Here is a 124,748-nt window from a genome sequence, read left to right on the forward strand (position 1 = left end):
GGAGCGGGGCAGGGAAGGGCGCGCGCAGGCGGGAGGAAGCGGCGGGGCCGGAGCGCGCGGCCAATGGCGAGTCGGGACGCGGGAGCGAGAGCGGGACTTTGAGCGCAGGAGCCCGTCAGCGGGGAGGAAGGGCGGTGCCAGCCAATCGGAGGCCGCCGTGGTGAGGGGTGAGCCAATGGCGAGCCGCGCAGGCGGGACGCCAGCCAATCAGGGCGCGACCGGCGAACAAAAGGGGCCCTCCAAGGCGCCGGCCCTTCTCCCGAGCGCAATTTCACATGACGCAACGGCTGCGGGAAGCGGCTCGCGAGCCGTGCCCGCCGCCGCCATTTTGTGAGCGCCGAGACTGAGGCGGCGGCCGGAGCAGCAGCGGCGGCATCGGCAGCGCAGCCAGCGGGAGCCGCGGCGCGGAGGATGCGGTAGAGGAGCCCAGCGGCGGCAGCGGCGGGGGGGCGGCATCGGCATCGCTCGGCGGCGGGGATCGCGGGGAGGGGGCTGTCGGTCGGTGGGTCGGGTCCTGGTCGGAGCAGCATGTCGGCCCCGGAGAGCAGCGCTGGCAGCAGCGAGGCCCGGGAGGACGCGTGCCGCGACTACCAGTCGTCTCTGGAGGACCTGACGTTCAACAGCAAGCCGCACATCAATATGCTGACCATCCTGGCCGAGGAGAACGTGCCCTTCGCCAAGGACATCGTCTCCCTGATCGAGGCGCAAATCGCCAAGGTTTTTATATTCCACCGACTACTACTCCTACCTATACTGCTGGGGGGACCGGCCGGGGCACTGGGATAGGGCGGCTTGGGGACCCGCAGGAGAGGCGCGGCGGGAGGCCGGGGGAGAGGAGGCCAGGGGGACGCAGCGGAGCAGGGGGGGAGAGATGGCCCGAGGACCGGGAAATGGAGAGAGGGAGAGGCCTGGGCGGGGTGGGCATGGCGGGGTGGGGCGGCGAGGGGGCCTCAGGAGGTAGTGCCGGGGAGGGTGTTGGTAGCGAGGGGGCGAGTAGGGAGAGGAATTGCAAGGGGCTCGGATGGGTCCAGGAGGCAGGGAGGGGGTCGCCGTGGGAGAAGCAGGCGGAAGAGGGAAGCCTGTCCCAGCTAGGATGAGGAGGAAGCACGGGGCGAGGCGGCGCGGAGCGGGTGGGGGCTCCTTTTTCCATCGCGAAGCTTAAGGGGGCTGCTGCTTCGACTACCCCACCACACAGGGAGCAGGGACCTCGAGGGAGGAGGGGAGCCACCCGCACACCACCCTGTTGGGATTAGGGAAGGGCTCGGGACTTGCCCCGGGAAAAGCTGTGGGAGAGGCAGCGTGGCTGGAGGTGCGAGCCCCGCGTAAATAGCAGGCACAACATGGCGGCCCGGCGGTGACTGGGCAGCTGCACCTCCTCGTCCTCGGAGCTGGGCTTTCCCCCTATATGGAGCCGAAATTCGGTGTCCCAGTCGGGTGTCTGAACCCTTGGATTTAGGCAGTTTGGGCAGTAGGTGAATATTGTAATCGTTAGAAGAGGGCCCGAGTGGGGAGATCTCATGGAGGGGGTTGGGTTTTTCTTGAGGGGGGGTAGTTCAAAGGGAAATAAGGTTAAGTTTATAGAACGCAAATTATCCTTTTCCGAAGGGCTAAATATAGTAACCTTTAAGTATCAGTTAAGGCCATTTTCCCAGTGCGGTCCCTCTGAGAGGATAACTGGGGGGTGAGGGGCACCCTTATCGTACAGAAAAGTTTGTGGGTGAAAGGTGTCCATCCTCTCCGGATAGAGAAGCGTGCGGGGTGGTGGCGGTGCGGCTTGTTTTGCTCTGCCAGGTTAGAGAAAATTCTGGGGGCTTTGGGATAATCTGTTTGGCTTTCAGGTGATCGCTGCCCCGAGTAACGCTAGTGTTGTGTGCATTTTTAATTTATTTTGGGTAGAGAAGTTTATTAGTTGAGGATGGGGAAGAAGAAATTTTCCCTGACCGTAGAAACTGCAGCAGCCTGTAGGATCCTAACATGGCGTCTGAAAGGCACATGATATAAAAAGAAGGGAAAGAGGAGGTTCCCTCTGAGCCCAACCCAGGCAGTTGCTGACATCAGTCAGCCACTACATATGGATGGGGTTTTACAGCACCTTTTTAACGAGGATTTTGTAAGAAAAGGGTTCTTCTTTCAATCCCCTCATGGTGCCAGCAACCCCTCCCCCGTTATTTCCCTTGCTCCCTCTGGTCTCAGCTGTTAAAAGGCTTTTTTCCTTTTGCTTTAAATCGTGGTTTATAATGGTGAGAATTATACTGTCTAATGTTGGGGGAGGGAAGGATCTCTTAAGTTATTTAATCTATCTTTCTATCAATGCAGGATGTCTTTTTAGTATTCCATAGACCTCTTCCAGTCCAGTTTTAAATGCTGCCAGTGGCTGAGTTTTGCCATTCCTTGGGGAGGTGACCTCATAATCTAATAGCTCTCACCATTATATCTCCTGAAGGGCAGTGGATGGGTATAAAATGATTTATGATGAATAACAATACTGTCAGGTGGTTTTTTTTTCTTCATTTCTGGGTGATTTAAAACCTGCCCTGAAGTGTGGGGATTTTTTTTTAAAGATGTCTTAAAACCTGTATCAGTGGTTAGTTTTGCCTAGTTACTGTTTGTAACTGTAGAATATTCAAGGCAAGTTTTTAGTTGTTTCTGGGAAAATGATCTCCTTTACTAAGCCACTTTCAAAAAGTGTTGCCTGGAGACAGTTTGTTTAGTGTAAAACTTGAGTGGTCTGCTTTACAATTAAATAAATGGTTCTGAAATGTGTGACTGGTATTATAAAATTTGTAAATAAAAAGTGTGAAATATGTATTTGTCTTTTTATTTACCATTGTATAGTGCAGAATTTGTTTCCAAGATCCATTTTGTATATGAAGGTTTTTTACAAAACAAATTTTTGCACAAGTTTGTGACTTGGGGTTCAATTGCCAGATACTATTTTAAACTTGAAATCTTTTAGGAAACTAATAAAAAAAAAGCCACACATTTCCAACAATAGCTTTCTTACGTTATTTGAAGGAACAGTGGGAGTTTTGTAATGAATTCTTTAATATTATGCTGATGAGCTCAGTTAGTGTTCTGCGTTCTGGTGATTATGCGGTGCCTCCCTCCCTCCCTCCCTTTTCGTTAGTGTCGAGCGGGGTCGTTCTTGCATGGGGTATTGCGTAGACCTCCTGAAAACAAAATGCATTCCAGTCTGGGATTCCCTTTTGTGGCTGTTGAAATATGCACTAGATACCTTGGGACAATAAACATTTCCAGAAGAGAAGACTTAAAATACTCCAGTCATATTAAAATCATGGTTCTTCCAGTGTTTACGCCTGAATAGTGTATATTTGAAGCAGGGTCCATGTTAAGCTTCTAATTCCGTGCCATAGTTGGACAGGCTTCCTTACTAGATTGCAGTGCTTCCATCTCTAATTGCTTTTAGCAGTCTGATGTGTGATGAGAAGGACAGTTACAGTTTTTTACCGAGCTTTTGCTACTAATGGCTCCTCAGTATCTCAAACTCAAAGCTTAAGTAAGTACCATGAGCTACTTCTATATGTTGGTAAAGTTGAACAGTATAAAATAACCCTGTGAGCAGCTCTCAGGCACAGGTACCTCTTCTCAGGCAGCTCTTTGTATCCCTAACACAGCTGACTAAAAGTCAGAAATGGTGTGCTGTCATTTTTTTATAAAGGAAAGCATTCAGAACTGGAGTGGTGTTTTTAATGTGCTGTTGTGCAGGCTGCTGTGAAGAAGAAACCGAGTATTCCACAGACATTTTAAACAGCTGCAGACCCACAGTCTTTGATTTCCAAGACTGGAGTGATGCCTTTTTTCTAATATTTGCTTATTGGGTTATTGACAGATGAGTATTATGTCATAGAATAAGATCAGCTTTTAACGTGCTGCACTTGGCTTTTGGTAACTTACCTGATTTTTCTGTCCTTATACGTACCTGCCTGTTTGTACTTTTTTTTTCAGTCTGCTCAAAGGCAGTGCATCCCCTCCCTCCCCCAACTAACAAGGAGCTTTGCCCTCTTCAGTAATAAAAGTTTCAGGTCATGGTAAATTATTACACCTTTAAGAGTGAGGAAACCCTATGATTTGCCCATGTAAAAATACTGTTGAGTGGGTGCCCTTCTGTGATTCACCGCAGAGGGGAAGGAATTAAATTAAAAACAGTGCTATTCTACACACTTGTGGATAATGGGGCTGCAGTGTGAGGTGTTGTTAATTACCTGAGTAGCCTGTCCTGTTTAAAATGAGCAGTGGGTGAAGCTGTTCTGGTTGTATCCTTACTGGATGGTGAATGGGACTTGGAGGATTGCACGTGGTTGCCTTTTTAAGGGGCTCATGGTCAACATACGTGGACTGTGGTGTTGTCTTCCATGTTGTCCCCTTCAACAAGTCTGTGTACTTGCTGATCTTTTCTGGAACTTTACTGTGCTTTCTGCTTTGTGAAAGCCACTGGTGGGCATTAAAATCGCTTTATTGGTCCAGTAGTGCTTTCTGTACGTCAGAAGTGGCTGCAGCAGCCCAGGGTCACCCCACTTCTAAAAGCACAAACGTGCTGTGAGCTTCATAAAAGGACCTAAAAAAATCCCAGCCAAACCCAAACAACAAAAAATGAGCGAACTGTTGTAGCCAAGATGTGTCCAGAGTTTGAAGACTCCCTGCTGTGGAAATGGTGATGCAGTTCCTGAGCTGAGCTAGTCTGTGCATTTACCTGGTCAACTACATGACTGAATTTTGACTGGATTTTGAACTCTGTTCTGACTGCATTTTTGCACTCTGGAAATGTGAACTGTCACCAGCTGCCAGTGCCGAGAGAGAACGGGACTCTGCGCTCTGTCCGTTTGGATTACAGTGAAATAGTTGCAACTGATTCTACCGTGTAGTTAAAGACAAGACTGTGATACACAACACAGAATCTGCAGCTACAGAAGTTCACTAATTTGGGCTATTTGCCAGAAGTCTGATTTGTGTTCCATGAAAACCAGAAAAACACATTCAGGCAGTTTTAATCATGAACAATTTTTAGAAGTTCCTTGAAGTGCTAACAATGGTTTCCTGCTAAGTTACTTTCTCAGGTGAAATGTTACACTCAGTACACTAGCAGCAATGCTGTCTTGGGGACTGCTTTTTTCCTTTATTTTTTTCCTTTTCCCAAAGCTTTGTTAGGCAAACACAATAGCCTAAGGTGTTCTTTTTTTTTTTTTTTTTTTTTGGTGATAGACCCATTGCACTATACTTTGAACTGAGTGTCCCTTTTTCAGATTAAGTTTTCATATAAACAAAACAATCCCACCAAATCCCTTGGTCTTTATAGTGGCAACCAAAAAGAGAGGTCTGTATTTCTGGGATTGGCAATCCCTTTATTTGAAAAGGTTAAAATGTGTTTTTGTTGTACTAAACTTCTCAGTTTCTTCTTATTACTCCAGGCTCCTGCATCAGAGAAGCTCCCCGTTATGTACCTCATGGATTCCATTGTCAAGAATGTGGGAAGAGAGTATCTCACTGCATTTACTAAAAACCTAGTTGCAACATTTATTTGTGTATTTGAAAAGGTATATACACTTTCAGAGAAGTATTCTAAGCAAAATTTGTTCCTGGTAAAACAAATACATGCTTTCAGGTTTGGGTTTTCTTGGGTAGTAAACAAAATTAATTGGTTTTTATAAATCTCGGTACTGTGTCTATGCTGTGAAAGATTATTCTTTTTGCTACGGAGCATGTGAGTTGTAAGTCAGCTGACACATGCAAAGTATCACTTAATTTGGTGTATAAAAACCTGTAGTTTTGCTGTCCAGGCAAGATTTTACTACCAGTATTTTGGTTATTGATTGCTTACCTGGATGGACATTTTTTAATGACCAATTAATTAGGAATTGTTGGCTTATTTTTAAGTTAGTAAATAGTCTTTATGCCAAAAATAGACTGAGAACCAGTTTCTTGTGGATTTCTCAAAACTTCTCTGTCCTGTAGTTAGATTTGCCTGATTTACACAACTCACATTGTGCAGAGTGAGTGGTACTGACACCTGGTTCTCTTGGGGGTTTGAAGGAAATGGTGGGGGTGGGAAGGGTCTTCATGCATGACTACATTATATTATAAATATGTGTTTTAATTTCATTAGACACTGAAAGCTGCTGCCATATATTTTCATTTTGGCTCTCAGTCTTTACATCTGGGGAAGTAATTGTGTGTATTCCTCAGTAAGAAACACAAATCAAGTCCAGGTTTTGAAAGGTGGGACTTGAATGGGTTTAAATTGGATAAGAAAGGAAGGGTTAACTTCTGTGGTTTCCTGGATATTATAGCAAAGTGGCATCTCACATGAGAAAGATGAATGGAGCTTTTGCCTATTTATCATTGCATATCAGCAAGGATCTGAGATCCCAGTATGATTTATATGTAGTTTGCAGATGTGAAATGCAGGACGAAGTCAGGAATAGATTGTTGGCATCACTGTAGAAGGCTTGAACTCCTTTGTGTAGAGTAGATAGGTAGATTACTTGTTTTTCAGTGTTGCATTGTGAATGCTCTTCTACTGAATTGCATTTAATGTTGCAGCTGAATGAAGGTCTGGATAATAACTAATCTTCATAGTTTTATATGTTAACTCTCTTCTTAAGCTAACTAATATTATTTAATTAACATGTACTAATTGAATGTGTAAAATGACAGTAATTTCTAATAGCTCAGTTGTCCATGTGAAAAGGTGCCAGTAGAATTCCAGCACAGATGTTGTTAACGAATTGTGTTTTACCAGTAAATGGTCACTAAGGTATCTTTAGACTCTTGATGAAGTCAGAAACTTTGTACTCAGTCATTTCTGCACCTTTTTGCAGTGAACTTCATACCCTCATTGACAGTTGCATAGAGGCATCCCCCCAACTGCAAAGCGCGAATTATTTTTGTTGAAGTTCCTGCTCTTCCCCAAAAGAACCTTCAGACTTTCCAGACTATTCTGTATCTTGCTGTAACATCTTAAAAACACAGCTGCAGCAAAAATCATCTACATGGGCAATACTTACTGACTGAATTGGATTTTGACATTAGAACAGCTGCATATATTCTGTCCTGTACTGTTTTTCAGTTATTGTTTATTGAACTACTCAACTTACGAGCTAAATTTTGCTCTCCTGTAAATTTCTAACTTAGCTGTCCTGAGATAACCCAAACTTAGTTGTTTGTGAAGAGGTAAAACGGGCCTCTGGGCCTACCAGTACTCTTGATCTGTGACTCATAGATGGGTCTGATTTTTGCAGGTGAACTGAAATAATATTTAACTTCATTTTAGCTAATACCCCTATTCCATTTGTTGGGAAAAAAATCCTTCAGTGACTCAACAGCTGAGTAAAACACCTTTTCTATTCAGTTTGTTTTTTCTTCATTTGTTTGTCAGTGTTATACTCCATTCAGCACAAACACTTGAATAATGTATTGTCTCAAAGGCTCTTTGCCTTTCAATATTTTTGTTACTGTATTTTTTTCCACAGAAATGGGGCCAGTAAAATGAGAATTTTGCTAATGGAAAAGTTGAAAGAAAGTTCTCAGAGAATGGTAATACACTATAAAACCGTCAAATGGCCTTGAAACAACAATTGCACATTTGAGCGCCTGTTACTGATCACATTGATAGAGATGTGTGGTCTGCACTAATTCTGTATAGCAGGTTCAAAATGTTAGAATGGTAAACTGTTGATAGAGATAGGAAATGAATGAAATCTTAAGTTCAACAGAAAAGTTTAAGAAATTGTTCTCTATTAACTTAACAAGCCATAGAATTGTTTTATTGTTTTAGGTGGATGAAAATACTAGGAAAAGTTTATTTAAATTACGCTCCACATGGGATGATATTTTTCCTTTGAAGAAACTATATGCACTTGATGTCAGAGTCAACTCATTAGATCCTGCCTGGCCAATTAAACCTCTGCCCCCAAATGTGAATACTTCTAGCATCCATGTGAATCCTAAGTTTTTAAATAAATCGGTAAGTTTTTCTGCCTCCTATAAGAACAGATGGGAATATGTGTAGTTTTCATTGTTTGTATATTGCTGTTTGACAATTTAGTATATTAAGAATGAAATATGTGACCTTTGTAGACAGGTAAGAAATTTACTAATTCAGAGTATTTGAAGTTTCTTTGTTGTATTTCAAAATTGTATTTAGGTTTTGGAACATGGATGAATTTAAATTAAGGGACCTACATCTGTCAGAGCAGGCAAATTGTAGTGGGGCAAAACAATGTGTTTTATAACCACTACACAAACTAAGTCCCAGATCATAACTGGGAGATGCATTAGTTGATTCCAATGTAACTTTTTAAATTCTGTTTCTAGCCAGAGGAATCTACTGCACCTACCTCTGCTGTCACTTCTGGTGCCTCAACTCCCCCAGCTGTTCCTGAAATACAGAAGAATTTGACACAGGAGCAACTGATAAGGCAGCAATTGCTTGCAAAGCAAAAGCAGTTGTTAGAACTTCAGCAAAAAAAGCTAGAGCTGGAGCTGGAACAGACTAAAGCACAGTTGGTGAGTAGGATAGTTGATAAAACTTTCATAGTTGGGTCTCTCTCTCTTGTGGGCAGTGCTTGGCTGTACTGGTAAGTACAGCGCGTTGTTTTTTCCATATATTAGGCAGATGTAGTTATTCTAGGGCTACTGGAGCAATGCAAGGTGATCTGGAGTTCCTGGACAGTTTTTGTTGCCTGAAACCCTTAGGAATTACACTTGAAGGTTAACAAAAAATGGTGAAGTTCTTCTGTTTTTAACTTCTCTTCAAAATGATGCCTGTGATCCTCATCTTCCACCTGTTCTTGTGCCTCAGAGCAAGTGAGGCTTTTTCAAATATGTTTGCTCTTAAAAAACAGGGGAGCCTTATGGTTGTAAAGAAAGACAGTTTCCTTACTGGGTCAGGTGGGATTGATGCCGCCATTGAAAGATGGTGGTTAAGCTGTATTGTTTTACATTCTTAGTTGAAAGTCTTGCTGTGTTGACAGCTGACAATACCAAAATAAAGCCTCTTTGAAGTGTTGAAGTCATGAAAATAAGACACTTGGCTGCTGAGTTGCCTGGAGCATGTGGTTTATATAGAAAAGCTAATGCTGTAATTAGAACATGTGCCTAAGATGCATATTTTGCAGTATTGATTTTGTAGTACTGATCTTGCATTATATTTTAATTTGATCTTTTGTAATGATACTGCATTATTTTGATGCTTTAACACTTCCTCTGTAATACAATCTCTTCACTTTGTAAACAGTGACAGCACTCCAGGAAATGACATGAAGCTGATTTAGGGGAGGTTTAGGTTAGAGACCAGGAAAAGGTTTTTGACCCAAGGCTGCTTGAGCACTGAAACAGGCTGCCCAGGACAGTGAGCACAGCACCAGGCCTGTCTTTGGTTTGGACAGCACTGTCAGGCACATGGTGGGATTCTTGAGGTGTCCTGTGCAGGGCCAGGACTTGGAACCTGATGGGTCCCTTCCAACTCAACTCAATTCTGTGATTTAACGTATAATTATATAATAATAATGACCCATTAATTAGCAATCACTGGGTCATTTTCAGTTAAATGGTGGCTGGATCTCGTAACTTTCAAGGCATTGCTTTTGCAGTTTTGGTTTTGAGACAGAATACGAGCACCTCTGGGTAGAAGTTGTGGCATGCAGAATAATGCTGGATTTTTTCCGATTTCAGGCTGTATCTCTCAGTGTTCAGCAGGGATCATCTACTGTAGCTTCAGTTCCAGCAACTTCCAAGCAACACATGTCTCCCACGCATCATATGACAGTTAAACCACCTCACCAGACTGCTGTGCAATCTGAAAAAAACAGACCATCCCCAAGTCCTCCACTTCATGATATCAAAATAGTAAACAGAGATCCTCGACTTAATAGGATGGGTCAGCATTCTTCACATAGCAAAGATCAGTCTCATAGGAAAGAATTTTCACCGAATGTGACCAGCCAGTCTGATACCAAGGCAAACAAACCAGCGCAATCTGACAAACAAAACTCAGCAAAGTCAGAAAAATCAAAAGCAAGTGAAAAAACACAGAAGAAAGAACTTGACCTGTCCAAAGCAAAGTCTAAATCACCATCTCCTTTGAAAAATAAGGTACCTGATAGTAAGGATAGTAAAAGCCAGGAAGGTGAAAGCACTAAAGTGTCTGACATGAGTAAGCGGGATCCAAGATTGAAAAGACATCTTCAAGATAAATCAGAGGGTAAAGAAGAGGAGATCAAAGAAAAGAGGAGAAGTACAGAGAAAAAGGAAAAAGAGGAGCATAAGACATGTGAACATAGACCAGTGGGAAGCAGAAATAAAGTGATTAATGGTGCAGTTCAGAAACAAGACATGACTACAGAGGAGTCAGAAAAACAGAGTGGAAAACAGGGAAGGTCAAGTAGTAGGAAACGGTCCCGTTCACGCTCTCCTAAGGCACGGTCACCATCTACACATTCTCCAAAAAGAAGAGAGAGGAGATCACCTAAAAGAAGACTTAGGAGTTTATCTCCTACTTCATCAACTCCTAAAATTGGAAAAATACGTCAGATAGGCCCTAAGCAGTCTCACATTGAAGAAGGCACACAAGCAGCAAGAGATGAAAGAAATTCTAGTAAGAGAAATGTTAAACAAGAGGTACGAGATCCAAGGAGAGTGAAAAAAGCCCAAGAGGAAAGACCCCAAGAAACAGCCACTCAGCATTCTGCAAAAGCTTCTCCAGATCCAAAGGAGAATGCAGAAAACTGGCAAGGATCCAAATCAGGCAAGAGGTGGAAATCTGGTTGGGAAGAAAATAAAAAGTAAGTTACTATCTTTTAAGCAACTTCTGTGTGAAGTCAGTGGAAATTCGCCTGTTGGCCTCAATATAGTTGGCTTTGGGAGGCAATGTTGAGATTGTGGATAAACTTGTTTTTTTTCTAGTGAAATATGGAAGTAATGCATACTTAGATTCTAAGGTGATAGTGATGTTTTGCCATGATTAGTTTTAGTAGGAATGTAAAAATTATGTCCTGAACAAAGATGTAATCTGTATTTTAATTGTATTCTTGCTTTCAGCTCACAGCAGAATGATGAACACCAGGCACTTAGTAAATCCCCTCACCAAAGACACCGGGAAAACTGGCCTGCTGGTAAAGGAATTTTATCACCCCGAGCACCAAAGCAGCAGCACCGTTTAAGTGTGGATGCCAATTTACAGATTCCCAAAGAATTGACATCTGCAAGCAAGAGAGAATTACTTAAGAAGGTAATATTAATAAATCTGTGTTCATAGGAGTGTCACAGGTATGATCTTCTCTTTTTGGTAGTCTAAACTTTAGCTTTATATTACAGGCCAATGACCGCTTAACATCTGGTGAAATAACACAAGATGAGTTCCTCATGGTAGCTCATCAAATCCGACAGCTCTTCCAGTATCAGGAAGGCAAACACAGATGTAATGTCTGGGATAGCCCTACAGAGGAAAAATGTGGTTTGAAAAAGAAACCTCTTCTGTCAGATGCAGAATTAACATACTACGAACATAAAGCTAAACTAAAAAGGACACAAGTTCAGCATTCATTGTCAAGGCTTGATCTGTTGGATCCTGATGATATTTTGGATTATCATATACCTGATGCATTGCTTTCCGGAATAGAATGTGAGCAAGCAAAAGCCAAGCGTGGAGTACAGTTTGACAGAAAAGAACCATTTGCAGAGCGATCAAGGAGACACTCTCCTGTAAGTGGCACTACAAGACCTTTTGCTGATAACCTGTCACCGCTTGAGAGTCGACGAAGACTTGAAGAACAGCGTGCTACTAAAGGAGCAAGAGGTTCCGATGCTTATGACAGCTGGGGGGAATCAGATGAATTTAGAGATGCTCTCAGGCAACAAGGGAAAAGCACAGCAGAGTTCCAGAAAATAGATGGAGATGCAGTCTGCAGGTTTGATAATCGTGAAGAAAGACAGCTTCTTGGGCAAGGTGGTATGTGATTTTGCTTTATTTTATATCTGTTAAGTAACTGGCAATATTTTAGTGAGTGGTTATCTGCATTGTTCTGGTGTTTTTCAGGTGTTCGAGAGGAACCAAGATCACCATTCAGTGAACGCTTCAAAAGAGCTAGATACGAAGATCCAGAGAAGGCACCATTTCCAGAAAGTCCAGGATCAAGATTTGGAGGTATTGAAGCAAAGCAGAGGATAAGTGCACTAATGGAAGACCGACCTCTCTTTGATGGCTCACCTAGACCAGCTGCTGCACGGGTTGGGGTGGATGGACAAGGAAGTCCTTTTGTTGATGGTCCTGCTGCTGGTTCAAGTTCCAGAATTGATGGGCCACCTGGACAGGCTGCTATGAGATTTGAGGGGCCTTTGGTGGGTGCAGGTGCATCTCAGTTTGATGGGCCACTGGCAGGAACAGGGGGAGCTGCAGCCCTAAGGTTTGATGGGCCACCAGGACAGCTGGCAGGGGCCCTCAGGTTTGAAGGACCCCCAGGACAAGTTAGTGGAGGAGGTCCACTAAGATTTGAGGGACCTCTTGGACCTTTGCGGTTTGAGGGGCCTGCAGGGCAGCCTGTAGGCGGTCCTAGATTTGAAGGATCTGGAGTTGGTCTCAGGTTTGAGGGTCCCTGTGGTCAGCCTTCAGGTGGTCTCAGGTTTGAGGGATCTCATGGTCAACCTATGGGGCCTCGGGGTCAACCAGGGGGTGGTCTCAGATTTGAGGGACCCCATGGTCAGCCCTTGGGGCCTCATGGTCAACCAGGGGGTGGCCTCAGGTTTGAGGGGCCACATTTACAGCCATTGGGGCCCCATGGACAACCTGGAGGTGGCCTCAGATTTGAGGGGCCACGTGGTCAGCCTATGGGGCCACATGGACCGTCAGGTGGTGGGCTCAGGTTTGAAGGGCCACACGGACCATCAGGTGGGCTCAGATTGGAAGGACCACATGGTCAGCCGGGTCTGGGTCCTCGGTTGATTGACGGACCACTACACCAGGGAGCTGGTGGACTTAGATTTGATGGTCCTCTGGGTCGGGCCGGTCCAAGATTTGATGGCTGTCATGCAGCTGGATTTGATGGTCAGCCTGGACAGCTGTCTCTCCTGCAAAGATTTGATGGAATTCATGGACAGCCTGGTCCAAGACTGGGACCTGGGCAACAGGCACAAGCAAGATTTGAAACAGCCATACCTCAAAGATTTGATGGACCTCACCAGCCAGCCTCTAGATTTGACTTGCCCCTTGGCCTTCAGGGTGCACGTTTTGAAAATGTAGCCAACCATCCTGCCTCAAGACTAGAAATGGCACCTTATGGACAAGGGGGTCCATTTGTTGAACATCCTGGCCAGGGCTACAATGGACCAGCTCATGGAATGCAGTTCCAGAGACCGGATATATTTGATGGTTCGCCTGGACCAAATTTCAATGGGCCAGCTGGCCCAGGAGCACAGAGCTTCCCACTGAGAGCAGGGGGACATTACTTTGATGAAAAAGGTCTTCAGGGTCCTCAATACGGAAATTTCAACAATATGCCAATGGGAAGCAATCAGGTAAGAATTTGACTGTATTAAACAGTTTGCTTGCAGAAGTATTTTTGCGTAGAAAATTAGCAGTTTTAGTTCTTCTAAAATCTGCATATTTTTCTGAAGAGCTGGCAGGCTGGGAACCTGTTTTAAGGTAAAAATGTCATTAGATAATTTAAGAAGGACATGCATTGCTGTGTTTTAAGAATATTTTTCTAAGAGCTTAACAAAATAGTGGGTGTTTGCAATTGCTCGTAGTTCAGAATATCACAGTGAAATCATCATTTTTGACATGAAAACAAACAGGGAATTTGGAAGCCTTTGGTGTTTTCATTAGACTTCAACAGAAGTGAATTCTATGTAAAGCATGGAAGGTAATGTAAGTGAATATAGTTCATGAATTTTTCTAAAAGTTGTGAAATTAGAATGGACAAGAGTAATTCTGTTGTCTTTTTGCAGCTGTTAGTACAGGTGACAAGCCAATTTTAAATAAGTACCCATAACTTGGGGAAATTAAGAAAGAAGCAGCCATTGTTGAACTTTTTTGTTCAACTTCATTGTTGTCTTTTAAAATTGCTTTATCAGTTCAGTTGTCTTTGCTGGTGCAAATGCTCTCTTCAAAAGGAAAAATGGTACTTTGGTGACATGTTGTAGTTTCTTTCAGTAGATCAGGGGGTTTAAAAAGCATTTTTCATTTGGGGAATAAAAATTGAAGGTGAAAAGTTAGCTGATAGTACAAATGTCCTGCAGACCTCTGATGACAGAAAATTTTAAACAGTTTGTAAATCCAGAAAGCAGCTGATTAGGAAAAAAAAAACCCAAACATTTTTATTACAAGCGTTTTATAAAACCTATTTTTCTATCTAAAGCTTAACTGTAGCTCATTTGCTGAAGAATCTTGCTTTCAAGTTGTGTGTCTGTAGTGGGTGCTGGTTCAGTTCTTAGATTAGAATTAATCATGGTATTTGTTATTAGACATTTATTGGTTCCTTGAATTTCTTTGAATTTTGGTGAGAATGTAATTGAAGGCTTAGTAAGTAGAAGAAAAGGTGGGGTTTGTTTTTCAGTGTTAGACAAAACGAGGATGTGTTCTGAAATTTTCCTAGTGGAAAATGAAAATGTGGGAAATACGAGGTTTGTGGACCTTTCCATGGCAAGGTGACATGATTCACTCCTGAAGGAAGGAGTTTAATGTATGTAAAATTATTGAGAAATGCCTAGAAGTTGATAATAAAATGTAAAAAGTAAGTTTATAGTTGCATTATTATACAAAGTTTACTTTCCCAGGTAAACATTAAACATTTAATATAAATGTTTGCTTTCCCAGGTTTCTCTCATGTCTGCTCAACCAGGACCTTATGGCCAAGGTCAGCAGTATTTGCCAAATCCTGGAAGTTTTGTCCAGAACCCTGCAGGTGTGTAACAGTATAATTCCTTTTATTTATTTTGAGTTGTTCTATTTAGTGGTGGCCCCATAAATTACCTTTTTTGTGATGGCCAGATGTACTAGGTCTGTGTGGGCTCAGGAAGGCCTCTTGGTGGCTCTTAGTGTGGTTTGTGTAGCACCTTCATCTCTTCAGGGGCTTCTCTTAAACATGAAGGCTTTTGTTAGCTTTCATTAACCATGTGGGTTTAGTATATAGTTGTGTAGAAAAGAAAATACGTATTTTTGGTCTGTTTTTGTGGAAGGCACCAAGTCTGTAGGTCTGGCTTGTGTTTGCCAGGGTGTGCAAACACTGCCAGTGTATGAGTGACCAGTAATGAAAAGCTTTAACTGGGTGATGAAGTGGATTGATTTTGTGAAACATTTAAGCTTAAATTAAGAATGATGCTGCATTTCAATAACCACTATCCAGTAGATGTGTGTATGGGCAAACAGTTTAGACAGCACTTCAGAACAGATAATGAAGGAAGCTCTTACAAGGGAAAGAGCCAAATGCTAGACATAAAGCAAAGAGAGCTGTTAAATAATTTTAAACGAAAGATGGAAGAGAGGGGAGGCAACAGGAAAATTTTGTTGTGAAATACACTGATAAAAGTGAATTCAGTTTCGATGGTAACCTTTTGCCTCCTTGAATGCTGGTGTTTTTCCGCAGGAGCCCTTCCACATTCATACCCTGATAACCACCTTGGGCAGGTTGATGTCAACGAATTGTTTGCTAAACTGCTGAAAACAGGGATCCTCAAATTGTCAAAAACTGATTCCACTTCAGCACGTATGTACATTCATTGTGTTCTAACTATTTTGTTCATCCATGGCTCAAATGAAGTATAAGAACTTTTGTGAACTCCTGTGGTTCTTTTTAAGCTTAACTTTATTTTTGAAAGGAATTTATTGCATGTGGCAGAGTAACTTCTTAATTATCTCGTTTGGTTTGTATACACTTCAGCTATTCAGAGCAGTCTCTTTTGTCTTCGGTGCTGTGTCTTAATAACTTATTCTTGATTATAATCAGGTTCTTTTCAGCTTCTGAAACATTTCTGTCTCTCTGAAGACTGAATGTTAATGCCAAAGGCTGAGGTGACATACTGTTTCCTAAATTGAAATTCTGACTTAGTTTCTTCTGTGCATTCTTTTAATAATGTTAGATGACTGACTTGGCTGTTGCACACCCATGCTTTAACATAGGCAGTTCATATTTATTAGTGTTTGAATATATTAAAAATAACTTTCAGGAGCACATAATTTTTTTCTGATGATGTACAGGAGCTTTGATAAAATAATATATTTATGCTTTCTAGAAGGGAACGAAACGTCAGTCCAGCCAACAGCTGAAGAAGAAGATGATGATCAGAATGAAGATCAGAATGTTCCAGACCTCACTAACTTCATAGTTGAAGAACTCAGACAGTGCGTATAGCAGAATGAGTTCACAGTAACAAGTAACAACGTGGCAGTGTCTAGATAGTTAATCCAAGGCAGCTGAAAGCTCTGAAAAGATTATCTTCTACTTTGTGGTTAAGAGGACCTGTATTGTTTTATGTCAGCCTTGGAGAATATGAGAAAGGAAAAAGAGGGAAAATTGACATGGGAAAGCTTACTTTACACAAAGCTGCAGGTTATGATGTGTGTTGAATCCTGTCTTTTGGGCTGCATCAAAAGGTGTGTGACAGGGAGGTTGTGAGAGGGCATTCTCATCTTCTGCTCTGCTCTGGTGAGGTCCCCCCTGGAGTGCTGCATCCAGATAAGGATGTGGACCTGTTGGAGCAAGTCCAGAGGAGAACCATCAGGATGGTCAGAGGGCTGGAGCACCTCTGCTGTGGAGACAGGCTAAGAGAGTTGGGGTTGTTCAGCCTGAAGAAGAGGGAGAACTTACTGGAACCTTCCAATGCTTAAAACGGGCTACAAGAAAAGCTGAAGAGGGACTTTTTAAAAGGGCATGTAGTTGATAGGATAAGGGAGAGTGGCTGTAAGCTGAAGGAGAGCAGATTTACAGTCGATAGTAGGAAGAAATTCTTTACTGAGAGAGTGGTGAGGGCCTGGCATTGGTTGCCCAGAGAAGTAGTGGCTGCCCCATCCCTGGAAGTGTTTAAGGCCACATTGAATGGGGCCCTGAGCAATCTGCTCTGGTGGAAGGTGTCCATTCCCATGGCAGGGGGACCTTGGAGTTAGACAATCTTTAAGGTCCTTTCCAACCCAAACCATTCTGTGATTCCAATTTTGCCACTTTTGTAGTAGCTTGTAAAGCTGAACCAAGCACAGGCATTACTACTTAGGCACTGTCAGGTGAGAAAAGCCAGTAGACATGAAACACAACAGGGAAGTGTTTCTCATGAATTGTTAATAAGAGCCCGTTGTTTGTTTTTTGAATGTTTAAATTGGTGGTGATATGAAAATAAGAATTTAGTCATATTCTGTGTTTTAACCTTGCAGCAGATTAATGCTTTTCCTTTAATGATGTAGACAAATGAAGCAGCTTAGTGGGGAAACTTGTTGTCTCTTTTTAAAGAAATGTTACGACCCTTTTTTATCTCTTCTTTTTCTAGGCGTTATGACAGTGTTATAAATCGACTGTACACTGGAATTCAGTGTTACTCATGTGGAATGAGATTCACTACTTCACAGACAGATGTTTATGCAGATCATTTGGATTGGCATTATCGCCAGAACCGAACAGAAAAGGATGTTAGCAGAAAAATTACACATAGGAGATGGTACTACAGTTTAACAGTAAGTAATGCAGTATTTGTGTTGATAAATTACAGGCTGTGATGTTTTATTTTGTATGTGCTGTAGGATTGCAGCTGAAATTTATGTCATCGCTGGAGCTGGCCTGTGGTAAACAACAGTGCCTTAGATACTTCCAAGTAATCTGCAAATGCCTGTCAGAATACAAAAGGCAATTGTATGATGAACAATAAACAGTTTAAAATTGTTTATTGCATTGTTTTCATTCCACTCAAAATGGAATGGAATTTGAAGGACAGTGGGTTTTTGGAAAAAAGCTTTTTTGAGGTGTAGCATTTTCAGAAAGTGTGAACTGTGCTTATGCTGTGTGTTGGGAGCGTGTCAGTTTTAACACAGTAAGGTTTTTTAACTATGATACTTTGAGATGTCTGAGTGTGAATGATAACTTTTTCCTTAGGACTGGATTGAATTTGAAGAAATAGCAGATCTAGAGGAGCGTGCTAAAAGCCAGTTCTTTGAAAAAGCTCACGAAGAGGTTGTGTTGAAGACACAAGAAGCTGCAAAAGAGAAGGAGTTTCAGAGTGTCCCTGCAGGACCAGCTGGAGCGGTTGAGGTAAGTTTTAGCTTGCCTTTATCAGCCTGGATACTGAGAATCATCCTTCAAAGGCATGTACTGCTTTCTTCTTTCTGCATGTAGGCTGAAATCTTGTTCTTGAGCTTTTGTGCAGTCACTCCATAGGTCGTTTATTTTGTGTATGTAATGGTTGCTTCCCAGGGACAGATGGTATTATGAATCACCTGTAGTTAAAAAAAAATAAATCCAAACCCATTGGCATTCTGTAGTCTTACCAAAATTGAAACGAGCAAAGTGTGTTACTTTGCTTCACGTTTCCATAGTAAGAGTAGAGCAACTGATTTTTCCTTTGATCCTTTGTCATTGAAGTAACTACAGAGTTTACTGAATTTTTGCTACTTTTACAGAGAAGTTTCTTTTTTGGTGGAATGGGCACTAGGAGAAAGCAATTCCACAATATTAAAGTAACCAGTAGAGCTGTATTTTGGTAGATGAGTTGGTGTAGTAATCAAGTACAAATTGTCAGAATTACTATTTAGTTTTACATGCTACATCTCTAAGAAAGTAGCTATCAAGCCATGAAGGCCTTTGCTTTAATTTTAAAAAGTATCTTTTGTGCTTTGTTGTTGTTCAAGTTGATTACTTTTTACAGAAGTACCTAAAAAGGTTAGTACTTCATCTAAAAGTTCTGCCTTTTTTTAACAATTGCAGGTTAAGACGAAGAGAGAAGATAATACCATAAATAAAATTAATTAAATCTCTGTAGGGCATTGTCTTACATGACAGTAATACAGCATTAGATCGTTACAAAGTGCTTTGTGGACTTCCTAGCTGAAAGGGCAGAGCTAACCTTTCTCAAGTGACAGGAGGATTCAGGGCCAGATGGTGATTGTGGCTCTGTCTGCAAACCATACTTAATATTTAATTAAGGTTTTCTAAAGTGATTTTTAAAGTGTGGAGGACAGATTATGTTCTTGTCTTAGTGTATTTATCTTAATTAAAAATAATGTTACTTGACTCTTACTAGGTTCTTGAACTTCCTGTGTTCAGTGAATTGCAATAACCTCATTTGTCTCTGTTACTCCAATAACTTTTCAGAGCTGTGAAATTTGCCAAGAACAGTTTGAACAGTACTGGGATGAGGAAGAGGAGGAGTGGCACCTGAAGAATGCCATCAGAGTAGATGAAAAGGTAATCTGATCTTACATATGATGCTAATTTATAGTAAAAAGCCACAAAGAATTACAGGGAGGAGAACAAAAAAAATGGAGGAAGGCCATGTATTCTTTCTCTTCTGAAGGTTTCTTATTGTAGTTTTCCTGACTTCCAAGTACATAAATACTTCAGCCTTTGAAGCACCTGAAGTCCTGGTATGGGCTCACTACCCTTCCCTTATGGTGCAGAGCCAAAAGAAAAATTATTCTGTGTATGGATATAGGTATTGGTTCACTTATTTCTATATGCAGCTGTACACAGATAATTCCCAGTATTCACCAGGCTTCTCTTATTCACAGCACTTAGCAGGCTTGTGTTCGATAACTTCTCCTAGGGAAATATCACAAAATCTCTCCCCAGATACATTTGACACCATACTTGGCCTGTTCAGACCATAATTTTTTCTAGGTGAATTGTGTGTTAATGTGTAATTGACACAACTCTGTTCATTACAAGTGATATTGCTATAATTTATTTATTATGTATTTAAATGTATAACAATTTTCTTTCAGATTTACCATCCATCTTGTTATGAAGATTACCAAAATGTAAGTGAATCCTTCTTTGTATTTTCTGAAGCATTTTGCTTTCAGTTTGTTTGCTTGATCTTTGACTTTGCAGAAAGCAGATGTGTTCAGAGTGCCCATTTCTCTTGCCTAAGACTTGAAGGCCTTCGGTGTGGCAAGTTTATAATAGAGAATTAGCCCAGATTTATTTCTGGTTGTGATGCACCACGACAGTTTGTGTGCCATAAAGCAAAGCAGTGGTTTGATGGATTTATTGTTGAGTAACGTGTAATCCTAGGAATTTGTAAAAATGGAGTAGCTGGGTATTGGTGTGTGTGATGTTTTTAATGCTTTGGGAGTTACAGTTGCCCTAAGGGCAAATAAAAGGGAACAGTTTATGGTAATGTGTTATGCATTTCATTGCTTTTTAGTGGTAACTTTTCAAAGGAATTGGAAAAAAGCAATGCTACTAAAAAAAGTAAAAGTTGTTTTCCTAGGAACTCAGTAAAGCAGAAGTTTGGATTTTGAGTGTCTGTCCATCAGTGGGTTTGCATTTTGAAAAAGGGCAAAAGGGATAAAAAGCTAAAAATGGTTATTTTAATGTACTAATTGACTTAAACTTTGCAGACATCGTCATTCGACTGCACACCGTCTCCCAGTAAGACTCCTTCAGAAAATCCACTAAATATAATGTTGAACATTGTTAAACAAGAAACAGAAGAGTCCTGTGACTTACCGAAAATCAAAGAAGAACCTGATGACACCCCTCCTGCCTGTGCAGAAGAGAGCACACCTGTATCTACAGATATAAAAACAGAACCCGAGGAATCTGTTTAGATAAACTGAGGTATGATTTTTTTTTTTTTACAGAAGAGCTGCTGTGTTAATTCTGGAAGGCAAATACTTTTTATATGAAATAAAAATGTCCAACTGAGGCAGGGCCTCAACTACTGTTTGGTTAATAAATACATTTTTGTATTTGAAATTTCTTAAATTGCCTGCACAGTTTCAGGTGTCATTGTGTGAAAGTTCTGTAGATGCGTGAAAATTTAATGGTATATGTAAAAATGTAAAATTTTCATTTGTTGAAATGTAAATTATAAATAAAAGATATTTTTGCTATATATGGAGTGTAATGTTTATGCACACCATCAAATGAAGCGTGTGTTTCTATACTTTTTTCAGTTTAAAAGGAATTAAAACAAATTTTTGCTTAATAAGATTCAAAAAATTTGAAGCAAGTCTCTTCCGTCGGTTATCTGATAGGTGGGTTATCAGGGGAAGGAGCTTCTCACACAGTAAAGCCTGGATTTCTTGTCTTCTTAAACTTACTTGAACAAACTTACATATCCAGATGTTTAAGAAAAAACTACTACAACACAAAAAGTAATAAAACTCACAAAATGACAGTTTTGGGTAGAAGGGAAAAATTTAAAAAACCAACTGGAGTGCTTGATTGTGGTGAACACAAGTGCCAACAAAAATTAACAAACCAGGATGCCTGGTAGTTAAGACATTTTTAATGACTTTTTTTTTTCCATTAGTCAAACACATCACTTTAATAAAGCTGAACACTTTTCTTTACATTTACAGGGGAGAATGAATGTACGAATGCTCATTTGAAACATGGTTAACATTTTCTGTTTTGTTGCTTATTATGACTGGACTTAGATGGTAAACCAGATATCCTGAGATGTTAACATTTCTTAAATGTTATAAATAAAATTAAGCATAGATTTGATTGTGAGTCTCTTCCTTTCAATAATGGGTCTGGGTGGCTGGTGTACATCTGTGGGATTGGTAATAATGTTGTTTTAGGACATAAGCATTTGATGTTTTATTCACTTTGCTTTTGTATAGTGCATATATTTAAAGCTGCTTGGGAGCAAGACAGAAGTACTAAAAGTCAGAGTAGTGTCACAGTCCCTAGTGTGTTACTCTTGCAGTGGGGATACTTGGGGGGCAGAATTCACCCTTTAGTGCATGATACAAGTAGAAATAATCACCAGCACAGGTGATGTTACTGGCTGCAAAAACTTCCTCCCATGTTCACACCCAGGCTTCTGGCAGTTTTTAAGATGCGAGTAATGCTTTGGCTCTTGTATTAAGGTTGTAACCGTAGTGAGGTGCCCTGCTCTAGATACCAGCCTGAAAAATGCTATTCCATTAGAGACAGTCCAGAGGAAGAAAAGTTACAACATGGATTAGGGTTACATCAGTCCGTAGGCTGCTGTGTATGGCTGCTGGCTGTGCTGGGGGCAGTTGCAGCTTCTGCCCTGAGCAGGGATGTGCCTGGCCCACTGAATCAAATGATGCTTTGTGTCCCGGAGTACTGTAAACTTCAAAGTCACACCAGGTGAAGTTCACAGGAGACTGAGCAGAGGCACGATGTCTTTAAATATGTACAAGGCTTTTAGAAAAAGGAAACAAATTATTCTGTCTACTATAGAGAACAAAAAGAGACCTACCTGTAAGTTGCAGCAAGAGGCTTTAAATAAACTCTTGACACAAGGGTAAATAGACTCTAAACGTGCCTCACTTGGTCAAGCAATTGTCACTGCACACCTGCAGATCTGACTGGGAAGGGTTCATAGAATGTTAGAATCAACTGGGTTGGAAGGAACCTCCGAGATCCTTAAGTCCAACCCTTGATCCAGCACAACTGTGATCACTAGATCATGACACTAAGTGCCAAATGCAGTCTCAAAAACCTCCAGGGATGGAAAATCCACCCCCTCTCGGCAGGCCATTCCAATGCCTAATTACTCTCTGTGTAAAGAATTTCTTTCAAATATCCAACCTAAACCTCCCCTGGCAGAGCTTAAACCTGTGCCCCCTTCTTCTGCTACTGGTTGCCTTAATTCTGCCTGGAAGCCGAACTCTGGAAATGCAGGGTCCCTTTTGTCCCATCAAAGGAACCCGGCTGCCCCCTGGGCACCAGCTGGCTTTGGCTAAGGGAATTGAGGAGCAAGGAAAAAGAAGGGGCTAAACTACGGCTTGTCTGGAGTCCGATCATCCAGCGGAGAGAGCACAGACTGGGTAAATACGCCCTGCTCCGTGCACCGCTGGGATGAGGACTGGTGCTGTTACCCCTTCTCCCTGGGGAATGCCGAGAAGGCACGACTCCAGGGCTGGCGGGAGCTGCCAGAAGCCACCGCTACGCGGCTACGGCCGTGGGCGGGCAGCTACGGTGCCCTCCTAAGGCCGGACCCTGCTCCTCCCTGCCCGCGGCACGGCGGGGCCCGCGCCCGGCACTCTGCCGCCCTGCCCATCTCCAAGGGAAAGTTTGGGAAGGGAAGGTTGAGGAAGGGATGGGGAGGGGAGGGGAGGGGAGGGAAAGGGGAAGGGAAGGGAAAGGGGAAAAGGAAGGTAAGGGAGAAGGGGAAAGGGCGAAGGGAAGGGATGGGGGAAGGGAAGGGAAGGGAAGGGGGAAGGGATGGGGGAAGGCAAGGGAAGGGAAGGCGGAAGGGATGGAGGAAGGGAAGGGAAGGGGGAAGGGATGGGGGAAGGGATGGGGGAAGGGATGGGGGAAGGGAAGGGAATGGAGGGGAAGGAGGAAGGGATGGGGGAAGGGAAGGGAAGGGGGAAGGGAAGGGAAGGGGGAAGGGATGGGGGAAGGGAAGGGGGAAGGGATAAGGGAAGGGAAGGGAAGGGAAGGGAAGGGAAGGGAAGGGAAGGGAAGGGAAGGGAAGGGAAGGGAAGGGAAGGGAAGGGAAGGGAAGGGAAGGGAAGGGAAGGGGGAAGGGATGGGGGAAGGGATGGGGGAAGGGAAGGGGGAAGGGATAAGGGAAGGGAAGGGAAGGGAAGGGAAGGGAAGGGAAGGGAAGGGAAGGGAAGGGAAGGGAAGGGAAGGGAAGGGAAGGGAAGGGAAGAGAAGGGGGAAGGGGGAAGGGATAAGGGAAGGGAAGGGAAGGGAAGGGAAGGGAAGGGAAGGGAAGGGAAGGGAAGGGAAGGGAAGGGAAGGGAAGGGATGGGGGAAGGGAAGGGGGAAGGGATGGGCGAAGGGATGGGGGAAGGGAAGAGAAGGGAAGGCGGAAGGGATGGGGTAAGGGAAGAGAAGGGAAGGCGGAAGGGATGGGGGAAGGGAAGGGAAGGGGGAAGGGATGGGGGAAGGGATGGGGGAAGGGAAGGAAAGGGAAGGGATGGGGGAAGGGAAGGAAAGGGAAGGGATGGGGGAAGGGAAGGAAAGGGAAGGGATGGGGGAAGGGAAGGGAAGGGATGGGGGAAGGGAAGGGAAGGGAAGGGAAGGGAAGGGAAGGGAAGGGAAGGGAAGGGAAGGGAAGGGAAGGGAAGGGAAGGGAAGGGAAGGGAAGGGAAGGGAAGGGATGGGGGAAGGGAAGGGAAGGGAAGGGAAGGGAAGGGAAGGGAAGGGGGAAGGGAAGGGGGAAGGGAAGGGGGAAGGGATAAGGGAAGGGAAGGGAAGGGGGAAGGGATGGGGGAAGGGATGGGGGAAGGGATGGGGGAAGGGAAGGGGGAAGGGATGGGGGAAGGGAAGAGAAGGGAAGGCGGAAGGGATGGCGGAAGGGAAGAGAAGGGAAGGTGGAAGGGATGGAGGAAGGGAAGGGAAGGCGGAAGGGATGGGGGAAGGGAAGGGAAGGCGGAAGGGATGGGGGAAGGGAAGAGAAGGGAAGGCGGAAGGGATGGGGGAAGGGAAGGGAAGGCGGAAGTGATGGGGGAAGGGAAGGGAATGGGGAAGGGATGGGGGAAGGGAAGGAAAGGGAAGGGATGGGGGAAGGGAAGGGAAGGGAAGGGAAGGGAAGGGAAGGGAAGGGAAGGGAAGGGAAGGGAAGGGAAGGGAAGGGAAGGGAAGGGAAGGGAAGGGAAGGGAAGGGAAGGGAAGGGAAGGGATGGGGGAAGGGAAGGGAAGGGAAGGGAAGGGAAGGGAAGGGAAGGGAAGGGGGAAGGGGGAAGGGAAGGGGGAAGGGATAAGGGAAGGGAAGGGATGGGGGAAGGGATGGGGAAAGGAAGGAAAGGGAAGGGAAGGAATGGGGGAAGGGAAGGGAAGGGAAGGGTTGGGGGAAGGGATGGGGGAAGGGAAGGGAAGGGAAGGGGGAAGGGAAGGGGGAAGGGATGGGGGAAGGGAAGGGATGGGGGAAGGGAAGGGAAGGGAAGGGAAGGGAAGGGAAGGGAAGGGAAGGGAAGGGAAGGGAAGGGAAGGGAAGGGAAGGGAAGGGAAGGGAAGGGAAGGGAAGGGAAGGGAAGGGAAGGGAAGGGAAGGGAAGGGAAGGGAAGGGAAGGGAAGGGAAGAGAGGGGAAGGGAAGGGGGAAGGGAAAGGGGGGGGAAAGGGAAGGGGAGGGCAGGGAAAGGGAAGGGGAAGGGCGAGCCCGCGGGAAGCGCACGCGGTGCCCTTAGCAACGCCGGGCGGGGAGGAGGAGGAGGGGTAGGGAGCGGGTCCCGCCGCCTGTGCTGCGAGGATCGCTGTGTCCCCGCTCCGGGCCGGTGACACTGCTCTGCCCGTGCCGCCTCCTCCTCCCCGTTCCCTTTCCTTTCCCGGGGCCGGCGGACGGCCTGGTTGCCCCCGAGCGGCGCGGGCTGGGGCGGGCTCGGCCGCGCCGCCTCCGCCGGGGCTGCCCGGGGTTTCGCCGGGACACACGCCCCGTGCCGAGGGTGTGCCAACGCCCGAGAGACCCGCGGGGAGAGGCGGCGAGCGGCGCTGGCCGGCCGGGGTCGCTCGCCCTGCCGCCGGCCCGGCAGCTCGGCCTTCGGGCCGGGCTGAGCCGGGCTGGGCTGGACCACGTTGAGCCGGGCTGGGCCGAGCCGGGCCTGGCTTGGCTGAGCTGGGCCGGGTGGGGTGGGCTGAGCCGGGCTGGGTTGAGCTGTGTCAGGCTGGGCCGGGCCGGGCCGGCAGCTCCCGCGGCCCTGGGGCTTCTGCCACAGCCGAGCTGCACAGGTTTGTCTTTGTGTGTTACGGGAACATTGCAACACCTAGAATTGTCTTTCCCCCCTGTTGTTAGCCATATTCTTCTTCACTTAATCTCTTTAATTGAATTTTGGGCAGGTGCTGATCTCAAAATCCTTAGTTAATTCTGTCTGCAAAGTTTTCTCCTAAGTAGCTGAGTGTTTGGTGTAAAAATTGCCCTAAAATAATGGGACCTGCCGTTCACGTTGAAAATGAGTGTATTTTTTTACAGAACTGAAGTTAACAGCTGTTTCCTTCGGTGCCAGAGCTGCTGCCTTTGTTTTGCGCCAAGAAGTGATGCACCCACCCACCCAAGGCATCTGTCTCCATAGAGCTGCAGGGCTCCACAGGGAGAGGGGAGACAATATTCCTTCTGCTCTTGGGCCTTGTTTCCATTCCTTCTGGATAAAAAAAAATAGAAAAACAAAAGAAAAATATTACCTTGAACTTGCTGCAGTAGAACGTTGTGTTAAATACATCAGTACTTTGCCAAGCAGTGTAATCAGCCAAGTCTGCCTGTGATTTAATGTTGTGTAATTGGGCTGAGAGCGGTCCTGTGGTGTAAAGGAGAGCACTCTGGACTCTGAATCCCAAGGTCCTGAGTTTGAGTCTCAGTGGGAACCGTCCCCTGGCAGTTCAGTGCCTCCCTGCCGTCCCATCCCGTCACATCTCGGATGCTCAGCAGGGTCAGCCCCGGTTAGTACCGGGTGCTGTGACAGTCCCGAGGACTTCCCTGTCACTGTCCAAGCTCGCTCAGCTGTGGCAAATGGACCTCAGGACTGAAACGGTGGGGCCAGTTCTGCGCACGCTGTGCCTCACCTAAAAAATCCTCTGCACAGGCTGGAAGGGCACGTGGGGAGGGCCCTGCCCAAATCTTCGTTTGCGAAGTCTGGCCATACATATGTACATACAATTGGGCTGAAGTTTGTAATCCTCACTTGGTATAGTGAGGAATTACTACCTTGTGGGAAAATGACATCCTGGTGATACTGTTTCTTAAGAAAGAAAAACAAAATGACAAAAAATCCCACCACAAACAACTCAAACCACAAAACATACTTAAGTATTATTTGGAAACATGAACTGGGTGACCTCTGGAAGTATCTTTCAACAAGGATTCTGTGTTTCACTTCTGCTGCTGTTTGTTCACACATTACTTTGCAGGATGGAGTCACAGTTTCTTGGCAAAGCTTTGTGCAGGGCAGTGATGCAGCCTGCTGAGTTGGGGAGGTGGCAGTGGAGTGATACACAGCCATGAGATTGAGTGGTGTGTCACAGCATGCACAGGGTGTGTTATTGTCAGCCTGGAGTACTGACACAGCTTCAGTCCTCCTCTCCTCTCTGTGGTACCCCAAGTCTGCCTGAGCACTACTATCACACTACAGATTACATGAAAATAGGCACAGGTAAACTGCAAAGGCTGTTCTTAATGGTATCCAGTGCTTTTTCACATGTATCACAAACATGTTCATGCAGTATCACATTTATATTATTTAATATTCTTTCACCTCAGATCATGAAACAGTCTTAACTACTACTACCATTTCTTCTCCACAGGTGGAGAAGCCGAGGCACTAATACCTTAAGACCTACAGTTTTATGCTTGCTTGACTTGCAAAACAGTAGCCCGCCTCTTCAGGACTTCTAAGAGCATTAAATCCAAGCAGTGTTAGTACATTTTGGTACTGGAATGATGACTGCTGTAGAAGGTGAATATTAATTGTTTTAGGTTCCTTTTATGCTTGGCTATCTGAAGCTGCTCCCCTCAGCCCTCAGATCTACTTACATCTCGTATTTCTGTTTACAAGTTTTGTCAAGATAACCAAGATGTTGCAAGGGGGTTTGGATATGTAACTCCCATTGTTTCCAGTCATACAGTTAATCAGTGGAAAAGCCTGAAGGGAGGACACAGGTTATTTGATCTCATGGCCTGGTGACTGAAGATTTTAACCCTACTGCATCTACATTTAGAGTTTGATTTGGTGCCACTGAGGTCACTGAAAATGTTAGTGACTTTAGTGGGAGCAAAATATCAGACTGCTGAAAAGTGAGCTGTAAAAGAGCAATGCTGTAATTTTATGAAGAGAGCAACACAGAATGACTAACATATTGTATAAAGAACTGCCCTTCTACAGCAGCTTTAATTTTGACATCAGTTTGTCCTGAAGATGATCTGTGTAGCTCAGTCAAGAGCAGCTATGCAGTGTGCTCACTTTGTGAAGGCTCTGGTGCCCTCCAGTGTGTTATCCCATGCTGTGCCAAGTCCTCAGGCAGGCAGCAGCAGCAGCATGTGGAGCACCTGCAAAGTGATGACTGAGAGCTTGTTTGCCCAAGTGAGAAGCCTTCCTGATGTTATATTTGTAAATGTGATTAATGAAGAGTTTGTGATGCCCACCCACAGCTTAAGAAGAGAGACAGTGTTGGAGTGGACCTTCTCTAGCACTTGCAAACATGGAGTAACTACTTCCTGCTCTTGCTGTGCTTCTTGTCATCTTTCTGCTGGGTTTTACTCTTGGGCCCTTTACTGGAGCTGGAGGGGGCATGGGTGTCTCAGGTTTTGGCATATTGCTTTGTTCCTGACAAACTGAAGCGACCTTGGAATTTCACTGATATGAATATCAATCCTATGTTACTCTTGAACATTTTAGTTGGTGTTGTGAAGCTGTCACTCTGATGTTTCTTTGATTCATCACTTATTTTCTATCTCTCAAATGTTACCTGCTTAAGCAGCTGACTAATGACCTTTTATTGTTCCTCACTAGTTGTCAAGAAGAAGCGCAATTATACCAGTGTGCATGAAGCAGTGAAAGCTGGTGATGTAGAACAGCTTGCATTGATGATAAAAAGTGGAGCTGGTGTTAACGAGGTGGATGTAGTCCACAAATTCACACCTTTGCACTGTGCTGCCCACTCTGGAAGTCTGGAGGTAAAACTTTCCATTAGTGTTTAGACACAGCCAAATTTTTTTAAGTTCATATTTTCTTCTTGGGGAAGAGGGTGGCCCCAACATTGCTAGCTTAAGTCAAACTGAATCAATAATCTCTGCCTCTTCTCATTAAATACATTCACGTAGAGCAGAAGTGCAGGATTTTATTTTTTTTCCTGAAACCCCTGTTATTTTACCTAATCAGCTTTGCCAGATTTTTCAAAATCATTGATTTTCCTACTCTTAGCAAAATGTTCCTTATGGCCTCCCTTCCAGACTCATGGCCCTTTTTTTTGTCCATGTTGTGTTTTTCATCTTCTCTTGAGACACCTGGAAAATCCTATAGAATGTGTAAAATGTTCTGAGGGTGATTGAAATGGTTGAGAAGTGACATGAAAACATGTTCATTCTGTTTATATATAGAAGTAGTTCTAATGCATTTTATTTTAATGAATGAAAATGTCAAATAACAATGGAGAAATCATCAGGTGCTTGGATGAATGTTTTGAACTTCCAGAAAGGCTGAGCTGCTGTATTTAGCACTACATTGCCCATCTACTTGCAGCCTCCTTGATCAATCTTCATAGCAATCTAACTTTGAAGGATCAAGGCCATTCATGTCCCAAAGAAAAGCATGTGAAGTTCTTGCTAAACTCAAGAAATAGTATGTGCAATGCTACTTCTGCAGTGTAGAGAAACTGTCAAGAAAATGCTCATCATCACGTTGTCAGCCCCCAAACCAGATTGCTTACCCACCCTTTTCTGCCTCTGTAAATTCTGTCATTTTTCATTTGACTCTTCTACTTTGCAATTGATGTATTAGACTTTATTGTTTTATCTGTCATCTATTTGTTGCTAAGCTCCTTGGTAGTAATAGTGGAGGAACCAGAGCTGTAGGATGGTCCAAAACAAGATAATAAATTGTAATAATATATAATAAAAAATTTTATCTGTTCCTCTAGCTGTCTGTGGGTAGTCCATAAAGCTTTTCATAAGCAAGAGTATCTGCTGGAAAAAGTGAATAAAACAAAACTAGGCCACGGAAGGGTGAGAAGACAGATGGGATTACATACACCTAAGAAGCCTAATAAATTAAATGAGCTTTTGAATTTAGTTCAAAGTGTTTTGCTTACCAACAATTTTAGAATTCATGTGAGCATGTTTGCATTGTTTATTCCAGTGCTTTTACCTCATGCCATGTGAGTATTCTCACAGATTACATTAAATCTAGAAGAGTATAATTAAGAAGATACACTGTAGAATCAATTCCAGGGTCTAATTTAGTAGGTTATTTGCACATTTTGTAACCTTGGGTGAAACCTGGAAAGTGTAACTTGCCTGTAACTTTCTAATGCACAAATAAGCGGCTAAGGTGTGCTCTGGGGTCTCATATTCCCATGATGAAGTATTCCAATATTGTTTTGAAATGTAACATTGATGGATGAATTCTAGTTAAAGTGTGCCTCAGGTGCATGATATGAATAGCTAAATAAAAGCTATTTTGGTTTTGGTTGAGCAGTGCCTTCACTGGTTGCTCTGGCATGGAGGTGACACAACACACGTGACTGTCAGAGGCTGGACAGCAGCGCACCTTGCAGCTATCCGGGGTCAGGATGCCTGCATGCAGGTACATGTAAATATTCACTCTCAAGCAAAAGCAAGTAGGGCAGACCTCAATTCTGGACAAATGCATTATGAAGATCAGCTGAGAGACCTCCTAGTGGAGTTATGAGTAGCTCATCTTTATGTCTTAACATCTGAAATTAAGTCACTCATTTTAAAACCTGTGTACTCATTTGCAAACACGTTTATTTTGTACACTGCCAGGAGCTTGAGGGCAGCCCAGAGTTATCTCGCTGATCATCATAAGTCATCCTACTAGGCAGTGTTCGCTTTTGCAGCTTGTGAAGTGAACTTCTGCTTTGCCTTTCTTTCAGGCTTTATTAATAAATGGAGCGAGCGTGGAAGCTCAGGATGATGGTGGGTGCACACCGGCACACCTGGCTGCGGCCCATGGGCGGTCTTACACCCTGCAGACCATCCTGCGCAGTGGAGCGGTGAGACACTCCTGCCTGCAGTGCCCCAGTGCAGAGCAGTCTGGTAGCTTTCCCCAAACAACACTCTGCCTAGCTTAAACTGAGATTTAGGACTGGAGATTATTTATTATTGGTGAATTTCTTTTCAGGGTAAATTTCCATCTTTTAAATTGTAATATACATTTAGGGAAATGATCCAAAAATCTAGAGACACTAAACAATGTAAGAACATCAGGCATTGGAATGGTCTGCCCGAGAGGTGGTGGATTCACCATCCCTGGAGGTTTTTAAACTGAGATTGGACGTGACACTGAGTGCCATGATCTGGTAAAGGGACTGGAGTTGGACCAAGGGTTGGACTTGATGATCTCAGAGGTCTTTTCCAACCCAATCGATTCTATGATTCTATGAAAATCACATTCCACTGAGGATGTCATTAAAAGAAGATCAGGTGCTGGGGTGGTGTTGATTTTTGCAATCGTACATATCTATAGTAAAGGAGACATAAACTTCAAAAAAATTATAATAGTCCAGATGCATATTTAAGGAATAATGACCAATGCTGTGATAAAAGTATGTCTAGAATTCACCTTTTCTAAGTTCAAAAGAGGTAAAACAAGAACCCATGAGAATTACCTGGGAATGGGAACTACATGTGTGGCATGAACTTTGAAAAATGTTATTTGATTTGATTTAAATAATATAACTCATAACACAATGAACAGCTGATTCCTATACATAAAATTTGTCTTGTGTCTAAGATTCAGAAGTGAATGAATTAACCTGCTGCATTCATTTTAGAATGTGAATGTTTCAGACAGGAATGATTGGAAACCTGTTCATTATGCTGCTTTTCATGGTCGTTTGGGGTGTTTGCAGCTTCTTGTTCGATGGGGAGCATGTATAGATGATGTGGATAACAATGGAAACCTTCCAGGTATATCAGGATAAATCATACATTTTTGAACCTTTGGTTTACAGTTGTTGTGTTATGTGATATTTGAGCAAATTTTAAGTAATGCACAGCAGCAACATTTGCTATTTGATTCCATGCAGTCAACGTAGTCTATTTTTCTAATGATGGGAGGATTTATGGAATCCAGAGTATTGATCTGTTGGTGACAGTATCCCCTTCACTTCTTGCTGTTGCTGGCGAGGATCAGAGCTCCTGAGTGCTGGAGTAGGGAGCAGGATGAGCCTGGCAGAAAGCACTGCATAGGGAGGTATCTCCTATGTGTGTGATGGAGCACATGCGCCAATGGAGGTCACAGGAGAAGGGTGGGTGGAGGAGCAGGCAGTTTCAGCTGCTCAGTGCTACTTTTTGAGTTTGTGCCAGGCTTTAAGGGCTGTGCCAGTGTGATCAGACTGTGTGTTTGTTCATCTTGATTTCTGGAATACTGGTTTTTCTGTATGGTCTGTATTATGTTCCATTTTCATAATCATAAGACTATTCACTTTAGCACAAAAAAATGGGCAGTGTTTGTTCGTGGCCCTACATAGTTTTTCCAGTGTCCCTTTGCCTACCATGCCACTGCCTCAATATCCTCTGTAAGCTGAATGGTATTGTTCTTGTGTTGAGTTCTTACTGCATCCTTTCCCTTTTAGCATTTTCCTTCTTACGGTTCATCACATTATGCGCTCCAAAGAGCATATTTTATTTCTCTATAACTTGTATAGAGTTATCTTTTTAAATCCCGTCCTGAAATCTTTTACTCTCTATTAAGCACTACTTACCTAGGAAATAGATAGCTATGGTCTGTTTTGCAAACCTGGGTCCTGTTAGAGAATGAGGCAGATCTGGTGCATTAGCAAGAAGGTGTCATGATGTTAAGCACCCCAGTGGCAGTGTAGAAAGCAGCTTTATTTGCATTTGAGAACACTTTCCCGATAACAGACTTCTGTGGAGAGATAGCAGATGCCAGCACAGTCCTACTTAAATGCTTTTACATACTGCTTAGTAGAAAATTGGTTATGTTGTATTTTGACACCCTATAGAAGCTTGATCTTCTAGCCTTTTTTCTGTTTCGTTTGATCATATTGTCACGCAAAGGAAAGAAAAAGCTTTGGAACATGGCTAGTAAAAGATTAGTAGAAGCGATGTGCTGTGCAGGCCAGCTTTTTCTCGGCTTGTGTAACAGCGAAGTGAACTTAAATTTTCTTTATATGCTTCAGCTTCAAGATTAGCTGAGCAGTGCTATCATTATTCCTAAGAGAATACTGAAAGAAAAATTCTGAGGTTTCAGTGGCAGACACCTAAAACTTAAAAACTGGCTGCATTTTTTGCATGTGTGTGTTACAGTAGAGGGTCTAATTACCGTTGCTAATTTGCATGCTATATTTTTTGAAGAAAAAAATCTTGTGGCTTATTCAACCTACAGAATGGGCTGTGCTTATTAATTCAAAATTTCGTTTTTTCTCTGTATTAATTTTTGGGCCACATCCATGCTTCTTTTATTGCTCACTGGTCAAACCTATTATAAATATTTTTCACACTCTTTTTTCACTTGTGGCTTTGAGAAGATTGAATAGCGTTAGCCTGACTTTATAAAAGGCAAGATGAAACAGAGAAGTTGGGATACCAGCACCAGCTACCCACTGCCTATTTGTGATGCCTGAGATAAGGTTTTTCAAAGTTCTTGGCTCTGAGCTGCTCGTTTTGGTGTTACTGTCTTAACATTGCAGTACCCTTTGACTTTAGTCTCAACTGCAAGTGCTCAGCATGACTGAGGATGGGATGGCACAGTTACATGTTGGGTACTGGCTACTAAGATACACACAGGTTAAAAGCCACCTATGAAAAGTTACTTCATGTGTATTCCACAGTGTTCTACTGAAACTGTGCAAAAACAGAGCACAACTCTTAAATTTATTTTCCTCTTGCCATCTTTGCAGAAAATGTTGAGCTTTTTTGATTGCTTTTTGCACAGGACAGGCATCTGATAAAAAAGTTTCATCCCAAAAGGTGAAGTTTTATCCTGGAGATTTTAGGTATCTGAAAATGGATTCATAAGGGTTGAGCCATTTTTCACTGACTGTTAATCAGTACCTACCTTTAGCATGGTACCTCTTCTTTTCTCTTCTCCCTAGGTAACTAATTCACTTAATAAAACTCAAGCAATGGGGAAAAGGGCCCTGATTTCAGTGAGGTTCAGATTTTGAGCAATCATCGGAACCAAAGTATTGTCATCTTGCTGTAAAACCAATATCCATCACCTTTTAGAGCAATTACGCTCTGGGAAGCTGTGAATAGTTTGCTCTAGTGAACTTGTGTGCACCCAAGAGGAAGTGAATTGTTTTTTTTCTAGATCCTGGGTACATTGTTTATTGATTATGAAGATAATGAGATTCTTACCTGGAGATGAACTAATCCTTCTGCCTCTAGGACATCAGCTGGCTTTTACAGAACATTGTCATGGAGCACACATAATGAGCATTTATTTGGCCAGTTCTTCCAATTAATGGGACTTGAGAATATAACTCATTTCAAAATAATCAGCTTGTGTTTGGTACCTTTTACTTTGTCCCAGCACTCTAGTAGTATTAAATAACCTCTTAATCACCTGAAGGTCAGGTGAGGAATGTGCCTTCAAATACTTTACACAGTAAAGTGCATATCACTGTCCTCCTTTTACAGGTGGGTAACTGAGGGTGTGTTTCAACTTGTTTGTGGTGGCACAGTAGGGGTGTGCCTAAAGCAGAAAGGGCCTTAACTGCTAATCAAGGACAGTGCTTTCTGTCCCTCTCTAGCGAGGATCCCCAGGACAACGAGGTCAGACACCTGCTGAAGAGTGAGATTTGGGTTCTTGGGGAAGATGAAACGCCGGCAATGCACTCTCCTAGCTAGTGCTTGGTGGTCTGTTGGGAGTGTTGGTCTGTCTCCTGCAGTCAGCTCTGCCAGGGAATCTCATTTGCAGATCTTATCCTTGACAGCTTTGTTTTACCTCCTTTACATAGAGCTGAGCTCTGTCCTGGCCAGGAACTGAACATGCCCAGTTGAACTGAGGCTGCTCCTACTTGTTGTGTGGTGCTGGATGGCTCAAGCCCTGGTAGATGACCCAGATCTAACCAGTGGTGAGAGCACTGCTTTCTCCATGGGCAGCATGGAGAAATTAATTTCTCCTCATGCTGTAGCACACCTGGCAGCAATGGAAGGACACTTGCATTGCTTTAAGTTCTTGCTTGGGAAAATGGCCAGTGTCAGACACACACTGAAAGCCAGGAATCACCAAGGAGAGACTCCAAGGGACTTGGCTGAACGGTTCTATAAAGACAATATTCTGCAATATATTGATGGTCTGGAAAAAGAGGAGGAGCATTCAGAGACACAGGAATGTGAGTATGGATCAAAATACAGTTAAAATAGGCATTATACTTAATTCCATAGAAATGCTTGATTCTGAAAACTTGTATGAGCAGAAGTATAACATTTAAATTATTAATATAAGGAAGAGCTTCTTTTCAGTGTTTACTGCATTTACTGATAGCTAAAGACTGGGATACTTAGGGTGATTTTATAGATGTGTTAGGTTTATCCATGATGGCACCGTGTTGCACGATGAATATCAAGTTGCCCATGTTGTTTTTAGACTCCAGGGGAGATCCAGAAAAACTGTATGATTCTCATTAGTTTGCAGGTTAGCCTGAAAATGTCCCACTGAAATTAAGGTTAATTGCTAGCTAGCAATACTACTGCAGTCAGAACAGCCAAAGGATCCAAATGTGGCAAGGTCTATAAGGAGAACCTTCAACAGAGCAAGGATAGGAGAACTGCACCTTCACCTCTCTACTTCTGGGCACTTACTGTCCTTATCTGATAGTCTTTTTTCATTATATGTATATTGTCTGTAGTCTCTGTCTATAAAAGATAACTAGAAAAATCAAATTATCTGTATGAGTATGAGAAGGAAAATTGTTTACGTATTTGGAATTCAAAACAGGTAGATAACTCCAGTTACCACCAGTAATACAATCTCAATTGTAAAACAAAGCTATACTTGTTATTTCAGATCTATGAAAATAATTTCTTAACAGTGTAAGATGCCTGTAGTCATAAGCAAGACATGTTTAGTCAAGTCTGTGGTGAACACTGCTAGTTACACAGCTGCATTTTGCCAATTAAGGCACATTAACCTTGCTAAATACAAAGCATCCATACATTAATTGCTATGAGAGGCCAGCTGTGAGAGACAAATACCAGCACATTTAGTAGAATTACAGGCATCTGTTTGGAAACATGTGCATTTCATTTTCAGTTTTAGCTTTCCCAACTCATGAGGCTGCTTTCAAAGGGGACTCGTTAGTGCTTAGAAGATTGGTGAGAAGTGGAGTAATCAATATCAGTGAGCGGGATGATAAGGGATCCACTCTCATGCACAAAGGTCAGTAATTGTAATCTGTGTTTCAGCTTGTTGCTGTTTGTTGCTGACTTGTTTACTTTGTTTTTCAAGTGGTTGCTCATCAGATGAACTTAATGAAATAGAGCAGTACATTTCCTGAGGGCTCAGAAGGGCAACTCCAAAAAACCTACTTTGTGATGTGTGTGGAGGTGTCACTTTGAAACACAATAAGCAAGCCCAAGTAAAGAAAAAAGAGTTTATAATAAAGAGAAATCAACATCTAAAAGGAAAACTAAATAGTGGTGTGTTTTTCTTTGGTTTGTTTTTTTAATGAGACAAGATGTGGCTTTTAGAAATATCTGGTTGCCTAAATATTGTAACCTGGGCTTTTATCAACTGAACTCTCAGTACTGTGACAATGTTTTGTAAAAACCACAACAAAGTCATTTGGTAGAGTGCTGTGAAGGGAGGTAAACTTCTGGTATCTCACGCCTTAACATGTAGTGGAGTGCTAGCACTACAGAAAATAGTTCTCTTGTGTTTGGGAGTTTTATAGTCATGTCTGAAAGAAAGAAACGGGAGAGGAAGGAAACAAAGGAATTTTTGTAATATACTTTTAGCAATATTTTTCACATTTCTTTTTGACTAGATATAAATGGTAGAATTTTTAAAAACATAATTGAAGTTCCCGTTAAAAGAGTGATCTGTAGTGATTTTAAAATATTTTCTACATTTTTTCCCACTTTCTTTTCTTGGAATGGTGCTGACTTACAATTGTTTCATCCCCAGACTTTACATGCTAATATTGTAATTTCATTTTCCTACCTCAGTAAGAAAACAAATATAGTCAATATCCAGAAGGGAATGCTGTCAAGAAATCGATTTATTCTTCCTTGAGAAAAACAGTGTACAGTTTCAGCTAGACTTGCCAAATATCTTTCATATGTGAGACAATTTTCCTGGCACCACCTGGTATGAGCAATGGCCATGCCAGATCATATGACCAGCCTTGGGTGAGGCTGCTGCTGGGAAGCATTGCCTGCCGTGTCTGCCCCACGAAATGATGTTCCTATAGCTCCAGCACAAAGCCTGGTTTCTCTGCTCCATGAGACAGCTCCACACACTCCAGACTGGGGCAATCAGCTGTGTCTGGTACATGGGAGGCCCAAGCCAGGGAGAGGAGACAGCAGTTTGCTGCCAAACTGACACAAGGCCTTACTGCAAGAGAGTGTGAGGCAGCAGTGATTTGTGTGTCTCATGCTCAGCATGTGGGACTGGGCAAGTTTAGTTTAACTTGTGTTCAGGATGAACTCCTGGTACATTTCTGGAACTAGTAAGAGTCACCAAACCACACTGTATGATCTTCCCCAAAACTGTGTGTACCCATGTGATCTGAGCATCGTGACACACAGGCTTCCTTTGAAATAGTATCTCCCTTGTGGTGTCTTAGTGAACCCAACCTCTAGCATGTCAAATAATGACAAGAGGAGGACATTTTAGGTTTGAAACACTTCAGTTGTATGTCACTGACTTGTGTGCACCTTCCTTCCTTTAGCTGCTGAACAGAGTCACATCCATTGCTTACAGTGGTTGATCGAAATGGGAGCAGACTGTGACATTACAAATGATGCTGGAGAGACTCCAAAGGATGTAGCCAAGAGGTAGTAGTACCTATCCTGTAGCTCTGACATTTATTTACTTACTATTTGTACATCAATATCATGTCAACTTTGTTGGAATTAATCCCAATTTTCAGTGGCGAAGAAAGAACAGATTAGGCCCATGAATTCCAGCTCTGAGTGATAAGCAAAGCTGTATTGTAGCTATAAAATGTTTTAATTTGTACTTATTTTAATTTTCTTTTCAGCAAGGTCAGACAGAAAAGAGGAAAACTAGGTGATCTGAAAAAGGAGAGTTGTGAGTCAATATGGTGACAACTGACTTTACAAAGTAATTGAGAAGTATGCAGGCCACCTGATTTTTGCATTAATAAAAATGCAATTTCTGTTGAGATTCAATTAAGAAATAGTGCAAAGAAAAAAGATACCTCTGATGTAGGAATCATTGACATAAAGATTGCACTGAAGCAGAGCTCACACCATAAGAATACTACAAAAAGCAGGTGGATACCTACTCAGAGTATGTGTACCAGTGCTTCCTTTAATCCTGAAACCCTTCTGATAGATGGGAACATGGACAGTTTCAGAGAGTTTCTATCATATGCGTTTTTCCAGATGATGGGGATATTCCAGTGTAGGTTTAACTCTTCTCTGTGCAGACGTGCCCATCTGGCAGCTGTGGAACTTTTGATACCAAGAACTGGAGACAGTAACTCTAGTGATGAAGAACTAGATGCAAACAACATAAAGTTTTTTGAAAGACATGGCGTGGAAGGGAGTACAGATAGCAAAGAAAATCTAACCCTGGATAAAGCAGAGAAAAGGAACGCACGCAGTAAGCACTGTATTCCCATCATTCCTTGTTTGAAAAAGTTGGCATGGTCACGTTATAGTCCTAGTTACACAGTTCCTGCCAACTATTGTGGCCTTGCTGTTGTAAGATAAGATAGTTGACAGGATATCTGTACCACTGAGCATTCAAACAAATTGTGAAAAATTAGAAAGCAGAGGGCAATCAATCTATGTTTGTGAAACTGTGTGGGTTTGCTGCTTGTTTTTGAGAGCTGTTGACTGTGTGGGTGTCAGCTGTAACTTAGTATTTGCTGAGCAATGTGCTTTCCGTTCTGTGTTTGAGAGACTGTTTTCCAGACTACTGGATTCCAGCATGACTCTCTTCTCCGTGCGTTTTACCTACTGGGAGAATTCTGTCTTACAGTAAGGGCCTATTACAAGATTCAAGAACTTCAGCAACTTCTAGAAATTGCCTACAGCAACTACAGACAGCTGGGAGGAATAACTGAAGAGGAGAGGAAGATGAAAAGAGAAGAAAGGAGAGCTGAGAAGTAAGGTCATTTTGGCCTTCTAATGTTTAACTCTGTGGACCCTGTGGGGCCCATTTTAAAGCCTTCTTTAAGGCTTCCTTACACTCAGACTTGCTTTGGCCATTTTGTCTTTTCCATTTACCAGCTTTAACGAGGCCAAAAAGAAAGGGACTGCAGCAATTTGTCTGACCATTTCTAAGCTTCTATCACCAGGATCAGCTCCAAAGCACAACACAAGTGCTTGATAGATTCATGCTTCTTGTGCAAGATCATCTGTTCAGCCTTCAGGTTTTTCTGTAGCATATATCAAGTAGGCCTGATAAGTTCTGGTTCTTTTATTTCTACTGAGGATGTCAAAGACATGTATGGACTTTAATAAGTCTGAAAAAAGGCATTAGTCTTAGCATGGCTTGGATGGAAGTGCATATACAGCAGAAATTATTCAGTGACCTGTTACATTTCTGTGTCAAGGGCAATATATTTCTGTGCTCAGGGAAGCATTAACTTGTATTCAGACCACAATAAAAAAAGAGCTATCAGCAAACCTGTCCTTGCATGTGAAGCACTATTCATAATGTCTGTCTAATTTTCAGTGTCTCCATTAAATCAAAGGATTCTGTTAGATTTGTCAGGTGATTTGATGGACTTACTGTCTACATTTCAAAGAAAAGCCCTTCTATCAAAGATTTAGAGCTTAAAAAGTAATGCAACATCCAAAGACAGGCCTGTCTACACCTCCACCTGTCAAAGACTTGGCTACCCACTGTTCTCAGTCTCGTAGATAACCACTTCCATAATGTCTTGGGGCCACCTCAAACCACTGTCTTTTTTTGGTCACTGGGAGAAGATTGTCTGGGGGGCTTGTATGCCATCAAGAAGGCAGCAGACTTACCAGTGTGCGTAGCTCTGGAGCAGGTAATAGGTGTCACAGATTGCAATTAAGTAGTTTGTTTTACAACTGTCTCTGAGCCAAAGAAATGAGGGCAGGATTTATTTTGGTTCCAGATCATACTTTGATTCAGCTCAGGCTTAAAGCCCATCTTTCATAACTTGATATTTCTGTAGTAGCTAACAGATACCTGCATCTGAGTTAGTTACCTTGAGCTCCTTTTTAGGCTTCTTGGAGAGATGTAGGCACTTTCCAGGCATATATAGACATGTACTTCAGGATGCGATTCATCACTTTAGAAGTGTCTTTCCTGGCTTCAGAGGAGGAGGGTGACGAGCTGAGGTGTTGATGCCTATGTTGGAAGATCAGAGAAACCTGGTTTGAATGATGGAAAAGTCACTGTTCATTAATGGCAGACATTAGAGTTCATTTTGGATAGAGCAGCTGCTCAAAAGCTGGCAGTGCCTATTAGAGGGCTCTGGTGATGATCTTTAAGGGATATTGGCTTTCTGTGGCATGTGTGGCTAAGCTAGAAAAACTGTGAGCCTCTCTGAAGAGTCTTTTTCACCTGTGGAGGCTAGAAAGCATCTCTAGCCCCCAGCTGTCATTTTCAAATGGAAATGGTGCTTCTCAGCCTTCCTACCTACCCTTCTCAGGGTACCTCTATCTGTGGATAAACCCCAAGATGCTTGCATCATGGGCCAGAAAACCTCATTATTTAAAATTATTTAGTGACAACACCATTTTTCTATATGAAAAGCAGGAGTTGCCACTTGGGAAGACCATTGTTGCAGATTTTGAAGATTTCTGCTTTAGTCCAGGCTTTCTGGCTGTAAGAGGCCTGGTGTGAACCACTGCACAGTGCTTTACCCAGGCTGCATTTCTTGGAAAGAATTGCCACCATGAGTGTGCAACACAGTTTTGAAGCTGTGCAAGAAGTCAGCTGTCCCCTGAGCACTGAGCACAGCCACTCTTGCAGTGTCAGTAAGGCTGGTTAGTAGCTTTGGGACTCATGAGTCAAGAATTCTTCACTTCAGGAAACAAGTTAGCGCTTGCTGAGACCTTTCCTGCTGTGCTGTTTGAATCCACAGGGCAGATGTCTCCCTTTTCTCTTTACCAATCTTCCATCTTTATAGCTGTGCTAATTCATCCTGATCTAGGAGAGATCCAGCTCAACTCCAGGTGACTCACGTGCTGAGGTCAATTGCTGTTATAATGAGAATATATATTAATTATGTCTCAGCTTAACAGTTTCAGGGATCTCAAGTAATATTGGTGAGCTCTTGTGCAACTGTGTGTAGGCCAGTGCATCAGTTTCCCTTCAGTAAGATTATGCAAAGCTGTCATTTGAGTATTCCTCATCCGTGCCTAAGCCAATCAATAGGAAAGATGTCGTGGCACCAGATGTAAATCAAAAAGCTCCCCCTGACCCCTTCAGAATCTCAGCCTTATGCTTTTTCTCTATTTCATAACTTATTTGATCCCTGGACACTTCTCCCTCTCCCACAGCTGGAGGTGGACCCAGTCAGAGCCTGCCTGAGCCCTGGGCTCGGTGTGTGGGCGGACGGCTCCATCTCGTGGTCAGATGCGCTGAGCACAGCTGGCAGCAGGGAGGGAAAAGCTGCTGTTTAGAGCTGTTACAAAGGGTCCGGAGCAAGGAGCAGAGCTGGTGTGAGGAGCACTGCACTGCTTTCTGCGTGACTAACCCGTTCCCTGGCAAAGGCACAGGACCATGTGGAGTGGCCAGTCCAGGTCTGGATGTACTTCATGCTCAGCTTTGTCTCCTTTGCTTTTGGCAGGGCTGTGAAGGAGCTTGAGGCCCAGCTGGAATATTAACGAGTCAGGCGGGAGAAGCTGGAGAGCAAGCTGGATGAGTACCATGCAGAGATAAGCCACCTTAGAGAGAGCCTGAAGAAAACTCACATCCCCCCTGCTGTTCCCATGGTGAGTGCCACATTCCTCCAGTGCATGGGATGGAGGCTGCTGACTGTTGCTTGTGCATGTTTGTTCCCTCTAATATTCCCAGGCATGGTGCTAGGAAGTACTAGAGAAAACATGCTAGCAGTTTTTAGCTTGGGGCATGGAAGTGAACAGGATCCTTTGTCTGTCCTGACAGTGTCTCTGCTGTGAAAGGGTATCAGTTTGTAGAGAAGCACCAATAATCATATTAACAAAAGGAGTGTACTGATCCTTGAGTAATTCCACATGTGTCTGCAATGACTGGGAGCTCCTCTTGGCTGGTACCTGGTGTCTGAGATTGGACTGGTGCTACAGGAGAGGTGTTGTCACCACCTAAAAGGATACCCAGCCTACAATGGGTCCCCAGAGGGGGACAAAGAAAATAACACTTCAAAGATGATGCATGTCATGGAGTCTGGAGTCAGCCAGGCATCCCAACTGAGAGTCCAGGATCTTGTGGAAAGTTTGTGCACAGAATTCAGCCTGTTTAGGAAAGGAAGAGTACTTGTGGCATGGGAAGTTCTCGGACAGAGAGAATTTTTGAATTAAAAATTAAGCCCTTCTTACAGCATAGAGACATAAGAGGGAAGAGTAGGGGAAGTAGAGGGAATTGTCACCATTGCAAGCAGCCAACAGATGCTGATGTTTCTGATTTCTCAGTTTTCACCTGTACAGGAAATACATGATGGCATTTATATTCTTTCAGACCATTTTTTATTTCCTAGACTATTTTCCACGTTTTCAGACAGTCAGTTGCTTCTACACTTGCTTGTTTTTGCACTTATTGGTAGTATCTCAATGTGGCTCTGAATTCTAGGTACCGCAGCTGCACTTCAAAGAGGCCAGCTGCACTTTTCAACGACTCTTCTGGTTCTCAGCTTTGCAATTCTCTGTCTGGCAGACATTTGCTTTGTCGGTATTTTTCAGCTCAAGGCAGTTAAATGCCTCCCTGACACCCGATCCCGTCAGATCTAGGAAGCTAAGCGGAGTCAGCCCCGGATTAGTACCTGGATGGGAGACCTCCTGGGAAATGCCGGGTGCTGTAGGTTCTAGTCCTGAGGACTTCACTGGCACTGTCCAAGCTTGCTCGGCCGTGGCAGATGAACCTCAGGACTGAAACGGTGAAGCCAGTTCTGCGCACGCTGAGCCTCACCTAAAAGCCACTGCGCAGGCTGGAAGGGCCACACCCACGTGGGGACAGCCCTTCCCAAATCTTCGTTTGCGAAGCCAAGCCACACATTTTTCAGCTGGCAGTTGTTTTCTGGTAATTTCCCCCTTCTAACCAGGTTGCCTTTCTGGCTGCTCACATCAGGTATCAGTCACCCTGAGGTGTCAGTCCCCACCCCCTGGCTGACAGGTTTTGCAGCACATACTCTGGGATATTCTTTTGCTTCAAAACTCCTTCAGAATGGGTTTGTTTTCCTCTTTTTTACACCAGACTGGGAAAGGGAGTTGATGGAGGACTGTATTGTTGTACGCAGTGACTGATTGCATTGAGTGTTCTTGTGTGTCATCCGCTGTCATCCCAATTATTCAGCTCACTGACAGCAGAGAATATACAGAGAGATACGAATTATTGGTTGGCTTAGCAGGCAAGGACAGGAAAACTGTAGCTTTTTGAAAAATGAATTCTTGAGGATAGATCGGCAGTTCCCATACTAATTTTGGGGACAGGTGAGCTGGCATTTCAGACCTTTCCCTGCCATGTAACTCCCAAAAATTGATGTGACAGTCAAGACCCCATTTTTCAGGTTTTTGCCATCCAGTCAAGTCATCAGCCTTGGATGAAGCACCTAAATTCCTTTTGCTATGGACGTGGGAACTGGTGTGTAGTAACTGTTGGTTCTTCTAAGGAAAAGGTGCCAGTGGAAAAGGCTCATGACAGGACTGTTCCTGGACCTTCACTTAACTTCCCTGACCATTGCACTGCCTTGTCTGTGTAACTGTTTGTATGGTTCTTCTATATCCAGTATAAAAGTCAGGCAAGGACTTGTCACTTGTAAAATGGGCAACTCAGATTTAACTCCTTCCTCTACCTAGAGGAACTGAGAATACCCATTCTGGAGGAATGTTTTAAGCAGCACGACACCTGCTCTTGTGAGATGGAGCCATATTCATTGCCCTGTGGGTAGATATGACCACTCTGTTTCAATACTCACTGGTCCAGAGGGAGTGAATCAGAGAAGACAGCTTTATAAGCTGATGATTAGGGCTCATGTGGAAGGACAGAGGAATTTTTGTACCAAGAATTTCAGTCCTTCTGTTGCCATTGTCTGACCCCAGGCTAACATAGCATGGCTGCCTGTGCAGCGTGGCCAGATGGCACTCCCTCGCTGCAGCTCAAAGCAGGAGGTCTTGGGCTTGCTGTGGTGCCAGTGTTGCACAGGGTGCTGGCTTCAAAGCTTGCCTTCTCACATGCCCCTGTGTGCTTGAGCGACGTGGTCTAGCACAACCACACTGCACAGTGCTTTCAGTCTCTCTTCTGTCCCCTTGCTTACTTTCTTAACCTTCCTTGTGGGATGTTTGTGCACTTTTCCTGCCCTTCTGGCACTTTATTCCCTTTAGCCTGTGCCCACTTTCCCCACTACCATACACAAGCTGTGATGTTCCTCCAGCTGTTTCCTTCCCTAGATATCCTTGGGACTGGTCTTTTCCATGCTGCTGAGAGCTCAGGCCAGCCAGGTGCACCTCCCTTTGAAAGAAAAGACACTTTCTATTTCCACAACTTGCTTTAAGACATTATTCATTCTACTTCCCTGGAAGGTTTAAAATTCTAGAATAACTGTGGCATGGAGTGCCCCATTCCTATGACAGAAGAGTGGCTGTAGTTGGTTTTTTTATTATTCACAGCAGTCTGAAAAAGTCTGGTTGGACTTCAGGTTTACTGGCTGGGACTGGAGACAACTACTGAGGCAGGTTTGTTTTCAAGAACTGCTACAGCCAAGGAGCCTTCAACCTTCACTGCTGTGCTGCCATCCCATGCCCTGGGACTATCCTCTGCCCTCAGCATCAGTTTGAACATAGTATTCTGTGGTTACTCAGAGCCATAGATTTTAAATCCTCAGTGGTTGCTGTTTAATGGCTGCAATATCCTTTGTTTCAGGAAGCTGAGACCATCGCCAAAGGATTGTGCAAAGACAAAAAACAAAGAAGCAGCCAGCCTGCAGCCCAGGAGGAGTGTTTGTGAGGCTACGCTGAGGAATGAGCCTCGGAGGGGCAGGCAGACTGCCAAGGTAGAAAGGCAATATTCCAGGCAGTGCAAAGTGTTTGCAAGGCCCAGCTCCACAGATCTGTCTTTCACTGAACTATGTTAATTCTCCAGTTCTCTGGCACAGCAGCAGAAAATGTAGCTTAGGAACAGCTTTCCAAGTTATGAATTGACACATCAGGAGTTAACAGCAGTGATGTCATAGGCCTTCACAGTTTTGAGATAAGTACCTCCGTCTCCTGGTCTGTTTTGTACTGTGACCTTGGGAGGGTCATCACCTCCCAGAATATTCAGATAGGCCCTTCAGTGTGGAATCAGAATAGTCTCTGAGACAGTTACTTCTCAGCTGCAGAAAGGGGCCAGGCACCTTGATTTCCATCTTTGTCATTCCGAAAGAAGGCAGGAAGTGAATTCTTTGTGAGCTGCCAGATGAACTGCAGCAGCAGACCTCTAACTCAGGGTTGAACAGTTTACTACGTTATGGGGCATGCTGTGCGTAGGAAGCGGCAACTCTGACCTCTCCTCCATACCTAAAAACCACATGACTACACATACAGAAACTTTTCTCTAGTCTGTGTGCTATTGTGAAATTATTTTCCCTTTGGAACCCTCATTTTGAGACTTAAAAGATCAATTTTTTAAGTACTGAAGTTCTGTTCTCTCCTTAGTACCAAAGAAAACTTAATCTCTGAGAATTTAAAAGGTACAGGAAAATAAAAATCAATGTTTTTGTGTGCACAGTGAAGGAGAGACATGCTGACTAACAGCATAAGTTTTGTAAAAGGAGAAATTCAGTCTCAAGAGCCCACTTCAGGGTGTGTGAGATGATGGGGGAGAAACTGCAGTAGATGAGCTATTTCCTACATGACCACTGGTGCTAAACTTTCATGTGGGAACTCTCAGTCAGACAGCAAATGTAAGAAATTAATTTTATTTTCTTGAATGAAGATGATAAATAATTTAATGCACAGAATACAAGAGTTGGCAGTACACCAGCAAATTCAACTGTAAACAGAATAAAACAGCAATTAAAAAAACTGCAGTACTACATAGTCCTCAGCCCACAAAGGGCCTATTTTTACTTAAAAGTTAATCCATAAAGACTTTCAAAAAATTCTATTTTACTGGGAGTATCAAACCAAGCATATGCATTTGTACTCCATGAGATGTGATGGCTTCAGTTTTGAAGGCATCTCTGCCACAAGAGTTCTCAACTTCTTGCAGAAGGTGGATGTGTCAGGAGGGTCAGTGTGTCCCACAGGATTACAGAACAGTTGCAAGGAGTGTAGAAATGGGAGGAGGATGACCACCCACCACCATGCTGGCACCACTGAGATGCTGAGTATTTCCATGTTGCAAGCCAGATACTAGGCACAGAAAATATGTGAGGGTTTATTGGAAATACTCTGCAGGACTTGAAAGGGAGAAGTTAAGAGTACTTATCTGCCCCAGGGGTGTACATGGCTCCTCAGAGTGGAGGCATTTCCCCTTGGAAAGGCAAAGAGAGAAGTTCTCCCATTCTGTTGACCTCTGGGGTCACGGAAATTGCAAGAGATACTAAAGAAAATAAATCTATGGAGACATTTTAGTTGTACATGAAATTTTAAATTCATGCAAACCAGTTTTCAAGACAAAAAAGGGTTCTTTAGTAATGGTCTTTTTATGTATGTAGACAAAAACCCCCAAGGGCCAGGCTTCAACCCATTAGAAAAATGCCTACATTTAAGATTAATTTCCTTAGATCAGAATAGGTATGTTGGAATCTGGGATTAGTACCCTCATACTGGAAATACTAATTTGGGAATTGTATTCCTATTTCAAGGGAATATAAAATGTTTAATATTTCCATTTTGAGAGGAGCTGAGAGCGAGAATAGTTCCAAAAACCAAATTATATTCTAAAAAATATTAGGAAACACTTTGAAATACTTTGAGATAAATATCGTATTGAACAGGAGACAACAAAGTATTACTATTTTCTTCCTTCCCCCCAGTTATTTTGATCTTTAGTGTTAAATATTCAGAAAACATTTTTATTATACTGCAGGAATATCAACTCAAAAAGGTACCAAGATTATCTACAGCACAAACATGATCACCAAACTGCTGTTGGCTTGGGTGGCCTTTTCTCTGTATTAGATGGAGTCATTCCATTTAGATCTATTTCCAGAACCTGTAAAATCCCAGTGCTATTGCTAGGCAAGTGAACACTGAAGCTGTTAAAAAAATGTAAAGAGAAGAAATAATTAGCTGAATGCTAAATCCTATCACTTTCTACATACAGGAAATCAGCTGTAAACAGATGGAGGAATGGTAATGACTCGAGCAGAGCCTCCTAAACTTCCTGAATTGCTGTGGGTGTGCCAGAACCATTTGAGAAGACAATGGCTTGCCTTAGGTGTCATACCCTGCACAGCATCACTGCTGTGGTGGTGAGATGGGGTCCAAATTCAGCAGCCTGAAGAACCATGTTTTCAGGGACACATCTGAACAGCTATACTGGATACTACACCTCATCACAGGCTACAGTAACTTTTACTACTGGAAACTGTATTATAGGAGAGATGGCTGTCCCAGGTCTTGCACGAGACCCAGTTAAAATGACAATGAACTGATGACAAGTGTATGTGACATAACACTGGGATATCCAGGCAACATCCCTGATGCCTGACAAGTTGTCTTTTGGATTTGTTATGCTGCTGTTTTTCCACAGCAATTTCAATTAGCATTAGAATAAAGCTAATTATGTTTTTCTTTGAACTTATTCTCACTTCCAAACATAATGCACTACTCTCTTTTTATCCAGCTCCACCACAATAAAAACTTCACTGGTTATGTATATATTGAGAAAACAATCTCAAATCAGACTGAGATTTGTTCTGTTTGGCAGGGGCAAGTACAACTGCTGCCACCTGAAACTGTATGTCTATGGAGACTGAATGGGAGGCAGAACTGGTCACTCTCAAACCAGTCCCAAATGGCAACAAACTTTCAGGATAACCTAAATGACCTCAGGAGAACTTCTGTAGCAACTCTGCCATGCCAGTGGCTGCTCCAGCAAGCAGAGGTACTGTCAGACAGGATAATGTATTTAGGCTTTTTTTTTTTTTTAAATCATGTCCATATTTCTCCTAATCCAAGTTCTGGGCACAATCCTAGTCCTACTGTGGCACGCTCCCATCTCTTTGGTGTTGTGAGTCACATTTTTTCCATCTGGGGGAGATGTCTCCCACCCAATCCCAGTTGTCTCCTCCTACAGCTGACTTCTTTTAGCATATACTCCTGAATAAAATGTTATACATCTAAGATACAATTCTGGTACTCACCTCCTTGCCTATCACATACCTGCCAAATAACGGATGGTATCAAGTTTATTTGACTCCATGAGCGTTTTTAAGGAAGCGATTTCAGTGTCAATTTTATTACTGATTTCTGAGATAATGCTGTTGGTGCTTGAATCCTGAAACATTAAAAGACAGCATGTATTTGACAATCATCCCTGGCCCTTTCAGCTGTGCAAAACTGAACTAAAATACTACACTACTAGATACAAGAAATGAATTTCCAACCTATCACTGAAATAAAACATTATTAACTGCTAAGAGACCTTAGAAGACACAGAATGTTGTTTGATAAAATCCAGGAAGAAAACTGAAGTGACAAAGAGAGAAAAAGAGAAAACTCTGATGATCATAGAATCACCGAATGGTTGGGGTTGGAAGAGGTCTTCAAGACCATCTAGTTCCAACTCTCCTGCCATGGGCAGGGACATCTTCCACTAGACCAGGCTGCTCAGAGCCTCATCCAGCCTGGCCTTGAACACCTACAGGGATAAGAGGTCCACAACCTGTCCAGGCAACCCGTCCCAGTCTCTTACCAACGTCATGATACCGACTTTTGTCTCTGATATGCCAGTGCATCCTAAAGGAAGTATTCTTACAGCACACAGAACAGTAGCCCTACACGTTTGAAAATCAAAGGTGAGAAAGTATTTATAAGCCATATTCCCAAAAGGGAAGGAGATGCTGAAGGTGGGACAAGTCCCTCTTCAGCCTCTCAGACTCTGGTGCCATTTAGCAGCTCTTGAGGACTTCCAGCCCTTGAAATGCTTGGCTGCAGGGACCTGAATTGTCCCTCTGGTACAGCTCATAAGTTAGCCCTGGGAAGGGGAGCATGGCAGTGCACATCCCACCTGTAACAGCCTGCAACAAGGTACTTGGGAAGCAAGGGAAAAGGCTTGCATGCCTCCCTCTGCTGACCAGTGTTCATCTCACAGGCAAGAAACACTTATAACAGCTGTTAAGTGATACAGCCCAGCCTTTTGCTTTACCATTTCCAAAAACCCATTAACTTGCACTGAAGTGTGGAGGTTACATCACATGCAATGTGTATCTGTATCCTGCTGACTGTAAGATCGGCTTTACTCAATACTTACTTTTTTATGAAACTCTGTAGTTGCTTCCATCAGTTTCCTCTCCTGATCTGTAAACTGTGGATAAAAGATAAATTGTAGGAACAGAAACAGGACACAGGACGGCAAAGGGCATCTTCACAGACTAGCTTACCATATCAGTCACCCTGCTCCTCTCCAGATTTATGTCTAGCTTGCTGTCAGTTCGGATTTTACTGGTTTCATTCTTTAAAACAAATAAAGATTATGAAAATAACTATTTACTTTCCCTAATAGGAGTGTGTAGGTACTTGCTATTTACTTACCATTAGCTGCTGTTTAACTTGATCTAATTCAATTTTCATTTTCTAAGTGCAGAGGAGAGAAGAAAAAAGATTTTACAAATTCAGGAACCTGCTAACCTAATTCCTCAGTCATGTAAGTATTACCATCGCATGCATGCAATTATTCTTTCCTAATTTTTCTCCCAATGGGGCAATTTTTTCTTGATTAAATATCCTAAACAATGTGTTCAATTGTACAGCCACGTATAATCCACTGGGAATTTTGCTCAAAATAAAGGGATTATTTTCTAACAATGATGATCTTGTTACTCTGAGACTAAAGACAACAGAAAAATACCAAAATGCCATGAAGTAAAAGCAAAATGTATCTCAATCACCAGCTTAATTAAGTTGCAAGGGAACAGCTGACTCCTCTCCCTGCAGCATATGGTTAATGGCCATGTCTGTACCAGAATTATCTTTAAACAAAATTACAGAAGATGATTCTGAGATCTGTAGACTTTTTTTCTTTACAGAAGACCTGAGCAAGTCGCACCATGTGAAATGTATTTTTACGTGATCTCAAAAGTTGTACTCTACAAACTCTTCAGCTCTGACAGAAGTATCCTGAACTACTTTTACATTTGTGTTTTGTTCCACAAAAATGTACAACAGGTAAATTCCAACGGATATTGCAATTAAACTGCTTAATGAAAAATATATATTAGTACCTCATTCTCTGCTCTCAAGTTTGCAAATTCACTTTTCTCCAGGATGACCATATCTTTTCGAATGGAGTCCAAATGTGCCATTATCTGCTGTAAAGTTATTTCCTTTGAAACAATAAAACATGTAATTGAATAAGTTGCACATCTTCTGGCAAGTAAAGGAGAGATTTTTAGGTCTGAAATTAGGAAATTAGCTACGTCAAAGCACAAAAGTGGGCCGTCTTTCCAACAAAAAAGTGATAGAAACAGAATTTTATAGCTGCAATTTGTTTGTAAGACTCTCAAGAGGTTTGCATGTTGTGCTTTTTCTGTTGCTTTAATACACCAACTCTGAATTTAAGCAAAAAGGCCAGAGGTACTAGTCCAAGAAGCTATGAAATGAAACACACCTGAAACTACAGGTTAGTCTCTCAGTCTCTTTCATTTTCAGTGAACATTCAGTAGCCTCAGAAACATTAAATTTTGGTCTGAATGCAGTTCCTAAATAAGCACTTCCACTTCTTGCTCACAGAGTCATCAAAAGCCAAAGACTTACTGGTGCAAGTAGCACACAGTCCTCTCAGCAGTGACAGGTAAAACACTGCTAAAAAAAGCACTGAAAAAAGTCTTCCTGGGGTTTGAACTGAAAAGTTCAGAATTTAACTACTATTTATAAACTACAGAGGAAAAAAACCCAGAAAAAAAAGGAAGAAACTTAGTATTTTAGAATCTTGGAAGCAATAATACTCCTTCAGCCACCATATGGAAATTACCCTATTATTTGTGAAAATGCCATTATGAAGATGACAAACTGTTGTGGGATTCTACTTCTAAAGCTGGGAGCCTGCAATATGAAGAGCTCTCACTCAGACTACAAGCAAACAGTATTTCTCAGATTCTGTGTTGAACTGAATTCATTAAAATATGCCCTGACCACACTTCCAATGAAATCTGACTTTGTTTAAGACAATGAAATATTCACAATTCCTGGAAAAACTTCAGCTGCATGGTTGGCCAGAGCCTCTGTAGTGTCTGGTCTCATTTGGACCTGTGGCAGCTCTGCGTCCCTGACCTGGACACAGCTTATGTGGAAGTACTGTCCCACCAGACGGGGTGGACAAAGCCACCTTGATTTAAGATGAAGAAGTTTTAGCCATCTGGACATAGTCTGTGCTGTGTCATGTGCCCTCAGGGACAGCAGGTGGGCTCTGAATTGTTCAGTTGTTGGTATAAACCTGTATGTTTGCACTGCCCAGGTCAGCACCTTGGTCTGCATTCCAGCAAAGCACCAGGGTGGTTCCTTCACTGAGGTATTCAAGTTTATGTCTGTGGACATACCTGGAGGCAGTGGGTCAGTTAAAGAGCGGGGCTGGCCTTCCTGCAGATAGCAGAGATGGTGACAAGTTTTGCTTTAACAAACTGACAAAATAAAAATAGCTTAGTTTTTCTTGTAGGGTGGAATCTGGGCAGGATAACAAAGTTCTGATGCACAGTGATGGCTTTAATAGTTACCCAGGAAGGCTGTGCAAACTGAAAGTATGTGCCATTCTTCTTCAATTACTTAATGCAATTAAGCATTCACTGCCATTTTATTTAAACTGCTGAGCCTTTCTTCCAACAGATTTTTACCTTACTGGCATTTATTTCTAATAAAAATTGTTTAACTTCTTTTTTTTCCTCTAAATCTCAGAAGAACACAAGAACTTCTGTCTGTCTATTCTTTTTTTCTCTAAATAGAAACCTTTCATTTTGGAAATCCTATTATTAGGCAAAGAAAGTCAGTATCCTAAATACAATTTGCAAGGAATTGTGTTAGGCAGAAACACTTATTTTTATAATGTAGTCAGTGTTGAGACTGGATATTTCAAGATGAGATAAGTCTCCTCACTGTAAACGCAACTGAAGTTTTCCCAGCAATTGCAAAACCTTCATTGTGTTCGACAAAGCAGCCAGACTTCAGCAGAAGCTGGGACAGGGCATTTAATTATCATTTAAAATCCCAAGTATGTATGGCCAGACTTCGCGAACACAGATTTGGGCAGGGCTCTCCCCACATGCCCTTCCAGCCTGCACAGTGGATTTTTTAGGTGAGGCACAGCGTGCGCAGAACTGGCCCCACCGTTTCAGTCCTAAGGTCCATCTGCCATGGATGAGTGAGCTTGGACAGTGACAGGGAAGTCCTCGGGACTGTAACAGCATCCGGTACTAACCGGGGCTGACCCTGCTGAGCATCCGAGATCTGATGGGATGGCAGGGAGGCATTGAACTGCCAGGGGACGGTCCCTACTGAGACTCGATCTCAGGTCCTTGGGATTCAGAGTCCAGAGTGCTCTCCATCCCAAGTGCAACTTAAGAAAACATGGCACAGTGAGATGTTTATGTGAGAGCTGTTCATTTGTGTTTTAAAGATGCAAACTTGAGCCATTACAGCCACACGACAGGTTAGTCTTTACCTGCTGAGCCTGTGTGACCATGTCCTTATAGATGGTGTCCAGACTGACGTTGGACAGGGTTATTAGCGCTGATACGATGGTCTCTGCTTGCTCCTTTCCAAAGCCTAGAGGACAATTGAAGGATAGCAAGTTCAGGTGCTATTAAAAATCTGGATGAAGAGCAAGAGGTAGCCAATAACCTGGGACACTCAAGTGTCATACCTGACTACAGTGGCACACGGGAATTCACACAGTTCCTGAATACTGACAGCCAGAAGCCAGTCACTGTGGCTTTTAATTCCTATAAGCAAGAGAATGGAGCCTGAAAACTGCCTGCACCAAGCCTGGGAAAAACTAAAATGCCTTTCTAACTTTGGTGGTGTGTATAGGGTTTACCTACAGAGCTCTGCCACTGTGGTACTGAAGTATAGACCAAATTAAACTAAGCAACAATAGCACAGACTTCACTCCACAAGTTCTAAAGAAACTTGATGAAGGAATAGCTGAAATAGTCCTCGGGGCAAGTAACATTTCACAGCCTACCTTGGTTACCCATGAACTGGGAAATAACGATGCCAGTTTTTAAAAACATGTCTAGAGAGATGTAGGGAACTACAGGCTGTCAAGTCTGATGTGCATGAAAAAAACGTAAGCATTGTTAGTGGACTATTATTAGTCTTCTAACTACTAACCCATATTACTATTATTATTATTATTACACTCAAGCAGTGGAAAAATCCTAACCTCCAACTGCATAATGTTCCTAATCTCACTTGAGATTTTTAAAGATAGTTCCTAGTCTGATGAAGACATCAGCTCAAGGCTTAGTAGGTGCCAATAAAGCAAATCAAACCTTAGGGAATTATTAAGAAAAGGAACAGAGAACAAAACAGACATAACTTTACATCACTGTTCAAATCTACAGGACATTCAGTTGACAAGTAATGCCAGCACCTCTGCCCCCTGCCCTGTGAAATGGAATGTGAAAATATTAACATTAAAGGCATTGTGAATTATAAAAATGAGCAAAACTATGGAAAAGCTACTGCTGAAGTCAAAATGCAACAAGTTAGGATTCTTCTGCGTGAAAAAGAATGATGGGGGAATATGACAGAAGTTTGCATAATCACAAGTGACATGAGAGATCAAATGTTCACTTTCTCTTCCCACAAAAGAAACTGGGCTGAAATTTACCTCACAGAAGCCAGATTCTGCATAAACAAAGGGAATGGATGTCTGAAATTCCATGAGAAAGAATGTTTTGGGTACTTCTCGGTTTATAGAGGCTGAGGGACTGAATAAACTTGGGAAAAGATTTTTACTGAAAGTTACTAAAACTCACACCTGACTCAAAATACCTCCAGGTGACAGCAACTGGAGGCTTAGAAAGCATAAGGGGAAGTATCACATACATCTGTCCTGTTTCCCCACTGTTCTGCAGGCACAGACTCACAGCTGCTGTCAGGAGACAGGATCCAAGCCAGATGGACCTTTCATCTCACTTCAGCCAGTCACACAGCATAGAAGTGCAGGCATTAAGAATGTATCACAACACTATGATGCTGAAATTATTTCTAGTGAGAAAAAAGCCCTTAAATTACTACTAGCAGAACTTCTACTAAAGCTTCATTTTTGCTCTAAAAAAATGAAGCTCTCTACCTGTTACTATTACTTTGCACTTGTTAACTGAATTATGTCCCTTGCTGGAAGACACTACGTAAACTTGCCAGTAGCTACAATTGAGGTAAATGTAATGTAGCGGATCCTCAGATGAGATGCCTCTCCTGCATCCGCCTCCTCCAGAGGCTCCCAAATACTTTGTACCACTGAGTATTGGTACTCTGGAGAAACTGATAGCACTCACAACATCTAAAACTACAACTTTTCCTTTGAATTACAGAATCACAGACTATTTTGAGATGGAAGGGAACCACGCAAGGACCATTGAGTCCAACTCTTAAGTCAATGGTCCACACAGGGGATTGAACCTGTGACTGTGGCATTATTACAACTAAGTTTTAACCAACTGAGCTAATCTCAGTGTCGAATTACTTATCAGATATGACTTACCATGGGTTTCCAAATCCTGCACTAAAGCATGGGTATCAAAAGTCACCTTCCTCTGCTCCAGGGGAGTGATATCAACTCTTCTGACATCGTACGACTTCCTAATGAATGTGGCAGCAAAACCTGGAAGTAACAAAATATGCCTTAAACTTAACTTGATTGGCTCATCATGCAACACACTAATTTTAATTTATTTCATCATAGAAAAGCTGCACAGATGTTGCAACAAAAGACACCAGAAACCATCAATCCCTTTTCCATAGAAATCTATTCCAACTAGGACTCACATAGTGATCTCAAGTGTGTCCATGTAACTGTGCAACAGACAAGCATCCTGATACAACCGAAATAAACCCACCAGACCCAACTGTTTTATATTTGGGAAACATCACTTAAATAATTTTCTTATTTTTAAAACATTCAGCGAGTTAGTGCCATTGGGCATTCATTGCTATTTTATTTGAACTGTTGAGCCTTAATTCCAACAGATTTTTATCTTATCATAGAATGGCTTGGGTTGGAAGGGACCTTACAGGTCATCTAGTTCCAATCCCCTGCCTTCCACTAGTGCAGATTGCTCAGAGCCCCATCCAACCTGGCCTTGAGCACCTCCAGGGATGGGGCATCCACAGTTGCTCTGGGCAACTTGTTCCAGGGCCTCACCACCCTCACAGTAAAGGATTTCTTCTTAATATCTAATCTAAATCTCTCATTTTCACAGAATTCCTCAATCACATTCTTTTTATGTTTTCTTCTATCAGTATCCTTTCCAGCAAGGAGAGTGCCATGTGTGAAGATAACAGCTATAAGGTGTTTTTTTTCCGAAATCTATGCAAGTCTAACTTTCAGAATTAATTTATTCATTCACAGGAAAGTGGGCAACAAAGCTCTCTGATGCCTGCACCTAATACCTCAGAAATAGGTCTAAGAGATCCACTCTACTTATTCTGTGACTGACTGCTCACAAGATGTGTCGCTGCCTCTGCTATCTCTATTTCTCAATCTCCTATCTCTATTTTCTTTCTCTTCACCTTATCTTTGTGGGCCTTTGCATATTACAGATCCTGTTCTGACAGATTCTTTGTTATCTAAGCAGCCCTGTTACTTCTACATTCATGCTTATTTGCACTGCTGGCACTCTGCCTTAACCAAAATGTTGTTCTGTATCTTATCTAGACCTTGACTCAAAAGCTTTGTATCATTTAAACAACAGGGAAGTTACACTGTGCCACTACTGGATAAATCAAATTATGTGCTTCCTTACGTGCACGCTAAAGAAGTGGCTCTGACTAAACCAGCCGTCTGTGGCTCGGCTTCGTGAACGCAGATTTGGGCAGGGCTCTCCCCACGTGGGTGTGCCCTTCCAGCCTGCGCAGGGGATTTTTTAGGTGAGGCACAGCTTGCGCAGAACTGGCCCCACCGTTTAACCCCTCAGGTCCATCTGCCACGGGCGAGCGAGCTTGGATGGTGACAGTGAAGTCCTCGGGACTAGAACCTACAGCCCCCGGTATTCCCAACAGGTCTCCCATCCAATCACTAACCAGGCCTGACCCGCTCAGCTTCCGAGATGTGACGGGATGGGATGTCAGGGTGGCATTTAAGTGCCTAAACCAGCCACAGCACCCGACGTAATGACTGTATTAGTTAAGATGCACTGAATACTCTATACAACGAATGGAACACAATCCCAAACAATCCTTTCCGTGGAGCGCGGGGGCTGCCGGCGGCCCGAGCACGGCATGGCGGCGCCTCTCACCTCTGCGAGGAGCCGGGGGCAGCCGTGCCAGAATCGGGATGGGGATCGGGATGGAACACAGGCCGGCCCAGGCGCTGATCGCAGAGGGCCCCGCACCCCTCATGGCGCCCCAGCCCGCCGCTTCCGCCTGCTGCTTCCGACCGTCCCGCGGGGCATGCTGGGCACTGTAGTCCGCGGCCGCACATCAGCGCCCCCTCGCGGGCGGGAGGACCGCCCTCAGGCGCCGTCAGAGCGCGACGCGATCGTGTCGGAAAGGAGACCCGAGAGATCGGGAGTTCCAACCCCCTGCCATGGGCAGGAACACCTTTCTCCAGTGCAGGGTGTGCAGAGCTCCGTCCAGCCTGGCTTTGAGCACTTTCAGTGATGGGGCATCCACAGCTTCTCTGGGCAAACTGTGCCAGCCCCTCACCACCCTCAGAGTGAAGAATTTCTTCCTGATATCTATCCTAAACCTGCCCTCTTTCAGTTTAAATCCATTGCCCCTTGTCCTGTTGCTACGTATGTACGGCCAGACTTGGCGAACACAGATTTGGGCAGGGCTCTCCCCACGTGCCCTTCCAGCCTGCACAGTGGATGTTTTAGGTGAGGCACAGCGTGCACAGAACTGGCCCCACCGTTTCAGTCCTGAGGTCCATTTGCCACGGCCGAGCGAGCTTGGACAGTGACAGTGAAGTCCTCGGGACTGTCACAGCACCCGGTACTAACCGGGGCTGACCCTGCTGAGCATCCGAGATGTGACGGGATGGGATGGCAAGGAGGCATTGAACTGCCAGGGGATGGTCCCCACTGAGACTTGGACCCAAGTCCTTGGGATTCGGAGTCCAGAGTGCTCTCCTGTACCCCCCGGGACTGCCCAGTCCCTGTTGCTATATGCCCATATAAAATGTCTCATTAAGGTACTGGAAGGCTTCGGTGAGGTTCCCCTGCAGCCCCATCCAGGATGTCTCCACAGCACAGATGCTCCAGTCCTCTCCAGTCCTCTCCAGTCCTCTTTGTGGCCTCCCTGGACTCACCCCAGCAAATCCATGCCTGTCCTGTGCTGAGAGCCCCAAAGCTGGACACAGCACTCCAGCTGAGAGCAGAGTAGAGGGCAGGATTTCCCCTCCTTTGACTGCTTTTGTGGTCCAGCTTTTCATCCCTGAGAACCCCCAAGTCCCTCCCCACAGGGCTGCTCTCCGTGAGTTCCCCTCAGCCTGTGCTTGAGCCCAGCCAGGGGCAGCTCCTTGCACTTGGGCTTGTTGAACTCCATGAGGCTCCCTGAGCCCCTGAATCAACAGCTTCGGTGTTGCCAAGATACTGACACTAGAAAAAGCCCCAACAATTGCAACAAAAAGCTGTCACGGAGGGAGAAGAGCTGCAGATCTGTGTCCTCTCTGCAGGGATGTTATTGTTCAACACTAGCAGTGTCACAGGCAGGCTCAGGATGGCAATTGCTCCTTGAGCAGCACACAGTCCTTTCCCTCCACAAAGATTTCACTGGCAGGACAGAGACGCTGAGTGCCCCAAGATGCTGATTTTCCACTTCAGACAGAAATGAAGTGGCAAACTGTGTGTTTGGAAGCTGTAATTTCTGTCAGCTGGAACCAGCAGGTGAACTCAGTCCATTTTAGTAATAGAGGGAGCTGCTCTGGAGCTCAGGGCGGCTGCCCCAGTTTGCCGTGGGAGGGCAGCAGCCACCAGCCAGACGGGCTGAGGATGGGACTGTCCAATCTGATCAGCTCAGCCTTTCTCTCTGTTTTATTTATTGTCATTTGTACAAATACGGCGGAGGACAACTATTCATATGCTCTCAGCCAGCTGTCCTACAGCCTTAGCACGCACACAAGTCACAGATCTCTGTGTTATCAGTCCACCCTTCTGGATGAGGGAGTGCAGCACGGATTACTTCATATAATCTTACTCTGCAAAGATGCTGTATGGTAGAAGGCAGATGAAAATAGGGAGGGCAAGTGGAGGTGAATCCCCGATAGAAAAGTGTTGATACCTATGAGATGGTTGGAAAGAGGCAAAATGATGAGTCAACGTAACTGATTTTCCAACTTTCCTTCCCTTTTTTCATGCAGAATATATTATTGGCTATCTGGCATCCTTCATTGGGACATCCCTGTTGTCTCCCTCCACTTCAGGATACAGATCAAAATTTTAGTATTGTTGATGGTGATAGAGCTGTCTAGTCATTAGTATGTGGGGGTGGAAAGGGCCATATATATGTTAGAGTCCACTCCTGCAAACAATGAGCACACATGCCTCCTTTTTTCTCCCTGTTTTCTTTGAGATTTTTCCAGCTGTGGGCTAATTTTCCCATGGAATCACTAGCAACTTCCTTTCAAAGCTAGGTATTCCCTGAAGTGCATTTAGAAATGTAATCTGCTGCTGGATTTTCAAGAATGTTGAGTACCAAATGCCCTTCTGTCTCCCGTCTTGTTTCTGTGTGTTTCTGAGTCTCCCACACTTAGAAGAGGCCAGGGCTATAGCAACCTCTGCACTGGCCATGTTAGTAAGCACAGGTCCCTGAATTCAGCCCTTGGAAACCTCTTCTGGGGGATGTGACCAGTGTCAAACACAGTACAAACAGCTACAGCAAAACAAGATATTTCATCTCGGCAAGCAGGTAGTTCAGGAGAAGTTTTAAATGGTAAAGTGTGCCAGTGGTTGTTTACATGCTGTAAGTTGTGCCTCTCTGTCAAAGCTGGGACTAATGGAAAGGGGCCTCATGTAGCTTTTATTTCCATGGATGCTGAGGCAGAATCATAGAATTATAGAATCATAGAATCAATTGGGTTGGAAAAGACCTCCGAGATCATCAAGTCCAACCCTTGGTCCAACTCCAGTCCATCCCCTGTCAGTCCACACTCTGCTGACAGCCTTCTGTCAGTCCCTGGCAGTCAGATGCTGCTCATACAGCTTTTGTTGAATTCTGGAAGCCTCGTATGCTCTGCTAAAACATAGTTCCAGTATTGTCTTTTCATTGTGCCCACCTGGGGCACTCTTTTCGGTCATTTCAGTAGTTTTGTAACGGTCCAACTATTAAATGACTCAGCATGGAAAGGGCTAGTCAAACAGACAGGGAGCTTTGGTAACTGTGATCTGTGATGCTTGTGTCCATGAGTCCTTCAGGACTCCATCCCAGTCCTGAAAATGGAAAAAGGGAACATCATGCTACCAAGTTTTGCAGCACCACTGAGTCCTTGGGGAAACAGGCCAGATGGGAATTACGGAGAAGGTTGCCTTCATCCATGCTGTCTCTATTGGGACTCAACCTCTGGAATTTGCCATGATACAAAGTGGCAAAAAGTCCCTCATCCTTTCCCAACTCATTCTCTACCTGGTGTTGGGACCATCCATCTGCCATCCCTGCCCCAGTGTACACCTGCACACACCCCATCTCAGCCCTGTTCTCCTACACCGCATAGGCTAAGAGAGGAGTATTACTGGGGGTTGTGCCATGGGAAACAGAAGTAGCTCTGATCCCTCTCCCATCACACTGCTGAAGCAAAGCCAAAGTGCGAGATTTAACTTGGGAGGCAAAGTTGAGTGAGGCCCAACACAAGACAGCTGGTGTCTAGAAGAAAGTTGCTATTAATCATAGTGTTGTCCTCTAATAATTTCAGCACTGGTTGGGATTGTATATATTTAGGAACATGAGACTTCCACAATGTCTCTTCCCATTGCTACTCAGGACAACTGGCTCAGTGCTCTGACTCTTCTGTGTTACAAAGCTGGGCTATACCACTGCTGGCTGTTGTACTTCAGCACTATGCTAGCAAACATCTGTCAGGATTTCACACTCATTTGCCAAAGGTACCTTGCAGGCAGTAGGTTGTTACCCAGCAACTCTCCAGAGTTGCTTAAGCTCTTTATGGAAAACCCAGAGAAAACCATTCCACTCAGTTTTGACCTGACTGAAGCTTAGGAGCGTCAGTGTGCTTCAGAAATACATTGAAACAAAGAGCAGGGAGCAGGTGAATAATTCCACTGCAGATCAACAACAACAATAAAATAGATTCTGTATTTCTTATACAAAGGGACTCGCTGAGCCATGCATTCTGGAAGGCTGTCTTCCTTCAGAGGTACCTATCACAGTTTGCTTTCCAGCTAGATAAGTAGATTTGCAGCAAATTAGATTACCTTTCAAATAAACATGCAGGGTGGGGCTCAGAAGCCTGGGGTGGGATAGGTCAGTGCTCTGCATGACTAATTTAGTTAGATCAGACTGAGATAAATCTTACCAAATTAAATTTAAGTAGAGTATGGGCTGCGGACAGACAGACTTTGAAGCTGTGGTTGATACTATATTGATTTTCATCCTTGTCAGTGTCTTGAATAATGTTGAGACCCTGGTGAGAAGGAAAAGTAGGAGAGTGAAAAAAAAGTGTGATGTATTTGATTAAGTTTTGTCTAAGTCAATGAGGTGGCTGCAGTCAATGGAACCATGCTGATTTGCATTAGCAGAAGCTCTTGCTTGTTCTTTGTAATCCTGTAGTACTGTGAAGACCAAATCATCTGTCAACATCTCAGTGTTGTTAAATCTCAATTTGTAGATTCTGCATGCAGACAAAGGCAATAAAATTCTAGTGTGAAAATTAGTTAGGGAAAGAAGGCTTCAGTGCTGTGTTGCCTGATGTTCCTCCTGTCCACCTTTCTGAACTGCCTTCTCTCTCCCTTCATAAGCTTCCATCTACTACCTGTGCCATAACTTCAGTGGTCAGGTCCACCCCTTGATCATGAGCCCATTTGTATGTTTCAGGTTTCCCTGGATGTCCTGATGTTTCATAGGCTCACCAAGATACAGATAACTCATCCTGACATTCCTGGGCTAGGTCACTCCAGAAATACTAATGGGTTCTGCTCCCATGTAATCTAATGATGTTGGGGTACACTGTGCATCAATGTCCATCAAAGCCTTTTACTTCTGTGGATCGCATGTACCAGGCAATGAAATCCAAACTGTCCAGTAAATCTGTTTGTCCCTTTTCTCTGCCTGACCCTCTATTCCTCATTTGAGTATTCGCTATCTGAGTCCTATGGGCTCAGGCCATAAGTTCCTTCACCGAGATCAGGAGAGGTGTTCTCAGCTCTTCTGCATTTCCTTCCACTATCTAAGTGGCAGCTGGAGTGTCAGCCTTCTTGGATAGGTGCTTTGTAGCAGTAGTCTTCCTTGAAGTTCATGTATGTGGGCTTCTAGATTTGAGGTGAACACATTGTCCTGCTTCTTCATGTCCTCCTCCTGGTTGTGCAGGAGGAACCATAGGCTGGCATGATGTGTCCTGACTTTCTCTTTTCCTCTGGCAGGATGAAGCTGACTCTGTGGGAAGTCCCTGACCCAGAATCATGGTCAGGGGGCTGAAAGGAGGTTCTCTTTGAACCCCTGGAGCCATTTGAACAGTCACTCTACATTTTGTAGTTCAGAGTCCTGCCAGGGCATCAGTCCCGCTGTGTTGGCATATGACACTGGTGAGTTATGTACCACCTTCTGCATGTGAACTGGGTGAAGTCCCACCATCTCTACTTCCCTCAAGCATTGGATGCCTTCTTCAGTGGTTGTCCACTTGCCCAGGCAGCATACCACATCACCCTTGAAGGAGTAACTTAGGGAGCCCAGCTGCCTGCCTTGCTTGCTAAGTTCTTGCAAAAGACCCCAGTATCCCAAAGTTGAAGCAACCAGGCAGCAATTCACAGACCTGGCTTGTGGCCATAATTTAAACCTTGATGTTTAGGACCTGAGTGATTTCCCTTTCCTTGGTGACTTTGCCACTTTCTCATCCTGCATCCTCTGATGGTGCTTGGCAAAAGCTCAGTAGGCACAGAACAAGCCTCAAAACACTGCAAGAATCCATTGAGTCTCATTGGGTTGAGCAAGTTACCTTCCTTCAAGTGATGTGCCAGTTCAACAGGCTTATATGCCTGTTCAGGTGTAAAATAGCAGGCTATACAACTGCTCTAGGTCCCTGCCCAAATCCTTCCACAAACCCTACCACTACCAACTGACCACCTTGGTGCACATTTCTTTTGCATCTCATCAACAAGTTGTTTACTCTTATGCGAGGACCAAGTCAGGTTCCACACACCCAACAACAAGCCAATGGTGTAGAGCACTCGGTCAAGCAGCATGCACGTGTAATCTCTAATGCTGTAATGCGAGGTAGCTCACACAGCAGAAGAAAAGCATCAGTGCCAGAGCTGTACACCAGTCCTGGCACAGGACCTTTGCTTTTATCAAAAGGAGTTCAGGCACAGTGGAGTAAAGTGATAAGCACCAAAGCAAAGAGCAGAAGCAGTCCTGGATTGTAATATATAGTAAAGCATGCAAGCCCCATCACCAGCACAGGATCCTGCAGTTAACAACAGTTTATAGCCTGCTCAAATCAAACCTGGTATCTCAATCCCCACGCTGCACTTGAAAAAGACTATTGTGAGTTAACAGACTCAGTTGCTTGTTCACTCCCCTCTCTGGTGGATTGGGGAGAAAACAGGTGACAAAACCTGTGGTTTGAGTTAGTGATGGTTTAATGGGGAGAGCAAAAGCTGCATGCACAGGCAAATTGAGAATAAAAAGGATTTTGTCACTACCTTCCATTGGTGGACAGATGTTTTGACACTTCTTGGCAAGGATGACCTCAGCTTTCTTTGTTAGTACAAATGCCATAGCCACAACCATAACATCATAGCATCATAGATTGCCTTGGGTTGGAAGATACCTTAAAGATCATCTAGTTCCAACCTCCCTGCCATGGGCCTGGATACCTTCCAGTAGACCAGGTTGCTCGGAGTCCCATCCAACCTGCCCTCGAACATCTCTAGGGATAGAGCTTCTCTGGACCACATGTTCCAGTGCCTCACCACTCTCACAGTGGAGAGTTTCTTCTTCACATGACCCCTTCTTGCTCCTGTCCCTGAGCTTTTATTGCTGAGCATTATTTCTTATGGTATGGAATGTCTTTGTTGACAGATGTCCTGACTGGACTCCCTCTCTTGCAAGCCCCTGGCCACCTTGCTGGGTGCGATGGGCAGAGGAGGAAGGAGAGAAAAACAGAGAGTCTTGATGCATTGTAAGCTCTGTTCAGCAATAGCCAAAACATTGATGTGTTACTGACACTGTTTCAGCCACAGCTCCAAAGCATAGCTCCAGATGGGCTGTTAGAAAGTAAGGTAACTTCATCCCAGGCAGACCCAGACCTGTCTAGCAAAGATCCCGAAGGAACCAGATGCATTAGAGAAGCTGGCACAACTTCATAAGCAAGTTCATAAAAGTCACTGTGATCTTATTTACAAGTTATGGAAATGGCTGAGAGCTCCCAGGGAGACAGTTTTTTGTCTCCTAAAGTTGCTCAGAAATTCTGATGAAGTCCAAAATACTTTGCCTTGGGTTACACAGTGCAGTTTTAGTGTTTTGAGACCACATAGACATTGATGCATTTCCATGTAGGCACGCACAGCACCCACTTAACCCCAGTGCTCTGTATCATGGGAACAACTTGCAGACCATTGTTTTCACAGATCTTCTTGCTTGAATAGGTTATACTAGGACTAAGAGCTTTTCACAAAGTGGCCAAGTGTTTATGAGCCTGGAAACAGAGCAAATATATTTCTTTGCAAGTTAATGTAAATCTAGCTGGGACTTTAAAAAATTTAACAGATGAGCTTCAGAAAGGTACATCTCTTGCTTCAAGACAAGTGGAGACGTGGAGACAACTCCACTTAGAGCTCCCTCACATGCAAAGGGTACAGTCATCCTAGACCAGCGAGGTTGCGTCAAGGGAGACATGTCACTGTAGCAGCTGCTTATTTCTAGATGCTCATTTCACCCATCTGCCCTGCATCCCATTGTGCTGTTAACTACATTGCCTGTAAGGACATTTGTCTTAGCAATGCTGTAATGGTTCGATACGCTACAGCCAACTGCTAAATGCCACAGACCTTCAGAAATGACTGCAGCAAGTCATATGGGCAATTGCATAATGGAGTTAGATGAGGTCATTTTTCTCCCCTGTTCCAGGTACAGCAGTTTACACTGAGCAGCTCTGTCATCTTACACAAATGTTAATTAAACATGAAATGTCTAAACTGCCAAAATAAGAGAGCCCACACCTGACCTTCAGTCCCCAGGAGCCCCTTTTACTCAGTAGATAACTGAATTATGGAGTTGCTGACTTTATGATGCAAACACATACACATTTAGGTAAATTCGGTTCCCATTAACACAGCTATAAATTAGGAGTGTCTTTACTGCAAAACTATCAGACTCATTTGGTAGTAATCTCAAAAGTGCTTCATGCTAGTTGAAATTCAGTTGAAAGCAAATCTCTGCTGATGTCATTCAAGTTTTGATCATTTTCCCCAACAGGAAATTTCTCCCCTGTTTTATTGTCGTGCATGAATAAAACGTCTTTTGTTCCTGGCCATTACCACACAAACCGTGTGAACAAAAGCTTTCTTCATCAGTGACTTCCAGGTTGGTTTGCTGTAGGGATTGTAAATGGGGATGAATAAGCTAGTACTACAGACTTGGGTTTTATTCTACTAAAGGAGCAGAACTTGATCATTCCAGCAATCAGTCCAATTGGAGGCTATAATACTCCTTTTCAACAGTTTTACTGACTTCAGGTAACAGATATGCAGAAAATGGAATTAATTTCCCTGATGAGGTTGTATCTCATGTTAAGAGCAATAGATTTGTCCCAACAAGGGATAAGATTTATGGGAGCTGGAGATAAGTCTTTTTAATAACCAGGGTTTGGTTATTTCAACTTCTCTCTCCAGGCCAGAAGTTTGAGTATTAGAAAGTCAAACATACTCAAATGTCATCTGCTCTTTCTGGTTTGCAACCTCAACTCCATCTAAAATGAGAAAAATACAGTTTTTGGAGTTGTGGAAGAGCTTGAAGCTACGAAGCACCTGGTATTTGCTGTCTCAATTTACAGGATAAATGAAGAGGTTACTTTGAGAAAGATGCACAAAAAATTCCTAGCAACACCATCTATGTATGCCCAAGGACACGAGGAACATGTCCAACCATGAAGAGAAAGGTCTCCCAGCCACCAGTTCAAGGACAGAGCTGAATCTCAGTTCCTGTCTTCAGAAATTAGATGCTTCTCAATATCTACAGGTAACATGAAAAATTGAACTTTCTCCTACCCCAACAGACAATTCTAATTAAACCTTACATAAGATGTTCAAGACATTTATCACTGGAGGTGTTTGAGGTGAGGCTGGATGGGGTTTGAGCAATGTAGTCTAGTGAAAATTGTCCCAGACCACGTCCCCATGGCAGGGGAGTTGGATTAGATGATCTTTAAAGGTCCCTTCCAAAACAAACTATTTTATGATTCAGTGTGTCCTAGTTCAGCAAGATGGGACCAGTCTACCACTGTGTGGGTGTGAACAAAGCTGTGTATTCTAATACCCTCTATGTCATTTCTCACAAACTGTTAACATGGACCATTTGCAGCAGCTGCCCAGGGCACACCCAACCCCTCAGGATGTAAGCTGGGTGTTAATGAAGCCTGTGAGATAACAACTGTGATAACTCCCCCCCAGGAAGTTGTTAGCACCTTCACACCAAGCTTGAGGGAGTGTGTCTGCTAATGGGCCATCAACGATTCCAAAATACCTCATGACTCACAGAGTCAGATCACTCACTGTGTAATTCCCCACCCTGGGGGAGGTACTGGGCATTCCCATCTGAACCTGAGGGTACATAATCTGGGGGTTTTGGGACTGGAGTGCCACTTGTCAGATCCAGAGGAGGACCACCAGAACCTTGACAGAAGGAGGCCACTACTCCTCTTGACCAGACTGCCACCATCATCTGCGGTAGCAGGTTTTTCACTTCCTTTTACTGTGGACTTGGGGGAGCTGCTTGGGTCTCAGCACAGGGGCTGACAAATGCCATTGTGTTTGTGTCCCAGGGCGTTGGGTTACATTTTTGGGTTTTGTCGGTTAAAACCAATTTCTCTTTGTGCCATTGCATTTATTGTAACATTGTTGTTAAATTGTAACTCTGACTTATAATCTCTTTTGTGTTGGGTTCGTTTCTCCTGCTGGTTTACCTTCAAACTGGCACAAGTGCTAAACCTCCCAGATTTCATGTGACAAGAGAATTAATGCTGGATAAATGTTTGGTAGGTCATTGGTTCCAGCTTGTGTCTGTGAGAGGGAATATGAGCAAAAGGATCATATAGGAGATGCCAACAGAAAGCTGGTTTGGGGAGCTGGAGTTCAAACTCCTTTGGAGTAAAATCAGAACTTTGGGCATGTCTCTGAAGAGTAAATGAGGTCTTTTGTCAAGAAGGGAGGGGAAATGCTGCCTGTTTGTGTGCTTTATGGAGAGCAACTGAGGAAACAAGGGCATGACATTACTCAGAGGTCTGTAGTTGCTCTGCAGCAAAGATGAGAGTAGCACAGAGCACTATCGGTCCATTGACAGGGTCTAGTCACTCCATGGTATAATACACTTTTCCTTACTACAGCTTAGTCATTTGAGCTGAAATTTTCCAAATTGGAAATTCTGTTCATGGCTGAATTTTTAAACTTAAGGCAAAATGGTTTGGGTCTTTCTGAGCAGGAGCTCTGGTACACCTGCACAGTAAAGCAACATAGGAATTTTGGCAGGCCATTTATTTGGGTCAAACCTTTTGCTTTCTCATTTATCTCTATATTGTATAATGAAAAGTTTGGAGGATGATACAAGCTTATAACAGTTCTGCAAATGGTGGGGTTAACCCACACTTCTGTGAACCATGGAGGTGCAGATTAAGCACTGAATGAAGAGAGGTCTTCAGGAAAATACCATGTGGTCGTGTCATCTGGAGCTGAGTTACTCGAGTATGCTTGCTTTTCCCATTTTAATAGTATTTGTGTAATATATATTTATATTTGTATATATCTATACACACAATATATAATATTTAAGCTTTACTTTTGAAAAGAAGCCAACTCTGCTCCAACAGCAATGGGAAATTACACGGAACGGCGAAATAAAGCTGCAGAAAGGATTGTTTTGATCTGAGATATTATTTCTATTCTGATTCCCCTTTTCTCATTTGCCTTAATCAAAACTATTAACCCAAGATCATACATCAGAGCTAAAAGAGACACCTGGGGATTTTCTGAAATATTCAGAAGGAGTGCAAAGAAGCAATTTTTCTTTATTTTGTTACAATTGTAGGTGTTCTGTGCTAGATCTAGCCTCTCCTGTAGGCTTACTTAAACAGTCCTAACTGATGAACACCAATTAACAGGCATAGGTAAACTATGATTAGTGCGCTATCCTCTCCATACATGAGATGAATAACCCCCTGAAACAGATGCCACCTAGAAATTGTGCTGCTTTGGGAGTTTTAATAAAATTATTTGAGCTTCCACATTTTAAAGTAACTCTTCATTTCAGTACTGATGTGTGGACATGACTAGCAGCAACAATCCTGGTTGTAATAGCATTAAATTAAGAAGTAATAGGATTAAGTTAAGGAGTGGAAAATGAAACTTCTATAATAAATTTTCTGATGATGAAACTCAAATAACCTGACAAGCAAAGCTTATCACCTGACACTGAATCACATAGGAAATACATGGTAGAGAAATTTGGTAGGGGAAGAGATAAATGTAATTCTTATTTTCTGTCTCAGAGTTTTCATGATGCCTATCTTCTTTGCAGATGCATTTAATTTAGCATGAAGAAAACAATTAAAAAGAACAAAAACTTTTGCAATTTTACTTTTCTAAATCACCCCTCTGGAAAAAAGGTGGCTTCTTCTGCCATGCTTATGGGTTGAAAGACAGGTTGGAGAATATTCATGTGAGTCACTCACATTTGCAAAGGTAAAAGGAAGAGCTCCTAGACTTTCAAGGATTTCAGGGTGCTATTTTATAAACCTGCTTTCAGCTAAGGCAAATTATTTTTATTGATTTAAAATACCTTTAAAATACCTTTAGTTATTTGCACATTGATTCCTTGAAAACCAGAGAAGGTGCATGGGTGTATGCATTATTCAGCTGGAAAAAAATCTTTTAAAAAGCTGTTATTGTGTTCCTGATACAGAGCTATCACTTCGTTACTATTTGCATTACAGAAGTTCTTGTAGCTAGGTAAAATACTTATGCAGGAAGAGGTTAATCTGGGTCTAGGACTGTGAGTATCAAGTCAGAATTGTACCCAGCTGGCCATACATGGGGATTTTTACACCCTGTCTGCCAACTCTATCCATAGAGGAGCTAAAGACTCAGCTTACAGACAGTAGACACCGATGCAGAAGTTGAATACTTCCTTTTGTCCTCAGAAACTCCTGGAGAGCAAGATAAAATACAGGGCACATCCTCACCATCCTGTCTGATTTGCCTACAGGTAGATCAGCAGCCTGTCTCTTACATAGTGCTTGGGGCAACTATGGGCACCTAAACAATGAAGAAAGATGTGCACAGGCTTTCACCAACAAATAGACCAGACTAAACCTTTTTATATATTTTTTCAAAATATACTTGAAACTGATAACTGAGAGAGAATTTTGTATTGAAATAGTTTGGATTCAAGGAGAGCATGGGCTCAGTCAATCAGTTAGACAAACATAGGATGGTTATGTGGCCTGAACTTAATTCTCTTAAAACTTGTACCAGTATCCTAATCAGAGATCCTATTTCCCTTTTGAATTGCTGGGGGTTTATCCACAAGGGCCAAGAATCACATGGCAGATATATAAGTAGAACCTACTACTGTTTTTACTAGCTTAAAAGCTGTGATTTTTTCCTTCCTTGAAATTGGGTTCGTGATGCAAAGAAGCATAGAGTTAAAACAATTATACCTTCCTTATTCTCTAGTTTCTCTCCCCTTTTGGGAGGAAATAAAGGACCTCTACTTTGGTAGGCTGAAATTAACATCTTCTGCAGGAATCCTTTGGCACACTGGGGACACTAGGACAGGCATGTGGATATTGTTTCTCGGAATGCATTTGTGAGGCCAGGCATGATGGCCACTGTCTTGCCCTTGGGCAGATCATCCACACAGATAGGTCAGCTAAGAGTCTGATCAGCAGCAGCAAGGATGCAGCTTTGGGAGGCAGTGAACAATTCAAAAGGCTGCAGTGAACTTCCTACGGCTGTTGTGGAGTCAAACGTTTCTTCATCCACTCCTGCATTAGGCATAGATAATAAGTTTGCTTAGTAGATGTAAAATGGGCAAAAGTGGTTTAAAACTTCCATTTCCCCATGAATCTGTCATAAAGCACTTCCTGAAGTGTTTCTTGGGCAAGAAGTTCTTGGTACCTTCTGGTCTCTGAGATCAATACATCAGCAGAGCCCTGACTGCTTGACAAACAGACATAGTGTTATTTCAATTTATATCAACCAAAACCCAATTATGAGTGTTCTAGATTTGCTGATATGAAGGCCAGGTAAGTAACTATCTTGAATTGGAGCAGCTCTGCAGGGAGAACTGTAAGCGTTGCATCATAAAACAATTTCCTAAGTCATTTATAGGAACTAAATTTGAACAGCTTCTGTATCCTGCAAAGCAAATACAGGAAGGTAACATGGCAAGGCAGTGGAGTGAGAGAAAAATCGGTTTTCATTTAACACTGGTGTGAGTTAACTGGAGTGTGAAAATTTGGTGGTTAATTCCTGCTGTAGAAGGAAAGTATTCTTGTTATCCTGAGGGGCAGAATTGTGGAAACAGCTGATTTCTGTATTCATGGCCTGAGTGAAAATCACTAAAATTAATTTATTTGGCTTTGATCCAAAGCAAAAAGACAAACAACAACATAACAGTAAAACCAAACAGATTTCATATCAATTACAACAGTTAAATAGTTTTTTCAACAGCTGAGAAAATACAGTTAGGGAAAACCTTTTCAGTAACAAAAAAATTCCAAATGTTCCAAAAAAAAAAGAGAAAAAATTACAAAATGGAAACAGGACTGACATTTCTAGTAGCTGAGAGTATCTGAATTCGTAATTTATGACCAACTGTCTCACCAAAACATTTCATACCGCTCTGCTTAAGGAAGTCTGGTAGAGGAGCTACAAGCTGCAGAGGGACAGGTTTCTGTATGTCAGAGCAGGCACTGTTAAACAATCCTTCCACCCCACAAGAGAAAAAGAAAAATGTCCATGCAAGTGGAAGCTGCAGTACAAATGAGACAGAGGCCTATAAAAGATGAATGAGCACTGACAGTGTGGTACTTTCCATGTAATGTGGGTAGTCCATGCAGCAGTACTTGCAGGGAGGACTCAGGAGCAAGTCTGTCCCTGGCTTGTCAGGTTTTGCCTTCATGTTTAAAGTGAGCTGATGTGAATGGAGGGGTTCTCTTGGGTGTGGAGGGCTATGGCTTGTGCTGTGCTGCACGTACAGCAGGAACCCCTAACATGAGCCAGCTGACTGTAACTGAGCAGTCTGCAGGCAGGTCTCTGCTGGTATTGGTGACTGCACCACCTGTGTGGCCTTGTCTTTTAAAAAATTGCAGCAGGAACTATTCATGCAGATATCCTTCCTCTTTGACAGTAGAAATGATGAATGCAGTTGTCTCCTGATGAGAAAAGACTGTTGAAATGACCAAAATGAGAGAAACTCGTACATGGATGGGATCTGCACAGTATGCTGTGTGTGGATCGTAGGGCTGTTTGATGCTGTAGCACTTGGGATGCCCAAGGTGTAAAGGTGTGAGGTTAGCTGTACTATTGTCTTTCTTTATGGTCTTAGCTGTAATATATAACATCTTAAATGATGCCTTACAGAGTCTCAATGCCCCACCATTTAAAAAAGGATATTCAAGTCTTTGAATGTGCCCAGTGGAGGGCAACAAAGGTGCCCCTTTCAGCGGATTAAAAATAGCCCCTCAGTTCAGAAAGGATATTGAGGTGCTGGAGCGGGTCCAGAGAAGAGCAACAAGGCTGGTGAAGGGACTGGAGCATAAACCCTGTGGGGAGAGGCTGAGGGAGCTGGGGTTGTTTAGCCTGGAGAAGAGGAGGCTCAGAGGTGACCTCATCACTGTCTAGAACTACCTGAAGGGAAGTTCTAGCCAGGTGGGGGCTGGTCTCTTCTCCCAGGCACTCAGCAATAGGACAAGGGGGCACGGGCTTAAGCTCTGCCAGGGGAAATTTAAGTTGGATATCAGAAAAAAAATTTTTACAGAGAGAGTAATCAGGCATTGGAATGGGCTGCCCGGAGAGGTGGTGGATTCACCATCCCTAGAGATCTTTAAACACAGATTGGACGTGGCGCTGGGTGCCATGATCTAGTAAATGAACTAGAGTTGGACCAAGGGTTGGACTCGATGATCTTGGAGGTCTTTTCCAACCCAATCGATTCTATGATTCTATGATTCTATGATTCTATGTGTCATCTTCCTCCCACACACCATAATGAAGATTTCTCTCTCTTTCATGAACTGCCATTAAACATTGGATTGTGCTGTTAAGTCCCTGGAAGTCTTTCTTTTTCCTGGCAGAACAAGTTCAGGTCTGCTGTCCTCTCCTCACAGGTCAGGTGCTCCAGCCGCAACCACCTTGGTGAGCCTTTCTGAATTTGCTCCAATTTATTAATGTCTTTCCTGTATTCCCTTTATCACCCCAAAACTGAATGTAGTACCAACATGTGGCCCAATGAGTGCTGAGCAGAGTGGGATAATAACCTCCCTGGATCTCATGGATCTACTTCTATTCCAATACCCCAAGAGACTGTGGTCTCTTTCCTGTCAGAACACATGGCTGGCCCATGCTCATCATGATGCCTGCCAGGATCACCAAGGACATTTCTGCTGAGCTTCTCTGCAGCCTGCCAGTTCTCTCCCTGTGTTGTTGACAAGGGCTCTTCCTTCAAATGGGCAGGACTTTGTCTTTGTTGAATTTGGAGAGGTTTCTGTTGTTCCCTTTCTCCAGCTTGTCTATGTCCCTCTGAACAGCATCCGTGCTTTATTTTGACTTTCTTCCCAATGTGGTTAAAAGAGGAGGATGAAAAAATGGGCATGCTTTTGTTTCTGCATCTCCCTTTTGTTCTTTCTGCTGCAAAAAGGTTTCTTTTTGGGTCAAAATCAAGACACATGTAGTGAAAAAGTATAATTCAGGAGAGAACTGATCAGTAAGCTCCACCTGAGTAAGTAGGTAAGCAACAATAAATCTATGGTGAAACAGTCAGCTCTGGACAGGAAAAAAAGCATGTGAAATTTAAAAAAGCTTTCATTGAATATAAACCAAAGACAATATGACAGCAAAACCCCCATACTTTCTGCTTATTGAATATAGATTCTGCTTGTGACCATCACCACTGCCAGGTAATGCAGAGAAAGGCACAGCTTTAGCCTATGTACTGATTGCATCAAGGGCTTTCAAGGAGCAACTCTTAAGATGAGCTGATTTCCTCATTAGTTCACCCAGCAGTTTTCAGCAGGAGCAGCTCAGCAGCCTTTCTAACCATTGACAAGAATGTTTCTTCCTGCTTGCAGGGAAGAATGTAAAATAATGTGTTATTATTCAATATAAAAAGTAGGTTCCCCCCATTATGAAGTTATAAGTGTGACATGATTTAATTCAGCTTTAGGGATGCCGATTAAATGCAAATAAAAAAGAGAAGGATATATTCATTGCAACCCCTACTTATAGATGTTGCTAATATAGTTTGTGTTGGGAATTTCAATACAAGAGAAACTATGGTTCATCTACCAGTCATAACTTTTAATTGTGGTTGTAACTATCCCCTTGCAAACGTGTATATTGGTCCTAACTGGAAGCATCTATGCTAAAGACCATTAAATTGATGAGCTGATATACACACACATGAGGTTCAAATTATAGTTGCTGCATAACTGAAATACTTATACAGACACAGAGCCAGATGAAATAATAGAGAGTGCATTTATTTATCCATTAAGCATTGTATTACTGTTCAACTTATTCTTTGACTCTGGGGAAAGTCTACAGATGTGAAACAAATTTGCTTCACTGGATGATTGATGTTGTAAAGTTCACTTTGAAACTGGGGTGGAGGAGGAGGGGATGGGAAAAAAATAAAGGCATAAGAGAAGTCCAGCAGCAACAACAATCATAGCATCATTAAGATTGGAAAAGATCTCTAAAATTGAGTCCAACCATTGGCCTGGCACTGCTGTGTTCACCACAAAACCATGTCCTCAAGTAGCACATCCACACACCTTTTGAACACTTCTAGGGATGGTGATTCCACCACTTCCCTGGGCAGCTTGTTCCAGTGCTTCACCACTCTTTCAGTGAAGAAATTTATCCCAATATCCAATCCAAATCTCCTGCCCTGGTGTAACTTTTTTTTTAATATATATATATATATATATATATATATATATATATATATATATATGCTTAAAAAAGCCTCTTACTCACAGACATGGTGCAGACACACGGCAAACTGACAGGATCACATCAGAGAGCAGCAAATCGCTCCAGCCAAGCCCATGGGGCTGAACCCCAGCCAGTGCACAAGAAAGCTGAAGTCTTTGTAGCAGACATTTTGTGGGCATGCTACAGCAACAGAAAGAACCCAACATTTAGTATTGTCCACTACCTCCTTTCCTTCCCTTTCCACAGAATCCACCCCCCACCGCCTTGTAACCCTTCTCCAGGGTAACCATATCCTCCCTTTGGCACCTCCCCCTCCTCTATGCATCCTCCCTGCTTCCCGTATCTCTTCCCTGAATGAATGCCTGCTTGGCAGGACTCCAGGCTCATCCTTCAATGCGCAGGATTTTGGTTTTGTTGTTCTTTTTTTAATTTCATAAAGTTCTTGTGTTCTCTCTGCATTTTAAGAATGTTATTTTTTTTCACTAAACAATACATTTTCCATATAAATTTGTAGATTAAAGGCAATAGTTACATACTGCCTTGTATAATGTAGTCTGTTCTCTGTCACATTGCAATAGCTATTACATGCTTACATTTATCCTTTTTTACAATTCATAGCACCAGTCACAACTGCAAGTAGTTGTAACATTTACTGTCTGCGAGCACACCTTAATCTAAAATACCCTTGTGATGTAGTACAGAGACATTATAAACCCTAATATATTAATGTCTACAGTAATGCTGTTATTAATGCTAATGGTTCTATTACTCAATTAAGAAAAATACATGCTTTCTCATTCTGCCCTTATGTTCAAGGATTTACATTTATTTATCTTCTGCATAAGTTTTGTGAATGTGATGTATGATCCCATAATCAGTAGCGGGAAAAGAGCTTGCTAGTCTTGTTATAGAAGAGATAGTGATGACCTTTCTTAGCATAGCCAAAGCTTAATGAAGATATAGGAGGTCTGTGTTCAGGTCGGACAAAGGGACTCAAAAAACATACCTTGTGAGAGAATGGTGTCCACAGCCTAATCAGGGCAGGCATTTTGGGGTCTCTCACCCAATGCAGAAACACCAGGCCGCCTTATAAAATGTTAATGATGTGCTGACACTGTCACTCTTTTGTCCTGTTTTTTTTCCAGCTCTTACACCTGTACTTAGTGAGTAGGCTTTTGGGGTGTTAGGTGCACTGTGAGAACACGTACTGATCTGAGCAGGCCTCTCAGGGTTCTATATGCTCCTTGGCCTAATTTTTGTGTCTGCCTTGAGAAACAGAAGCAACAATTCTGAGAGAGGGAATATGCAGACTTCTGTGCACCTGCAGAACTTCACAATCCAAAAAGACCACATGAGCTGCATCTCTCCAGTACAGTTATAACAAGAGCTTCCCTGTTGGGAATTGTAACCTGATTTTGGGAAAGGGAGCAGTAATGCTGGTTGTAAACTTTTTCTCACTTTATAGTGGGGATAGTCATTGTGGAATATTGCTCACTACAGGAGCATTTATGAAATTCAACTGGAATATCTCTTCACTTGGAAGACATCTAAATGCCTCTTGTCAATGCTCAGGAACATAACTCGAGTGATCAGAGAGCAACAGCAAGTTTATTGTCCAATAGCTGATGGGGAAAGGCATGTGTTGGTCTGCCCTGGACATTTCCAGAGATGTCACGAGCAATCCTGAGAAGGGAAGACATCCTTGCTGTTGCACTGTGCTCTAGATGCCTCTTGAAGACTGTTACACGAACAGTACTCCTTAGTGTGGCTCTGATGACAGGTATCTCCCAAATCTAGCTCCTAGGGATTGCCTGGTAGCACAACATAGAGTGGAAAAATATGAAGGTTGTTTTGACACATACTTTCATGGACTGGAGATCCAGGATCCAGGGAATTGTGGTCTTTAGAGTCACTTAGAAACGATGGGAGTCTGGTATGATGGGTAGGAATGGACACTCCAAAATATCTCCCCATTGCTGAGCACAGCCCATAAATCATCACACCTTTCACCAGACATTCATGTCCTGAAGATGTACGCTAACTTTTAATGGGAAATGCTGTTAAAGACTTTCTCCACGCCAGGGGCCGCACCTTAGCTAGGAACCTCTAACTATGACGAATATATTGTCTCCTATGTGCTCACTTCTTAGGATGAAATCCAAAGTGACTTCTCTTATATGAGTTGATCAAGAAACCACATGAGAACATCTTTTTGAGGTCAAGGGCTAGCTGGCCATGGTCAAAAGCAAGCCCAGAGCTGTGCTAACACGTGTAGATGATGTCATTGCATTGCCCATAGACTACATTGCCTTTAGCCATGCAGAATAACTAAAGATAAAATTGTCCTGACTCTGCGACCACACCAGAACCCACAGCATGAGTAACCCTGCCAGGATAGCCAGGTTATCTGCACATCACAGGAGTGCTTACACAACATCATTTGCCTGAGGTGCAAGCTAAAATAACTCCCACTTTTGGAGTAAGGGCACCTTCTCCATTTTGCAGCATGTGCAATGAAAGAAAGATCTTGTTGCTTCCATTTAAGGTTTGCTGACTCAAGTGGTCCTTTGCACCTACAAAGGTTAAAAGAGTAGTACTGGCTGCCAGATCTAATAGTAAAGGCAAGATGAAATGTTTTACAGAATTGCAGGGTAAGTCAGTGCAGGTATCTAATTTTCATTGAGAACAAGAGCCGTAGGAGTTACAACTTCACCTGTGAAAATTCTCTCCTTAAATGTTAGCTGACTGTATTTCCTAGGAATTCACACCGTGTTTTAACTAAAATGCAAAATTGTTATTTGGACAGCAGTTTATACAATAATTAAATTTGAAACTATTCATTTTAGTGCAGTTGTGAATAGACAAACCCTAGCCCATACCCTTGCTGATTCAGCTGATCTGCTCACCTATATTGACATATTTTAAATTGGTGAAGCACATCCTGAAGTTTAATTCTGTTAATTTATGTGGAAAATTCACATGCTGCAGGAGGATGCGTTGCAAGCTGTTTTATCTTTTGTATCACAAAATCGTTATTACCAGTGGATGATTTACAAGTCAATAAAAACCAACCAACTTGACTTTCCAATCATCTGCTGAATATGCTGTCAGTTAGGAATAAGACCAAATTGATTTTACTTGCAAACTGGACAGATTTGATGGGGAGTCATTGATCAAGTACACAAAATCCAAGACTTGAGTTTTTTAGGAGAGGTATTGCATTTCAAATTTAATAATGGCTTTTTAAACATGTAGTCACAATCGCATTGCAAGTATACAAGCAACTATAACTTTACTTGGATATTTTTTCTCTGAACTCTAGGTAAATAAAAGACAGAAGAAGAGATTTTAAGAAATACCCAGCACATATTTAGTGTTACACCCTGGACAGCATGCAACACACAGCTGCTTATTTTTGTTTAGAAAGGCCCACGTCTTTGCTGCAAGCACATTATCTAGAAACCTGGCTTCCAGGTTACTGCTGGGTGAAATCTTCTGTTTTATTCTGTGAGCTGGTAGCTTAAGAGGCTGAGCTTAGTGAAAAGCAACAGTACTTATTTGTACTCTGGACTCCAGGGGACACTTACCATCAAGGCTTTTATTGCTGGCAGCACAAAAGGAGTTGTTTTAATGAGCTTTGAAATCACATTAGAATGCAATAAAAATCAAAGTTCTTGCAGAGCATACTTTGCAAGATCTGCTCCCTGGATAGACCCATGGTTTAAGAACTCCAAAATGGGTTTCAGGTAAAAAATATTTTAGCCCAAAGTTCCTCACTAATTATTTCCATTTTGCAACTACTTGTTCCTGGAACTATGAGTGCAGAGCAAGGAATTAATAGGGAATGATTTATCAGTGGACTTTACTGTTTTTAGATGCTGGTTGCTGACACTTTTCTTGGAGTACATTCTGTATTTACAATACATAGATGAACAATTCTAGAGTGATATTTGGTCTCTAATTAGTTGGCAAAGAGCTCATTGTACCTCCTAGAAGTGACTGATGGATGAGAGTTTAAACAGATGTGTATAGCATGTGGTTGGCTTATTCTCTCATTGGATGTATTTAATAGGATAATTGTGTTCCAGTATAAAAAATTGCATTTAATTTAGATTATAGCAGAGTCCTCTGAATCTTGGCTACAATGAGAAACATCTGTGTCAGTGGGGATGTGTCATCTGTGATCAAATTTGACTGTGCTACAAATGAATAGCACCCCAGTTTCCCATTTTCTGTTACCTTCACTTCAAATGGGATGAGACTTCACTGTCAGGTTTAAAATCAGCTTTTTGAGACATGCAGCTCTAGTATTATCAAAGGGAAGAGGCCAGTGAAAGATAAAGTTCTCCAGAGAGGTTGTCAGGTCCCTACCTTTCCTTCCCCTTGTTCAGGAGGAGGAAATCAAGAGTGGAGGTTACTGGCAGTGGGAGTTGGTCTTGTACAGGTGCTGTGTGGGCACTGAGGTGAAACTACAGGAAAAACTTAATTTTAGAAGTTGTACTTTGAGACTCCCGAGTTGACCTGTGTTACCGCAGAGAGTGTGTGAGGGTGAATGGTGCACAGGCAGAAATGCCTGCTGTGAGAATACACAGCTTGTGGCTGCTATTTTTGGAACAGCCAAAAAACATTGGACAAGAAGCTCCCTCCAGCTGCTCCCTGAGCTGTTATTTTACATCCCTTTGTGCGCTCAGAAACCATCTGAAATGAGACTTGTGGACACCTCCAGGATGGAAGAAATGAACACTTTTGGCTTTTTAAATAATAAAGTACCAAAGAAAAGACAATATTTCAATTCGCCTTAAAAGGCCAGGACCTGCCTCCTGTCTAAGCAACTTTGCTGGTTTCTGACATTGCATGTGGAGAAAAGGTACTTGTTTTGCCTTGAACTCTGTGTAGCCTCCCTGCCTTCATTTCTCCCACAATCTTCCCCCATCTCTCACACACACACTCCTTGGCCATACACAGAGCAAATCAGTCAATAATATCTGACTTGTAGGCTTGCCAGTTCATTAAAAATAGGAGTCATCCCAGCACCAAAGCCCAGGACAACATGCAAACACCAAATTTTTTTTTTAAGGATCTTGCATCATGTATGGTTTACCTGAGCTTCCTCCTGTAGGACAGACTCAGTAGGACCAGCAGCAGAAACTCATATGACACACCCCAGGAACTGAATCAGTTGCCTTTTGTTCAGGGTCTGTGGTGATCCATGCTTTCAAGTAGTTGGTAGGAGAGCAAAGCAATGACAAGTTAGAAAGAGGGTCCAAGTGTAAAGATTGGGGCTGCAGAGCCATGCTGTCAACTGTCTGCTTTCCCAGCACTCTTCTAAATAGTATTATGTAGCTGTCATTTCTCCTGCTCGTATTTCCCATTAATGCATTTTACCAGCCACAATGCACCTGATGTCATGAATGCTGGTATCTGGCCTGTGTTTCACTGTACCTCACAGTCTGCTGATTTCAGCACAGCCCAGTGAGCACCAGACCTTACAACTGACCTTATTGAACCTTATGGGGATCCCATGAGCCCACGTCTCGAGCTTGTCCAGGTCCCTCTGGATTGCATCCCATCTGTCAGGTGTGACAGCCTCACCACTCAGGTTGGTGTTATTGTCTGCAGACTTGCTGTAGGTGCACTCAATCCCACTGTCTATGTCATTGATGAAGACATTGAAGAGCACTGAATCCAGTATGGACACTTGAGGGACACCCTTTGGGACTCTGAGTAGTTTACCACTACTGTCTAGATGCGACCATCCAACCAATTCCTCATCCACCAAACAATCCTCTCATCCAATCCATCTGTCCCCAGTTTAGAGAGAGAGGATGTTGTGGGGGACTGTGTCAAAGTCCTTGCAGAAGTCCAGATAGATGTCCATAGCACTTGCCTTGTCCACTGATGTAGTCTCTCTGTCCGTTTAAATATATAATTGCATGACAAATAGGGTTCTCAAGAACTCAGCTCAGTTCTACTGAGTATAGTAGAAATTGTCTTTCCATCTCTCATTATCCAAATACCTTAAAAACTCATTAACTAATTGAGTTGCCACTATGTGTGTCAGGGATGAATTAAATTCTTTGTCCTAAGATAAGTTTTCATCCTGTTTTTTATGTGACTGAAAATGTTCAACTCAACATGACATCAGCTCTTGTTCCTCAGCTGAGATTTATGACAGTGTTTCCAGCAGCATGTTTCTTCTGCTATTAAAGAAGAGACAGAGAACATGAGCACATCAAACATGTGCCTTCATTTATCACAAGGCAACAAACTTTGCATGAAGCAACACATCACTTTTGTCTTCCATTTGCTGCTGACGTGTTCTGTAATGTGGCAGCAGCTGTCACAGAAGCAGTGAAGGTTCCTGACCCGTAACCTCCAGTCAGTGCTGACAAATGCAGCAGAGCTGCTGTGGGGCAATGGACATGCAGTCTCTTCAGGCAAAAAATTATGGTCTAGAAAACCTACTTACAGGGTTTGGCTGCATAGACAAGGGACTTCCCCATAGCTGGCATACTGGCAGGTCTCCTTCTTCTCACTTGAGTGAAGGAGCTTCATTTACTTTGACAATGGTATGTACTTTGCTAATGTATCTCCTTCATGCTTTTCTTGCGCTGCTCCACAATAGCTTGCCTTCATCTTACCCCCTGCACCAGAGAGCTGTGAGTTAAATGACTTCATGCATAGGTTTCTTCAGCTGTACATGAAATGTAAAACCCCAGTTCCAGAAAGGACATGAGATCACTGCAGTAGAGAACTGATTTTTCACAAAATGTGACTGTAGATAAAGAGAAAGTATTTAGATTTGGTGTTACAGGAGTCAGAAAGTAAGGATGGAGTGAGACAGTTCAGTGCAAACTCAGCTCTAGCAGTGGAGTTCCTAATTGGGGGAAGTCAAAGCACATAACAAGACAGGCAACCTTATGGCTTGAAGACCATGAAGACAAAGGTATGACAAAGGAGAGGCAGTAAGAAGGTGTCTGAAGACAGGAAATAGAGAGGAAATTCAGAGACAGATTTCACATCTTGCTGAAATATGATCTGTGTAATTGCTTAAGTTGGTAGAGTGCTGATCATCATGACTTGGTGGGGCTAACACATGATCAAAGTTTGTTTCTCTCTATCTTTAGGAAAGCAGAATACCTCCTCAGCAAAGAGCTGAGGCACTCGTAGGTATGAAAGAAGAATGCCATCTTTTCAAGCTACACTACTGCTTCCACTAGATAGGTTTCCTGTTCAACTCCCAAAATGGCTTCCTATTCAAGGAATAATTTAGGGTACTCTTAATCAACACCATGCACAGGGCAGAACTCTGGAATTCCCCATTGACTGCAGGGGATAACAAAGGTGTCCAAATGTATCTATTTTGCACTTCTTTTAGTTATCTTACTTATTATCAATGTTCTTTAAATCAGTTATTTCCACACACATCAAAAAAAGAAATCATATTTAAATGCCTTGCCATCCAACATCTTTCAATTCACTTTGTTTTGAAAATTATAAAAAAGCAACACATCAAATTTCAATATTAGGCATGTTATGACAAATTTTCTTTCTTCTATGCTCCACATGACAAGTCTTCAGTCAAGCATCAATCAGTTGATGTTTTCCAACTTCAAAGGCAGTGTTTGGCCTATGACATCACAGACCTGCTCATCAATCAAGATACATTCAAGAGACAAGGTAGTATTTAGACACTGTGACTGCCCTGTTAAGTATAGTTGTTTAATAAATAAGGTAAGTAAATAGCATTGTGCTTGGAGCTTCCAAAAAGCCAAAACTATAAATTACTAGTAACTTTTGGCAAAGCTTAATTTATGCATTCCCATTCATGCAACAGTCATGTCTGACTGGATTTGTTTACAAGTGATCTCAGACTAATTTATTCTTTAATTCCACTGATGCATGCACTAATAATCTCTGTTTTAGCTAGTGAATGTAGAAAAGGTGAATCAGCTCCATATTATTCTCAACCTTCCTTCCCACCCTTGGGTTAATTATGTACTAGAGGGACATGAAGGTAGGAGATGGACTGAATAGAAGCATTTCATTCCCACCTTCAGGTAGGTATAATGATATATTCCTTGAAATGCAAATTTATACTACTTTTCCCTCATGAAGTGTCTGGGGAAAAAAAAACAAAAAAAACCCCTCCAAAAACAAACGAAAAAAAACCCCCAAACCCAAAACAAACTAGCCTTAGGCAAGGAGAAGAACTAATCTCCCATGCTACTTACCCCATGTTGTATTTTCTATGTTAAATCAACTGTTAGGACATTTTAAAAAGGAAAAATGAATGAAAGTTTAAGACCCCTGCCAAGACAAGCAGTTGGAAATCTGGTCTCTATCTCCACATTATCCCCAGGATAAAGGAGATCCAGATTACTATAAAAACAACACATACGTCTAAGAACCTTCCATGTAGTCACAGAGGACTTTTCCTGTGTAACTCTACCAATTAGCACATTTTATTCCATTTTAATGTTTTAGTTAATAGAAAAAGATACATTCTTTTACCCTAAGTCTTTTCTGAATTAAACATAGGTATGTGGTTAAGGTAAGGAAGCATCATTCCTGGCAAGAGGTGAACATCGTTAGCAAAAGTGGCATTGCTCTGGGTGTGTTGAGCTACCATTCTTTGGGTTTGCTGGATGCTCTTAAACAGCACTGCAAGGGCCAAGCTGTAGGTTGTTGGTCCTCTGCCAAACCTAGGGAGAGTTTTCCCTTGGCATTTCTCATCTGTAGGTCTTAGCTGGAGAGTAGGGAGAAGAGATGAATCTATCTCTGGGATCATTATGAACATGCCACACTGTGCCATATAGTTGAACAGGGAAAGCCTATAGAAAATTTCTAAGAGTTGTAAGATTTTGTCCTCTCTGGTAATAGAATTACATTTAATCACCTTTGCAAGCCATTCAGGGAGTAATAATTTATAACTAATACATTTAAAAACCCATGAAAAAAAGACCTAAAATAGAAATTGTATCTACAATGCCCCTTTTTTACTGTCAAAGTGTAAGAAGGATTTGATCAATTCCTTGTTGGAGAGATAAAATCTCATTTTTCTAGTCCAGTAGAAAGATAAGATATTAAACCTTATGTTGTCACTGATGCAGGACTTTCCTATGTCCACTGTCTCTAGGGCATTGTAAGAGATGATTTGTCTTGGTATTTGAGGCTACTCAGTTTTATATGGTGACCAGCAAAATTCTAAGGGACCGTTTTCGTATACATGGGAAGTACCTCAAGCTACATATCCATCACTGACTCTTACCCACTGAGTTGCATTTCTGAACTGTTTTATGATTTGTAATTCTTTTGTCTGGACTAGTCTCGGCCATGGAATGGAACTGAGGAGGATACAGCACATCTCCCTTGCATCTCATATGAGCATCATGCCAGGTGTATTTTATAGGTGACAGAGAGCAGATAGTATGCCTGGAGAAGTCAAATGGTGGGTTGGTAGAACAGACTGTCCAAAATTTCGTGTATTGGTAGAGAGAAATGTTTTTGCTGCTATTTTCTGGTGAAAGACAACTTAGACTGATCCCCATGCTAATGAGTTACTCAGAGCTTAGATTCAAACAATTTTGGTACCATTACTTCTCCACATTCTCTTTTCAAAAATACTTTTAAAAGGTGAGCCTCAACTGACCAAATGGAGACACCTACACATATTATCTCATCATCTCATCTGTTTTAGTAATCAATGGGAGAGCAATGGGCATTTCAGCAAATTCCAAAATAGATACTGAAAATATGCCAGATGTGTCACCACTTACAAGTGAACGTTTCTCCTTGTAGAGGAGAAGGAGAGCCAGTGGAGAGTGTTTCAGATACAGATATTTATCTATGGACATTTAAGACTAGGTTAAGACTCTAGGACTTGTCCTGGAAATGTTCAGCAAGTCCTTTGAAAGTGAGATTTACTGCTAGGTTTCTTTTCATGCTTTTATTATGTGCTCTGAAATTGGGGTCGTGAACTTTTCATAAAGGGAGGTAAAAGAATTTAAAACACTTTAAGCACAGAAGTTGCATAAAGGTTGAAGGGACTGGAGCATAAGTCCTATGGGGAGAGGCTGAGAGAGCTGGGGTTGTTTAACTTGGAGAAGAGGAGGCTCAGAGGTGACCTCATCACTGTCTAGAACTACCTGAAGGGAAGTTGTAGCCAGGTGGGGGCTGGTCTCTTCTCCCAGGCACTCAGCAGTAGGACAAGGGGGCACGGGCTCAAGCTCTGCCAGGGGAAATTGAAGTTGGAGATCAGAAAACAATTCTTTCCTGAGAGAGTAATCGGGCACTGAAATGGCCTGCCCAGAGAGGGGGTGGATTCACCATCCCTGGAGATTTTTAAATGTAGATTGGACGTGGCACTGAGTATCATGATCTAGTAAGTGGACTGGAGTTGGATGAAGGGTTGGACTTGATGATCTCAGAGGTCTTTTCCAACCCAATCGATTCTATGATTCTACTATGTTAATGGCTATAATAGCTTATAATTAACCTCTCCACCATGTAGTTCCTATATCTACCGTATTCCTAATATTTATTCTGTTCATTCTAGTGTTTGCAACAGAGGTTAAATAGTGTCTATAGACATATTTTCTTCAGCTTCTTCTCTGTGATTCATTACTATTCACAAAATAACATGAGACATTGCAGATGACATTCTCATCATAATTTGCTTGATGCTGCTATACACTAAGAAGTAGGAAGAATGCAATTGGAAGAATTGTGCCAATACAAACCGACATGTTCAAGGTCAGAATTTGGCTCTTTCTATTTCTTCTGAACTGATAGGCTCCTAATTAGGCAAGTCCTTTTGCATTAATACTGGTGGGAATAGTACTGAAGATTGGTTAAATTACTCATTAACTTTCTTACCAGCACCTTCCTTCTTGTATCTACTAAATATAAAGGTAATGTACTTTCCTACAAATACTGTAATAACCCTTTTATATTAACAAAATATTCTTACTCAGAAATGCTAGGAGATAATAAGGTCCATGAGTGAGCTTTGTATTTGAAAACCTAAAAAACAGCTTGACAATACAACAGAGCAGACATGGGACTTTGAATAAAATCCAGATTTTCCTTCAAAGCTAGTGTTTTGTTTATTATCTGGAGCAGCGAGTGCTTGGAGATCTCTTGCAGACATCTAAGCTGAAAAACGGAAGAATGATTCAGACATCAGCGGATGTGCAATACAACATCAAATACTGGTTCACTAATTGCTGTGCTGCTCTTGGGTTAATTGAAAAAAACTTGTCACTGTTTATTTCCCTAAGACTAATATGTAGTTTACAGGCAAGCTGTATTAGTGGCAGCTTTAAAAATTAATTGACCATATCACAGTATTGAGGAAAAGCTGCATTCAGAAGAGCTGCATGAAATCTCTCATTGTATTTCTCTGCAAAACCAACAAGTACAGGTCACCAAAGAACTTCTAAGTCCTTTCCACGTGTCAGTTGCATCCAGAATAAAAATATATAGGAACACAACACCATATAATGCTGCAATGTGTTGTTCATACAAATTTTGACAGTGCAAAAAGCTATGGCATTTATGATCATAAAAATACTAATCAGACCAGGGACCAAAATATTGGATGATCTGAAGATCCATAGAAAACTAGTCCCTCCCATTTGCAATATTTAGCAGCCAGACCTAATCTGGTCATGCCTTTGTAGAGGAAGAACTTTTGACTGGCTGGGGTAAGTATTGCTTCTTCCATCACCTCCTTTCTTAAGCATCTGCTTCATTCATGTCTTGAAGGACTTCTTGAGTCCTCTGAGCTGAAGGCTGAGTTAGTGAAGCCCAGTGCTTCTGTGCCTGCTGAGCCCTCTTGGAATTCAGTGCAGCATCAGACTGCAAGGCCTTTAGGGGCAGCATTGTGCAAACGAGTAAATTCCATATTTTGGCAATGATATGACTGTAAGTGCTAACCTAGCATTGCCCTTGGTCTCTAGTGCCTACGCATTGTGCTGTTTCATAGATGAATGTGCATTCTTCTGAAACTCAGTGAACAATGAAAATGGGAAAACATGCAGGATCATAACAAACAAAGCTTGAAGGACCACAACAGGAGCCATCTATGAAGGTTCTTATTCTTGGTCATGCTGCTTTCTAAAATGTGTGCTGAATAGAAGACACCCCATTAATTCTGGATTTACAGCATCAAATGTACCAATTTCTAGGACATTTTCAAAGACACTTAATGATATGAGTCCTTCCACAAGTAAAAGTCAAATGTTTGAATTTGTGTGTATTTTATGCCTCAGAAAGTTTTTTGTACTGATTTCTCATGATTAAGATAGACTTCTGTCCTAGTTACAGCAGCCAGGACCACCTTATCACTGTGTGAGTGTGACCAAAGCTGTGTGTTCTACACTCTGTGTCATTTCTGTTAAAATTTATGCATCTATATTTGTTCTGTCTCCTGTTGTGTTAGACAAACTCAAGGAGAAGGTTGAGAGTCATCTCCTAACAACAGTTTCCAGTTCTCTGGAGAGGCCCATGGCTGAAAATTACCCTGCTTTTACATATCTTGACACTGAAATATTTGTACTTAAAGGAAAGAATAATAGCTGCAAGGTCTGTCTTTCTTCCTGTCTCAGCACAAGAAAGGATTCCTTCAGCAGTGTATTCTTTCCCCTTGTCTGATCAATGAACTCCCCTATCTATTATCTGTGGCCTTTACCCGTTAATCTCCTATCTAGTAAATCAGTTTGATTTTGACATTCTTTGTCTTTTGAACAAATCCTCTAGGGTAGAATTAGAGAATTGCTTTCTAATTCTGGAAATAAGTCAAATAGAAAAGTTCCTCTAAGTTGTATGACAATTTTGGGACTGTCTTCAAAGACTTCTTTATTCATTTGGACATCGGGGATTTTCTCCATGTCTGTGGTGTACTGCATGACTCCATTTGATGCACAGGGCTGTCTGTTGCCCTCATGCCTCCTATGCTGGGCTGAAACTTCAAGGAATTGAAGTTTGATGATCTCTCTGCCAAGACTGAAATTTGAATAACTCTTTGGACTCAGCAGCATATCTCTCAATGGATTAAAAATTTAAATTCAGTAGGATCCAACTATTTGATGGGATGGTAGTGTTATGCATAGGTGTGGCTCATACAGTACACCTTATGATAGTTTTCCTGCAAAGCACGGAAAGAGCCTTTGAACTCTCAGGTTCTATTGCTACTATAGATTTGTGAGCTGACATGGAAGCTGGAAGAGCTCCTTCCCTCAGACTTGCCTCTGCATCATGCTGGCAATTATTGGTGGGGCCACAGAATTTCAGTGGTGGATGTTCAACTCCCTGGCTGTGTTTCCCACACAGCCTGTATTTGGTGTATTGACACAAATGAAGGGGTGTCTTGGAGACATGACTGAGCAGTCAGACTGTGCTTAGACCTCAAATGACAAGGAGGATAAAAATGACCTGGGATTGTCTCACAAAGGCATTGGGAGGAAAAACAAATATTCCACATGGCATGCAAGGTTTTAAAATCTCACCAGGATGCAGCCTGAATGGATGCAACTCCCAAAATAGGAAAAACCAACCTACTTAGTGCAAGCTGCACTTTAGAAAAATCAATTGGCTCCAGAAATTCACTGAGTCAGAAGAAACAGTGACCTTGTGAGCAAGGCACAGAAGTCAAACACATCAAATCATGGTCTCTTTATATACTAGCAGACAAGTTGTAGCCTCAACTTCCATCTGCGAAGGGGTGACCATTATGGTTCCCATGTTCTTTGATCTGAGTTTTGTGCTGTAGATCATGGCATGATTAACACTTAAAGGAGCTCACCAGGCAAGTGGTAGATGGCTAAAAAATCCACAAATAGGTGCAGTCACTCCTCACTGAAATTTGTATTTAGATAAACGGCTTTCTGGTTTTAAGTGAGTGACATGAGTTTCCTGTTCTGATGCTATCCCAACTGTGGTTGCTGGAGAGCAGCAGCACTCCCTCCCTGTCAGAGGGAAGTAGAAATGGCCCTGCCTCCTGATGTCTTCCACAAATATTTCCTACATGGGACGTGATCAGAAAACCCAGCACGGTTTTTGATAACACTTATAACCACTGTCACCCGCCCAGGTGTGAAGCTGCCCTGTCCCAAGTGCTGCTGTATGGCTGGATCCCACACTCTGTAGTGATGTAATGAACTGAACATGTGAAGGCACATGCCTTTGTTATTTTTGGTTTCCTGTGATCTTGTTATTGACTGCTCCGACCTTGCCCAAGGCAAGATGGCCTCGGCAAGGTGTTTTGGAACACTCTCTGGGGGAGTTCTTGTCTCCTGACTGTTCTCCGTATTTCTCTGTGCAACTGTAGAAACAATGATGTCTCTACAAATTAATTCTCTCTTATATTTATTCTTCTAGAATAATATATTTATAGTTACCTGAGCTGCTGCTGCCATTACAGGCTAGCGTGAAGTCAATCACTCACTGCCACCTTTCATCATGCTGTTTTATCAGTGAATTGCTTCAAATGCACTTATCTTGCAAATTGCACAGCAAGAATTCACTCTTCCTTAAGGGTCATGTTAAAAATAGTTTCCAAGGAAGCTTTTTCTAGTCCAAATTGCTTCTATTCTTTTTCAAATAAAGGAATATTGCTATAGTAGATGAGCATGCATGAAAGTCCTGAATTTAGATGTGCTAGTATTTCAGTCTGTTTCAAGTCTGGATCCAAACTAGTTGGCTAGAGCTTCTTTTCCACTTTCCTTCACTCCCTTTGAGATTCATATATATTTCTGAGGCTTATTTATCGGCAGTGAGCAGAAGAAAAATGTACTTTCATGCAAAGGAGGGAAACTTTTAGTGAGTAATTCCTATTGATAATAATCCAATTATAAAAACCTTTTCAAAAAACAGTGAATTCTGAGCTACCTTTTTTGCACGGCCAGTGAATAACTTTGAAGAAATAGAGAAATTTATGTAAATCATAATTCTGTTGTGTTCTGCAACTGATGCTGAATGACAGATGCCATTTATTTAAGCACAAAATGGATTAATGTTCTTCTTACCTTTTGCCCACCCTATTTCAGAAAGACCCAGTTTGGTGTTTCTGGCCAAGGCGTTGACCTCCAAACATTTATATACTCTCTATTCCTGAAATCCCTATGACACAGGGTTGCCAGGGTGGGGCTGTTCTACCTATAGCAGCTGCAGGGTCTTTTGAAGCAGTGCACTTCAGAGAGGAACTGTTCTTTGGGTGCCTTTGAGGCCTGTAATATGAAATTCAGTAATTAAAAGAAATAAGGAATTTCTGTGTTCTGTCATTTGATCACAGCTACGCTTGCTTCCTGGCAACTTGTCAAAGTTTAGTGACGGCAGAAGGATTCTGCCAGTATTGCTGCCAGTTTCTCTAATAGCAGTTCTAGATAAATCCTTCCTTCTGTTTTCTCCCAAATGGACCTGAAGCAGAACCCTGGATCTGAACATCTCCAAAGGCAATAAGAGAGGAGTGTTAGTGCAAATCAGAATTCAGTTGGGGTTGGAACTAGTATCAGGGGACTTTGGGATGTCCAAAACCTTGAGCCAAGTCTGGATCTGCACAGTGTGCCTGGACTGTCACAAGGCACTGGGTGACTGACTTGCCGAGATTTTGCTCATCTGATAAGCTGCAGAAAATATGTATTCTCATATCAATGTGAATGTGAAATAAAATTGATTATCACAAACCTGCTTTTATGTAAGAAAACTCTTTTAAATGTTATAGAAACAAGCACTTTTAACTTCATTTTTTTAAGTGACTGTGAGCCATCCATCAGCCTATGGCTGATTCACGAAGAGCAGTTTGTAAGGCATCAGTGTCTTGATTGCTTCTGCTTTGATGGTTGTTGCTGCTGCTTTGCACTTTGATATACCAATAGTTGGTATTTGCAATGGCAATTGCTTTTAGCTTCATTATTATTATTACTTCCTTTTAATTGCAGTTTGGTTGTTCCCTGAAGAAGCCCCATCCAGGAAGTCAGAAAGGTGTTACCTGGCAGCCAAAACCTAAGGAATGGTGCTGTTCACATCATGGAAGTACAGGGTCACAGGCCACAGGTCAGAAGCACAGCCTTGACAAGGCTGATGAAGGTTTTCTGTCCCAAGGAATGTCCACATGGTGGGTGGTGATGCCCCTACTTGGGAAACAACTGTGATTTGTAGGGGCAGAGGTGTGAGGTCTTTGGTCCTGGTGTAGGAGGAATGTGGGCAGACTTGCTCTTGTTGAGCTTCCAGATCGCAGAGCAGAGCTGTGCAACAGTTGTTTTTCCACACATCTCATTGCAATTGAGGAAATCATTTTGAATGAAAGGGTCTTTTCTATGCCTGTGTGGGTATCGTGCATACAGCTGCTTTTATATAGAAACGGATTGTACACAAAGAGGCTCAGCAGCACAGAAAAATGTCTACTGAAAGCCATATGTCAAAAGGCACCACAGCTAACTACCCATCATTGTCTTCTAGATCCAAGCTTGATGGTGTATTTTGATGGTACTAGCCTTGTGCATTGTAATTACTTTCATCTGGAAGAAAAAAATCTTAAGTGTATCAAAGTTATCTTTAGAAAACATGAAAATAATTGCTCAAGCCCCTAATTTCCACTTAATTCTTTTCATCCTGAGAGGCACTTGTACCCTAATAGGCTAAGATTTTTTTCTTTTATTTTCACTTCATTATTTAACTTTTGGTTCCATTTAAATTATTTCTATTTTGTCTTCTAACCTATTTTTAGTTTCATAATTTAATGTAAGTGTGAATATTGTGGCTGGTAGCATATGAAAATCCTGATGGGCTGTTTCACTTGGGATTTTTAGCTTTAAGTTATTTTGCTTTGTGTCAATAGCAGCCTGTTCCTCATATGTGCTCCACAAATGTCATCAGCCATTCCCTTGTTCCAGTTTATGACACTCTGGAGATAAATTTACCTGCTGAAATCTGAGTCATCATTTTAACTACATCGTGTTGTGCGCACACTGTCTTCTGCCTAACCCAACCATACCAGTCTTCTCAGCTCTTCCAACATGCCAGTAAATATTTTCATTGCTTGTCTCCAATTGCTCTACTTTCTCCTGCATTCTCTGTAACAGCATAACTGGACAAGAACAGAGTGTTTCAGGTGAGGGTGGGCATCAGGTTATATAAAGGAAGTTATCATTTTCTTTTTTTTTTCCTCATCTGAATATTTGTTTGCTTTTTTTTTATGACTACCTCAAGGCACTAGCAAAACAACTGCAGTGATGATGTACTTTCAAATTAAACTGGAAACATGGCTAAGTAGGGACCCCGCAGTATTCATTTGCTTGTAGAGTACCCAGCCTTTGTTAGCACTGCACTTTGCCGGTTCTCAGCACTCCCTGTCTGTCCATTCAACAGGATGTGAAATACTTGGGGATGTTGGTGGATGAGAAGCTCAACTTGACCCAGCTATATGCGCTTACACCCCAGAAAGCCAACCATGTCCAGGGGTGCATCAAAAGCACTGTTGAGGGAGGTGACTCTGCACCTCTACTCTGCTCTGATAAGATCCCATCTGCAGCACTTCATCCAGATCTGGGACCCTCAGCACAAGAAAGATGTGGACCTGTTGAAATGAGTCCAGAGGAGGGCCATAGTGATGACCAGGGGGCTGGAGCACCTCTACTATGCAAACAGGCTGAGACAGTTGCGGCTGTTCAGCCTGGATGTGAAGCGAGACAACGTGCTGGTACCCCCAAAATGCCAGGCAGTGGAAGGATTACAGGAAAATTTACTTCCAAAGTTGAGAACACTAGACTTAAAGAACATTAACCATAATGGTGTTTCAAACCTCAGGTATGGAGAAAGACAAACCCCCTGTTCTTCTCAGGGCTTTTATCATTCCCTCCCCCCAAAGTGGAGGCCTTCAAACCTGTCTGTAATGACTTATATTTTCCTCATACCAGGGAGAGTTTCTGTGGAATGCAGGAGGAGCAACTGTCTAAAACTCTCTCTGGGAAAGACGGCTCTTCCAGGCAGGAAAGTCTTCCTAAGGGAAATAAGCCCTGATCTCAAAATAAATCTTTGGGAAAGGTCTTCTCCTCCTACACTGGAGAAGAGGAAGCTCCAGGATGACCTTGTAGCACCTTCCAGTATCTAAATGGGCTACAGGAGAGCTGGAGAGGGACTTTTCACAAGGATATATAGTAATAGGACAAGGGGTAATGGCTTTAAACTGAAAGGATTTAAAGACATTGAATTGGATATTAGGAAGAAATTCTTCACTGTGAAGGTGGTGAGCCAGTGGAACAGGTTGCCCAGAGATGCTGTGGTTGCCCATCCCTGGAATTGTTGAAGGCCAGGTTTGATGGGGCCCTGAGCAGCCTGGTCTAGTGGAATGTGTTCTGGTCCCTGATAGAGGGGCTGTACGTAGATGACCTTTAAGGCCCCTTCTAACCCAAACCATTCTGTGATTCTCATTCTGCTGGTTCTTGTCCCTGAGGCTGCCCCCAACATCTGGTGGGAGCCTTGTGCTCTCCCATTTCTGCTGTATGAGCAGTTTGCTGGCAGCCACCACCCTCTGCTGGGTGGAAGAGCCTCATTTCATCTCATCACTGTGTCACACCTACAAACCATATGGTCTTTTCTTGCAAAAGACTGAACGTGACCCATAATTGCCTGACAGCACCTCCCAGGTTCTCACCTCATGGCTATTGCCATGACATTCATCTGCAGTTTCATGCAATTATTCCATTATATCCTCCTTTTTTCTTGTAATGAGACTATAATATCAAGTTGCATTATCCTTTCACACAGGAGAAGAAGATTCAGCCTGTTTCAAAAGCAAACAATTTATAGCAGTGGGCAGCTCCTCACAGCATCTAATTTACAGTTTGTTAACACCGGTAGAGTTTTGCTGGGTGGTTATCTCACCTTCCACAGCTACTGCCTTTCTGACAATAATTATTGAAAAAACCCGCTTGGTTAGAACCGTACAATTTCCTTGCCAGAACAGAGAGGCTTCGTATTTGAGGTTAATAAAATGTAACATTTCATCCCAGAGATCACAGCTTGTGTCTTATGTTGTAACACTGTTTGCTTAGAAACATTTTCCTCTGAGGTGGAAAATGGCTAGGTGAAAGCATTAACACAGAAACAGTACTTTAGAGCTGTCCATGTCTATATTCGCTTTCATGCAGAGCCAAAAAGGGGACTCCTAGACTTAGCAAACTGCAAAGCTTGAAGAATTTACAGTAAGCTAATACAAGTGGACAAAAAATGCCAGAAAAATCTATCTATTCTTCAAAAAGTGCCAAAAGAATGTTTTTTTGACTCTTAAAAAAGTTGTTTCTAGTACAGAGTGATTCTGATTTCAGTGTAGGGGGAGATGCTTTGTGGCATCTCCTCTGCCGTAAGCTTTAAAACATTAACTGAAGGAGTCAGTTTGCTGTCTGAGTCCTTACCCAAAAGACAAGGTGCTCCTTGACTGCAGTTAGATGAACACAGAAAATATGGTCACATATAGATTTTTCTGCCCTGTTTGGAGAGTGAGACTGATAGCAGTAAAATGAGGCTTTTCTTCCAGTTAAGAAGGAAAATAAGGGTGAATGTGGGCAATGGAGGCAAGGGCAAGTAGGTAAGACGTGAAGACTGGAGATGGATATGGAAGAGACAGCTACCCCTTTTTGAGACTATTTATTTCTTTCAAAATATGAAAGGCAGCTTCATTTAGAAAACAGAAATATAATGGAAGGAACCAAGATGTAGGAAGAAAATAAGAATGTCTAAAAATGTAGCATTTGGTGAAGACGTTCCATGAGAGAGCAGCTAAGATGTCAGCAGTAGCAACAGGAAATCCATTTGAAGCACTGAAATTCAGTACATTATCATTTCAGTTTTATCAACTCATGGTGTAGCAGCTAATGTTCTCCCTGGTAACCACATACAAGAACAATATCATACTTCGAGAAAAATAACCTGAATGAACACACACGCGGCAAATAGGACAGTTGTTTATGATCTTGCTTAACAAAATCATCTCTTTTTCGTAAGACCCCATTACCTGGCCAGAGGGCTTTGGAGTAGACCCATGCACCACTTCTGTGGTGCTCAGGTACAAGGTGAAAGGAGGAGAAACTGAGGCACTCAAAGTCTGGAATCAGCTCCGGGTTCAGGGGCTTAAATGCATCACCTGCTTGGCACCAGGGTCCTGACTGTCTATTACCAGCAATGCAGATGTGGGATGTCGTTCATCTACTTAAAAATGAGCACTCAGTGCCACCAGAGTTCCTTGGACTCTACTCTCTGGTCTTGCTCTGCCACTGCAGAAGGGCATGTGCCTCTGATCTTTCACCATTTATATCAGCCCTATAAGGATGCTCCAGGTAACTCAGCACATGTGAAACTGAGACATGTGAAACTGAGAATCACTGCTTATGTACTGGCAACAGAATCAAGCCATGATTGCCCGACTCTGGAGCTAGTTCTACCCTGGAAAGACTATTGCAAGGACACAGAGCAGAACTGGATGGAAAAGGCAGGCTACAGCCTGCTGCCAAACTCATGTCAGGAAGATGAAAGTCAGATGATGGGAAGAGAGCTAGGAATGGCCTCCATGAGAGGTGAAATATGAGACTTCAGCAGGTGGATTTTTAACAGCTGTTTTGGGAACCTGCTGGGATTTTTAATGGCCATTGTGATGAATGTGCTCAGTTAATAAGCAGTCTCCAACACAGGTTGACTCATGCTGTCCCGGATCTGCTCTCAGTAGCTCTGTCTCCCAGGCTAAGTGTTGTTTCGTGATGAAAAAGGCTGGATTTGGAGGACAGGTAATTACTTAAGTCCCATTTGTGTTCCCTTGTGATCTTTTATGAGTCAGGCTCATTGTATCCCAGTGTTTGCACTTCATATAAATTCAAATTAAAAGTAGAAAGTAATTTCATTTTTCTGCTTTTACTGACAGATTATTTCTGTAAATCCCAGCTTTACAAATCTCACCTGTTTCGGCAGCTGGGTTTCTGCATGCCCCTTAAAAGCCATGTAGCTCAAAGTGTCTCTCTTCCAAAACTTTGGTGTAATGCCCTTAGTACCTCATGGAAGGTTCCTAATGTGGGGACAGAAGGAAAAAGTGTCCATGGACTCTATGGAGTCACTGATGCAGAAGAGCTTTTCACTGTTGTTGTATCAAACCCCCAGCTCCTCTTTCTGTCTTATCATGAAGTGTCACATATCACTGAAGGCATTTCAGCATTTCTCACCTAAACCAAAAAATCTTTGATTTGGGCACTGTCTTTACACTTCAGATCACAATGTAACCCAGTACAATCATACCACTAGAGACCCAAGGTCAGATCTTGGCCAACTTCCTTTTTGAAGAAAGCAATACTATCTCTTCTCATAAAGATACAGAAGCTGGCTAAGGGCATCCCTGCAGGTAACGCCCTTTGTCATGCCTGTTATCTTCAGGTGCAGTCAGAAGGCTAGACTAATGCTGACTATGGTGAAAAGTGCAGTATGACCTGTCAGATAGACCCAGCAACATGACTGTCACATTGGGCACAAAAATATATGTGAGTGATTGACAGGACAACCTTGTTTCTGCACAGGGGTTTTGGTGCTTATGAGGTTTAAAGTGATGGGGGCCCTGTGGTGCTCAGGTGTGATAATCCTCAGGACAACACAGATCTACAGGAGACATTTGAGTACCCAGGAAAGAACTGGTTCTGACATGAGCTGTTGTGATCTTTTATGGCTCAGAGCAGTAGAGGGTCACAGATACTGTAATACAGAGTTCAGGACTCCAACCTTTTTTGACATAAAGGCTGATGTGGCACTAAGACCCAAGGCAGGAACTATTTCTTGACTGTATTTGGCTCATGCCAATCATTTTTTTCACATTCTATTTTGCCAGAAGCTCAGTTTAATGTGTCACGTTAAATACTTCCTGATCAGACTGACCAGGTTTTTCTTTCTTATGCTCTTGTTTTTTGGCAATGAGGTAAGGCTATAGTTTTTGCTTTGCCATTGGTCCATGAGCCCACATCTTCAACTGTCCTAAATTGTGCCCAAGAACTGAGCCCTATAAGGGCATTTGGGATAATCCCCAAGCCAGTAAGTAAGAGCTCAGGCTGTGGGTTGGGTGACATGGAGAGCAGGAGCCACCTCAGAGATAGAGGAAGATGGCTGCTACAGGCAAAGCTGGATACCGTAAGTTGTGCATTCCATGGATTTTCCCATGGAAAAGTCACCTTTGTTCCCTGCAATGTGAAACTGGTGGGATAGCACATTCATCTCTGTCCAGCCCACATAGAAATTGCTGTTTGGAAGTTACTTGTATTGATAAACACCATTACTGAAGCTTGTGGCTGGATAAGCACCATTGGTGGAGCTTGTGGCCAGTTTAGGGTGTTACTGGGCACAGGGTCTGTGCAGCACATGCTCATGAAGCCATCAGCCTTGTGAAACTCTCTGAAAGACCAACAACTCAGACTCACTTGCCCTCCACTACTGTTTCTCAGCAGAACCTTGGGTTAGTTCCAAGAGAAGTGACTAGCAAAGTCAGGTCTTGTTCTCTTTCACCTCTGCCCTAGAATGAGCAGGGTAATAGGGATGTATTCAGACTTGCAGGTTGGGGCAGGAGGAACCTGGGTGCCAGAGAAGTGCCCTATGACTTAGCACAAGAGATACAGATGAGTGAGTGATTTGCCCCTGCAGGATCTCAGTATCAGGAGACCCTCCTGATGGGGTCTCCCTTGGTGGCCCAGCTGGAGCACATGCAGGAAGTGGGCACAGTTGAACATAAGAGCCAAGTGGTGAAAATTGCAGGGGAATTTGGGCTTGAAGTCATTGCCATAGGAGTGGCATTGGCACAACTTCATATGCAAAGTCCATATCTCTCCAGATACTGCATGCACCTGAGTGATGGATTATAGAAATAATCTTTCTTCATGCTGTTTTGGGTTTTGCTTTTTAGCCATTGGGAAAAAAAAATCCCTCTGTTAGATTGCAGAAATGAGTGACTGTGTGTATGAAGATGGATATGATCCTCTGTGAGAACTTAGTCAGAAAGAACTAGTGCAGGAGAGTTTTGCCTTCTATTTTAAGTGGACAGAGTGGTTGAATCGTTTCAAGGCTGGTCATCGTTGGGGTGGGACTACCAAGGAAAACACTGGGTTAGCTGGGTGAGAGTCTGGCTCAGAGTAGTAAGTCCTGCACACGACCAGGATGAAGTCAGTAATTTTCTTTAAAATGTGACTTAAAACTGTTGACCTACCTGCCAGCAGTTATTGACTGATCCTTGGTCTTTTTAATGAAATGACGGATGTTGGGAGCTCACTGCTGTGCCATTGTTCCTGTCAACATTCTTGAATTTCCTGTTTCTGGTAGAAAAATTGCTATCCTCTTCTGGATGCTACAGGAGGGGGTTGGTTCCACCACCCAAAACCCTGCACAAGCTCTGAGCTCCAGTAAAGGAGTGGGCAGTGGGGGCGATAGAAGGAAAGGCATATTTTTGTGAAGTGCCACTCTACGTGGTGTATTTCAGACAGATAAGGTCTGTTGCTCTGCCAAATGCAAACTTAAATGTACAACCCCCACCTCACAAAATGGTATTTGTATTTTTTATCTTTAAAATTACCATAGTCTCCATCTGCAGGTAGTATCCTGCAGACCTGAGCTGTATTTGTGAAGATATCGTGATCAGGATGCAGAGTACAGCCTCTTCTTGCACCTCCCGTTTTGGGTTTTGTTTTCTGTTTGCATAGTCAGAATAAATGAATTCATGCCATCTGCCCCACTTACAAATGAAACACATCTGTTTTAGACAACAACAGAGAGATGCATAGGGCTGGTGAGGTTTCCAGCACAGAGCAGTGTCAGCATGCCGCATCCCTGCACATCCTGAGGAGAGCAGCCAGGGTGCTCTGCACTTCCAAAGATGTGCCAAATGATGAATGTGGGAGCCAAACTGTGGGCATGAAGTTTGGAAAAATCTTGCAGGAATTTTGGCACTCATCTCCTAGCTTCGCCTGGATATAAACAGCAGTTTTTGTAAGAAAATCTGCCTACAGATTCCCCTCTTCGTTTTCTCTCCTGACTGCACCTCCAGATGAGAACTTCAGTGCTTCACAGTATTACAGGTTATTTTTATGCCAGCAAGAGGTCTCTGTAACAAACAGTGCATACATAAATAAAATATATGGCTTTAGAAGGTTATAACATTAGGTGGGTCGTATCTCCTTTCTTGTATAACACTTTTCTTCTTAAGAAATATAGTGGGTTTTTCCTCAAGAAGGTCTCTAGTCCTAGAAAAAACAAAGGAGACCAGACTGCTGAACTTCTGTACCACCAAGTCTCTTTTCAAGGCATCCTGAAAGAACAGCACTACAGTTGTTTTCTGAGTTTTGCATAAGAAAGAAGAAGAGCAAATGCCCCTGTGTGCAATTTAAAATCTGCCACTGGAGCATTTTCTCTCATCTTGAACTCCGTATCTATCTTTCCTGCTCCCTGCACTCAATATATTTCTTCTGCTGTGATGATTTTCATATGACCTTTTCGGCAGCCACAGGAGAAGCTCTTGCAGCTCAGGCTATGTTGGCACTTAGGCCCCTTGAAACATCAACCTCTGCATCTGACTTAATGAAGCACATTGGACAGAATGCGGAAAAGCTGTTTGCCAAAAATAGGTTTATGCAAGTGGTTCTAAGTTACATTTAAGCTGTCAGTGCCCTAGAGCACTTCCCTGCTTCAAGGTCCTGGTGTGGTGTCCAAACTGAAAGTCAGGCTAAGACCCAGGGATGCCATATCCATTTCGTTTGGAAGAGTATCCCAGTAGAAGGAGAAAGCAGGAGATAATCTGGCTGGTTCTCAGCCTTAGGGGAGTTGAGCTATGTGGGTGTTGAGGATTCGTGGTTTTGTCTGAGATTTTTTGTCATCTTTAGGGCTAAGCCAGATGCATTATAGGAACAGGGAGAGAGCTATAGGATGAAAGGAACAGAGCAGTTCACGGGTTGGTTGCTGGTGAGGTTTATGCAATATCCAGTTCGTGTACAATCAGACCGTAGGGCTGCTCTTCAGCTCAATTTCTTGTAGCCAATTTGGGAAGAAAACTGTTCTCTGCTTCTCAGGTGCATTGTGAGATGCCCAGAGACTGCAGAAATAGTGTTGTGTAAGATAGTTTAATGTGTTGTTAGGTAGCTTACTGCAGAAGGAAATAAAGATAAGCATTATCTTTCCTTGTGCATCTTAGAGCCCTTTAGAGGGCTCTAAAGAAGTCATTTATACAAGAAACATCCATAAACCTAATAAAGGCATGTTTATAACAGGAATGAACTCACTGAACAGAAGAACAGAAAAACATTGATTTAATTCAAATCCATACTAATTCAAATTAAAAAGGCATAACCTACTGCTTAGAAAAAAAATAAGAACACTAAATTGTTTTAAAATGGCATTAATGTAAACCACTGCACTTCTCATGGGGAAATCAACCTAAAGACCAGGATTTTTTGAGGAGTAGTTCTCTAAGAAAGCCATTTTTTGGGTGGAAGCAGGAGATACTCAGTGTCTCTGAAAATGGGTTACTAATTGGCCTCTCCTCTCAGAAAAATGCATCTGGAAAAATCTTCAAAACTGCTCTGGTTCTATTGTCAACAAATAAGCATGTATAGGTGATGGCCAGATAGATATACAGGTATGCATGTCTAAATCACTGTCATGTTTTGAGCCTTTGTGGATCACTTAAGTGTAAAAAACTTAATGATTCAAGTGGATCCTCACTCAAGTGGAAATATTTGCCTTAACACCAAAGACAGGCTCAGATTTTTAACCAGGACCTACTTGTTTACTCAGTCTTTTACTTTTTCTATATAATCCCTTTGCTATTAACAGAATTATTTGTGCATGGACTGTGCATAATCTGGAGTTTGAGAAACTGCTTATCAATGCTGTGAAAATTGAAGTCATGCCTTGAAAGAATACTTGCAGCTGAAAAATGGGCACACAATAAACAAAATCTGTTGCTAAGGAAAACATTTGGATCCAGTGTGTCTATCCTGCAAGACGTCTTGGCCTTTATTAAAAAAACCCATGTCATTGTGGTGCTTAGGAACTTGGTGGATGTATTAGTGCAGGTTAGTGGTTGGACTTGATGATCCTAGTGGTCTTTTCCAACCTGAATGATTCTATGATTCTATGACTCTATTCAACATTTATTGTTATATTTTTGTATGGCAGGAGGGAAGAGGCTTACAATTTCAAGATAGTTCATCAACTGTGGGCAGTTTCTACACTTGGTCTAGAATAGGGACTAAGATTTAGAGATGTCTGGGGAGATTAAGAGATGGAACAATGCCTGAGGAGAAGAGGATCCTAGAAAGACAGAGGTGGGTCTGAGTATCCTCATCAAAGCATCTAGTTCATCTCCATATTTTTTCCTTTCTCAGATCCCACAGTTCCATCTGGTGAACTTCACCTGCTCATTCTTCTTTTCCAAAGCAGTTTTCCCCAGGGATAAAAAAAACCTGACTCCCAATGAAACTCCACGGCTTTGCTTTGATTATTTATCACTCTACTATTTCATGTGCTAGTTGGCCTGAGAGTTTCATGTGTGTCAGTTGCTGTCAGGAATGGGTTCTTTGTTCAGATCCTTAAGATGTATCTGGTTTACTGTAGGGACAGCAGGAGCATTGCAGCTAGTCAGGCACATTCATAGAGTAGTAGAATATCCTGACTTGGAAAGAGATCACAAGGATCATCAAAGGCCAACTCCTGCCCCTGCACAGGACAACCCCAAGAATCACATCATGTGCTGGAGAGTGCTGAGCTTGAACTCTGTCAGGCTTGGTGCTGTGACCACTTTCCTAGGGAGCTTCTTCATCCAGCCTTTCTCATATATTTTTCAGGTTAGTCTCTCCAGTATTCCTGAAATGGAAAAGGGGCAGATGGCTCCAGGGCTATTAGTGACCATCTGTCAGCAGCACCTAGTTCTGACCTATAGGTTTTCACCTTTTAGAATCCAGGGCCTTTGCACAAGACACTTCTTGCAAATATATTTCTCTAGATGGACAAGACACTATACCTTTCCGTGCTAGTGGTTAGCAACTAACACTGCTGTAATCTGCTCTCTGTGGCTGCCAGGTATCCGTCCAAACATGTACAGAATTTAGTATTCCCTAGTGCAAAGGTGTGAGGAAAGGGGAAGGAAAGAGGGTCCATGCAGAGTCAAAGCTGGGCCACTGAAGGGGCTTTCACTGTCTGAATAAGCACTTTTAGAAGAGAAAAAGCCTGTTCCTGAGCAAAGTAAGGCAGTGGGGAAAGCCTTATGGATACCAGCTGTTGGAGTCTGGAAACAAACAGTTTAAGTTTTACAGGTAAAAGATGGTCAAGCTCCTTCCTTGAGAGGGATTTAAGTAGCAAAGGTGTGGAGGATAGACAAGAAGATTTGGAGGTTATTCCAGGCCACTGATGCACAGATAGGTAGGTGAAGCCATCATGGGGAGAGGAGGCAATGAACCAGTGGTGAGGATAATGTCATTGCCAGGGCTGAGGGAAGAGATGGTGGTAGGAGACTTTTCAAATTAGAGTGTTTACTCTTGCAGGTCTTGGCAAATGAATGCATTTGGTGCAGAAAATCTGCCTGTCGATCAAGAAGTGTGCTTGTGACACTTAATAAAGGTGGGAGACTGGCAGATTATTCTGAATTTCCATACTGCTCATAATTCAGGTGAGCACTGGGGATTTCAGAAAGACCATTCCTCTGCCCTTGCCTGTCCCTATGACATGTGCATATGCAAAAATGCACACTCCTTAGAGAATTCATAAGTAAGAGAGAAGAAATATTGTGGGGCTTTTTTGTTTTAGGGGTTTTGTTTGTGTTTGTTTGCTTGCTTTTCTTTCATGATGCTAATTACCAAGGTATCCAAGGTATTTGTTAGGTTGGCATAAGTCACTGCTTTTGTAACAGCCTTCTGCAGGAAGTTTTTTCTAATTTATTGGGACTCTCATAGAGGGAGTAACACTAGGTGTGCAGGAGTGGACTGGCAGGCAGATGATGTGCTGCAGTAGTCCCTGCTGTCCTCCAGAGCATCTCAGCCCAGGATAGGACTGCAGCGGGAGAGCCGCAAGTGTGGATGAGGTGAGCAAGGGTTGTGTGCCTCCACATGTCCTGCCCTGCAGTGGTGGGGCAGAGAAACGCTGCCTGCTGTGTCCTCCCTCCTGGGTTTTGGCGCTGCATGGCCCAAACCTTTTGGGGAAATGTGGCATGATGGAACCAGTGTAGTGCCCATCTCCTGCACAAAGCTCTGTGGACTGTGCATGGTGACAAGCAACATGATAAGAGTGCAAGTGGAGGAAAGAGCATGACAGGGAGATGGGGAATGATCCTCATGAATGCACAGCACAAGCCTTTAATCCTACCTGAATGAAACATGAGTCTGGCTGGTGGCAATCATAGCTAGAAACAGCATTCTTTATCCTCATATGAAACCACTAGACTAATTTTCCCTTACTGACTTGATGCCTTACCTTAGCCAGACTCTTTCTCTTGGGTATCTATGGCTTCTTTTTCTTCCTGTACCTTCATTTGTTTGCCTCTTGTAACATCTCTTTCAGAAGAATTGATGGAAGTGCCTTGTGCTGTTCATGCTTGGTCTACTTTGAAATGATTTTTGAAGTCTGGGAGCAAAACTGTGCTGTGTTTGGAGCTACATAGGAAATGTCTAGGTGTCAAGGGATTTAAGGATTTGAAAATATATGGGCTACCTCAAAGGTAATCCTTTGAATATTAAAAGCAGGAAACCTGCCAGACCACTTTGCATAACATGCTGTATAATCTGTGAAGCAGTTCCAAGGTGCCTGTTACCATGGCACCTCTTGGAAAAGCTCAACAATATTAGCAGAAAAACAGCAGTGGTGGGTTAAAGCAAGAATTGCAGCTCTGAGCTCAGACACACAATCACTGTACCTCAGCCAACTGATGTGCACATGGCCCAGATTATTTTCTTACTCCATCGCAAAGGTGTGTTAAAACCCATTATCTTAAACCTCTTGCTCTGAGACTTTAATCTGAACTTGTCTCATAACTAAAGCCCAGCCGAGTTGTGCAGCTTGACTGAGGTGACAGTGGTCCATTAAACCTTAGTGACTTGGTTGTGTGCTTGCAGTTGATCTGAATTTATCTGGACCACTCCTGAAAGCTGGGATTCAGCTGCCTGACTATAAGTGTCTGCTTCTGAGTTGATCCCCTTCCATTTATTAAGAAGGGAGAGAAATCAGCTTCCCTGGACCCAGTACATCTTATTCTAAAGTAAGTCTCTAAAAATAGGCCAACTGATACATATCCTAAACCCCAATTTTCCTTCACTGGTTATAAAGGAAGTCTTGAATCATTAGCTTTGTTAGTGCAGACAACCATATTACAGGCATTTCCACAGCTCAGTTAAACAGATGGAGGCTTTTAGTGTAAATTGAGATGCTCTCGAGACCCAAGACATTTGCATAGCCTTCACAGGAGTGATATGAGGCCAAGAGTCCTTGAGGGCATGTCCTTCAAGAGTGGCAGCTGGAGGCCTGGTTGTACAGAGTATCTCAAATAGCACAAAATGCTGATGCTGGAAACTGAATAGAGCCCTTTGGGAGGGGTACAGCTCCAGCCTAAAGCACTTCTGTGTCCAGGTAAATGCATGTGAACTAGGTCTCTAAGAACCCAGGATGAATCTTTACTGTTCAACTCTGGGGTCCCCAAAAAGGACATGGATGTGTTAGAGTGTGTCCAGAGGAGCATCACAAAGATGTTGAAAGGGCTAGAGCAACTCTCCTTTCAAGACAGGCTAAGAAAGATGGGATTATTCAGCCTGGAGAAGAAAAGGCACTGAGGCAACCTTAGAGCAGCCTTCCAGTACCTAAATGGGCTACAAGAGAGCTGGAGAGGGACTTTTGACAAGAGTATATCATGATAGGATAATGGCTTCAAACTGGAGAAGAGTAAATATTAGAAAGAAATTAAAGTAAGAAATGTCAGTTTTTGAGCTCCCCAGGTTCCGGCGCGAGAATCGCGATGTAACCTCCATAGGAGTATGATCAGCGTTCTGATTTATTGTTTACATTACACACACACATATCGCATATTCTCTCAGTCTACGAATAGTACAGGAATATCATTGGTCAATGGCTAGGGCGTACTACCAGCTGGATTGGTACTTTTCTCAAAACTGTGCCCTTCTGTAACAATGTGTTTACCTGCTTCTCCCAACGGCTGCCACATTCTTTCTATTGTTTACTGCTCTTCTTGAAGCAGGCTCAAGGATACAGAGGCCCTGTTTCCCTCTCCATGGCCTGGGCTGTGCACAAAAACTTCTAAGTTCAAATTTCTTCCAACAAGAAATTCTTCACTGTGAGAGTTGTGAGGCCCTGGGACAGGTTTCCTGGAGAAGCTGTGGATGATCCATCCCTGGAAGTGTTCAAGGCAAGGTTAGAAGGGATTTTGAAGCAACCTGGTCTAATGGAAGGTGTCCCAGCCCATAACAGGGGGGTTGGAACTAGATGAGCTTTAAGGTCCCTTCCAACTCAAACCATTCTATGATTCTATGATAAGATATGACTTTTTATTTGAAATTCTCTTCTCAATATCAATATTTGATTATTTAGCATTTGCTTTCTCTAGTTTTCAACAGATGGAGACTTTTCAGGGGAGAAAAGGTGGTTGTAGAGAGTTTTGATTCTATAAGATTCATGTATTGGGATGTGCCATTGTGCTCCAGCATGAGCTGAGGCCACACAGGGTGTGATCCACTCCACAGGGTAAATCAGCTGTGTCTTATCACAGAATCGCAGAGTATGTCAACTTGGAAAGGACCTACAAGAATCATTGAGTCCAACTCCCCACCCTGCACAGAACCATCCCCAAGAAGCACAACATGTGCCTGAGAGTATTGTCCAAATGCTTCTTGAGCTCTGTCAGGGTTGGTGCTGTAACCACTTCCCTGGGGAACCTGTTCCAGTGCCCAACCACCTTCTGGGTGAAGAACCTTTTTCTAATACCCAATCTACACTTCATCTGATTTTAGGAGATACTGCAGCAGCTCAGACAGTCAAAGATTTCAAAATATGTTCAACATTAATGGCCCCAGTGAGAAAAGAAAACTTGCTCAGCAAAAACTTAGATTATACAGAAACTGATTTTTTTCTTAATTGAAAATATTTTGATGGGAATTCCCTACTGTTCTCTTGAGAAGAGTTACCATGAAGCTGGAAACTGCAAATGATGCTAACATACCAATGACATGATTCAGGTCCAGTGTGAATTTCCTTATAGATTGTCTGATTCTTCATGATGATGCATCCAGGTGTGCCAGGGTTGGCACCAGAAGTGGAATGTTACTTTATGCTGGGAGCACCATACCATTTGCCTGCTACAGCATTTTTATGTTTCCAAAGGCAAAGAGTTTTTGTGATGTTTTGTGGTTTTCCGTTAATGAGGAGTCCTAAATTTTGCAATAAGTAGCTGATTTAAATGTCACTTTTTCCCCCTGTCCACTTTAGCTCCTGTCTCACCTGCCACAACCTCCTTTAGGCAATCCAGGTTCAGCCTCAGTCTTGTACAGTGCGGATTTCTCAGAGGTAAAAGCAGGATGATAGTGTGTGTGGAAATCTTTGTGTTCCCAGAGGAGGTTAAGGACAGATTTCAATTCTAACTCTGCTGCACAAGTTGCTGAGACACGACATTTCAGATTTTGATCAAATTGGATGTAAGTGCATTTCAGGACACAGAAAAGCAGAGGGCTTAAGAATCATTATATATCAGTGTGGAGCATCTGTTGGATATGTGGGATATCTGGAGGAATTTCTTCATGGAAACAGTTGTTAAACATTGGAGTGGGCTGCTCAGGGAGGTGTTGGGGTCACCATCCCTGGAGGTGTTCAACTGAACACAGCCTTTAGTGCCACGGTCTAGTTGACAAGGTGGTGATCAGTCAAATACTGGACTCAATGAACTAAGAGGTTTTTTCCAACCTAAATGATTCTGTGATCTGATGGTACACACAATCACATCATGTGGAATCTGGAAAGAAGCACTGAATGAAAAGCTATTTTTATGAAGAATGGAAGGACACTACTGAGACACTACAATATACAATAATTCCTCATGAACTGGCAGTTTGTAAGCAAAAATAAAAGGTGTGCTATTTTGTCAACAATGTGTAGGAATTAAGTTTTACTTTCATAATACAGCAACCTACTGCAAATGCCTTGGCAGAATGTTTCACTAGTAGACAAAGGCAACTTCTCCGCTGCCAGTCAGAATTTTTGATTCTGAAATGACACAGGTGATTGCAATATTTTGCTGTATGCTGCCAGCAAGCATCTCTGCAATCTTGGCTTACCAGAGGTAAGATGAATTTTTGCAATTTCAGGGCAAAATACAGGCCTCTCCCATAGGAGGAGACACCTAGCTCTGTCTTTCCTTGTGGGGCTGTCTCATTTTCTGAAACTTTATCTACCAGTACAAAAAAAATCTTGTACCACTTAACAACACTATGTGCTGATTAATGGGAGAATATGTTTGGCATCCTTTACTAATTTATCAAACCTAGCAGTAGATGATGCTTCTAAATACTGGAAAATTTCTTTAACATTTCTGCTGTGCAGTGGTGAGTGGGAAGAGTTTTCTTCCCCGATTCCAGGACAAATAGCCTGTAGGAAGAGATTTGACTGTCCTTGTTTTACCACATGTTAAACATTATTGGTCAGAAAGTTCCCCAACCCTTTAAAATCATCTGTTTTGGAAGCCAGCATAAGATATAGCTGGAACATTTCTGAGAATTGATTACTGACCATTATGAATTGAATCTTTATCAGAAGCTGATAAGCATCTGGATTTTCTAGGTTATCAGGGAGGACAGTAGTGTGTGTTAATGTTCTGAACCTGCTCTGTTCCCTGGAAAGCCAGAGGCAAAATTTTTGACTGCATTCAGTTGGAGCAGTGATAGTGTGTCTACATCAATAATTTTGCTGTTTGCTGTTTTGCCCACTCCTAAATCCTCAATGTACTGTTAAAGATCTTCTAATTATTTAATTTATTAATCAATATGATTTACTTATTAATCAGAAACATTCTCTAGAAAAATTTTGCCAGAGGTAGCTGAGTTTCTGGTACTACTAAATTGTACAATTCCATACATCTGTTGAACTGTGTTCTTGCTGAAACAAACATGGGGAATACCTTGACCCATTCTAAGGGCTCCTTGAAGTAAACTAAACTGTCCATAATAAATTTCCTCCTTATCCAGCTGAATTTTCATAACAAGACAGTAAACCGAAGAAGTGTTTTCATAAATGCTTTTCATAGCTAATAGGTAGGTATCTTCTTACTCTCCTTATTTACTGTTATGATTGATAATGAACACATGCTTTTGTGTTTATAAAAAACTTGTTTTCCTCAGCATATCTTTGATTTGTAGGAGGTTCAAACCCCATCAGGGATTCTTGTCCTTCAGCTGCTATGGGAGAGGTGACCTCCCTTAGACAAAGCTGTTAAAGTGCACTAAGAATTATTTGGATGTACTGAATGGATGATTGTCCTCAGGAGTTCACTTCTTTCTCTGAGATGCTGTAGAGTTCAGGTGGGAGGTTCCTACTTAGCTGATTAGGCATATTTAGATGCTTAATGAGTGCTGCAGTTAACATCAGGGTGCCATTAGATTTTTATGTGCTATACAAATTTAGGGGGCCCTGGGCAACCATTACCTTAACTAGTGCTCTTAGATTTAGGCCATAAATTCCACCTAAATCTTGGAAACCAATAGTCTGAATACCATTCAGTGTTCTCAATCCTTACTTGGATGCCAGAAGAATAAAAGGATGGGGATCCCGGGTCATCACTTAGCTGATTCTATTGCCCATTGCTTGGGAATCAGTCTTATTAGTCTCATTCTGGAGCTGCTGACCTAGTTCTGCCCAACCTGAGGCTTTAAAAGTCACAATGGGCGGCTATGTGGGCTCCTTGACGTGGACTGGATGATTCAGGTCCTCCTCTGCTGCCAAGCAAAGAGGACTGGATCTTCTCTGGCAGACATTGTTCATTGAGATTGTAGCCCCATTTACACACTGCATATTATGGAGAACTTACTTTTGTTCCTTCTTGTTATCTTTCTTTATTTAAAATAGGAGTAATTCAGAGTGGAAATGTATTTCCCCAGACTACAGAGCAATACAGAATACATCTGTCCTATAGCAATATGCATAAGTAATTTGTAGTACTTCAACAGAAATGAAATAGGTACCTTCACAGTTCCTTGCAAAAGGTAGGTACAAAATCTAAATTTTGAGTTGCAAAACAAGAAACTGAACCTCATGTTACATTGTTGTAAGAAAAAAAATAAATTGATGCCATAGCTTCAACATCTGTGACTTTAAGGATCACAGGATCATGGAATAATATAGGTTGGAAGAGAGCTCTGGGCGGCATATGATTTGACATCCCACTCAGGATAGATCTCTGTAGAGCATGTAGTTCTGTCAAGTCCAATCTTATTTTTGTCCCAGTTCCAGTTTTTGACCACCCTTGTGGTAAAAAAAATTCCATGTGTCTAATTGGACATTTCTGTTGTGCAACTTGTGTCCATCTTCTACTTACATATCATTGTGCATGTCTTGAAGAGTTTGTCTCCATCTTCTCTATGATCTTCTATTAGGTAGCTGGAGATGGCAGTAAGATCTGTAAGAAGAGGAATTGCTTCTGCTTGCTAAATCAAAAAGTATTGGACTTTTCTGCCCTCAAGACATTTTTCTTTACAGCTTCAGCGATATTGAGGAGTAGATCTGAACAAAAGATTTCTGCTTTCCGAGGAACCTTTTATTTCTGAAAAGAGATCCTATTTAAGGAAATGTCCTTGTGCAAGGGGCTGACAGGCAATTCTGCTGATCGTCACCTACTTTTCACTTCTCATCCGCAAACCGAAGGTCAAGAACTGTAATTGTCACTCTGAGCTGATGAGAAACTGATAGGAGCAGGAGAGGGCTTTGCCACCCACATGTGAGAAGCATTGCAGAGCTGCCTGGGTGACAATTTTGCCATGCTAAAGTTAAAGGGAGACTTCTGCCTGTACAGGTTGTGTGGAAAAGTAGGAAGCAGTAGCTGTTCTCCCTAAATGTACCTTGTGAGATCTCATCCGTGATACTGCTGGGACACCATATCAGGCATGTCTGGAAACAGAACCCTGGACTTGCAGATGATACAAAAAGTGAAGAAACCTCACAGATCTATACAAGTGACAGGCCTCCACTGATCCCTGCACTGGAATTGCACACTGCTATTCATTTGGTAAGCCCTACTCAACTCAGACTACTCATTCCTCTCTGCCCCCCTGTCCCAGACAGATGTCAGCAACCCTTAGTGCTTCTGATGCAACTGTTGCTTTATGCTCTTTAACAGAACTTTTCCCCACTTAAAAACACAAAAATCAACCAACCAAACAAAAGAATGTTTGCGAGATGCTGACAGATCTGAGGCAGCAGATCAAAACTACATGGCAGTTATATGTCGCCCAGCAGATTATGGGGAACATTTGAAACAGCAAACATGGGCTCCATGACTGTAAGAGGACAAGCTCTAAATTATAGGATTTAATTTCAGAGAGGAGTGAAAACTTATGGCCTGCTCCTTTTAACCTCTCCCTTCTCTGGTACCTAAAGGGAAGTGAGTCTTGCTTTGGATTAGATGCCTCCTTCACTTCATTTCTTGACTCTAGATACAAGCTCTTTTGTTGCATTACTGCAAAGCTGTTACACATGTGTTTGCAGTTGTATGCATGCTAAGCAATATGCCTGAGCTGCGTTAAGCTTTACGTAGGTGAATGAGGTCTCATTTCCTCAATACAGGAAAGATATGGACCTGTTGGAGTGGGTCCAGAGCAGGGCCACAAAAGGGATCAGAGGGCTGGAGTACCTCTTCTGTGAGGAAAGGCTGAGAGATCTGGGGCTGTTCAGCCTGGAGAATAGAAGGCTCTGAGGAAACTTGATAGCACCTTCCAGTACCTGAAGGGAGCTTAAAAAAAAGATGAGGACAGACTGCTTGGTAGGGCTTCTTGTGACAGGACAAGGGACAATGGTTTTAAACTAAAAGAGGGTAGTTCTGACTAGATATATATAAAAAAAGAATTATGATAGAGATGATGAAAAACTGCCATGGGTTACCCAGAGAAGCTGTGGATGACCCATACCTGGAAACATTCAAGGTCGGGTTGGATGGGGCTCTGGTCAACCTATTCTAGTGGAAGATGTCCCTGACCATGGCAGGAGGGTTAGACTAGTTAGCCCTTAAAGGTCTCTTCTGACCCAAACTATTCCATGATTCCGTGATCCAACCTCTGCCTTCCTCTCAGGAGGGCACTATAGGATACATTGGAGAACAGGGAACTTGCTTGGCCCTTGTGCTTCTCTGGAGCTACTAATTTATCCTGAGTGGGGCTGCCACCATATATGCAAAGTCACTAAAGTGAACTCATTGGTCTTCATCTGAGGAGCAACACAGGTTAATTTGCCTAGCACTAGGTCTGCTTTGGAAACCTTTGTTCTTCCTGCTTATGTTGAACAGCTTATTTTCAAACTCTGAAAAGATGACTTGATTCATATCACCAAACAAAAATATCACTGTAAAAATACAAATAATTTTGTTTAAAATAGGCTCCAGTCTGTACTCCCCTCACTGATTTTATGCATATTGCCAAATATGAGCAATGAGGCAAAAAAATGGCAGGTTCTGAGCAGGTAAAAGAAGTGTTCAAGATATATCACATTATTTCTGAGCCATTTTAGTTATGCTGGGGTTTAATTAGGAATAACTCTCTGTTAGCCAGGGAAATCACAACTAGGTAAATGCGCTAGAAGAGACCAGCAGATACAATCTTATCTTATTATTGTTCGTGTTACTCTCATAAAATCTCCTTCTTTACCCCAGGTTGTTCACTAGGAAGCTTTTATTTTTAGAATAAAAAGAGATTTCACTGCTTCTTACACATTTTTCCTTCTTAGTCTTCTTATGAAGAAGTATAGCAATAGTGCCCTATTTTCAGTCAGGAAGATAAAAAAATTATCACAAAGAGTCAGAGTTCAAGCAAACTTCATTGTTCCCTTAATCCATTCTCTAGGAACAGAATTCTTTTCTGATACAGTTTCCTCTACTATATCCAGTTTTTAAATAAATCAAGCAATGGATCTACAACATTAGCCTGGAAACTGAATCACAGTCCAAAGAAGCTCACTATAGAACTGACGTTTCCTCTTGTTGCTTCCCTGCTATCACCAATTTCCCTGCTATCACCAATTTCCCTGCTTCATAGGAGCGCAGCAGCATGGGTTTAATCAGCGAGGGACTGGGGGGAATTGCTTTGAGATGAGCAGGTCCCCTACAAAACCTTTAGAAATGACAAATGTTGAGCAGATAAGCATAGATGTGGATCTGAGGTTAGCAAGCCAGCATAATTTACCAGTTATTTCTGCCTGCTTATATTCCATTGCCCTGCATTTATACAATGTATAGAGGTAGTGCTGCAACATGCAAAGAAAGCAACAATAATTCAGCCAGTTTTCATAAGCTTTTTCTCTCGTGGTGAAACATAACACTCCCACAGGCAATGCATTAACATTATCATTTCTGTAACAGCAACGTCTCCTGGCCCCAGTAGAGATCACAGCGGCATGTGCTTGGAGCTACAAAAACCTGTGCTAAAGGTCTATCTCTATTTCACAGTGTTTGTGCACTTACATAAGAGAACTAAAGCTATGAGGAAATCTAGCATTGCTGTCATCATTTTATAAGGAGAAAGTGAAGGGGGGAAAGCACAATGTTACCAAATATCCTTAACCCCCCCTAAATTCCACCTTGGAAATAAAATACAACCAGACTGATGGCCATACATTGGTAGGTAGTGATGAAGAGCAGGGGTCAGTGAAAGATGGGTGAGTCATTAATAACTTCAAAAATTAGATCAGTGACATAACATTAAATACACAGTTTTACCTGTGTAAGTTTTAAAAAGTTTTAAAAGAAATGTTTTAAAAATAAGTGCAGTATGAAATTACTGCAATCACATTTAAAACAAAAAATGCCTTATTTATGGCATTTTGAGTTTTCACATGTGTAATAAACTAGGTGGAGGTACAAATATGGGAAGTATTTCTGTAAAAGGTCAATGTCTCTGGAATGTGCAGCAGAATTACAGACAGCTAACACAGCTTTCAGAATTCCCCCACTTTCCAATTATGACCATTTGTTCATCTCCTGGCTTGCTTTCCACTAATGAGGTAGCAATCAATAGAAATTACAGCACCTAGATGCACACAGAAGATTAATATTGGAAAATAGTTGTAACCTTCCTATCAAATACTTCTGGCAGTATAAGCCACAAGCATTGATTGTGACTGATTATACTCATGTACCTGAGTGATAGCCCAGCAAGATTCATATCAGTACCTGAGAAAGCAAATTAAAACATAAAAGTGGTCAACAGCATTAACAAAATACCAGTGAGGCTGTTCCTGCAATCTCAGGATATTGTAAGTTAAAAAATCTTAACCCAATCCTTCTCCCACGGCTGTAAATGACTTCTGGGGTAACAAGAAGCTATCCTTGTTGCCTTGGCATCCCTGACTGTGTCTGGGTTCAAGGTGTTATCGTATTATCATCACCGAATGATTTGGGTTGGAAGGGTTCATCTCATTCTCAGAGAGACAGTGGTAGTTTGTGGGCACTTCCAGGCCTAGGCCAAGAGAAATGGAGCCCAGGTATGACCAGGTAACTCCTGTGCCACTTTAGTCTGCAGTGCTTTGGACAATGCAAATGAAATTGATTCCTAATGATGAGAAGATGGCGTTTTTGGAGGGAGTCTGTCCCTCTTCCTTACCCTTATTTCCTTGTCCCATGTCCCATCATTCTCATGCTGCAGCCTGCAGCACACTGTGCATACTGAGTATGCTTCTCCAGCATGTTTGCTTCCAAACCTGGATAAACATGTAGCTTTATGGGCAGTCTCCAACATGCTGTGAGAACTGAGGGCAGAAAAGGCTTTGCCCAGCCAGTCATAGACCCTCAAGAGCACCCTGGTAGTTGCTGCTGAGAGGCTGCAGAACCTCTGCAATGCTCACCCTGCTCACCAATCAACAGGAACAACAGTATCCACTACACTTCCAAGGCTGGAAGCCATTGGACTTGCATACATAACGTACTCTTGGCTACCCTCAGTGCAATGCAGCAAGTGAAAATGAACATAAGAGCATACAACTACCATGAGTACACAATTAGTTAAGTAGTATCAGAGACTGAAATGGTTAATGGCTTAAATATTGCTAAGATCACCAAAGGGCTCTTGTCAAAAGAAACAGTTGCTTATCCAGCAAAACCCCGCTCCTCCCTGAATATGCCTCCTGCAAAGGATCTTCAGATAAGTGGGTGCCATTGTCCAGCTATCTCAGGTGCAGAAGGGTGTGCATACCTGGAAATGCAAATTGGATTTCCAGGTAAGCGAAGGGAAGAAACTAATAAGACAAATTGTATAAGATGGGATAATCCTAATATCATGCCAATATTCTCCCTTACGTGATGACTCTACTGTGAAAATCCCTCTGGGGAACCTCGAAGATATTTCACACCAGGCCTGGGCTATTCATCTCAGATGATGGACCATGATGGACCATGATTGATGCTAACATAATAGGCAGCTGAAGGTCCCGTGACACCATCCATTGTAAACCTCCCTGCTCCTGCAGAGGTATAAGGTGTTTCCAGCTGAGCTTGAAGTGTTTAATAATTCATGAAGTCTTTGAGTTTGGTGGGGGGCTTCCCCCACCTCCAGCTGATCAAGACCATCTCTTCAATCAACAGACATCGAGGCTGCAAATACCAAGTTTCATTGCTGGATCCAGCAGGTGGTGACTATAAATCTTTCCACTTTAATCCTTGCTTTCTCTTCCTTTCCCTATACATTTCCTTTAAGTGTTATTTTTATGCTTTAATATTACTGTATTACTATAGATGATAACAACCAAAATGGCTATACACCTGTTTACCTTTGAAACAAAATTGTTCTAAAATAAACCCTACCTATATATATTTACAAACACCAATTATTCAGTGTCGTTTCACTCTAATCCACCCCAAGGGATTTATTAACAAGAACCTGGGTTACCTTCCCCTTCTGGAGTGGGTTGTAAAAGTAGAGTAAGATGCATGCATCATCTGTCACTCTAAATGTGCATGGCTCTTATGAAGTTTTCCATAAGGACTTACGCAAATGAAGAAAAAAGCCCCTGCAGCTCTTAAGTGGCAGGGCTATATTACACCCTCCCACCTGTTTTTCTATTTTTCCTCCTTGTCTATTTTTGTTTGGGAAAAAATACTCTTTTGAGAGAGAGCTGCAGGAAATTTCCAGCTGACTCAGCTCTTGAGAATTTCTCCCAAGATCTCATTTCTTTTTTGTTCTCTTGTCCTAGTTCAGCAGGAGGGACCAGCTAACACTGTGTGGGGGTGATCAAAAGCTGAGTATTCTACCCCCTCTATTCATTCCCCAAGGACAATGGGCCATTAGCAGCAGCTGCCCAGGGAGTCATTATCACCTTCACACCCAGCCTGAGGGGGGCGGAGCTGCTAATGGGCCATCAACAGTTCAATACCCCCTGGCTCCAGAGTTAATCACCCATTGTGTGAGTCCCCGCCCAGGGGGAGGGACTGGGTGCTCGCTGAGGGTACATAAGTGGTGGGTAAGAAGACCTTGGGAACTTCTCATTGGATCCGTAGGAGCAGCAGGACCTTGACAGGAGGAGATCACCGCTCTCGCCCAGACCACAGCCCTCGCCTGCACCAACAGGTTTTTCATTTCCTTTTGCTCTGGACTTGGGGGAGCCACAGGGTTCTCAGCACAAGGGCAAACAAACCCCCTTGGTTTTGTGCCCCAGGACACTGGGTTATACTGCTGGGGTTTTTGTGAGTTGAAAGCAATTTCCCTTTTGTGTCAGTATTTTTATTGTAATATTATTATTAAATCTTAGCTCTGACTTATAATCTCTCTCATGGTAAGTTCATTTCCCCTGCTGGTTTGCCTTTAAACCAGCACATCTCTGCAAGCCAAAGTATATGGACTGTGTGTATTCTCAGTGCCTGTCTCCAGGTTCAGTGTCATGATGATAATTCATTTCTGATTGCAATGACTTTTGGCTGTTCAGATCAAATTTTTACTTTCTAAGGCCACTCCACATGTTTGCTGAGGTGATGCTTTCTGCTCATACTGATTGGAAGAGTTTACCATTGATTAGCTCAGCTGGTATATGCTTTTTGCTCATATTTGTTGATATTTCAAGGACAGAATATTTCAAGGGCAGAATTTTCATTTCTTTTTGAATGGTGCTGAGATGAAAACAGAATTGTTACATTTGGTGAGAGTTAATTATATTTCAAATTTGTTGCAATTGAGTTGGCTTGACCAATGAATACTAAGTAGAATGTGCTCAGTGTTTGAAGACTGAGATTATTCTTTTGTGGAAGTTAGTTTCTTAAGTTAGTAGCTCCATGGAGGGATGACAAACAAGCTTTTGACAGCCAGAAACCCTCTACTCTGCACTGGATAAAAACCTGACTAGTACTGAGACCAAACACAACTGAGGTTTAGATTCATTCAAGGGCATAGCACTGAGACATGTGATCTTGCACACAGAGCAAGGGAAGGTAAGAAATTACTGTCTCTCCTTATTCAGCATAATTTTATACAAGGGTGAATTTTAAGCTCAGGTTTCCTTCTGAATAAGGCCTGAAAGCATTTAGGTTTTGCTTTTGTGTGTATCACACATCAATTTATCATCATCTGTCAATATGAATTTCCTGTCTCAGGAAGGGTAGCTTGCTCATGGGGAACCTGAGACATGGAAAGAAGCCAGACTCTCTTCTTGTTTTCTGAGGACAGCATCACCTGATCAGTGCTTTGTGACTTTTCATTAGGACTGGATGTTTTAAAGAGCAAGCAAGAGAGAAACATCAAATTGCCCAGCCAGGACCAGTCCATGAGGGGTGGCTGGAAGGGTCCTTTTCTTCCAACTGCTGAGCTTGAACATCACATATCAAACTGGACCATTTGGATTTTTTGACTAATAAGTAGAAGTGATATTGCCTTTAAAATAATGAGTTCTTTAATTAGAAAAACCCCACACCTAAACAAACTGATTTCCTGCGTTTTTAGCCTGCAATTAGATTTCCAACCACTTTTAGTCTAAAGTTTCACCGATGAACCCAAATGAACTCAATCTTCTGGCAGCTTTGGCACTAATGTGTCACTGATGGGGAGCACTAACTGACAAAAGACATAACCTGAATGCAATCAGGACTGTGTTTCCTCAGCTAAAAATGTGATAAGACACTTTTTATTATCAGTTGAAAAACCCAACATCTTAAAGATGTGTGGTAGGTAAACAGCAGGTTTTTACTGCATTCCCAAGGCAAAGAAGCTGCTTGGTTGACAATTTTTGGCAGAAAATGCCAAAAGTGTACTATTGCACTTGCAAACCAAGTGAGAAACAGTAAAAGTGTACTGTTGGAAGAAATACACATGTAGATTAGGCTTCACTTGATCGCTGATGAAAAATGTCACTTTATATTTCAACAGTTATTTATTTTGCTAGATTTTTATGCCTGTCATCTTCCATTTCTTCTTTTTCAAAACATCTTGCTGACATTTTTTTTAAGAGTTTTTTCAAGCTTCTGAATTCCCATCAGTATCTCTCACACTCTCACACAGTCTACAGGGCTTGAAAGACAGTAGCTGGTATTTTACATTCTTTTACCAGTCTTATGTCTGGAAAGCTATGGTGTCAAAATTTGTAATATTGTCCTTTGATGACCTCAGGTGACAAATTTGAATAAGATTTTTAGGGTCTTTTCTCAATTATTTTTTCCTATTCATAGTGACTATAATAAAAGAGTAAGAAAAAACAGCAAAGAAAACATGCCTGGATCTGGTGTGGGAGGGCAAATTTGTTTGTGTTAGAGCTTTTATGCAAATGTGAACCATTTTGCAGTGTAGTCTTTATAAGTTATGGAATTTTAGGTTGGAGAGGGGGAATCCCAAGTGTAATCTCTGCTGAGCAGGGAGAAACATGTCTTGTATGTAAGAAGGACTGATCACTGCTAAATTCAGAGGCAATGATGGGTGAGAAAGGTGTGTGCCTAGTTCCTTTCCCCAACAGAGGAAATTTGTTAAACATCCTTGAGATGAGTTGCTGGGCCAACTCATCTCAAGAGTCACCAATTCATAGAGTCACCACTGCTGTGCCGTAGCCACTTGGAGTTGTGACATGGGACAGGGACTGCAGCTGGGCCTGTGACACTTAGACTATGCACAAAAATAAATCCCTTGATTCAGCTATCTGTGATTCATGCTTAGTGCTAGTGGTCATTGTCAATTATGAAGTGATAGGGACGAATATTTCAACTATGGATTGCCATCTGTTGCAAAGCTCCTTCACCCATTTTGGAAGAAACCTTTAAGCTTTAACTTGAATATGCAAATGGTGCATGTTAAATGGCAGGATTAATATGAGGCCAGAGGCTCAGATGGGGAGAGGTAGAAGCAAAATGATGAGATTTGGCCACTCTAAGTATCTCCAAGTGGATCAGACTGTGGTATCTGTAGCATGAAATTAGGCATACTGCCTGGATGAGGCCTGTGGGAAGGCTGTTGAATTCCAGAACACAAAAAATGAGCAAGTGAAGATTCATAGCTCTGAAACCGTTTTTGTGCTGTTTACTAGACAGAAAGGCAGTCATGTAAGGTTTTGAAGGCACTGCTTGCATTCACAGCATGTTGTAGATGAAGAGTGTCAGTCCTCTCAGCACATCAAGTTTTTGGTTGTCCTTTCCTAGGGGTTATGCTTCAAACAGACCCATTTCTAGGCAGCCTCATTCTCTACTGCCATCCCTTTCTCTTTTGACTGTGCTGGTTTCTAATATATTAATTTCCACTTCCATTTTGCACATTTTGTTTTACTGTTATTTTCCCATTAATCTGAATGCTATTTGCTGTCTCATAATTAATTCTTCATGTTTTGTATGGGCCATCACCATGGTTGGTTGGTTTCTATCAATCCCTCTGTTTTATCACCTTAAACCTGATTTTCCTGCACCTTGTAACATATCCAAACATTTTTATCCGAGCTATCTTCTCTTCTTTCATTTCTAGTTCTGTAGCACTTACTGTTTTCTGGTATAGACTGTTTGCGAATATACAATTAAAATGACTGTCAATTAATAGGAAAACTCTACCACAAGTTTTTGATTTTGGGGTGTTTGTATTTCTCAGATATGTTTGGCACCACATCCCTTGTCAAATATGCATTACCATTGGAGTGCTCAAAGTCTGTAGCTCCTGCTTTATAACACATTTGTCATTTATCTCCTTCTGTCACTGTTGGATGGGAATTGATTGGTGTAAGTGTATGATATGGACTCTCACTAATGGCTCACAAATCTCTCTCTCTGTCAAGTGAGTGCCCATATCACATAATAAAATTCATTTCTACTGTGGAAAGCTCTCAAAGGTCTGGGCAAAGCTAGTCACACTGTCTGGAACAAATATTTTTTCATTTTTTTTCTCTTTAGATGCTCAATTATCTAATAGAATCTCAGCCAGACCAAAAGACAGATTTTTAAAGTTGTTTTTATCCTAAAAAAAAAAATACCCACCAGCTAGTAGGGGTTTGCTGTGGTCTGTCAGTCTGAAATGATCTATTCTGAGTCCTGAATGTCAGAATATATGACATTTTTGAACTGACATTTTGGGGCCATTATTTCTTTATGGAAAGTTCAAGTACATTCCACTTTCCATCTCTTTTTAGCATGCAGCCAAACCCCTGAAATTTCAAACTGTGCCAAAAGGCTTTAATTTTCTTCTTCTTGTTGTTGTTGTTATAATTGTTATTGTCATTGTCATCATTCTCATATTTGAGTCTGCCTGAGTAATTTATTTCTTACACAAATCCCAGGAGCAGCAGGGTCAGTAGCCAGTAAAGACACAATTCTATAAGTGATGGGAAAGACATGGATGTAGGAAAACTCTCGTGGCAGCTTTGATGCTGTTGTCCAGTCAGCTTTTCAAAGCTCCACCAACAATTCAACTTTTTGCACTGCTTTTTCCCTTTTGCTCTCATCCCCACTTATCAGGAAATCTTTAGTGCAGCAAGTTGCTTAATGTAACTGACTCACAGTACTGCTGTAACCTGTAAACCTATGGAACAGCATGAGGAGATAAGAGGTACGTGTTAGTGAAGGAGGAAGGTCTCTTGACATACTTAGAAAGAGCAGATGTGCTTTGACCGTCTCAGCCACATTCCAGTAGGGCTGTAATTTCGTGTGTATATATGGTGCCAGTAAAGCTTTGCTCATGGGAAATGTAGGCTGAATTATTTTCAAAGAACTTGCAGCATTCCAGCTCAGTAGTGCTAGGATAGGCCAAAACCAGGCAAGATGTGATGGCTTTTTCTCTTCTTTCCTCCAGTTTCCATAACATTGTCGGGTGTTTGGATATATAACATATAAGGAACAAAATGTTGTGCAACTATTCATTATCACCCCTCCATTCCTGGTGGCAAATGGTGCTGGCAGCATGGTTGGGTCACTGCTCGTGGGGACAGCCCACATTGCTTGCAAATGCTGTGAACTGCATGTCCTGCAGCATCCGAGAGCAAGCCAAGCCAAAGAGACTAGCGATCCACTGCATAGAGAACCCCTTAAGCCAGGCACAGGCATGCTAGCTGCTGTTCAGAGCAAGCCTAGGTGATGCAGATTCCTAAGGGAGGCTTTGTAGCCTCTCCTAATCCCCCCTATCCAGAGGGAGTTTCTGGTTGCCATGCCTGCTTACTCTGGTTGATTAACCAGCTCCACCCTGAGGTGCAAGCAAAATACAGAGTAATACTTCCTCCTTGAGAAAGGCTGGAGAAGAAGAGTGGCTAATGCATCTTAAATTTATTATTTATTTTTGATCGTATAGTTATTGAGGCTTTACTTTTTATTGAAACAAAAGGAAATACTGCCCTGAGAGTCTTAATACTCCCTGTAAGGAGTTATAGCTCTTAGAATCATGGAATCATAGAATCATTAATGTTGGAAAAGACCTCTAAGATCATCAAGTTCAACCATTAACCCAGACCACCATGTTCACCACTAAACCCTGTCCCTGAGCACATCTACTCCTTTTTTCTGAACACTTCCCAGGGTAGTGATTCCATCACTTCCCTGGGCAGCCTGTTCTGATGCCTTATGACCCTTTCAGTGAAGAATTTTTTCCTAATTCCTCCTCTGTGAAGCCATTTCATCTTGTCCTATTACTTGTTATCTGGGAGGAGACCAATCCCCAACTCACTACAACCTCTTGATATCGCTGTGGACTGATGGCTTCACAACCCCCTTCCTCCCACTTTGCATATGGCCAAGCCCTTCCTTTGTCACCTACTTCTTCTATTTGCCCCACCTTCACATTCTCTTTCTACATGTTTTCTACCACTGCTCAAATAAAGTTGTTTCTTATGGCCTTTGCAATTAGGCATCCCTCTCCTGTAATTTGTTTGTTTCGTTTGTTCCCTGCCTGAACTTCTTGCACCCTTGGCTAAGAAATAGCAAGAGATGTGCTTTAGTTTGAATTATTTCTTGCCTACATGATCCTTGCACAACAGAGATTGTTTGGATAGTGGGTTAGTGTGAGGTAACATTATTACTTCCTTGCACCATGGGCACACATCATACAGAGAAGAATTACCTATTCATATACCAAATGGGCAGCAAGTGTCTCTGCAGGCAAATATAAATATTTGGCTGTGTTTCTTTGGGAAGTTTGGGAAGACTTTGCTCTAGCTGCCCTTAAGAGAATGAATTCCTAAGCAACCTGTGCCTCCAGCACTTCAATGACGCTGCTCCAGCCAAGGGGGCAAACCATCCTTGAGACAGTGTTGCCTGTGTGTGTATGCTCCCCTTTCCTCCCAAAGGCTTTCCACCTGGGCTGGGTAATTCAGAGAGACACTAGTTTTATCACATTGAATCTCAAGACAGGTACATAGAAAATCTGTTATATACATTCCTTGCCCTAGGCTGGACTGTGATGGGTATGTACAGCCCAAGTACCTAAGTGAGGGACCTTGAAGAGCTGCCCTGTAAAAGTTTACTGTGTGATAATGTCAGTGTCCAAATGTTCCATGTCCTGGGCTCTGCACAGGAGATTTGTAGGTGGAAATGTAGTGCTCAGAGTACAGGGAGAGACATACAGCACTTGCAGTGCTTGCAGCTGAATGCGTGCTGCAGAAGCTTTTCTGATGCTGAGACACACAGACTTCTCAGGTCAGGGACTTGTGTCCCTGGATGCTCTGTCTGTGCATGTGTGAGTCTGTGCACATGGGGAAGAAGTCTGAAGCTATTCTGCACAGCCAGTGTTTTGTCTTAAGGTGATGGGCTGGGAAATGCATATGGATGGGCCCTTCAGAAAGCATTTGTGAGCAGTGAGATGATGCTTTGGCTGTGTGGGTTTCTCTCAGGCACTCACTGTTCTGTGGCACCTCAATTCTTGTTTAAGGGAAGGCAGTTGCTCTATTTATGGCAGAAATTTGTGGGCACTGGGGATTTGTCTCCATGAGCAAAGGCTAAATTAACAACTGTCTTATTCCATAGGACTAGGAATTACTGCTTTCCTGGTCCCTAGTGTTTTACTTCAGGTTTTTAATGCATTGGAGTTGGTATTTGCCTTGTCAAACCATATGCTTGGAGACTTGTTAGCCTCCATCTGTAACTGCTGGTTAATGGAGTGAAGTAGGCACTAAATAATGTGAGATCTTCCCACTCCCACACCTTTCCATTATCTCTGTCTGAATCTATGGCCTTACTTACATACCTGCTATAGTTGACTGGGTGACCACCCCTTTCCTACTTCAAATTCAACCAGCTCAATAAGGCATGATCCACTTGCCTCGTGTCCTACACTGTACTTGTTCCCCAAATCCAGTTAGCCCATGGACTAAGCTTAGGTAAACACTTAAGCTCATTTACTTGGAAATGGGACTTCTGCCAATTGCCCTGGAGTTGGGGATCAGCAGGGCTTTTCCCTGTTTAACACACACAGCCTTGGAGTAGTGTTTCCCTTCTTGTTTGTTATCTCTAAAATAGGACAATGTAGTGTTCATTGAAAAAAGAGGCTCTGGAAACACTGCCCATGAGATTACATTGTAAGCTGATAAGCATACTTACCTATTGCAAGTTCCAGCCCTATTAAAGAAGGATTATATACAGATGGGGAATTAATGGAAGTGTATTGCCATGACTGAGCAACTGACTCCCAGCAAATCACATTCACGCAAGCAGAGTACAGCCAATAAATACATCATCAGAGAAGAAAGGGTATTTTGGTGACTTCTGTGCCCTGCAATGCCTGTTCAAAACCTCTGTTGTGGATGACAAGCATTTGTCACTAGGTCCTTCAGCTACGTTCTGTGAATCATCAGGTCAAACATGGTCAAAACACATTCTGTTAAAAAATAGAGAAAGAAATGGGTGTTTGACATAATTTGACACTCGTGGTCCTTATACATGGTGATGACTGTGACAATTTTGACCCATGCTTTGATTTGAAGGTAATGAACAGCCCCTTAAACAGCTTTAACTGTAAATGGCACATTGGCAACACCCTTTCTTGGAAGAAGGGAGAAAGCAGTAAGGAGGTCTTAAAGGAAATATTCCCTTGCAGTCTGGCATGAATTCTGCTCTGAACAGTCTGCTGTAGCAGGTAGTTCAAGCAGAGGTAATATAGGGTTTGGTGGTGCCACTATTGAGTTTCTGCTTCAGACTAGGACTTTATGTGAGCTGTTAGGAGCAGATTTTAGTCCAGATTCCTAACATCTTTGTACTTGTCTTACATGTTTAAAGCCCATCCCAGAGTTTTGCAGTTTAAAGACTTTAAATTGCCATTTATAGCTGATGCCCTATTGCATTTCTGTATTCTACTGCAATGCAAAGTCTTTGGCAGTGTCAGGGAGTCCCTGTTGGAAGAGAAGCCATAAGAGGGTGCAGTGAAAGCTCTTTGTTCATACATTCCAGAGGAAGCCTTCAGGCTGGTTGCGTATCCTGAGACATTAGTTAATTGGCTGGTGTGGTGTAGGGGCCAGCTATGTATTGGCCTCCTACTGATGCTGTACTGATGCTGATGCCCTATTATTGCCACAGTTATAATATATTAGACCTAATTCATTTTCCCTGGTTGCCACCTGCTTCTGCTTAGATCAAGCACTAATGAGCAGTTGACTGTAGGTAATGAGCTTCTGCAGCAAGTAATTCAATTTCTACACTGAATAAAATTACTCATTTCTTCTGGGCACCATGCTCTGCCTCCCTGGGATATTCGGCACAATTAGCTCCTCACTGTGTCAGGGAGGATCCATTTCCATCAGCAAGAGACTGCAGCAGTGGGTGCTGTACAGCCCTCCTCCACTGAGTAGGGGAGCTGTGCTTGTCTACAGCTTTCCACACTGGTCTGTAGACCAGTTCAGCTCTTGTCTCTTTTACTGGTGACATGTCCAGTCAACCAGCGCAAGCAGCCCGTTTTCTGCAGCTCTGCTGTCACCTTCCTTGCAGCAATGGGCTGGGTGATGGTGCTTTTGGTGAGTCCTGCTCTGGTGGGGCTATTATGGTAGTTCTTCCTGTGTTGTTCAGGACCACAGAATCATGGAGTGGTTTGGGTTGGAAGGCACCTTAAAGATCAAACAGTTTCAACCTCCTCACCATAGGCAGGGACACCTTCCACTAGACCAGGTTGCTCTGGGTCCCATCCAACCTGGCCCTGAATACTTCCAGAGATGGGATTTTTGATAATAAAAGTTGCTGTATAGATTGCTGGTAGGGAAGATCTGCTATATGCCCAGATATTTAAGAACTGTATTACCATTTTCTGCTCTCCCACAGGTGCTTTAGAGACCCTGATGTTGTTGCTTTGCTTTGTGCCAGCTGTAAATTTCTGTGATTATAGTGAAATGAATAACTTGCTTATGCCAGATAGACACCTAAATTCTTCTGAAACTAACTGTGAAATGACTTCCTTAAAATGGATGAGGCACCTTGGAGGTATCTGCACACAGAAGTGCTGCTCACTTATCTTGTAGTTCTGGTGCCAAACAATCCTCCAAATTGGGACATAGTATCTTTCAAGCCACGGGCTGTGATTGGACAGCTGAGTCCAGATATTTGGCTGGCTATGTGAAGGGTCCATTAAAAGGCAGTGGGACAAAAGAGATGACCATTCAGGACATACTCTATACCTGGCCAAGGCAACAGGCTGGAAAGATTTGCCACCAATGCCTGAATTGACTGTCACAGTATGTTCAGCTTCCTGTAATTTTAGGTATTTTGTGTCTCCAGAGCACTTTATCAAGATTATTTTCTAAGTCTCTCTTGCTTCTGCAGAATATAGTCTGGGGAGTTAGCTGAGGCTGGCCTAGAGATAGGATAAAGAAAGTATTTTAGTAAGAGACCCTGCTCTGTAATGATGACCACTCCCAGTGAGAGCTTTTTAAGAGCTGCTCAGGAAAGCAACTTCATGTAGTTGCTAGCATTGCTGGACCAGTAACACTGATCTGAAAAATCTCTCAGTAAACAGGCTGGCATATCAAAAATAACTTTCTAACTTTTTCCCCCTAAGTTGTGCTCATCTCTATGTCAATGTCAACTGTTGAATCCTCTCCCT

General features: G+C 42.6%; 3 protein-coding genes across 4 annotated transcripts; 2 read left to right on the forward strand and 1 right to left on the reverse strand.

Moving 5' to 3' along the window:
* Positions 1-250: 250 nt before the first annotated feature.
* PCF11 (PCF11 cleavage and polyadenylation factor subunit) lies at positions 251-21,665 on the forward strand. 2 transcript variants are annotated; one of them, XM_071556295.1, is made up of 17 exons: positions 251-717; positions 5,427-5,552; positions 7,793-7,981; positions 8,332-8,523; positions 9,691-10,799; positions 11,056-11,245; positions 11,332-11,965; positions 12,053-12,658; positions 12,740-13,527; positions 14,828-14,915; positions 15,597-15,716; positions 16,243-16,351; positions 17,488-17,671; positions 18,087-18,242; positions 19,302-19,394; positions 19,931-19,966; positions 20,552-21,665. In XM_071556295.1, exons 1-17 carry the CDS (start codon positions 529-531, stop codon positions 20,759-20,761), a joined length of 5,019 nt encoding a protein of 1,672 aa, XP_071412396.1. In that variant the 5' UTR covers positions 251-528; the 3' UTR covers positions 20,762-21,665. The 2 variants fall into 2 exon arrangements, with proteins under 2 accessions (XP_071412396.1, XP_071412389.1); XM_071556288.1 differs by having other exon boundaries at positions 12,053-13,527.
* Positions 21,666-25,730: 4,065 nt separating this feature from the next.
* ANKRD42 (ankyrin repeat domain 42) lies at positions 25,731-49,160 on the forward strand. The gene is given in 15 exon segments (XM_071556323.1): positions 25,731-25,815; positions 27,382-27,533; positions 28,587-28,750; positions 30,270-30,377; positions 30,688-30,807; positions 31,588-31,723; positions 34,918-35,118; positions 36,039-36,164; positions 37,678-37,783; positions 38,401-38,576; positions 38,958-39,084; positions 41,752-41,896; positions 45,015-45,054; positions 45,057-45,144; positions 47,403-49,160. Coding segments are annotated over 13 exon segments (1,521 nt in total). The 5' UTR covers positions 25,731-25,815; positions 27,382-27,514; the 3' UTR covers positions 45,110-45,144; positions 47,403-49,160.
* On the reverse strand, positions 46,035-56,874 carry CCDC90B (coiled-coil domain containing 90B). The gene is made up of 9 exons (XM_071556309.1): positions 56,755-56,874; positions 55,002-55,121; positions 52,953-53,056; positions 50,524-50,625; positions 49,835-49,876; positions 49,684-49,755; positions 49,554-49,607; positions 48,464-48,578; positions 46,035-47,334 (listed from the first exon to the last, which is right to left on the reverse strand). The coding sequence occupies exons 1-9, from the start codon at positions 56,855-56,857 to the stop codon at positions 47,279-47,281; spliced, it is 768 nt and encodes a 255-aa protein (XP_071412410.1). The 5' UTR covers positions 56,858-56,874; the 3' UTR covers positions 46,035-47,278.
* Positions 56,875-124,748: the final 67,874 nt, after the last annotated feature.

Source organism: Pithys albifrons, chromosome 1 (genome assembly GCF_047495875.1).
Source record: "Pithys albifrons albifrons isolate INPA30051 chromosome 1, PitAlb_v1, whole genome shotgun sequence".
Lineage (NCBI taxonomy): Eukaryota > Metazoa > Chordata > Aves > Passeriformes > Thamnophilidae > Pithys > Pithys albifrons.

Bases quoted from the DNA above. Each gene is read 5' to 3' on its own strand.
- CCDC90B (XM_071556309.1), bottom strand. From the start codon at position 56,857: ATGAGGGGTGCGGGGCCCTCTGCGATCAGCGCCTGGGCCGGCCTGTGT. The intron at 55,122-56,754 runs GTGAGAGGCGCC...TGTTACTTCCAG, and splicing joins GCCCCCGGCTCCTCGCAGAG to GTTTTGCTGCCACATTCATT. The intron at 49,756-49,834 runs GTAAGTAAATAG...TTTGTTTTAAAG, and splicing joins AAGTTAAACAGCAGCTAATG to AATGAAACCAGTAAAATCCG.
- PCF11 (XM_071556288.1), top strand. From the start codon at position 529: ATGTCGGCCCCGGAGAGCAGCGCTGGCAGCAGCGAGGCCCGGGAGGAC. The intron at 14,916-15,596 runs GTGTGTAACAGT...GTTTTTCCGCAG, and splicing joins TTTTGTCCAGAACCCTGCAG to GAGCCCTTCCACATTCATAC. The intron at 19,395-19,930 runs GTAATCTGATCT...ATTTTCTTTCAG, and splicing joins CCATCAGAGTAGATGAAAAG to ATTTACCATCCATCTTGTTA.